Genomic DNA, 121,896 nt, shown 5'->3' on the forward strand with positions numbered 1-121,896 from the left:
CGATAACGGGCGTCGTTGCCTGAAACGCGAGCATGATTTAATCGATCCGATGGCGCGATAGGAGTTGCCACCTTTAGCAAAGAATGCAAATTATTCTTAAGATTTTTCTCTCATGTACACTGGAATAGCTCAGTTTCAAAGATACAAGACACGATTTATTTAATATTTATACACTTTCTTAAGATTCCCCGTTGAATTTGTATTTGCAAACATTTTTAATATTTGAGGATTGCTTTTACTAGGTCCATGTTACCCTGAGTTCTTTTAACTCTGATCCTAACAATTTTAGATGCTGCTATCTCTTCGACAACGCGTTAATCTTAATACAATATTCAAGGAGTAATTCCGGCGAGGACGACGTCGGTGGAATTCGCGCTCGGTTTTGCACATGAATAAAACGGGACTATACAACGACAAAGCGCGCCGTCGAGGTACGAAGAACATAATAAACCGTTAATGCGTCGCAATCTTGAATGTGAAACGTCATACCCGGTAACATCAATAGTACGCAATTGTTGCGCGTAAAAGGACGGTTACAACTTTTGCATATGAAGGGACACGATGGCACGTCAAAGAGTCACACTTTCTGAATACGATCTAAATAACACGTGTCCCCTATTTCGGTCACGAGAAAGAAGGATCCGTGAATGAGTGGACCGAAGGACGACCACTCGAATTGCTACCCTAAGGTACTTCCGGTACAGACAAATATACGTAGTAGATACTTCAAAAAATTCTCGTTCTCGTAGCTTGGAAACACTTTAAGTTAGTCAAGTAGTCGCCATTTTGTTCGATGATCCTTTCCCAACGCTGTATGGCCTTGTATATTTCGTTTTGTGTGGTAGCTTCAGTTTGAGACCAGTTACAGACATATTTTATTAGAATTAAAGACCTTAATTATTAATATAATAATGTACGGATGAAAATGGGAGAAAGTATAATGAATGGGCAATGGAAAAATCTGAAATAGAGTAGGTTAGGTCTGTATTTCGTTTTGTGTGGTAGCTTTATTTTGAGACCAGTTACAGACATATTTTATTAGAGTTAGAGACCTTAATTATTATTATAATAATGTACGGATGAGCTGGTAGAAGGATGAGAATGGGAGAAAGTGTAACGAATGGGCAATGAAAAAATCTGAAATAGAGTTAGGTCTGACCCGTGCCCAGAATACAACATAGACAAAGGGTTAACCTTTGTGCGCAGTTAAAATATTCCACGTCGTCGCAGATGGCAGTTACAGCTGTTACGAGCTTCCGAACCCCTCTGTCCATTTCACCCTAATAATTTCTGCCCTCCATTATCTTGGTAGAGGTCCATTCTTCTTCTTTTCGACGCACTTCCTTCGTTGCCCCTTATCGCGCGCATCGAGTAACGCTAAATTCTCGTCGATGTAAAAGCACTTAGATCCCGTAGCTAATCGCCGAACAATTTTTCAGTCAGATTACCGTTATCTCCAAGGGTCTTAAGGGTCTGAAAATGGAAAGAAAAACGTTTAAGCAGAAGCAGGAAAAGTCCAGTGTCCAACCTTCCCCCGTTCGACTTCTCAAATCAAAAGATATTTGTTCCATCGAGACGGTTCTACGACAAAATTAGTTATACTCGTAATACTTTGGCGTGAAACTTAGTTACGTTTCGACTGAGAAAATTCACATTTTTGAAAACAACTCACAAATTAGGGTTGTGATGAAAATATTTTTATAATCGGTGGAAGAGTTTGACGAGTTTGCGGTGTTATATTACAAATATAGTCCGTTTTAACTGTTGTCAACGAACCTATCCATTGCGGGCAATTAAAATCAATCAAACTATCGGGTTTAAGAAAAGTCGGGCGAACGGATCGTGGCACCAACCCTAATATAATTGATCTAAGAAGATTCCAGTTCCGAGAAGCAGCGTGTAAAAAGATACAAAGCGACAAACTACAATTTCATGTTAGAAACTCCATGTGAGAACGGTATTTGCCATACACCGTTGTGTCTTTTCGCTCGCAGAAACCAAATACCTGGTCAAGGCTTTGTTCTCCAAGTACGTCGTTTCTTCAGAAATTAGAATGGCCAATCGCGTTAATGGCACCCAGGTAGCTGTCATCGAAACCAGACTTGGGCAAAATGTAATCTGGTTGTGTTTATTACATGTAATTACCGGTCGATTGCGGTATAGTTATAATCGTAAATTCGTAAAACGTGGGAAAATTACGCAATTATCGTGCGATTTAAACGATACCTAATAAAATAATAAAACACCATATCACTTAGAAGTTGCAGTAAAGCCAAAATTAGACATCAAAGGTTTATTTTATAAGAAACATTATAAACTCAACAAACAAACTTTGTATTCTCGTTAACTAGACTCGATGCTCTAATATTATTTTATCCTTCGCTAAAAAGCGACGAGAATCGTAATGAAAAAGAAATAGATGGCTCGAACAGTCTCTGTGTGCGGAGTTACCGTAAGGATATATGTTAAGTATAAAAATTTTAATGGGAGATTCTGGAGGCCAAAATAAGACGAAAATCAAGACTATCAATTTGTTGATCGAGGCTTCGTTAAAAAGTTATTAAAAAATTTCAAATCATTCTGAAAAAATTATTTTTGGTTGCGGAGGTCAATTATAATCATTTTTGGTAAATACACATACCCCCGAAATTTTACCCACTTTCGAGAAAAAAATTCGAGTAGATGTTGAAATTTTTCGGTGAAATTAAAAAATTTCAAATCGATTTGGAAAAAATATTTTTGATTGCGGGGGTCAATTACAAGCATTTTTGGTCAAAAGACGTACCCCCGAAATCCTACGCAGTTTCTAGAAAAAAATTCGAGCAAGTGCTGAAAGTTTTGGGTGAAAAAAAAGAATTTCGAATCGTCTTGGAAAAATTATTTTTACTTGCAGGGGTCAATTACAAGCATTTTTGGTGAATAGACTTACCCCAAAAATCTTACGCATTTTCGAGAAAAAAATTCGGTACGACTGGAACTTTAAACGTTAATAACTTCTTAACGAAGCCTCCATCAACAAATTGGTATTCTTGATTTTCGTCTTATTTTGGCCTCTAGAATCTGGTATTAAAATTTTTCCCAGGGGTGGCCGAACACCCTGTATACAGCGACCTAAGGATCGATGGATCGATGGGTCTGTGGAACATAGATGGCTATTTCCGCAATTAATAGAAGGAGAAGAAACGTATGCGGCGAGTTGTACGAATCGAGGAGTCAACGATGTCGTTAACCTCGATCCCGGACAAATAAATCGGCACCGATTCGGAGTGAACGGCGATGACAATGTCGTACGATCCGCCGTCCATTCTGTTCTAATCACGGCGTAGGCTGCGCGTCTTGTTTATTATTAGACGATGCGCGAGGAACGATTACGCGAACATTAATCGGCGGCCAACTAACGAACCGATCGAATGGGAGCAATTAAGGATCGCGTCGTCGAACTGGTTTCGATCTTAATTCTTTATTTCACGTAAACGGAGTCGGGTCTCGATGTTTCTCCAGGATTCCATCGTTAGAAACGCAACCGACGCGCAAAGAAACGGAAAATCGATCGAGGTTATTACGCGGGGAAGACGGTCGCATGCGTGCGACCACCTAATGGAGGATCTGTTATTATTTTCGTGACTTCGAAAAAAGAGGCGCGTGGAAAGCGTTTTGTGGTAGCACGCAAGGCGCGAAAGCAGCGGGGAATCCTGTAATTCGGGGTAAAACCGAAAAGGGATGATTCGTACAATAGACGTTTAATTCTAGAACGTAAAATATGGAGGAAATTGTAAATGATAGTTCAAAAGAAAATGCTGAATCGAGCGTGATAGTAGGTGAATAGTAATATGTAGTGAAGACCATATAAACATGAAAGTCTAATAAGGTTTATTGCCGTTTCAGAATAAATAAAATTTACATTTCGTAGGGCTGATAGATTTTACGAGCACTTAGTGTTCTATCTATTATGCCTGGTATACAGGGTGTTCGGCCACCCCTCAGAAAAACTTGAATGGGAGACTCTAGAGGTCAAAATAAGACCAAAATCCAGGATACTAATTTCTTGATCGAGGCTTCCTTAAAGAGTTATAGAAACATTTCCGGTCACATAGTATATTTTCGGTAAAGAATTTTTCTCTCGAAAGTACGTAGGATTTCGGGGGTATGTGTATTCATAAAAAATAGTTGTAATTAACCCCTGTAACTAAAAATAATTTTTTTAGAACGATTTCAAATTTTTTTTTCGTCGAAAAATTTAGGCCCTTGTCGATTTTTCTTAAAAATTCGTTTTTGATTTTTAGTAATTTTGTTTGACACCCTACAGAAAAGTTGTCTAATACTTTTTTGTAGGTACCAATGAGCTCTAATTCAGAAAAAAGTTTTATTGAAATATATTCACTGTTGTAAGAGTTATGGCTGTTTGAAAATTGGATCATTTTTATGGAGTTTTTCTTACTTTACGGGGTCAAGGAACAACTTTTTCATTATTGTTAGAATTTCTACATATCCTTCACTAAAATACGCATTGTTTGCCGTTTGAAACACTAAAATCCTCCAATCCGTTCAGAAGTTATGACGTTTTAAAGATACGCACGAAATTTTGGAGTGACATTTCTGGCCTGAAATTATATTTTCGGTAAGGAATTTTTTTCTCGAAAATGGTTAGGATTTTAAGGGTATGTCTATCGACCAAAAATGATTGTAATTGACCCCCGCAGCTAAAAATAATTTTTCCAGAATGATTTGAAATTTCTTTTTCGCTGAAAAATTTAGGCATCTATTCGAATTTTTTTCTCGAAAGTGTGTAGGATTTCTGGGGTATGTCTATTGACCAAAAATGATTATAATTGACCCCCGCAACCGAAAATAATTTTTCCGTGATTGATTTGAAATTTTTTAATTTAATTTTTTAATAACTTTTTAGGGAAGCCTCAATCAACAAATTAGTATCTTTGATGTTGGTCTTATTTTGGCCTATAGAATTCTCAGGGGTGGCCGAACACATTCGTTCAAGCGAGTCGTTTCGTTCAATTGGGCCTAACTTTTTATTTTTCAGCAGCAAGGACAAACTATTGTAAATAATTGGGGGACCTGCTATTTGTACGACCTTAGTCGGTTCTATAAATGCGAAGCAAAGGGAACGGTAGTCTACGATAACGAGGAAATTAAGGTTTGGGTTCTACATTTATTTTTGTGTAAGATACTTAATCGCTTGTATGCACCCAGAAAATATGGGACATTTTGTTATTAATTAATAATGACTGTTGGATTCGAAAATTAGAAAAACTCCATTAGTTCTTGACACAATTCTTTAGTGAAAAGATGCAGCTCCGTTTTTGCAATGGCAAAAAAGGGGGAAGCATGACATTCGTAGCAGTTCAATGTTTTAATTGAAATGTCTAGTTGCTTCACAGGATACTTCGTGGTAGAATGTTAACGCATTGTTTAGTGGACTGGACAAACGAAGATGTATGAAATTTTTGTTAGAAGTCATAAGTGGTTCAAAGAGCCAAGGAGCAATATTTAGAAAATGTAAGTAAGCTGGAATTCTTCTAAATAAACTTCAAAATTGAATCACTAATATTATATTATAAAAGAGATTCTAAGATCAGAGTAAATAAGATACAACAGCAACAAAGAATCGAAAATATTTTCATAATTCACAAGTGATCTGTTAATAAAATTTGAGCACATATTTTAATGTTCAACTGCATGTATCATTTTGATCGATTGGACAGGAAGATATAAATTATAATTGACAATTTACAAATCAGAACAAATAAGTAGCGATAAAAAGTTAAAAATAATGTTTTCATACTGCTTTACTAACGCCTTAATAAAATTTCAATCGATACTTCATTCCTTCGACTTTGATTGATACTTTTACCGTAAACAAAACTAAATAAATCTGAAACAATGCTTCCATATTATTAATTTTTCGATCGATTACAATTCACGTTTCGTTTCACACGATAAAGTGTCATTCATTATGACATGTTTATCGATATCGTTAACAAAAGCTGCTTGTTAAGCGTAAAACGATATCGCGTGCATACTCGGAAGAAAGAAAACACGAACCGTCGACGCTGAAACGTCGGATAAAAAAAAAAAAAAAAAAAAAAATTAAGGAAAGGAGTTAATGCAAGGCACTTTAATTCTTCACATACTACAACAAGGCGCCAATGATGTTATTAACCCTGATCCCGAACAAATTGAAATGGCCTGGAAATAAATAACGATGATATCATGAAATCGTTTAATCTCGCCTGATGACACGTGCACCTATAATCGTCACTGTGATGTCAACGAAACGGGAAGCGAATAATACGCGTTATCGTGTGAATCACTGGTTTCAGGCAAAATTCGCGTTCGTTGAACTAAGTTTAAAGAACAAAGCAAGAGTTCGAAAAAAGGACGAATCGATCAGAATTTGTCCAAACTTTTTCTTCCGTTTAAAGTAATTTTATTACACGATGTTACGAAACTCCACTATTTTCTTTATCTGTTGTACAAAATTGATAAAGAACACGTTTCATAAATACAGGATTAGAGTTTTAAATTTTAAAGGGTTGGAGAATAGTTTTCAAGACAGATGGCTAAATAAATCAAGTGGAAGACTAAAATGCAAAGCATGGATACGTATGGCAAAACAATGGTCGCGTGCCAATTTTGGCACACGACAGGATAGTCACTGGCGTTCGTGCCAATTTTAGTAAAACGTATAGTAAATTTTTATTTTATTAAATTGATCCTTTATTTGCTTTAAACTTGAGTGTTCTCAGACCCATTCATGCATATTTCTTTCCAACTACTCGTCTTCTTCCTTAATTTTAGTATGCAAAAGATCTTCGATTTCTTATCGATAATATACAGGTTTGTTTGATATCGAAAGATAATGTATGAATCTTCTACTAGACCTTTGGAATTGTCTCTAATTTACCTCAACTGGAAAATGTATCACAGTGAAAAAAGAAAACATTTGTTACTTTGAAATGTAAAAACTTATTTCGAGAAAGCTTTCATCTCGTATTACTTGCCGTAAAAATATCTATTGATTTCAATTTTACGTGCAATAGTTCAAAGTTGTCGTTTAACTGAACACTATCGTAGAGTGACGCATTAACGAGCGATAACACCATGAAGTATACATACACCTGTACGAAAAAATTCCCCGTTTCGACATAATGAATAGATATTTTTTACAACAGGCGTTATCAAATGTTATGTAACGTACCTGATTCTGTATTAAACGAAGAATCTTGAAGATTTCTCGCATCCCGCATCCCTCACCTACATAATCTTTTTACAAACGCAGTATCTATTTTTGAAACAATTTCTATTTACTTTTTTAATAAAATAACGTTACGAAAACCTTAAAGGAATACAATAAATAACGTATTATTATGTAATCGACGTTTGAAAATCCTTTGTTAAAAAATAATGCAATTCGTAGCTGGAAGATGTTTGTTGTTACGTGAGAAATCGAGTCGATCCGTGAAAAAGAACGCGAACCGTGTGTATGTTTTGCAATCGTCGATTTTGATCGCGGTATCGTTTGTAAACGATACTTTTCCATTTTTCGCTGAGTACGAAAAGAATCTGAGAAATCTAAAAAATTATGTTCGGTCGGCAATTCTGGAATCAATATTCCTCGATTCTGCGCCTCGATTCGTCCCCTCGCGACTCCCAAGTTTTCTTTTGTGTATCGCGTAATTTATTCCGCGAGTGGAAGATTTCGACAGCGCCTAAGCAAACAATGGAACCGACCGAGTCGTCGCAAAAAATACGAGTCTAAACTCTATTCTATTAATAGCGTAATTTTTAGTAAAACAAAATTGCAACAATAACCGTTATCGTTTTATCTCTCGATAAAATATGATTAATACTTGTATTGGCGGGACTTTTCTATGAAGTTACATGTAATTTAATGAACGCTAGATGTTGTAACTATTGCAGTGAAACTAAATGTTTGAAAAGTTCTAAAAGCAAAGTACGTAGGATTTAATATTTTGCACGCGACTCACGCATTTTACTATCCGGCGTGGAAAAATACTGCTTATCTTTCGGAATTTTTGCAGCTATTTAAAGATCTTGCAATCACTGTACGAACTTTATGTCTTTGAAATAATCTAAAAATAAAATTTAGTCGACTATTTTATCCTCAGAATTACAGTAAGAATATCTTATTCAGCGTTCAGATTGTAATATAAACACAACGTTCCAATTATCGTCACGCTTTTTAACAATTGCTACTTTGAATAAATTCATACGAATAGGTAGAGTATTTAACAAAGTAGAAACTACATCTTTTACTTTGCATAATATAGAACTTTTTTTTTCTAAATCGTCGATGATCGGATCAGTGTCAAAACGAACTATGTACTTACCTTATATAAATAAGATTTTGTATCAGACTTTTCAAAGCTGGATAGCAATTAGTTATCGGAAATCACGATAGCGTAGATAAAAACGCAAAGATAGCATGGTAATGTTTGCTTTTAATTATTATCTTTATTGTATGTAAACAAATCTATCGCGTCCGCGCAATGTGACATTTTTCTATAATGATACAAGCAATTAGGTCTCTCGTTCCTGGTACAACAGTTTTAGAAACATAAAAATAGAAAACAACAACGAGCATTTCGCAATCCTTGATTCAGGACAGGAAACGAGTCAAGAAAGAATTCCAGTCGCTTCCTAAATTTTTTCATTCAGCTAGACAACTCCAGAATTTGCTATTCTCGATTCATCAGGCTAGTTGTGGATTTCTTGCCACGAATTACTTCAAATCAATGACGTCAAATACCAATCGTTTCGAACGTTGTTCGAGCTCAGACAGTTTGGAGTATTTTTATGGATCTTAACTTTGCTTGAATACGTTTACTATACACTTTGAAAACTTTAACTTCTTCAGGGACGACTTTTTTTTTTGTCAATTTATTATTGGCAGTAACTATAATTATAAAAAGAAAGTGAAGAGGTTAAACGTGATTTTTTTTTATTTTGATATTTGTTGCTTGAACTATTGATTTTGAAAAATATTGACTTTTGATACGGTAAAAATGAGAAAAAGATTGAAACCTTACGATTCAAATGCCGCCATTTTTCTCCCCTTAGATTGTGCTATAACTACGCACTTTCTAACGAAGATACTTTTCTTCTTTTTCAGATTAACAGAACGGCTGAAATGGGACACTTTCCTTAAAGGGACTTGTGGTTGGTGCAATTTAAAAAAATACTCTGCCTACTCGAAGCATCGGTGAGTATGCGTGCACAGTCCCAATACGGAGTAGTTTATGGTTTTCTTAAAAAAGAAATAACAAGTAAAAATGTGCATCTGAATGCTCTTAACGATCTTCTAGGGTTTGCGAGTTCGGGTTTTGGGCGTTTCGGAGCAAAGCGCGGCGCCGGTGATGCGCGCGTTCCCGCAACATCAACAATACAATGCGTTAACCTTGATCCTGGCAGCGGCCGAGCATCGTCGACGCAAGACGATTATAAACCCGATAGGCGGATAATGATGCAGAAACGCGTTCGACGTAAATGGATTTGGCATGTGCGATGGGAGTGGCGAATGGTTTCGCGGGCGAAAAAGGAGACGGGTGAAAGAAAAAGGAGAAAAAAATAAGCGACAGGGTAAGGAGAGAGGCGCCGTGATAGAGAGAGATATATATAGTGGTAGCAAGAGTTCGCATGTCTTGTAGAGAGCGGTGGGAGGAAAAAGCGAGAAACTAGAAAGGAGAAGAAGACGACAACGTCGCGCACCGTCGATGGTAATGGTGGTGGTGATGGTTGTTGCCGGTGGAAGTGGCGAACATCGCCCGAGAACCCGGAGAAGTGAACGTTGGCCGTGATCGGGGAGGGTGCAGTGGGGGTTCGAGGTTGTTTGACGAGAGGGTGGGGGAATAGCATAGTCACCGAGAAGCTTAGCCGTTCACACAGTGGGTTCAGGATGGTGTGTGTGCGTGTGCCGACGAGGAGGAATGGGACGAAGGAGGTACACTCGCGAAGAAGTGGTGGGGAGAAGAGGAGACCGAACAGCGCGCTCCGTGGCCTCCCACATGGATCGTCATTCCTAGTCGAGTCTCTTCGACGCTCGCGACGTTTCTCCAGCCCCGATCGAGAGGGACCGATCTCTGTTTTTCCATGCACGTTTCATCCGTGTGACGACACACGGTCCACGCGTCGCAGTCGCGTGTCCGATTCCATTCGAACAGCAATCGAACGCGAAACCCGTTCCCCCCTAGTTGTTTACCCTCTCCCCTCGGAAGCTCCGTCTATTCATTCCTCCCCCACCCTCGGTTGTATCCTTTGGCTCGTGCAATACATCCCCCGAGCGGTCAAGTGACAGAGGCAGGGGAGAAAGCGCGAACGAAAGTCGGAGCAAGGAAAGGAGAAGGATCAGTGCGAGCTAGTACGTCGACAGGGTCGGTTCGTTGAAAGAGAAAAGTATATACGGGCACGTTTGTAGCGTTTTTGGGGTACAAAGGCCCGGGCTGTGGTACACGCGGTATCCCTCTGGGGATATATATATATATATATACATAAATTCGTTAGCACAGCACCGTGTTTGGATTGGTGCTCGTGCGTGTGGATATACCACGACGTTCCGTTCAGATCGCCAAAAGTGAATCGGACGAACCGGCGTAGCGGGAGAGGAGACTTCGACCGCCGACCGTTTACGATCGACCAGAGAAACTCGCTCGTTTAGAGCGCGAATAAACGCGCAGCTTGCCAGAAGGCTCCTTCTCACGAGCGATTTCACGCGCGGCACGAAACCGAGCTTTTTAAACGACGATGTCGCACAAGATGCAGAGCCAAGGAGCGCCAGTTCACGGGGGCAAATTTCAGGTGAGCCTTGCAACTTGTTACCCCTAGCTTTTTCAACCCTTCGATATCTCGCGTCTTTTTATTCGTCGACGATACATTTTCGCCGCGATCGAGAACCGCGTTGCGTAACCCGGACGCTACGAGAATATTTTTCATCGCTGGATCCGCTTCGATATATTTTTATCATCAACGTTGACAGTTACGTTAAAAGGTTTTTCGTTTAATTAGAACATATATTTGTGTTAGATCGATCAAATTTAACGTAAATTAATATCGTCGACGCTTAAAGGAACGTTCTGATCTAGACGATCATTTTTCACGTGTTCTTTCGAATTTAGAGACGAATTAATTATTACACTTTTTTATCGAGTTTCGTCGTATGGATTTGGTCCGTATCGAAGAGGTATACGCAGTTTTTTCGTGTAATACTTAAAATTGTTGAAGATACAGTTGTTCCCGTTTTGTTGAACATGCCTTCACGACTCTGACCGCTCTGCTTATCTAAAATGAATAAACAATAAATCATTTTGTTCGGTATAAACGTGGGTCGGCACTAAAATTATGCAAGAAATATTGATAAGTACAGTTTTGGCCCCATTTTACAGCCGGCTCGTCGATTTTTTCTTTCACCTTTCGTGAGTTCGAAATAATTATCGAGTTTTGAAAATTTTAGTACGGACGATAAAGACACATGTGCCGAAGATATCTTACAAATTCGAAAATAATAATAGCTTTGCTCATTTAAAAAAATTAAAAATAGACTTATCGAAGGTTCTAGACTACATACAGTTCTAGATTAAATAAAGTAGATGATTAGTAAATGTTTACGTGTTGGGACTGACGTATCGATTGTTTATGGTGGCTGTTTATTTATTTCTGACAATTCTATTAGTGTTGTGGTAAATAAAAGCTACATATTATTAAACGTATACATTGACGTCTCGATTGTTTATCGTAGATTATTCTGTTTTGGTGTTGTGGTAAATAAAAGTTACATCGAGCAGTAGAAATAATTTCTGTGTAGCGGCGTTGGCGAAGAGAAAGGTTTTAATTAAAAATTGTGCAACGAAACGCCGACGGAACGAACTTATCGCGGATTAACGGTTACATTGACAGAGGCGATCATCTGATCGCGTGAGAATTAATTAAATCCCAGCGGAAGTATTCCTGACCGCCGTGTGTATAAATAGGAACATGGCATCGGGAAAGAAATAGAAATCGGTAGCGTCGAGATGGAAAGCCTATTCAAAATCCTGAAATCGACATTTTAATATCTGGTCCGTGCTGTTACTGTTCACTCAAACCTTGCGTGATTTTATAAAAAAATATACGTACAAAACGTAAATATTGACCCAGAACAATTTACAAAAAATAATTGCAAACGTGAAAATTTCAATGAAAACATTTAATTTTCGTTTGCAATATAAATTTATTATTTCGCGTTGTATAATCTGTAAAATCTGTTATTATTTACCTTGAATAACGTATTTCTATTCGAAGTTATTTAAATAACTATATTCCAATTATACAAGTAACGAGTTCGTTTCGGGCTCGCAGACTTATTTGCAATTGAAATAGTCGGTTCGAAGAACTAATTCAAATGGATATTTAATGTCGACGCCGTGAAAGACACAACGCGAACACGTGGAACCTAAACAAGCCAGCACGATTCTAAACGCAATTAAACAAATATTTACCACGCTAAGCGCCGATACCAATGCGTACATTTTGCTTATGCAATACACTAGACGCGTCGCACGAAACTTAACGAGAATCGTCGATACGAAAATTAATAACAATAGCAAGAAATCTCTGGAAAATTGGAGTCCAAGTCCAACGTTGCAGAATTTAGTTCAAATAATAGAATAATATTACAAGCTCACCGAGCATTAGTCTTTCAATGGCAGAGTTCGGGTCTATTTTGATCCGAATCTAAATTTCATTATCTGGACTTCTTGTACAAAGTTTCTTATTAAATCTTCGTATTATTACATATAACTAATCTACATTAGTTTTACAAGTTCATCGAATAATAATATTATTATTGTTATTCGTTAAAAATCAAAACTCAAGGACTTCGAATTTGCATCGATCCGATTCTGCCTTAACTCTTGTTAGGACTGGAAATACGACCAAATCGTTGCAAAAACTCTGACGTTATGTTATGAAATATTGCAGAATATTTTTACATTTAGCTTGAATGTATTATATTTGTAAACGCGGCACGATTCGTGGAAGTAACTGGAAGTCCCCTTTATTCGAGCACGCGGTTGTGGACGAGTTTCCTTCTATGTTGCAGTGTTTCCCACAGTTTCGCGCATCAGGTATCGTTATCGCGAAGCATATTAACGTTGAGTAAGCATGGAGTAATTTTCACCTGAATTATAAGTGTCACGTGGAATTAATAAAAGGAGGTCGCGACGCGAATGCAACCGCGGAAAGTACGGCACGGCTGTGTCGACAAACGTCGTTATTGCTATTTAATGCTAGGTTTCGTTTTTCGACGTACGTTCCTACTAGTTGCGTTTCATTTGTTGTTCGATCGCGATAGTGGTCGATTTGCAATCGTAAAGACACTAGCTTCTACCATCGATTCCGTTCCATCGTGTCACCCTGAAAGTTTCCGTGATTTTTGCTACATCTGACTGTAATGCCAGATATCTAAACTATTGCACAAATATGATTGGGCGTATTTTATATCGTGTTCGTCCGTGACTTGCATTTTTACTATTTCAAATTGCCACTGATCGATTTTGTTGATACATTTGATGGTTCCCTTGGAAGAAAACGATTTAGAAATCTGGGAGGATTCTTTCTCTCGAAGAAAAACATGAGAAAAGTCAATAGGAAACGATGGAATTTATTATTAGTAAAAATATTGAACTTCTATTTAGTTTTTTTTAAATGAACGTTTATCTGTCGCTTATCTGCTATCTCGTTTTATATCGATATTGGTTAGTACGGTATGCTCCCGGTTGCATGATACGCGATGAGGGTTCCACGAACAATCGCTTCAAAGATTCGCATAGATTTTCTTAGATAATACCGATCGATATGTATCGATGTCGTTCAGAGAAATTGTCGTGAAAAATTTCCGTTGCACTGATTCAGGCTTGAAAATTCTAAAGAGAGAAGATAAATCATACGTCGATTGCTTCCGTGATTGTACAGTTTTTTTTTAAAATCATAACGCGATATACGTTGTCGAGAAACTTTTGTTCTGCGTCGCATTCAGATAAATTCATTATTTCAGTGTAGATAGTGTTACTGCTTCCGAAACATGGTGGCGCTTTATTTATCGCAGGAACCTTTTTTTTATATTAAAGTTTATTTTTATATAATTGAAAATTTAATTTAAATTTATTATTCATTTTAAAGGGATTCAGGGTATTTAAGGATGAACGTAAAACATTCAAAAATTGTTGGAGAGTAGTAATTTTGAATAATAAATTGTATTTACGTAGTGATAACAATACAAATGATAGTTTAATTTTATTTTAACAATTAAATTCAAAAATTTCAAATCGTTCTGGAAAAATTATTTTCGGTTGCGGGGGTCAATTACAATCATTTTTGGTTATTACACATACTCCCGAAATCCTACCCACTTTCTAGAAAAAAATTCGAGAATGTATGAAATTTCTCGAAGGAAAAAAAAAATTTCAAATCGGTCTGGAAAAATTATTTTCGGTTGCGGGGGTCAATTACAATCATTTTTGGTCATTACACATAACCCCGAAATCCTATGCATTTTCGAGAAAAAAATTCGGTACGGGCGGAACTTCAAACGTTAATAACTTATTAACAAAGCCTCCATCAACAAATTGGTATTCTTGATTTTCGTCTTATTTTGACCTCTAGAATCTCCCATTAAAATTTTTCCCAGGTGTGGCCGAACATCCTGTATAATCGAAAATTAAATTTAAATTTATTATTTATTTTAAAGGAATTCAGGGTATTTTAGAATGAACGTAAAACATTGAAAAATTGTTGGAGAGTAGTAATTTTGAGTAATAAATTATTTACGTAGTGATAACAATACAAATGAGTTTAATTTTTTTTTCTAATGATATAGAATTAAGTACACTTTGAATGATATTGTCTCGTTTAGAATTTTGCGTTCTATGTTGCACATTTATAAAATAGAATATAATTAAGATTTTTTAAATCAAACGAGAACCATAGAATTTTAACGACGAATACCGATTGAAATATAATAAAAATAAATTTATTTCTGGATGTTCTTGAGTAATTGTTCGTCGAAATGTACGCAATTTGGCAGTTTCTTTGAGCGTTTAAAAACAGGCCACTTTTTCGAACCATTTCCGAAATAGCATTTTACGAACGAAATTCACGATACTCTAAACACATCAATCCGATACCATTGAACGTAGTCTCCGTGAAGGCGTAGATTGTTTACAAAGAAACAAATCTCCTTCGATCCGGGTTCGTACTAGAATTTACTTCTTCCTGCCCCGAGGATCCAGTTGGAGCTGCTCCAAAATCACCGCACCAGATGCGATCCTGTAATCCGTGTCGAACAGGACTCGTCATTATTGTAAATTACACAAATCTGAGTACGAATTTTTTTATATCCACGTTATTACTTCATCTTAGTTACGTTATTCTCTTCTATGTTATTAATACTCGTATTTATAGAAGTTTAGGCAAAGCTTCTGCGTGCAGCTTAGAAAAGTGTTAACATTACTGATAACAAAAATATCTCTGTTACATAGTTCCGTTCCAAAATTCACTGTTACCGTGAAAAACGATAAAATCAACGTTAATAGAATCATATTTTAACAAACAATCGCTACAATATCAAACAAAACTTGTTCCTCAAACAGTGGTTCACAGAAAGTATGATTTTGGAGGCTCTCAAAAGGCAAAAGGAAAATACTATATCGAGAAAGGGAAAAGTGCTTCCCATAGTAAGGTCTTGAAATCTATAATAACAAGTCTTGATTAACTTCATTAATTCGCCTTGGTGAAAAGCAATAAGTCCCAAAACACTTTGTTTCAGAGACGCAAGACTTTAATGCAAATTGAAACTTCGACGATTATCGTGTCGATTAAAATGTTTCTAGTTACAAATGACGATTAGAAATTTGATTGCTCGTGTTCCGGAACACCTCGAGTTGCTCTTGGTATCTACCGTTGACCTCGATCGATTATCGACTAGCTCGTAGATCGTCTTACGACTCGGTTACCGAACGTTGACTTTATCTATCGAACGGATGATCGAACTCTCTTCGAACGATGGATCGCGTTGGGTTCAAGTGCGAGTTAATTTTTCTCCGTAGAGAAGGACGTTTGATTAGAGTCATTAGTGGCTGTTAGAGACGGTCGATGCTTGGGAAAAGGCTTCTGGGCTCATGATGTCTTTGACACCGGGTTGTTCGTGAGATACTCGAAAAAAAGAAAGGAACAAAAATTATCCGGGCATGCTACACGAGACGCTTGGATACTCGAGAAGCTGGTATCGACACGTGATATCGGATATGACTAGAGTTAGAGCGGGGAAAGGCGAATTTGTAGTATCCTTCGAGAGATTCTTCAAAAAGACCGCCACACGGGAGACTAAAAAGAGAATCCGGCTTGGAAACAAATTCATATACCGACTTAACGTGAGATAGTTGCAAAGGGGTTGTTTTTCAAAATCATGGCGGTGTGAATCGTTTGAAAATATTTTTTTGAGCTTGTTATAGTCGTTTCAATTATGTGTAATTATTTGAAAGCTCGACAGTGTGACGTGAAAGAGTACACATGACTTCTTCAACATGAAATTTGTGTTTATTATCGTATAAACTACAAATACATCTGTATTTAAACACGTGTTAAGTCTAATCCGTATCTGAGTCATGTAAAATAGAAGTGATATCGTTAAAGTCATCATCAAACTCGTCATTAGTCTTCATTCGTTTGATGAAGGCTTGTGGAAAGCTACAGCTTCTGTATCCGCCAATAAATTAATAATGCCTGTACGCAGTATATCTTTTTTTCTTGCAATTGATACGTTTCTTGATAAAGTGGATAAACTGGATCCGAGGAAGATAGTAGAGCATGAAATAAACCTTCCATTGTGTTTTTCCTTTACATCTTCCGTGTATGTCATTCTGTATATTTTTTTTTGTATCGTTATTTTCAGTATTCTTATCTATCATTCCTGAATTATAGAATTATTAGAATCCCCTTTTAACGACGTATTTCAATAATCACCTACCACTCTAACGACTCATACGTGAGATACTAATGTGTTGTCAGAATTCGGATACAAGGTCCAATGTATGGAAATGGTCAGATTAATTTACGGATCAATTGACCAATGAGACACTGGTTTCTGTACGAACATATCTAAGAATATTTTAAAATATATGTTTCTTGCCTTTCGCTCGATACAAATCTTATTTCCTAGTTATAAACAATAACACTGTCATTATCAATAACATTTTTTATTTCTCTTCAGATTTGTCTGAATGAACTTTTTAAAGCTGAAGTAACCTTTATTTGGTAGTAAAAGATGGCTTCATATAGTTGTTTAGTGTATTCAGAAATTATTTACAAAGGGTCAAAGAGTTACACTATAAGAGTCATAGAAACAAATAAATAATAAATTCTCCTAAAATTAGGTAAACAAAGTAATTATTTAGAAAATTTTTAACCTCGTGGATTATTATGATTTTGGAATACGTCCTATAATTAAGTTCAAGTTCACGTGACATAGTTTCAAAATTTTATTAAGTAAATATTACTAATAATAACCGGGTGGAAAAAGCATTGTAGTTGCTGTTTTCCTGTAATCTCGATGAACTTTCGTAACATCGAATAATGCGGTAAACAAACACGTAACATATTTTCCACGTCAATGTGTCTTTCGAGAAAACGTCAAGTATACAACAGTTTTTATAAACTCGATGGATCTGACATAAAGCAGAACCGGTTAAATTTTTTTTAAACGATCGATAACAATTGGTAATTTGCGAACTTAACAACAGCACATTTTCAACATTTATCGAAAATAAGCTGTTATTCGCTCATCGTGAAATATAATTTTATTTTACGATTTAGATTGTCATTTTTATTGCACAAATGACACACGAGCATCGGCCATACGTTTTTTAACCGTTTCGAAGAACGATCAACGTTTCAAGTTTGTTTAACAACATTTTCGCGCGTTTAATTTTCATACACAACCAGATTGTCGTTGAACTCTCTCGGTTGCGAAGGTCCTCCGTGCAAGGACGTTAAGTTTGCGGCCGTCCTCCTCCCCCCCCCCCTACCCCCTCCTTCCGCGCAGGAGAAAACGGAAATGTGCGGTTTCGCGTGTAGGTTTTACCGCGTTCGTGTCGGCAATTAAGTTCGCGGAAGGTAGACGCGGAAAACGCGCGGTGACCGAACCGTCGACGCGTTCGAAACGCCATGGAGCTCACGGAACCAAGACGAAAAGAGCTCCGGCGAGGGCTTGGAAGGGGAAACGTAGCAGAAACCGAGAGGTTAGGATGACAGAATAGCGAAGAAGGGGTCGGAGTAATAGGAAGGGAGGGGAGGAAGGAAGGAAGGAAGAAGGGGAAAAGGCAAGGAAGAACACGAAACAGCAAAAGTAGGGAGGAGAGAGGAAAGGTGTTGGACGTGGAAATTTCCATGACGTAGCCCCGTACACTGTACTATGTAGTCGCCATGACTTACCAAGCACGCGTCATTCTCGGCCACCAATTGACCGAAACTCGCAGAACAGTTTCGACGGTCGAGTTCCCGCACCGTATCCGAGAAACTAGTTTCGGTTACGAAACAAAAGGGTCGAAGGCCCGACGAGTCCGTTCAGGGATCCGTCGTGGGTCTTTTTAAGTTTCTGCAAGAGAGGGCGAGCCAGGGGGCCTCGCGTGAATAACGAGGGAACGCGGAGAGAGGGCCCCCCCGTTGTAAGACTCTTTTGCGAACGCAGGTTTCTCCGAAATCCTGCTGCCAGAGAAATCTTCCTTCCCACCAGCCCCTTTGTTCCCGTCCTCCCCAGCTCCAAGGTCCGCTATTACCTACATGGGAAATGCTAACCGTGGAATCTTTTCGGCCTAATGGCGAATACCTCCTTCGCCCTCCACCCCTCAGTGATCTTTTACGCGTCTAAAGATCTTTCTGCGCGTCGACGTTCGTGAACTGAGGAGATTCACGCTTTGGACGTTCTTTCGAATAGCAGACGAATTATATGTTGACGTTTGCTTGATTGAATAATTCAATTTTTATTTGTTCGTTTCACAATTTAGAGTCGAAGAGTATGAATGTATCTCGAGTCGGGTCGGGTTCCGAAGATTCACGAAGGTTTCGGGTCGAGTCGAGTCAAGTTCCGAAACCCCACGAGTCGAGTCGAGTCAAGCTTCGGAAGTTCCCAAAACGAGTCAAGTCGAGTCGAGTCGAGTCAAGTTGAGTTATGGTTTTGTTTCGCTCCGACAAGGTTGAAAAAACCTGGAAAAGGAAGATACCGCTAAGTTACTTTAACAATCATTTTAACAATCGTTTTATCAAAAATGATCAAACTTTAAGCGCTGTCTTTATCCACCTTTGATAGAAACAATATTAAATATTAGTTGAATTTTGTTCTAGCATTTAAAACTATGCGAAACTTTCTATCTACCAGCCTAATATAGCTGTTAACGAGAAATCTTTGGCCAACCACTGTAGCGTCTCATGGTTAACATAAAGCCGATCACCCAAATCGGATGATCCAAATCTGTTAAATCAAATTGGATCATCGAAAACCAAAGCTGTTTCGATTCTGAGATCAGAGTAAAAGGATTCGCGCGTAAAGCAGATAGATTTAATTGATGAATACCAGTTCTATAATTTGGCCAGTTCGTGTTACCAAACATAATTTGAAAATTTATTTAAAACGTAATGTCCTTGAAGGGGTTTTTTTAATTTAAAACTAAAATTTGTCTCAGTAGTTTAATTGATCCCCACGAGACACGATTCTGTTTAAAAATTTTATTCTTCCAAGAAAAGAATTTTATGATAAAACAAGAATTAAATTTAATTTTTGCGGAGTTCTAGCCTTATTCGAATAAAATTTTTAGAACGATATGCCACGTGTCGTGCGTGTTGGTATCGCGAATAACGTCATACACCGGAAGTGGACCCGTTCGTATGCATATAGCAGATGATTCAAAACTAAACTTGTCAACCAAAGTGTGTCGTTCTGGAATAAGAATTATGCTAGAAAAAAACGTGGAAAATGGAAACACTGATATTGGCCATTATTGGCTATTAATTCAAACGGAAATTATCGAATTCTCACGTAAACGAACTTGGCAATATAATCTGTAGAAGCATAGTTCGTATAAAATTCGTTATACATACATTATACATATTCAATAGCAAAAAATGGTTTGCAAAAGATTGGTTTATTAATCTAGAACATATTCTGTAACATCGAAATTCTCGACTGCAATTCTATTCGTCCAATTCAAAGATTCTTTGTACCGCGTATTTTAAACGCGAGATCGAACAACTTGATTGCGCCAATTTAGCGACCAAGTCCGTATGAATAATCGTGTATGAATAATTATTATTCCGCGAATAAAATGAGACGCGAACGTCGAGCGTCGGAGCGCCAAGCTTAAACATTATTCACGACGAACTTGAAAATGACGATCGACGGTGCGCGATAAAACGTGTTGCGTGCAAACCGGAAGTCGGTATCTCGAGTAATCTATAATAGTAAATCAAAAACTGAGGACAGGTTGGATACATGCCCAAATAGTATTTGGACGACTTCGTTGACAACGAATGCGTTTCGCATTCATCTATGCGCGTTGTTTCATGCAAAGAATGGCGTGCGAAGTCGGTGAAACATGGCATCCTGTAGATCAGGGGCTCTCAAACAAACGTTTCCTTTTTCACATGTTTAGCCATCTTGAACGCTTCTCCCACGTTATTTGCATTTTAACGAGAATATCTGAAATAAGAAACGATACTCAAAAACATTATAATTAGTAATTCAGTTTCTCTGTATAAAAAACATGGGTCCCATTTATTATGTTCTATATTTCAAGAGTTTAACGTCGAAAAACAGTTTAGATAGAGCTCAGACAATTTCTATTTTTAATGGTCTTTGCGCGAAAGGTGCAGCCATTTTGAACACCTCTGTCTCGTGGATTCCGTCTTCATCGTTCGTCTTGCAACTACCACCTTGCCAGGCGGTGATCAACGTCTTTCGATTTAAAGAAGGTCGTTGAAAAGACGACAGTCGTTTAAAGAAACGCGTTTTTCGTTTTGGAAACCACTGAGGTATGTAGACCTAACTGTACCGGTACACCCACGCGTCCCACGTATTCATAGAGGGTTGAATATTGCACGATCGGCCCGGGGGAGCAAGCGAGATAGGCTACGGTTCGATTGTCGACCGGGGAGAGTTCAGCGGTTTCGAAGTAGCCTAAGTCACGCGAGCATGTCTGGAGTTCGTAAAGCTGGCGCTCCAATGACGTGTCGCGCGTGAATATAGCGGATAAGTTTAACATTCGACCGGCGTCGTGTGCCTGAACGAGTATTTTGATACGTTAACCCCGCAGCGTGGTAGCCATTTAAATGCCTACGATTGAGTATTCCAGAGCAAAAGAAATTAGGAATTGATTTTTTTCGAAGCACAATGGCAGTCACATACCTTATAGAATTCCTCAAACGCATTAACAGTGATTTAGGTACACGGTATTGTTAGAGATATATTGGATGCTATTGGTATTTATACGAAATTTTTTATAAGTTTGCGTCTATTAAAAATGAGAAAGAATGGCTATCGGTAAGGTCTTCGACCGCAGAGGATTAAAAGGTAATTTAATAAGAAGCGCAAATGAGATGATTCTTGAGGCACTGAAACCTTAAGATGACGACTCGAAGCTCGAAGGTTCAATAAACGCAACATAGGGAAGAATAATTCTGAAAAAAGAAACAAGTGAAAATTATAGTACGAGATTTCGTCCATTCGAGGATTAAATTTTGAGGAAAATCACTTCTATTGCGCAGAATTCAAGAGATTTAATAATTAAGAAGACCAAACGCTAGAAAATACAAGGTTTGAAGGTTATTTTTCAAGCAGGAAGTTAGTAGTGGAACGTTTGGACGAGAAACTTGAGATTTATGGTTGTTAAAAGCCCGTGACACCGTCCATTTTCGCACCGAGTCACGTTTCTTCGAGCGTCTTTTACAGAAATTAGGAAGTCTGGCGTTTAAGACGTCGAGTATTCCAACAACGATGGTCTATGGTTTATTAACAACCCACGCGATAATTGAAAGTTTGTGCAGAACGAACCAACCCAACGAGAAAGAGTCTCTCGCTATATGATCGGTGAATCTGCTCCGATTAGAAGTCGAAGCGTCTGCTTTTCACGATCAATGTTCCCATCGAGTATGGAACAGGGACTTCAGAGTAGATCAGTGATCCACGCGTTACGTAAACTTTATCCGTGAATCATCGTCGATCCATTCAACGAAGAACAAAGGAAGCTCTGTGGGTGACCAGTGAACCTACGCGACAGGAAGCGAAAAATCTATCGTGAACGGTCGCGGTGGATCATTGGTGGCCCACGCGACATGTAACGGAAACTTTGTACTGAGTCATCGCGAATCAATATAAATCAAATATTCGCGAACCACGAAGATGAATCGAAAATGGTCGAAAAATGATTCGATAGCGTGTAGATTATTGTTTGGACACTGTATATTATATTAGAAAACAAGTAATTAGGATTTTTTAGTGTTTTAAAAAAGGTAGAATTTATTCTGAACGTAGCAAAGTCTCCTCTGGTCGTTAAAGAAACCATAAATAGATTCAGACCATCCTGTACAGATAGACAGACTGACACTTTTTAAAACTTTTTAAATTTTAACTCTAAATTTTGCTTCTCGTTTTTAGACACATTTAATAAAATATCGAGCACTTTAAATTGATCAAACGTAACACGGTTTGAGTTCCCCAGAAATATGACTCGTGTTTGCAGAATGTAACAACCAGTATTGTTGCATTATTTTATATAAAAGAGAGTAATTGTCGATGCATTTTTCTCCACTCGAAAAGAGAAAGTATGACAAAAATACGAATCGTTCTATTTGTATTTCGATATGATATCATATATCGAATCATCGTTTGTGCAACTCCAAACAAATACAAACGATAGCTAGATAAGTTCGTCGTTAGAAGAAGAATTGACGAAGGTGTAAGCGTTGTCTTTTTAATCTCTGAGAACCCCCTGCAGTTAATTTTCTATCTACGCTACACGGAATTCTAGCAAATCGGCTTCTTCAAACAACTTATCTATTCGATAGTATAGGATCGTACGATTCTATAGGACTGATACGTATCGATATTAATACAGTTAAACAATGTATCTTATCGTTGAATAATAAAATGCCGTGGATCACCGTTAGCCCACACAACAACAGAGAAAATGCTACCGAACCGATGATTACTTGCTTCCAATACCTGTTTCACACCGTAACATGATTCCAGGAATTCGATACGTATCAGTATTAATAGACAAGCGAATGGATTGGGTCCTATCGCTACTGTATATCGACGAAGGAAAAGTTTAACATCGGTCCAACCACACGACGCGAAACAGAACGATACAAGACCAACGACAATTTCGATGCATGTTCCGTGTCACGAAACGATTTTAGGAATTCGATACGTGTCGGTATTAATCGGACAATTTAATTTTTGGGCCCCGTCGCTAACGCGCGTCGAAAAAGAAACAATCTACCGTTGAATCTCGCGATACGATATTAGAATGCTAATGAGTAAACGGTAACTTACTCCGATAGTTGTTTGACTTCATCTCATGATTCTAGGAAATCGATGCGTATCAGTGTTAATAGACAAGTTAATGGATGGGGCCTCACGTACGTCGAGCTACCGTATGTCAAGTAGAAAAGTTTTGCAGTCATCGTCGAGCCACGCGATGGGATACAGAATGCTAATGAACCAACGATAATTTACCGTGATTCTTCGTAACGTGAAATGAAATTTTCTTTTTTAGTAGCGACGTCGAGACATTGACGACTGATTAGTGAGATTTTTCTTTAGCGTACGGGATTATCTAAACTTAAATAGAAAAGTAAGGGACACTGGGTGCCAATTTTAATTTGTGATCTATTCAAATAGTTTAAATATATTCTTTGACAAAACTTATAAATATGAAAATGTGTCACAAAATATCGATAGCAACTCGATAGGTTGCTCGAAGGGTTGAAACACAATTGTGAGAAACTGATATCGGTATTAACCCTTTATTACAGATAACTTATGTTATAATTAAGTCTTAAAACGCTTGTTTACGCCTTGTTTCCATTTTTGTTATATCGAAATAACATATCCAAGTAATAATATTGAGATACACTTCAGATTCTATATTTAGAATTGCTGAACTAATAAATATTATTTTCTAGCAATTTATACGAATATTTTAATCTTAAAAAACCATCTAACTTAGTACTCGTCCTAGTATACGTATTTAAACAAGAAATACTTGTTTCCATTTTTGTTATATCGAAATAACATATCCAAGTAATCCGTGAAAAAGAAAACACTGATAATTTTCAAGTTAATTTTATATCAGTTCGTCGAACCATTTCAGATTCTATATTCAAAATTGCAGAACCAATAAATATTATTTTCTAGCAATTTATACGAATATTTTAATCTTAACAAACCATCTAACTTAGTACTCATACTAGTATACGTATTTAAACAAGAAATACTCGTTTCCATTTTTGTTATATCGAAATAACATATCCAAGTAATCCGTGAAAAAGAAAACACTGACAATTTTCAGGTTAATTTTATATCAGTTCGAACCATTTCAGATTCTATATTCAAAATTGCAGAACTAATAAATATTATTTTTTAGCAATTTATACGAATAGACCAATTTTAAAAAGCATCTAATTTACCCGGTCAATGTCCGTGAATCTAGCGTGACTAGATACGATTGGTCCCATTCTAGGAAGAAACGGCGCGCGATTGGTCAGCGTGTAACCGCGCGCGATTCGAAACGGAAAGTCCTGTTCGTGGGTCATTGGTAACCCAACCGTCGCGGAACACGATATCGTTATGCATGCACTGGTTCGCGAACGCACAGACGCACACGCACGATGCATCGTTGCATCCCGGGGGCATGATGCAATCGTAGAAACGGCTCTGCCGGATTTATCTCGCGGTGAAATCAAATTAAAAAGGTCAATGCTAACCAGTTTACTGATGCGATCGCGTATCTGTGTGCGCACACGAGCGGTGCACGCGTACGCAACGGATTCAGGGGCAAAAGCACGCTGACAGCGGAGCGATTCATGCGCGTTAGCGTGTCTCGGTTGCACGCGACATGTGTACCTACGCCAGGGGCTGAACGTCGTCTGCGTAATCAACGACAACGTTCGATCCTCGCCGCGAGTTCACTGGTCTCCTAGAAGCTGAAGTCACGCGAACGTGTCGCGAGACCGTTCTGATATCCTTCTAGCCGCGCGGTCACTTTACCTCTATATAGGGTGACTCCGTAAATATCGTTGATTTCACACTGCCAAGCGAATTGATACGACGTCGCATCGATCTTATCGTTCCCTTCCCCGTTACTCTCTTATCGGGATTACGTTCCTACGTCAGAGCTTCTCGAACCTTTCAGATGTTTTACTTCTCTGGCGTTTTTCACTTCTTCGAATTTTATTTCAATTTTTAATCCTTTAAGTCCTTTATTTAAAAACGAATGCAATTATGGACAACAGTGTAAAGAAATTTATATCCTTTTGGCTTCCTTTCCTTGACAATTGTTGGATGGTTAGTGTATAGTAAAATAGAAAGATATTAAAGAAAATCTATATAAAAAAAAGCTCCGTGACAAATTATTAGTTTCCAATAGTATAAAAACGGAGTATCGTTCTCGTGGACAATTTGAGTTTGACAATCAACAATATATAAAAAAATTCTAGAATATTAGGTGTTCATGGTCGCCTTTAATACTGAATATGACAATACAAAAAAATTTGCAAGAAAATAACATTTCGGTTTGTTTCTTATTAAATTCTTTCCCCCGTTAGTGCAGAGTGTTAATCGAATGAATCAAGGTGCAATATTGTATGAAAATATCACGCACGCTTGTTTATCGTGCAAAAAGTGGCGTATTCGATAAGGAATAATTAGACCATTTTGAAGCAACAAAACCCCAACGTCTTATCGCATAGCGTTTGTTACGACATTCTGTGCAACGATTGATCTTTGTATTCACGAATGGAAATTGCACGCAATACCATTGCTGGCGAACGCCTACCTATGCATATCATTTGCTCGATAAATTCCGTACATTTTGTACAAGCCGCTCGTCACTGCATATACAGGGTGTGTCGTGCACTTTGAACGGTTTGTACGGTCGACCCTCGCTTCATGCAACCTTGTATGCACACGAACCTTGTTTGTATGCAACCTCGATATCTGTTCGCGAACCTTCGTTCGCTACATTGCATCGGCAAGCGGATAATTACTCTAATCTCGAGACTTGGGCGATTGTGGAGGCTCCACTGTATTTACACGGTTCGTTGAAAATAGAAAATATAAGTAAACGGGATCTAAAATAAATAGAAACAGAAAGGTTCAATTTTTGTGACTTTTTATGGCGTATTTATTTCCACCAAAGAAACTAAAACGATACTTGAGGAAATGTATAATGCAATGAAAATAAATTCTTATTCGTTCTCTTATAGAAAACTATACATTTTCAAAAATCCAGTAAAATAAATATTTTATTAAAAATTACGAATGGATCATTTCGATCACTTCGATAGTTCTAGTGTTGATCAAGCGAGATTTAATTAAATCATCTTGTCACAGAATGACAAATATTTTTATGAAACCATCAAAAAGTAATTTTCATAGAAAACAGTAGGAAGTATTTAATAGACCGCAAGGTGAATTTTCCAGGAGAATGCGTAACCCAGATCGTCGAGAAGCTTTGCATTGATTACGCGGGGAAGTTAATTATTTAACGTAGAATTACATTAGATTATCTGAAAATGTTGAGACGTTCTGTGAGAACTGCCAGACGAGAAAATAACGGCACTTACACTATGCCCGCGCAATATTACACGTCTTAACTCACTCTCTCGTTGGCTACTAGACATAAATTTTGTAGAAAGCGTAATAAAAATGTCGCTTGTACTCGTTGTTACTGATTTCACGTCTACTTTCAACACTCGTCGCGAGATCGTTAGGAGAGTAGAATAAGTTTTCGTGTAAACAGTAGCCATTAGTACTAAAATGTAGCACCAAATAACTCCAAATAATTGTTTCCAGAATACGAAAAAATACTTAGTTTCCTTTTGTTCTCTACGAGCAATATTTCTTCTGAATTTACAAGTGTCTCTAATAACAAAAGATTTATATTTCAAAATTTTCTTGCGGTTCCCACTCGTTAAACCAATGTTCCCCGTTCGAACGAACTGTTTTTTCGCCGCGTTTGTTATGTTTCGCTGTTGCAAATTATGATGACACGCGCCTAGATACGGCGAGAGATTTATAGAAGTTTGTCGCACACATACGCAGTTTACTTGAGATTAGATAAGTACGTTTCACTATGAAAGATAAAATTGATACGAATATCTTCATTCATTTTAACAATTAACGTGTGTTGCAATAACGTTGACAACGTTCTGTCCAAATTTTCATCAGTAATTTGATACTCATAACATTCGTTCATCCGAATAAAATATTACAGTTTTGTTTTTCGGGGCGAATATTATACAGGGTGTTCGGCTACCCCTGGGAAAAATTTTAATGGGGTATTCTAGAGGCCAAAATAAGATGAAAATCAAGAATACCAATTTGTTGATGGAGGCTTCGTTAAAAAGTTATTAACGTTTAAAGTTCCGCCCGTACTGAATTTTTTTCTCGAAAATACGCAGGATTTTGGAAGCATGTCTATTCACCAAAAATGATTGTAATTCACCCCCGCAACCGAAAATAATTTTTCCAGAACGATTTGAAATTTTTTTTCCGTCGAGAAATTTCATACCTTCTCGAATTTTTTTCTAAAAAATGGGTAGAATTTCGGAGATATGTCTATTCACCAAAAATGATTGTAATTCACCCCCGTAATCGAAAATAATTTTTCCAGAACGATTTGAAATTTTTCTTTTCCGTCGAGAAATTTCATACCTTCTCGAATTTTTTCCTAGAGAGTGCGTAGGATTTCGGGGGTATATGTAACGACCAAAAATGATTGTATTTGACCCTCGTAACCGACAATAATTTTTCCAGAACGATTTGAAATATTTTTTCCGTCGAGAAATTTCATATCTTCTCGAATTTTTTTCTAGAAAGTGGGTAGGATTTCGGGGGTATGTCTAATCACTAAAAATGATTATAATTGACCCCCGCAACCAAAAATAATTTTTCTAGAACGATTTGAAATTTTTCAATTTAATTGTTAATAACTTTTTAACGAAATCTTAGTCAAGAAATTGATATTCTTGATTTTCGTCTTATTTTGGCCTCTACAATCTCCCAGTAAAATTTTTCCCAGGCATGGCCGAACATCCTGTACATACGTTTTCTGCAAATAAGTTGCAGAAACTCTTGAAACATGTGCAAGTTTCTAAGGAAATGCTGCGGAAGCGTACAACTTTTTCTGCAAACTTTTTAGACGGAAACACTGCAGGGGTACGTGGCTTTAGCTGGAATCATTTTATCTCTCGATTTGTATAAGTGCATTCATTAACGCGTCACATAGCGAGAAATGTTATATAAACGATTCTACGTATTATATATACGCTTGCACTTGTACAACAGATGTACAGGAATTGCATAATCATGCTAGCAAGTACATGCATACATATTCGAGGTCGCATTGCTGATGCAACGAACGACACATACATATGTCGATTATCGAACAAAAATTAGTTCATTATATATTGTATAGAAAATGTACGTCTTTTATTTGAGAAACATATCATACGCCCAATTCTTTTCTTTTGTCCGTTTTATATGCACCCGATCGAGCAAAAATTGTTATCGCGTTACAAAAATAAATTAAGTATAAAATTAAAAAGAAGCATTCATTTTAGATTTACGAGCAAACACAAACCATCGTTCAGGCTTGAAAATATCTCGAAAAATGGAATGGTTATATTAGAAATTCCAAATAAATAAGAAAAATGGTGCACGATTATTAATAATCACATACGAAATGATTGACAATGTTTAGTCGTTGTTAGAAAAAAATCTATCGATTTTCACTATTGTTTACTTCATCTATTATCATTTCGATCTTAAAAAACATACCTATAATAAGTTCTTAGTATCTTTAGGATGAAGTTTAAATTTATAGAAAAAGAAGACAGTTGTTGATTTGTTGCTTATCGCTACATAGATTATTCAACGTTTATGGCTCCAAACATTAGTCGACTTATCGTTTCGTAATCGGTAGTTTCTATAAATAGCTGCTTATTTATATTCAATTTAATAATGGTTGCACAAAAGCTGTAGCGTAGTTACAATGAATCGATATTTAAAATTTCAATGTTCCTTCGACGGAAAAATACCTCTGTACCTTTCATTTTTAAATCACTTTAGCCGGTCTCTTCAGCCTCAGAGTTCTTTTTACTTTTTTTTTACGACGCCATTATTACGTCTTACGGCGTTAGTCGCGGTATCGACAATAATTACACGTTTCTTCGCCGATTGTGGTGCCCATGGTCATCGTTGCAAAATTGATCGAAGATGCAGGAAGTTAAAAAGTTGCGATTGCAATTATTCTACCACCACAGTGTTTATGTTTACAGTGAATTGCCAGATCATCGTGTTTAAACTCTCATAGTTATTTTTAGAAAATCCTTCGAGATATCTTTCTAGCAAATCTTATCCATCTTCGTATTTAATTACTTTTTGCACTTTCGAGTACGGTGTAGTCATTATGGATATATCAACGGTTCTTAATGGGAGACTCCACACTAGCTATGATAATAACCACTTTTTTTATGAAGGGAACTGTGTACGGATAGGAACACTATCCTGCTGGAAAATACTTTTTTTAATATCTGCTTTTTCAAAATATTTCTTTCTTTCCTTATATCGTACCAAAAATAATTTGAGCCAATGGACCCATTAAGTCTCTGATGGAATACTTGTATTGCTGAAAATGACATGTTTCCATATGCTTTCCTTTGTAACATTGAGATGTTACGACCAACTAAAGACCAAGAAGTTTATATAAAAATATTTTACCAATGCTCCCAGAAAATTTGAAGAAAGAAAGCAAAAGAAGCGTTGGAGTCAATGATTATTGGGAGCGCTGTAGGTCGAAAAACGCAGGGGAATTAAGAAGGTCAATGCTGTTACGGGTTGGTGGGCAATCCGCGTGTAACGTGGTCTGTAATTCAGGGGCAAAAGTAGCGACAGTTTATGCACATTGACACAGTGATTCGTCCCACGCGCGGGCCGCGTGCGGGATGTGTTGGTGTGTCACCGTGGCTCGGGCCTCGAGATGAGGATGTGACGTTACCCTCAGATTTGTTAATTTGTTATTAAAGGGCCGCACGTGTGGTCGACCATAGACGGATCACGAATTCTATTCAACCAGCGTAATTCAGGGTCCGCGAATCGCCGGGAGAACACGGACGACAAAAGAATATATGGCGAAAAGGCAGCCAAGTTTTGCCCGCGCGCGCAATTTCGTCCAATAAAGCGGTGATAGGACGGAGAGACCAAGGAGTGCTCATTGCGTTTATTTGATCGTCCGAGATTCGTCGGGCAGGTTATATTTGGACGCGTTCCTCCGGAACAAACGTAAAATGCCTCGATCGTTTCTTTCTAATTGACACGATCGATCGTTTTATATTCTTCGTCCATCGCCGAATTTCAAACTCAGCGCGCAACCAACCCCTTCAATATGGCGCTTGTACATTTATACGGAGAAACTTATACACGGAAATTTATTCTTTTTATTTAATTCTTATTAATTTATTGATTTAAATTTAATTTAAAGCCCTTTTTAGTTATAGCCGTTTATAATGTTATTTTCTTACTGCAAAATGTCCTCTCCAGAGTTTTAACACTAGAACTACTGACAATTATAGTGAATTTATTCGTACCAAAGAAATTAGAACGATAAATAAATGTATATTCATTCTCTTATAGAAAATTACAGTATTTCAAAAATTCAGTCGAATAAATTTGTTACAAGTCTTATTAGAAATTACGAATGGGTCATTTTGACTGCTTTGGTAGTTCTAATGTTAAATGCATCGTCCATCGTCGAATTATAGCCCCTTCAAAATGACGTCCATACATTTATACAAAGAAAGCTTTACACTGAAATTTATTCATTTTACTTAATTCTTCTTAATTTGTTGATTTAAATTTAATTTAAACCCCTTTTTAGTTATAGTCGTTTACAATGTTATTTTCTTAATGCAAAGTGTCCTCTCCAGAGTTTTAAATGCATCGTCCATCGTCGAATTATAGATTCGGCGCGCGCAACCAATCCTGTTAAAATGGCGCCGCGTTCAAAACTTATTCTTTTAATTAAAGTTATTTATTGATTTTTATAATTGATTAAAGATAAATAATTGAATGAGTAATTTTTAATTGTTCAACGAAGGGTTACTGTGACTTTCAAGTAGCCTATTTAGAACTTTTATTATCAACTTGATGATTAATAATTGCTAGATTAATCGTGTCTGAGTTGTATTCGTCAATGTTGATTACTGATTAGTATCGTAATTATCAATTACTAGCTTGGGGTTAGTCAACAGTCACATTACACTTTGCCCAACACTGAAACGTGACTAGAAAATGATCGTCGCGTAGAAAGACTATTCAATTGATGACGAAACCGCGCAGATTTTTATGCGTGGCTCGAAAGAGTGTGTCGCAAGAGCCACGAAAATATAGTTTTAAAACGCTACTGAAAACTAGTCCGAGCTCAAGCGGGCCAATGAACAAGCGCATTGCGAAATAAAAGAAAAGAAAGTAGAAAGTTTGTATTATTCAAAAGCCTTTTAATACTACAAATTATCTGACTATTTAACTGTCAATGTAATTTGTAATATGTATATTCCTGTACCTTATCGTGTATTCTAATTTCGCGTAAAAAAATTGATCGTTTCGTCATCGATCGAACAGATTTGTTAGCCAATTTTAAGTCACGGTTTAAGAAACTTCGGTATTTCGCTTCAAACGATTACATTAAAGATTGCGGAGTTGTGATTCATGGCGCTCTGATTACAATCTGATTACAGTTTAGTTAACATTCTTGCTAAATATTGCTCGATACTTTGTAAGAGTATGTATATATATATTGATCATGCGTTTATTAAGGTGTCCGCGATCCAGGCTAGCGAATAAATTTCAAACATTATAATGATTGGATCGTGACTGTGCCGTTGCCGCTGGATCGTTAAGGTAAATCAGCCCACAGAATTGTATCTCTTTCACCGCGCACACTTTAAGTACATCATAAAAAACGCCTTACACGTTTAATTGAAGATTTATTTAACGCCTATCGATTAGCGAAAAAATGTCGTCAGACCTGATAGAAAGCATCGATGAAGTAAGTTCCACGTATCGTGTTCGATTTCTGGACCGATAATAGTTTCTTGGTATAACATTCAACGACCGTATTCATTGTTTACATTATTCAGTGCAATTTAAAAATTATTCCACATTCTTCTAAAGTAATCTCGTTTCGACTCACTTCCAATTATCAATATTTTCTGAACAAATAGTGAGGTGTATGTAATTTAAATAAAATAAAATTGCCACGGTTAAATATAAATATTTAAGTGAATCGATATTACGTATCGCACAGATTAGAAATATATATTTCCTTTCCTTACTCAATTTTCTTATAATTTGAAACGCATCGCGCGATTTAATCTTTATTAATAGACCAATTGTAATTTCAAACGATGGAAATTTTCGCCGAATATTATCCCCGATAATAAGGACGATCGAAACAAAGACTCGAGGAAGTGAGTGAAGGAGTGAGCGTAAAACGGAGAAGAACGAGCAAATTAATCGTGAGCCGGTCGACTCGTTATCAGAAGTAACCGCAAACACTTCCGAGTTCGACCGATGTCACGTATGTAACGCGGAAGCCCGTAATCGTTTGCTGTCCGTAATTTGTACAATTGCGTGACACCAGCGTATAGTTAACGCGATGATCGCGCGCCTCGCCATTATCTCGATTTGTATGGCCGTATTTGTACGTGAGTATTCTAATATTAACGACGGAACGACCGTGGCTGATTAGCCTTCAAGGCCTCGATCAGCGTCGGGGACCCCTGTTTTGCATATCTGTCGGTCGATGCAGCAGCCCCTTCTTCACCGTGGTCGCTCATTAAGCCAACACCCTACTGGACGGATCAACATTTCGATGCTTCCCGTCGAAACGGAGCTCGTACGAACCGATCTCCCAGCTTCCTGCCCCGTAACACACTCAACGATCCAGCGTGTGTCTTTATCAAATCATTTGAATTACATGATCTTGGCCAGACGACTTCCGTCAACTTAACGCGTACGATGCACTTAACGAGACCTCGGTTTCGAATCTTTCGATCAACCCCCAGTTAAAATCACCTAGTCGAAGTTTCTTTTAAACTGCAATTCTTTTGCTGGTACTTTTGAAATGTTTTGTTAAAGGAGGATGTTTGGACCCATAAGGATTGAAGGTTGAAGATTTGAAGGATTTTTTGTTTTAATATTTATGTCGTATATACATAATAAATAAAATATACTTTCGCTAACAAGAACTACTCATATTTATTAAAAGAATTACTTATATTTATTAAAAGAATTACTTATATTTATTTTACAGAACAAGATGTAGTTAAGTCGTTAGAATGATTAGCTCTGAAGCTTTTAGCAGCTTTTATTATTTTGAAATGTTTTGTTAAAGGAGGATGTTTGGACCCAGAAGGATTGAAGGTTGAAGATTCGAAGGATTTTTTGTTTTAATATTTATCTCGTATATACATAATAAATAAAATATACTTTTACATTTCAAAATAATAAAAGTTGCTAAAAGCTTCATAGCTAATCACTCTAATGAGTTAACTACATCTTGTTCTGTAAAATAAATATAAGTAATCCTTTTAATAAATATGAGTAATTCTTGTTAGCTTTGTATTTCGAGAATATCCGCAATATTTTTCGTACAAAAATATTATAAGATATCTGCTATAGGGTGTTCAAATTTGATTCGTAAAGAGAAAGATTCCATTCAAATACGACTTTAGATCAGAAACAATAAAGCTTTCTGTTTAATTCCCAGTTATCAAAGGAGTCATAGAAAAGATGTAAAAGAATATACATGATGTAACAACTATTATATTGATATTAGACGTTAATATTTGACAAACAAAAGTTTGTGGTTGGTTGAGATGGGGTCTTTTCAAATAGTCGAAGTGCGTGTTCGCGGCAAAATGTCACAGCTGTGGAAGTCAGGTATAATAAGAACAATCGTCTCGTGAATCGTGGGCGTCGTAAGTGTCGCGACAGCCGCGTAGAATGCAGCCAGAATACAATTTCTGGCTACCGAGAGAACCCCGTGTCGCTGAAATGACGAATGCGTTCGCCAGCAGCGTCGCTTTCGCCGAGGCGCCGCGACGGAAATAGCCAGCGAGATGCGTGCCAACGATCCACGGGGCATGCGCGTCGCGATCGTGGATCACGGAGGCGCGAGAGCCACTGACACCGATCCCCGTGGCATCGGTAAATATTTACAAAATCCACTCCCAATAGTAACAGTGTTCGCGAAATAATGAGACGCTTCGACGACGTAGATGGCGCTGCAAGTTAATTCGAGACGCGCGCCATTATGGTGGCGTTAATGTCTCGTACATGGGAAAACTTTTCACTCGAAAACTAATATTCGTTCTTCGTAGGATTTAAAATAAGTACCGTGACAAATTTGAAAATGTCAAGCTCGCAGAGAATTACACGAGTTTTATATTTCAATCTATTTTGGATAAAAAAGTTTTGTCGTTTGGTTTCGTTGGCGAGATTTTGATAAAATTGAAAATTAAAATAATATTTTTAGCAGTACCAGCGTTCTTTTCTGTATTATTTTAATTATTGTTCTACTGTGATAGAAAGTGGGGATTTATTTTGCAAAGCCAGGAAAATTTACAGACCCTGAGCAACAGCTAAATTTAAACATTTCCGTACAGAAATACGTAAGTTCGTCATGAATAACAAATTATCGGTAGGCGATGAAAATTCACTGAAAATCTATTAACAGGTTCTCCGTCGGGCGACAACTTCTGCCTGTTTTTAACACCGCGCTAATAAAATAATCCGCTCTAAGTGCGTTTAAAAATACGGTTAAACAGGTTGAATATTCAATTAGGTGAAACGAACGAGTCTATTGAATAGACTTTACTCGTTTTAATATTAAACAGGAAAGTGCAAAAGCTATTGTAAGACGATATAGTTCTGAAAATAGCGCGTTAGTGCAATTAACGATACCGAATATAGCTGGTAAATTAATAATTCTTGGATTTAGTTACGCTTTATATTTCTTTTAAAATGAACATTTGAGATTAATAATATTTACATCTATCATCTTTTATCCTTTACTATTATAATTATACGTGAAATTTTGGCAAAAGAATTTTGAGAACTTGTGAATCACCCTGCTATATGCAAGTTTTACGCTAGAGGATGAAAAATAGAGAACAGTAGATCTTTGTGACGGGGAATAGCGTTGCGTTGAATTCGTTTGAACCATAAGCTCCGATAATGTTGCACGTATGAACACAGCAGAGTCGTTAGGGTCTTTTACAAGTGTGAAATCATCCTAAGAGAGTCGCCACGGTATGTAACGACGGTGAAAATTCTATTTTCGTTTCACCCCGACGAGAAGCTTCTTAGAATAACTCGGACCAGCGGCGTTCTTCGCGACCGATGAAAATAATTCCATAGGCTCTCGAAGAGCGATCGTTTTCCGTCTCAGAGAAACGAAACGGCAACCATTTTCGACTGTTTACCACGCTCTGCCAACGATACACGAATTTTTCGAGTTTCAATTCGATGCAGTATGCGAGAAGTGTGCAATATCACGTTTGTCAATTTTCATTCTAAGGTTCGATTTATGCACTTTCCAACAGACCGAACGCTACTAATTTTAAGCGGAGCAAATGTGTTTTTTCTAGAATTTAACATTTTTTGCTCGCTGCTCGGCTGATAAGATAGCGTGACGAAACACATTTTAAAACGCTCCAGAGACCCCGAGGAATCCGGTAATTAAAGTTCCATTCAAATCGGTTCGGTGCTTTTTGAGATCATCAAACGCTCGCGATCTTTGTTACATAGTAATATCATAGATCATCAACATTTGGACTGTTTAGTTTTTAAAATTTTGTTAAAAAAATATCGGTTTCTGAACCCGTTTGGTTATGCAATAATTGTTCCCTGTAATTAAATAATTTTTAAACGTTCTCCTCTGGAGCAATTGTGCTGCTCCGAGCTGCCCCATTGTCATCGCGACCGAGCAATTTTGATTCGTACACGAGAGTATCCTTTTTGGGATGCAGCCATTCATTGTCGTTTATTGGCACCATTTTCATTTAAACGATTGAGAGGGCAGACTTTATGAAGCATCGCTACGTGCGGTCGCTGATAATACCGCGATCATTTACAATGTCCCAGTTGCAATTGTTCCATTTGCGGTGGTAAAAAGCTCGGTACCATTTACAGTTATGCAAACTAAGTGGATACTCAGAGACGATCAGAGATGATTTTTCCAATCGATTTATTCACGGTGACATTCAAAATGAATTATATTATAATCGATGTGATTTAATTAATCGTAGAGCTCCGTTTAGTACTTCGTAATTTGAATTTAAGGGAAGCAGGTCGCTCCAATTGGAACAAACGGACACGTTGCCTTTCAGATTTTTTTTTACGAAAATCTGACGAACCAAACGAGCTCAAATTTAACATACGTCTTATCGATAGAATATAAAAATTACATGAATTTTCGAAACTCAAAATAAAGCATGGATATACAAAATTAGCAACTAGGCAGAGACGAAAATAGTGAATTTAATTGTTTTAACAAAAAAGAAGTTTTTTGAATTCGTTGAATTGTTTGTCCTCTTCATTTTCGACTTTAAGGCTAAGAAATTCTCGAATCAAAATGAAACACACAAATATACACAGTCCATCGAAAATTTAAAACTTTATTAAAATGTTTTTGGCCTTGTGTAAATCTTCTTTGATAAAAACATATATTATTCTTTGCTTTAGAGTGTCTGTTGCCCTGTGTAAATTAGAATTGCGTTAAAATTACTAAGTTCGTTTAAAGATTCATAGACAAAGCAATTGCCACGTATCCTGCTAATTTCCTTTTTCCTTCCTGCAACAGCGTTACGTAACTGTCCACGTCCTTCGCAGTCTAATATAGTTTTTGTCTATCGTATCAGGTGATTGGAATTCGGGCAGGCAGTGTATATAGGAGGCCACGCGTGTTTCGTCAGATTTGTAAGGGTTATCGAGTATCGTTTGCTATATCAGTTATATTTAGGAGATTTTGTATCGTCCTCGGCTCAAAATAGACGCTGGATAATAGAGTTCTCGAGGATCAAACGCGTAAAAATTACCGTCCGACGTCTCCGTCAACTGCCAACTCAAACAAACCTCGAAAGGAACTGTTATCACGAATTGGAAATCAGTCTATCGTACCATCGATTATCATCGACACCAATTCCGCATATGACTAACTCCAGACAATACTGTCTCTCTCGCGATCAGCTGTTACCGCTATCATCGTCCCGCCTCGAACGCTGAGCAAACACACGCCCACGAACGGTTCAAACGGAACTACAGTTACTCTCGACAAATTGCCTCTTCGAACGAGCAAATCAAACAGAAAGAAAGAGCTGCAATGGTCAGTGGGAAACCAAACGCAAAACAACCTGGAGTAGAAGCTTCGAAGATGAAAAATAATACCTCCCTACCTAAATATTTGATGGAATGATCGTGTGACAAACCGTCAACTATTGATTTCAGGATTAGAAAAAGAACGTATATTGATCTCCACACTAAGTCGAGATCATATAGATTAAAACAGGTCGCAACATTCGAGCATTCAGTTGTTTTACATGTGATATAACTGTCAAACGTCTGAACTTTGGCAAAAGAACGGTGAAGCTTGGCCAAACGGCGTCAAACATCCAACAGTTTGAAAGAAACATTAGGCACAAATGATATATAATACAACTGTTCGAAGATACCGGTAAAAATATCAAATTTTTTTAAACATACGCATGAAATATTCGGGGAAACATTCCTGGCCATACAGTATATTTTCGGCAAAGAATTGTTTCTCGAAAGTACGTAGGATTCCTGGGGTATGTCTATTCACCAAAGATTATTGTAATTGACCCCCCTAGCTAAAAATAATTTTTTTAGAACGATTTGAAATGTTTTAATTTTGTCGACAAATTTCACATTTTCTTAAATTTTTTTCTCAAAAATGCGTCGGATTTCGGGGGTATGTCTGTTGACCAAAAATGAGTGTAATTCATCCTTGTAACCAAAAATAATTTTTCCAGAATTATTTCAAATTTTGTAATTTAATTTTTTAATAACTTTTTAACGAAACCTTAGTCAAGAAATTGATATTCTTGATGTTGGTTTTATATTAGCCTCTAGAATCTCTCATTACAATTTTTTCCAGGGGTGGCGGAACACCCTTGTATAATACAACTGCTCGAAGATACTCGTAGAAATATTTAAAAACAATTTAAGGAAACAAATTGGACCACTGCAAACCAGCATAAATAAACCAATCCAATCGATCATGGTAAAAATATCTAGAAACTAGCACTTAACTATCAGATGAAACTTGAAGATCTGAAACAAAGGAATAACTTAGCCAAACGACGTCAAACATCCAACAGTTTGAAAGAAACATTAATTTTTTCACTAGTTGCTAACAATGTTACGAGCAGGCTGTAGAAATGAACACAGGGAGGATACGAGATAGGAAATGTTAGACGATTGATGGAATTTATCGCTCATGAAGATTTACGATCGAAGCGATAGTTGTTAAAAATTAAAATTGAATGTGGCGAGAGTTATAGTTTTTGGCACAAACGATATATAATACAACTGCTCGAATATACCAATAAAAATATCTAAGACCAATCTATGGAAACAAATTGAACGACTGCAAACCAGCTCAAACATACCAATCCAATCGATCATGGTAAAAATATCTAGAAACCAGCACTCAACTATCAAATAGAATCCTTGAGATTCGAAGGAACAGGTATTCCGTTCTCGGGATCCTTAGACGCGTTTTTATTAGAGATCTCTAATTCCGTGATCAAACTAAACGCAGCTGACGCAAGTCGTCCCTCTGTCGCACGGTTCAAACAGATTCTATTAAGCTTGGTTAGCGTTCGCCGGATACTCAGCAGAGACAGGACACGCTCACGTGAGACGACCGTCTCTATTTGCTCTTCCTATTTTCGTAGCCGTTTGGTATATAAAGAGCTCGTCCTCGGGACATTGCCGAAAGATTTGGCAGCCATCCGCGGTTTTCTGCGCCGCGGCACTCGGCGCCGTAGATAGAGCCGCTAGAGAAGACGACCAGGAGCATAGTTTACCCGGTGGTGTGCGAACGCGAACGGCGAAAGCGTCGCCTGGTTACTGTTGGTTCGCCGTACCGCTCGTGGATCCGTTCGAGTTTCGTGTTCGCGTTCGCGTTCGCTTTCACGGGGAGCTGGCGGTACGAAAATAGACCCGGTTCGCGATCTTCCTTTTGCCCGCAGGGTCCCGGTGGAAACGCCGGAATCGATCCCTTCGATGTTCGCGCGACGCGATCGCCGCTTAGCAACCTCTCTCGATGGACACCGGAGGATCGTGCGTGCACCGGTGATCCTCGTGTCGTGAATCCGATCCACGTGCTCGAAAGGTGTGTTCGTTACGTATTGACCCCTGGTGATCCCATTTGGACGAGCAACGTCGCCCGTTGACAGCGAACTGAGACAAAAATTCGTCCTCGACGCGCGGTGAACACCAAGTTGGCGCCAATGGATGATAAATGAAGCACGTGGCGCGCAACTGACACTCGACTGAGAAGAGATCGTAAGGAAAAGGAACATGGGGAACGCCGACAGCATCCACGAAGTGGAGATGAGCTCGCTGTCGACGGTCGAGAACGATCGTCCTCACATCATGGTGAATACGGTGATAAAAGCTAGATTCGAATTTTAGATCCCCCTGAGCCCCCGACGGAACTGGTTGCTCGTGACACGCGATATTTGCAGTTGGTAATCGTGGAGTTAAAATTTGTAGATAAGTTACCCCCAATGGGAGAGTCGTACGCTATGTGATTTTCTATGAATGAAGAAAAAAACTTGTTTCTTGTTCTTAAAAGGAAAAACTCATTTTAAGTTAGTTTACAATAGAGAATTTATTCGAGATCAAGTATTTTCAATCACAATGTTTCATTGGAAATAAATCTTTTCTATTATTTAGTAATTCTTTATTTTTTCGTACGTTGAGATGTAATATTTATATTATGTTTATATAATATTATTCCTCTGTATCGATTTTGGTAATTCATTACTTCTCCCTTGATATTAAAAAAAACTATTTTGTAGATAGAAGTGTAAGACAGTGTAATAAACAACATTTGATAAAAAGAAATAAAATAAATAGATAAATAAATTAGCAATAAGTTTGCTTATACGAAAATAGATAATAGAAAAAAAAATAAAGGAATAAGTTTCTTCAAAATGAATAAGAAATAAGTTTCTTTTCGTTTATAGTGAATCACCACTGTAGTGCACGAATAGGATTATTCTTCTCTATCGGTTTTGGTAATTGGGCATTACCTGTCTCTTAATATTAAAAAAAAACTATTTTGCAGATAGAAGTATAAAACAGTGTAATAAACACCACTTGATAAAAAGAAATAAGTTTCTTTTCGTTTATAGCGAATCACCACTATAGTGTACGAATAGGGGAAGTAATTGTACGAGAAGAAAATAGTAACATTCCGTAGATTAATGTTTGGTATAATTGTGGTATTAAAATAGTAGGTTCGAGGATTCGAGCGAAGGATAGAGAAAAGGAACAACAAAAATGTGGTTCGATCGCGAAACGGTTGCGAAAGACCACCATTGACAGGTCGAACAGGTTGTAAAAGCAGATCGTATAGGTATCTGGCCGAGAACAGGCGCCAGTGCGCATATATTCGCTGCTCTAAAGCGTGTATGTATATGCATTGGTATCGCAACTGCTCGACACGTAAGACGGTACATTGCACGGTTTATGTAAAATCAGACTTGTTTCAAACCGTGCAGTCGATACCGCGGGTCGTTGGCTCGTCGTAATGTCCCGAAATGTCAACGAATCGTGACGCGCCACAACGCTTCGAAACATACGTTGGTTTTGTTATATGCTGGCATTCTTGGAACAACAGAATCTCGTTATGAAACCGAATATTTGGGAATGAATAAATTGTTAAATAGATTTACTCAAAAATATGAAGTATAAAATATAATTTCTCGCTAGTGCCGTCCCAGAGGACCGATCGTATTTTTGTTTGCTCGTGTATTTGTCATTATTTCGTACATCGAGGATGATCTACGGAGATTCTTAAAAATATTTGGGAATGGATAAATTGTTAAATAGAGTTACTCAAAAATGTGAAATATAAAATATAGTTTCTTGTTAATGTCGTCCCAGAGGACCAATCGTATTTTTGTTTGCTCGTGTATTTTTCATTATTTCGTACATCGAAGATGATCTACGAAGATCCTCAAAAAATTTGTGTATATAGTTATTTGTAATTTCTTTTTTTTTTTTAATTTCCAGAGAACACCAATGCGCCCAATGATAGCGGAATACGACCCAAAGAAGCACGGTGTGAAAACAGAACTCACAGACATGGTTCTCGTCAAGTAAGTGTCAAACTTGGTTTACGAAACCGACGCGAACGAACGGTTCAACGATAGTCGAGCAATTCACTATCTGCTACCACGACCAATCATCACCATTGCTTTCTTGCCAAACTCAAATGCTCCGTGCTCAAGCAAACGTGAGTGACAAACCCGAGGATCATATATTGTGCATTGTAATCGTATATTTGTGTATTCTCTCATTCTCTATGCTCGATTACTATTTGTTACATACATACGTACATACATACACACATACATAGATATATATATACATATAATTTTACGTAAATATATTTTGAAAAGATATTATTCTGTAATTGTTAGCATCATAACTAATACATCATGCATACCGCCTGATCGCTGAATTCGTAGCGTAGCTGGCACCAGGGATGCTTGACGATTGATCGCTGAATCGTGACGATTCTATTGCTGGTTTGTGCAGGAACGTGCTTCCATTTTATTTATTGTGTGTCGTGCGCTCACATTGTATTGTTTTGAAAACCTTTCCTCCCTATTTTTGTTTCTTCTTTTTAACCCGTTAGTGGCATCACTTCACCGTCGACCGGGCAATTCGTACATTTTTTCTCTGCTATAGCATAGTCTTCGTATCATCCTAAACGTTCACAAAAGAATAGAACATTTTAGAAGCTTGCTGTATTAAATAAGAGAAGTAAACAATATCGAATCGATCAATTAACGTAGATTTACCGACTAACTCTGTTCAAAAAAATTGCAATTTTCTTTTTACTGATTATTCTCGTTTTATTGCTTGCGATCTTGGAACACAAAAATGTAATTGATAATAGGAAATTTATGAACCTTTCACCCCTCTTAACGAATCCTATGTGCTTTTAGAATTTTTAACGTCTTTTCTAACACTTTTTCAATATTTAAAACGTTGGAATTATATTCGGAATTATTCAAAATAATATTTTTCCTTTGGTTTATTATTATAGTATTAGTTTTATAGATTACTACCGTTGCAGTATCATAAACGTCGCGTTATTTTAAAGACCTATTTAGAACCGTAGTTGTTTCTGTTTTAACATGGACAAATCTTTTGTTGCAATGAGTAAAAAGAAGGGGGAAAAATAGTGGTAAATGGAATGTGTTTTCGCAACGTTGAGAACAAATGGGTACTTTGAGAGTTGAAACTAATACATGCAAGACTCGATAAAGAGACGTTTCCTTGTTGAGACCATAGTTCTCAAGTATTATCGATGATAGAAAAACTGGAATGCGCAAAGTGTGGTAATAAAACGTAGTCGTTTTGCTGTCAGAACTCGTTTTCTCATTATTTCCTCGACTTTAATTTATCGAACGTTAACACGCAAGATTTCTTTATTAATAAATATAACAAAATTAGTAGTTGGAGTTTTGATGGCACAACGAAGATATAGTCTCGTACACGGTCTTGCAATCACATATTATCCTTTTTAAATAAATTCTAAATGAGAACCAGAAGAACAACGAATTCTGTATCGATTGTGAAGTTTTCCATTTTCCATGCAAAGGGGTCGAGTAAGCTGTCGTTGAATAAAATCACTGCTCGTAGTTTACAGTATAGATTTCTTCTTTAATTCGCGGAAGACATGCAGAATCAAACAGTTATCAATTTTCTGCACGAATAGTCATTAACGCAGGTAAAAAATTCTTAAATAACTAGGAAATGCTGATTTCGTTGATAGTAAAGAGACGTTATGAGTGTATAGCATGAACTTGTTAATAACGTAATGGTCTCGTTAGTTGCACGCAAGTTATCCCCACTCCTTCTTACAATCAGTTGAGGAACTATTTGTCGTCGATACTTCGATTTTTTCTATTTTAATGAAACAATTATAACGGAATTTACTAATTTCACCAAAATGAGTCTAAATAGAGCCTTAATTAGATACTCGTAGATCCAATACATATATTAACATATAGAAATTATATATCATAATTTTAAATGCAGACTTAATAACAGATATTTTATTGGAATTTATTTTTGAGAACAATATTTACGAGTTTCGTAAAAAATACATAGACCTCTCGAACATTGTACGAGCATTTAGAAATCGAAGCAAAATCAATTGGACGCTCGAGGCCACCATTTTATCTCCGGCATGTACTTAACTGCCATATCTCTCGTTTTTGCACGCTGACCCCACAGGCGCATGCTATCTATCATAGAGACAAGCGTGATTCATAGTTGAGGATTTTCAGCAACCCAATCGAGCTTGGGAAAAAACACTTAAAACTCCAGAACGAGTATCGTATAATTCCAATTTTTATTGCAAATATAACGAACCCTTCGAACGTATCAGAATTCAAATATAAAATGTAAACACTGTAAAAAAAAGAAGAGGAAGATACGAGAAATTGAAGGACCGAGGTGTTGAAGAGTTAGAAACAGTAGGTTTAATCAGTTCTATAGTCGTCGACGAAAGTTTTGCTCGACCCCCTTGACACCCAGGGAAGGATTTACACTCTGCACCGTCTAACAGTAGAGTAGTAGAGCGATGGAGAAACGACACGTAAAATGAGAGGATACAATATACGTAAACCATGCACGCAGGAGCCAATTTTCCGCACCCGATCGTCGATTTAGCGGCAACACGACGAAATCTTTGGATCCTTTGCGCACAACACGGAGACCCTCCTTGCTACACCTTTCGATCGATCGATCTCGTTCACCTACCTTCGATAATCGACGCTCTTCTGCTCTATATCGCGCTATTTTTATTTTTTTTTTTCGTTGGGCAAAATTGTATTCGAACGATACACAAGCTACAACATCGATAATAATTTATTTATACGGTCAAATTGTTCTTCAAACGTTTTATTCGTACGAGAATTTTACCCATCTTTCGTTGCGTAAGTTCCTTTGTTCGACGGCGAATAATCGATCGTGAAATCGTCCGTAGAAAATCTCCGATAATGACGGGACCTTCGACGCGAGGATGCCCCTCGGCGGTAATTTCGAATTCTTTTACGCTCCATTGAGCGATTATTCCCGTGAGTTAATTGGAAACGCAACGCTTAATTTCTTTCTCGTTGCACGGTCGCCTGGCACGAAACGCCTGTTGGGTAACATGTACGTTTAATCGTCGCGCGCGTAATCGACCGACAATTTCGTGCTAGAAACACAGTAGTGCCCCGTTATATGCGTGGCTAGCGCCCCGGATACATGCGAGAGAGTCGGCTCCGAGCGATCGGGACGAAACTCGGTCGATGGACGATCCACGGCGGATTATTATTGAAATTTATTTAGATTAACTGTGTTAAGAAAAATAATAAATAGTTACGAGTATCGATCGAATGGAAACTTTAACACGAATAAAGTTAAATTTCATGTTATTTATTAGGTAAATGATTACTTTTACAGTGTTGCTTTCCTACTTTTTCGAATAAAATATTTATTGATAGTAAAGTACTTGATCTATTGCTTCGTAAATCAGACGTATCGCCCACTTTATTTGTTAATTGTTCGAAACTCGTCGTTATTATTTTGTCAATAGTATTTCTAAAATCTGATTAGCGATGTCTTTTCAATAAACATTATTTTACTATTCAAACGACTGATCGAAGTTAGTGTATAATAATCCGCCACTTATTCAAGCCCGGACATATACGAATCTTCGTTTTTTCGCATATAGCGAGGCACTACTGTCCATCGTTACAGCATTACAGATTTCATACTCCAAACTCAACCGTTACCCTTCTGCAAATCAAACTTTTCTAAGAAATTGTTTTCTTAAACTTCTATAATAAAAACAATATTGATACACGAATTACTTGTTTAATAACAATTACCAGTTATATATAGAATTTATAATTATGTACGAGTATAATATAAAAACTCTGCAACTAATTTCATGCATTTATTCATACAGTAATTGTGATCATTTTGTTGGGGAACAGTTGCAAGGTTATTAATTACTTAAAAAAGAATGAATTCGATTTGCAAAGGAGTGAATTTAGTTTACAAGAAGTTGAATTTGGAGTGGAAAATCTGTAGTCAGGACCCGGTTGGATGGGTCCCATCGGGGCCCAGTGATTCGCGCGACGATCGACTCGACCGTAATTACCCTTTATCGTGGAACACGCGTTTAACGGAATATATTAAAGGTCGCGTTCGAGAAAGTAGGGATGAAAGGTACAAGGGGCAGGAAGGAGGGAATCCTCGCGACGGTTTCTTCGTCATTGGCTGAAGATGCTTCGTGATTGAGGCCATGCGGTGTGCAAGCAAACTATGTTCCTCTGAAGGATATAAAGATGACATCTGTCTTTACTATATAATATGTGCATTTATATGATTCCAGACTTGCGTATAAACTGCGGGCATAGATTCGGGCTCTATGAGAGTGCTCTGCGAATAACGTGAAAGTGACAAAAAAAAAAATAAATAAATAAAATAAAATAAAATAAAATAAAAAGTAAAACAAAAAAGTAAATACGGTTATCGTTTAGAAAGAGAACGACATGGTCTCTGATGGACGATCGCGGGTTCGATAACAGTTTTGTGACGGTTCTTTACTTGACCGACGTGTAACCGAGACGCCAGTCGACGAGCAACGGGCAAAAATTAAAATAAAAATTATTACACCGTGAACGCAAAGTCTCGTGACTCGGACGAACCGCGACGCAATAGGACTGACGCTCTAAACGATCAGCAAAAAAAAAAAAAAATAGAGAAATCGAACGAAAAAAGAAATACCATATGTATACATAGAGAGAGAGAAACGAGTTTCGAACTTTTTTTTTGCCCGAGTAAACGAAAATATCTAAACGAACACAATACGTATATATACGTATACATTACGTATATATATATGCGGAAACGAAAAATAATTGGCATCGAATAAATATAGATCGTTCGACGTGCGTATTAAAAAAAAAAAAAGCAAAAAGCAAAAATTAAAAAAAAAAAAAAAACAAAACAAAACAAAAATGCTCGGCGAGAAGTGCAAAATGTCAAAAAGCAAAGAAGGCTTGTTAGTCGTCGTACTGCGTCGTGGCGCTGGGCGTCGCGGTGATGCAGTGCGGTGGTTGCAGCTGCCTTTATGCCCGATCGCGGCGCGTGAACTCTTGTCACGTGTCACGTGACACACACAGACTCTATTCCGGAGCTTTCTCGACAGAAAGCTTCGCACGACTAAGGAGAGAAACTACCGCACCTCAATGGGTACCTATAATGCCTACACACCTAACTTTTTAACGATTTTATTACACTCTTTGTCGCGCCTTGACGACCCCACACCACAAACACGCAGACACACACGTATACATTCCTCTCGACACACCACGGTCGAAAACGATCGGGACACGAAACCGAAACCCTTGAAACGTCCCCGACTCTCCATCCACCGATACGGTCTGCTCGGTTTCCCGGGATAAATCATGCTCAGCGCGACACGCCGTGCGTTAGAATACCGTTTCCTTGCCGTCGATTTTCATCTTTTCGCGTTTCAACGGACCAGGAATCGGGGAAAAAGGTGCATGGTCGCGGGGAATCCTCGAAATCGGGTGAAAAAACGGCGTCGAAGAACAGGAGGCGTGGCTTGCGATCGACTTTCTTCGATATTTCTTGGCAATTTTTCGATGGTTTCGACTGTTTGTCTCACGAAAGTTCGTACAAATCAAAATAATCGTGGAGCTCCTTCGTATACAATGATGATTCGTAAAATGAACTCCAGACGTGATTCATAAGTCGAACATTTCTATCCTTCCCAACTCGAGGGATTCCTCTTGGATGCATTGAAGCACGAAAGACATTTAAAAGACGGTACAGTGATGATTCTTAAAATGAATCTCAGACGTGATTCGTAAGTTGAACACTTATATCCCTCCCTAACTCGAGGGATCTCCCTTTAAGCCAGTGAAGCGTGAAAGATGACATTTAAAAATCGGTACAGTAATGATTCTTAAAATGAACCCCAGATGTGATTCATAAGTTGAACATTTCTATCCCTCCAAACTTGGGGCATTCCTCTTGGATGCATTGAAGCACGAAAGACGTTTAAAAAACGATGCAGTAATGATTCTTAAAACGAACCCTCAGACGTGATTCGTAAGTTGAACATTTTTATCCGTTCTAAAAAAGAAACGTAACGGGCTCAACGATATCGCTGCGTATAAATATCCGCTGGTCGACGAATTTTGTCTCCGCTGTACGAAAGATGTTCATCTTAAGAATCATTACTGTACCCCTCGCATTGTTCAACGTTGGAGACTAGGTCGGGGCAGGGTATGAAATTCGATTCGTCTTTAACTGCCCTCCGAGGCTCCCTCGAGACGAACAATTCCAAGAAGAGGCAGGGATAACTTGCGGACAGAATGAGGGGGCGAAATCTGAATAGAACGAGGGTCACAGAAGGTTTTATAGAAGGATCCTCGACTAAACTCTCGAACAAGGAAAAATCGAAACTGGGATTGAACCGTAATTCGGTGCTGTCCAACATAAGCTTCGTTATATTATCTTCACTACTGCAGTACTTCTTTTCATGTGATTAGTATTATTTAAAAATGTCGCCTATGTTATATATACAACGGGGTAGAATTGTTAATTGCATCAAAGCAATGGTTATAATAATAACGTTGATACGACATTTTTAAACATTTCGACCACATAATTCTAAATAAGGTCGTCTCTATCCATCCAATTTCGTATTAAATCGAATCTTTTGTTCACCCTGATGATTGTTCTAATTTGGTCCAACGTACTCGATCTTTGCTACTACAGTACTTTAAAATTTTATTAATCGTTGCACATATTAATATTTCCAATACACGTAGATGACTGATATTGCTGCATGATAGAGTTACAATCCGGAATAATGCTTACTGTACTACGTTCAACTCGAAATTTTTTAATTTTAACTTAACTTAGATACAATTCATTCATTCGTCGAATCTTCACGAACCTATTACATCCAATGTTTTTGTTTACACGAAGTCTTAAGTTGCACGTAGTATTCTAACTGTAAATAATATGTTGACTCTCTCTTTAGTATCAGTTACCCGGTGACAATCGTTGTTACAAGCGAAGGGAGTTGAATCTCGTGCAACGAATCGATTTGGCTATGCTTTTTCTAATTCTACAAAAAAGTATTTCGAGGCATTTCCAGAAACGTTGGCGACACAAAATTCTTGTTAAGAACGCTGTAATAGCTTTCGACAATAAGCACCTAAGCGCAGTAAAAATGTCAAGCTGCAGACACTGGAAACTTTATCGATGATGCAAGTTTCGCTGGCACGGATTTGCGCTTCCTGAAATTCGAAATACGCGATCTATTATCTCGAGATGTGTTTTCGTGCGTGGTATTTTCGCGTTGGTGTGCGATTTACGCGCCAACGATCGCGAAGGAAAGTTTTTCAATTTCTTAATTCAAATCCCTGACATTCGTGGCGGAGTATGAGAATATTCTTTCGGGGGCTAGAAACAATTATTTTAAACGAGTTACTGTATCTTTTTTTATCTTCCATTTTCAAGTATCGAGGCATAAGCGCTTCTCATTATTTTTTCTCATTACGGTCGAGCAGTTTCTTTAATATTAATTTACAGAAACGTGCTTAACCGTGGTTTCTTCGTCTCTCGTTTATCTTCTTCATCAACCTAACCACTTTGCGTCATTGGTCATAAATTAAAATAATTACTGGCCACAGAAAATCTCGTGACTATTACTTCAACGTTCGTGTTAGATAATATCGAATATTCTTCCACTATTATTCGATATCGTTTAGTAGAATATTAGAGATCGATTATCTGCTATTTGTAATGCAGACGTTTGGGACAGTCGCAGAAAGTGTAGTTCTAGGCTAAATGCGTAGCATTTCTTGGAATTATTATCATTCCAATCTCCTCAGTACCAGTAGATCAAAATTTTATCTTGATTTATCGTGTATTGCTCATAACGACCACAATGATCTCAACGTTTAGGCAAATATTTAGGCAGAGATTCAGTTTTTCCACGGCTGATTACCGTAATTTATAATCGTAATTCGCGTTTTTCTCATTCAAGGTTGCCGATCGTCGACGAGACAATCGCCGCGCGAAGTGTTGACATTATTACTGCCCGTGGAGAATATTTGCCAGAAATTGTGTTGCCGGAAGTTCTAATTCTGCCCCTGTCTAAACAGACCTTTTGCCAAACGCGAGTGCGCGTCGTATTCGCTAAACACGTTGCGCCATGCACTTTTTCCATCGACGGTCCCGACGAAACAGGAAACGAAAATCGTCGCGCGACACGACCGTCGAATCGGAAACAACGAAAGCAAAGAAACGAGAAAATAATAACAAGAAAAGCTGCGAGAGCGAAAGACTGATCGATCCTTTGCGATTCTTCGATCGATTTCCTCTTACGACTCGGCGAACGGGGAACGTTGGGCAGCAGGGAGGAAATCGAAGGAACTTGAGAAATGCATGAAAGTATCAGTAAACGATCCAGTGACGAAGTTTTGGCCAATGCGACTATTCAGATAATTAACGACGTCGATAAGTCGGGAAAATACAGTACCCAAATTGCGCTCCGGTGGTCCAAGTTGGAGAAACCAAAAAGTAATCGTCCTCTAGATAATAAAATTTTACATTTTATTATTATAATTAAAGAGAAGAACTTTTAGAAGCAATCTCTCAGAGCATATTTAATCCTTGTTTACGTTTTTCTAACGATCTATAATTTGAAGATAGTAACGATCGAGCAAGCGAGAAGTAATTTTAAGCGAACTGTCTTTTTGGTTTCGAAAACGAAACATTGCTTACCCGGTGTCCTCGAAGCTCTGCAAATAAATCACGCCTACAGCAACGTTCAAACGCATGGCGTGAAGAAAGATGGTCAAGGCCGCGTCGCTAAATCCATTTCATTCGCGAGATCTCGCATCGTAGTCAAGTGTCATCGAGCAGTTCATTCACTGTCAGTTCCATTTCCTCTACTCTAAGAATTAATGCTTGTTACGAGTGTCCAGCTTTCTCGCCTGATCGAAACGCGTGGTTCGCGTTTGCGAGTCATGTCCTTATCGCGCATCGAGCTCGTTCGGTGCAACGTTTGATTCACAAGCGAGCGTAAAGCGGCGTAGTCGGAACGTTTCTCTGTTTCTTGCTAAATCACTTTTCTCTGAATCACCATTTGGAGAAATTACGAACGGTATCATAGAGGTACAGATAACACGAAAGATTATTAGCTCTGAAATATCGTAATTTGACGACCATATAAAGATCGACCAAGTTAATATTAATCCTTTCTGGATTTTTTTCAATAATATCGCGAAACGAGGCGATAATGAAAGAATATACGTTTTAAAAACATTTTAAAAATCGTTTAGGTCTGTTTGAGTCACATTGTATTTCGGTTCAGATAACGTTGCATCATTTTGGCGCAGAAGTTTATTACGCAAACTTTCAGTGTAAAATTTCAACACTTTGTGCCATACATTTTCTGTTGTTTCCGGATTACATATGTATTTGAAGAACACATTATTCTTACTTAAAGGATGAGCTTCGATAAATAAATGGTTTTTGTATATTCAAATTGGAAAAAGGAAATTGAATTTGTAAAATATCTTAACGAAACTTTACTACAGTATTCTATAAATCCTTGGCGATTAAATATTTATAGATTCTGTAGCCTTGATTATACGGATTAATTCATTCAATATATGTAAATAATTACAATTTGAAGCGAATCGCGGGTCTCCGATACGTAGAAAATTATGCAAACTAGTTTAAACAGAGTAACGATAGCAATGATAGGCAAAATTCTTATCTAGATATAAATTTCGAATAATGAATAAAAGATAAGCAAGTTTTATCCATGTCTCGTTGAATAAAAAATTATACGTTGATTTTATTGATTATCTATTATTTAAGTCCTTGAAAGTAAGCACAGTGTAAGAAAATGAAATTAAAAAGTTACAAGAGCTGTATTTTCGTGTTCCTCCATTTTGGTACCATACTTTAACTCTTAGACGACCACGCGAGGTCCATCAGGGACTCACTAATTATATTAACATCTCATGTTTGCAATTTTAGATAATCTCTAACATTATGGCGTGGTCACATGCTTGTAAGTTATCTTAAAACTACTGAAATAAAATAATTTATGCTTGGAATCTGTTAAAGATCCCACATGGTGCTTCTCCTATTTAAAACATCCTGGCACGAACAAGCAAAAATATAAATTATTCATTTAGAAGACAAATTAAGTAGATACGTGTATTCCCAGTTATTTATAAAACACAGAAGAATTTGTGTATTTTCTACTACTATTAGTTAATGTTGATTAACTAGTAGAAGCATTAGCATCGACATTTGCCAAATCTTAGTCTTCATTGAGTACTTTATGTAGAAAAGAATCGTGTGATCGTCTAAAGGTTAAAAAACAGTTTCTGAAAACGATTATGAACAAAAGTAAAACATACAGAGAAGTAAGAATATAAAATAGTCGATTGAACGCCCGACCACGCTGCTTCGCAAGCTTTAACGTGCCTCTTTACTTTAAACCGACCGTGCTGGGATTTGAAGCGCCTCGAATCAGCTCGAAAAAATTCGTATCGATTCAAATATGATTCGAAGTTTAAAAGTCTTGAAAGTTCTAAGTATCGAAGGTCTAATCTGCGAAAGAATCTTCTCGAAAGCAGGAAGCATTCTCAGTAATAAAAGAAATAAATTGAAAAATACTAAAATATATTAAATTGAAGTACAAAGTTCTGTTTTTCGCAAACATCGTTCCCATTTAATTTTCCTTCTACTCCAATTTACTATATATTACTGACTTCGAGTACAGCACAAATTAATTTGTCTATGAACCGATTCTATGATACGGAAACTATCCAAACCTATCGATACCTTCAAGATTCAAGATACTCAAAACTTATCGAGACTTGCAAGGGTTCCAAAAGCATCCACGCTCGAATCGATTCGAATCATCGTAGTCACGGAAGCTTCGAACCATTCGAAACCCAAGAATTCGAACAGCCTATCGCCAGCTACGACACTTCGATCCTCCCTGTTCTCCGCTTCCCCCCGCGTGGCGTGCATGCGTTGCGATAAAGAAAGCTAAATCTCCTACGAACCCCGGTCACTCTCTTCTTTCCCTCACGAACGTAATTCGAGGGTGTTTACAATACAATACGACGCGTCGTGTACCGTGTCGTACGGAGTCAGAGATCCCCACGCAAAACACTATATACTCACGTGCTCACTATACCGCGCGCTCTCAGAATTATTATATATAATATTTATAAATATATATATCCCTCTCGAAGATCACCGAAGGGACAACGCATTAACGACGTCGGTTTTGCAGATACAAGTGCGAGAAAAATGAGGTACCGATTACCGTCACGAACGGCTCGACGTTGCCGCTCGTGGAACGACCCAACGACGAGGAGTCGGCCCTCTACAATCCGTTCGAGCACAGGAAGCTCGCCCATCCGACCTCTGACCTCGACACCCTGATCCATCTGCTCAAGGGCAGCCTGGGGACCGGCATTCTGGCGATGCCGATGGCCTTCCGCAACGCTGGTCTGCTATTCGGTCTGTTCGCCACCTTCTTCATCGGGGCTGTTTGCACCTACTGCGTCCACATACTGGTCAAGTGCGCCCACGAACTCTGCAGGCGGATGCAGACACCTAGTCTGGGGTTCGCGGACGTCGCCGAGGCGGCCTTCCTCGTCGGCCCCGAGCCGGTGCAGAAATACGCTCGGCTAGCAAAGTAAGTTACCTTCTAACTAAAATTTTTCTCATGGAAAATGGTACATTTCAAGCTCTTAAGTGATTATTCTTAATATGTACGCGTGATTCGTAAGTTGAACGTTTGTTTATCTTTACCAATGTGAGAGATACCCCATGGGAGAACCGGCGAAGTGACCGAAAGACGTTTTAAAATCGATACAGTAGTGATTCTTGAAATGAACCCAGGTGTGATTCGTAAATTGAACATTTGTTATCCTTCTCAACTTAAGGAATCCTCGTTGGAGCCAGTAAAACGCGAAAGATGACATTTCAAAGTCGATACAGTAATGATTCTTGAAATGAACCCACGTGTGATTCGTAAATTGAACATTTATTATCCTCCTAAACTTAAGGGGCCTTTCTACCTTGTGGGATTAAAAAAATCGATATTTTTTTTTTTGCATTTTCCTTTAGTATGTAGTCTCGAAAATATGTCTACCAAATATTGAATTGAAATTTGAAAAACTAACGAAGTTATAGCCTGCTGAAATGTACCGCGCGCAGGTATAACAACTGGACGTGAAACTTTAAAGCTGTTTTTCTCGAAACTACATTTTTCGGCACTGCGTGCGTGATAACTAAAAAACTATTCAAGATATCAACATCAAATTTATACAGTATCTTCAGAACTGGTCTCCCTATAGCATGAACTAGGATAATTGCGATATATGCAATACTTTTTCTTTTATTAACATAAAAGCAACCAAATATATGAAAATATTCAGTATTTTTTCGTAAAATAGCTGCCATTTTGCCATTTTTTGTTTTTTTGAAAAGATCCTAGTTCATGCTATAACCACACTCATCTATATTAAGAATATCGTTGGTTTTAGGATTTCGAATAACTTGTTCGCAAGATATCACGTACGCAGTCGGGTGCCGTTCGTAAAAACTGTTGTTTGATGATCAACAAAAACAGCGTAATCAATAGATATTATGCGTTGCAAAAATTCGTAAATATAGCTAAATATATAATAAATGTATCTACAAAATCCGGAATTAATCGCTCTTTAATAACCCGCAAAAAAAAATCACAAAGGAACACGTATTTTTCATGCCTACAAGGTAGAATGGCCCCTTAAGGGATCTTCGTTGAAGCCAGCGAAGCGTGAAAGATAACATTTAAAAATTAACACAGTAATGATTCTTGAAATGAACCCAGGTGTGATTCGTAAATTGAACAATTGTTATCCTCTTAAACTTAAGGGATCTTCGTTGGAGCCAGTAAAACGCGAAAGATGACATTTAAAAGTCGGTACAGTAATGATTCTTGAAATGAACCCACGTGTGATTCGTAAATTGAACACTTGTTATCCTTCTCAATTTAAGGAATCCTCGTTGGAGCCAGTAAAACGCGAAAGATGACATTTAAAAGTCGATACAGTAATGATTCTTAAAATGAACCCATGTGTGATTCGTAAATTGAACATTTGTTATTCTTCTCAACTTGAGAATCTTCCTCTAAGTCAATGACGTGTGAAACATAATATTTAAAAATGGATACAGTAATGATTCTTAAAATGAACTTCAGAGGTGATTCATTAGTTGATCATTTCAATTCCTTCCAACAGACAAGGACGACTTCGAGGTTTAATCTGTTGGTGTCAAATTTCGTCTCCGCTGTACGAAAGATGTGTTGTTCATTTTAAGAATCATTACTGTATTTAGTTAAAGTTCTTTAGTCTTCATATGGGTTATAATACAGGTGTTATGCAACAGTTATACGTAAAATGTTATAAAACAAAGAAAAATTTAACAATAGTTAATCCAAGAACCAGTTAACTAAGATATCTACGACCAAAATATAAAAATCAACTTAGATAGAATCCATGCGAAGCTCGAGAGGGAAATCACTTCTGAGATAGTACATAATCGACTTTCGATCCGAGACATAAAACACTCGAGTTACTAAACGTATTCACGCAACATACACCTGCGAGTTTATTAATACCAGTTGTCATTATGTTATATTTTATCTGTTAAACCACCCATTTGAATCGGTAGCACGTTGTCAGTCTGACGCAAGACATTCCGATAAGTTTCACAGCCGCGCGTAAGCGAGATTTACGATCGCTTAAAGCTCCTTTGAATCACGGTGTAAAGTACATCCTCGATTTAACAAATTTTCAATCTAATGGAAAGTATTCAACGATACTACGTCGATACATCCCCAAGTTACATTCTTTCCCTGATATTTCTAAATTCTCCTCTCGAACTGCTTAAAGTTCAGATTCAGTGATAAGAATGTTCTATATACCATAAATTAATTTACTAGCATTATTACTCTATATTAGTAATCTATACACAGATATTTTTGAGGTACCTCTCATCTTGAACAAAGTTTTTTTAAATATCAAATTGTAATCAGCTCCTGATGGATGGTGAGACTGCAGCAAAGAGTAATCAATATTTTTGTAACGTTTCAGGGCAACCATCAACTCGTTCCTCGTGATCGACTTGATAGGTTGTTGCTGCGTGTACATAGTCTTCATCTCGACCAACGTGAAGGAGGTGGTCGATTATTACTCGGAGTCTAATCACGATGTACGGATTTATATGGCGGCTTTGTTGCCATTGTTGGTCGTTTTCTCCCTGGTGAGGAACCTGAAGTATCTGGCGCCATTTTCCATGGTCGCGAACGTTCTGATCGCCACCGGGATGGGCATCACCTTTTACTACATCTTCAGTGATCTACCGAGCATCAGCGATCTACCAAACTTTTCGAGCTGGTCTCAGTTGCCTCTGTTCTTCGGCACCGCCATCTTTGCTCTGGAAGGCATCGGTGTTGTAAGTACTACACGTTACGCGTCTTAGCGCTCGGTTCGTTCGTCTTTCTGCTTTTTTCGGATCGTTTCGTTCGTATTCCAGTCGACGATCGTGGACGTAGCGCATTGGATCGTGTTTAGTATTTCGATCGTGCGATTTAGCGAGAGAACGTTAGACGCTGGATCGAAAATTCCGACCCACGACCCTGGCGAAATCGACTCTTCGACGTTTTTTTGCATTCCTCTTACCTCGATACATGTTCAGTTCTGTTTTAAACTGGCGGACATAAATTTTAAATTTTTCGTTTTCAACTTGAAAATTAATTGTTTTACTTTCAGAGTGAAAAGTTCTATCGATCGTATATGGATGACAGTCAAAGTCAAAATATGCACTAAATATGCAGTATATTTTGTAACGTATAAAACTAAAATTAAATAATTGATCGCTAGAGGAGACATTTTGCAAATTGATCAAACGCAGTATGTACTTCGTATTTTCTTGAAAAGAAGAGGTTGACTTCGCGAATTGAATCGATTATTTATTAATAGTCTTCTTCCCTCTAAAATTGAATCGCACATTATCGTGTTTCGAAATTAATCAGTATGTAAATTCGAAAATGTGTAATTATTCTTTTTATGAAGTTCACGTTATTTTTAAATCGATAAAACGTACAACAGCAACGACGGTACTCCGTGTATCGGTTGCCATGCTAACCGTGATAGCCGTAGAAAAGTTTAATGTCATAGACGCGAGGTATTACGTAACCGGATGAAGCAGGAAACGAAACGAACCACGGATAATCCTTTCCTCGAATTTATACACGACTAATGCGTTTTACAAGTACTATCAATAAAATATGAAATCAGAAATATCGCAAAGTATGTAATACGCGGAAGACCTTTGGAAATATTTTTGAGCAGCACGAACTTCGATCATCTTTTAATTGAGCCTTCCTGTTTCTGGCGCCAATTAGCCGATCTATTCTTATGTAAAATTCTATTGCGATTGTATTAGTGCGGTTGAAATTGGCACTTTTGTACTGGTCCATTTTAAAACATGACATATTTGACACTCATTGTCAGACGTGTCGTCAGTATTAATACCTATCAATTATTTCTAGCTTGATTACCTCGTTTGAAAACTATTTCTTGTCAACCGTATTAGAAACCATACTGTTTGTCATTCTTATTGATTTATTTTTCTGTACTGTATTATATGTATACTCAAATAGGGTTACCCGTTCAATAAATTATCATCATCGTTGGCACCAGAATATATGCGAGGTATAAATGAGAATTACAAAATGTGAAACTTGCTTACTTTTTGTTTTGTATTAATGGGACCATTCCTAATATATTTGTGAGGTTTTCCTGATTAAAATAATACCAAACATGATACAGTAGAGTTCTGACTATTCTTAGGTAAATGTTACGGATTATATTTCACACAAAAAAAGAATTCACAGCCGCATCCATCCGGCAGTGACATCGATATTAAACAGATGACAAATAAAGCGTAGGAATTTTTATTAAAAAATTGTATTACTACATTATCCATGGTTGTGCTTAGTAAAGATAAACACAAATTTTCAAGAAAAATCGACAGGGGGCACGTACAGATAGTCGACAAAATTAAAAAATTCCAAATTGTTCTGAGAAAATTATTTTTAGTTGCGGGGGTCAAGTACAATCATTTTCGGCCATTAGACATACACTCGAATTCCTACGCACTTTTGAGAAAAAAATTCCTTACTGAAAATCTAATTAGGTGCCATTTTTCAACGAAAAAAAAAAATGTCAGATCGTTCTGGAAAAATTATTTTTGTTTGCAGGGATCAATTACAATCATTTTTGGTCAATAGACATATCCTCGAAATCCTACCCACTTTTGAGACAAAAAATCTTTACCGAAAATATAATGGGTGGCCAGAAATTTTTCTGTAATTTCATTTTCTGTCTCACTTCCTCTTGTGTTCATTTCTGTAATCTGTTGGTAATGTTATGAATGACATAACAAAATGGGAGAACCCTAGAACCCTAGAAAAATGAGCCGAAAAAATACGTTGGATGTAAGGTCTTCTCGTATACCTCGTCTGTGATTATATTCCTCGTTTTTATCAGTTTATATGTAGGTATAGTTCAGTAGGAATTTTACTGTATAACTTGAATCGTATTTGCGTATTTAATGAGGACGTATTTAATCGTTTACACGATCTTATACTCTATTAGGAGTAGATTAAAAACAAATTATATCGTGTTTGGACTTATTTTAATCAGTAAACACTCACAAATACATTGGTAAAAATTTCGTTAAAAAAAAACACAAAGATAAAAAAGTTTCATATATGCATTACGTAGTATTGTCTCGCCCATATTCGTGTTCAGATTAGGTTACACTACGCAGTGTATCAAGGAGAGTCATAGCATCCCCAATGCCAGTAACGTTATTAAAAATCTTCCAAATATTACAGTTAGTTTTTTGTAAATATCTCAAAGAAACTTTCAAAGCGGCGGACACCGGTGACCACCGTACCATCCACTTCCTTGAGAATTATTTCCGGTTCGCGGAAGCTTCATTTAGCTTCAACCAGCATTCTTTAACCATCGAAATTCCTATGTTTCCAGGTGATGCCTCTGGAGAACAACATGAAGACCCCCACGCACTTCATCGGTTGCCCCGGGGTCCTGAACACCGGCATGTTCTTCGTGGTGCTGTTGTACAGCACCGTCGGTTTCTTCGGTTACTGGCGATACGGTGAGAACACGCAGGCTTCGATCACACTGAACCCTGAGCAAGACGAGATCCTGGCCCAGGCGGCGAAGCTCATGATCGCCGTCGCCATTTTCCTCACCTACGGTTTGCAATTCTACGTACCCATGGAGATCATTTGGAAGAACGCGAAGCAATACTTCGGCTCGCGTAAGCTGATCGCCGAGTACGGGATCCGTATATGCCTGGTGATCTTCACCGTGGGCGTGGCGATCGCCATTCCGAATCTGGGCCCGTTCATATCGTTGGTGGGTGCCGTTTGTCTGTCCACGTTGGGCCTGATGTTCCCGTCCGTGATCGAACTCGTCACCGTTTGGGATCAAGAGAACGGTCTCGGCGCTTTTTATTGGAGACTCTGGAAGAACCTGGCGATCATCTCGTTCGGCGTGTTGGGCTTCCTGACCGGCACCTACGTGAGCATCCAGGAGATCCTCGAGGAGAAGAAATGAAGCGCCGGGTTCGAAGGAGCTGCGGTGCGACGGAATAATCGCTCAGCGCGTACCACAGATGCCGGCGTGTTCGACACCTTCCGCGCTCCACGGGAGCGGGCTCGTCGAACGACCAGGACGACGACGACTAGGACGGTGGGATATGCCGCCGCCGCCGCTGGAGCATCCAGGACGAGTTACGCGGCCACGCGAGCTCCGAACTACTAGCTTCGTCTCGCTGCTTCTCTTTCCACATCGGTAGTACGACGACCGTACCGACGACGAAGACGTCGCGTAGATGGGCCTTACCCCCCTATAAAACAGCCCACATTGAGTTTTTCATACTATCCTTTTCGTTCTTTTTCTTCTTTTATAAATCGTAGACAGAGAGTTAGTCGTTACGCGTGGAAAGGTGTTCGTGTATCCGAACTATTGTATCCGTGAACGTCCGCTTTCCTTCGTTCCGTAGTTCTAGGTACACAACTCCCACTCGTACTCCGTACAATGTTGATTCACTATAAACGAGAAAAACTTGTTTCTTACGAATGAGTCCATTTCTTCGTGCATCAAATTAGAATCAAATCGACGGTCGTGCCACGTTGGAAACACCAGTGGAAGCTGCAGTTGGGGAACCGACCACGTTCTATCGGAATTATCGTTATTGTACACAGTTTATATTATACTTCTCTAACGGTTAATATTAAAAGAAAGAACGAAAAAAAAACTAAACACAGTGTAATAAAAAGAACATTTGATAAAAATAAATGGAGAACATTCATAAGAGACAAGTTTCTTTTCATTTATAGCGAATCACCGCTATAGTGTACGAATACGAGTGGGAGTAACAGTACGTACGCGTAATAGATGATACACGAGTAGTACAGTTATCCGTTTTTCTTAGCGTTTGCATTAGTCATCCGGCGGGACAATTGCAAAACTGTCCACGGACGTCATTCCGTTTCTAAACCACTTGTACACGAACTCCTTTCGACGTAGCTTCGTTTTTTCCCCGCAAACTCGTGTAACCGAAATATGTATCGTATAGAAGAATAACGGGCTTGACGTATGCGTTTAGAGATGCATCGATCGATCTTCGCCGATCTGCGTCAGAGTCGTCGCTGCTGACGTCGCGCCGTACAACGCCGTACGCCATAACGCGCGGTAAGAATCATTAATGTCTGCGTTCCACTTTGATCCGGTGCTCCAAACGGTCACTTACATTTCACGGAGCAAATAGATCCCGGAAGTCGATCGATTATCGGAGATCCAGTGAACCAGTTCGTACGCTGAATATTTTATCCTCCGGTTAATCTTGGTTTATATAGAGTCGATCGTGCAACTTATTCGCCCATATTATTTTTGTCACGAAGAGGAAATTACATGGTTTAGAGACAAACCATTTCAACCTCGATAAATTCTGATCTAAGGACGACGAGAAAATTTAAAGAAACTGTCACATTTTTTTTGATTGATAAGTAGAATCCTCGACGCGTTCGAATCTGTAGAACCTAATTTTTACGTGCGCGTCATTAATGAGCTTTATCGCGCGTCAGTGTACGTTGGAGCGATTAACCGAGCAAAAGTCAATGGCACAACATGGCTCGGAGTACCCCGGATGTTCAGAGACGAGTATTAAGGACGTGGATAGAGGCGCGCTCTTTTCCTCCCCTCCTCTTTTATTATTTATTCGCGTTGAACGAAGTTTTTTTTTTTCATCGATTTTTAACAAACTCTCACAACTGCGGGACGGTTTTTCTTTTCTAGTAGCTTGCGTACGCGTCGTACGGGTATAGATATGTAAATTATACTTAAGCGTCGTTTTTACCTACGAACAGAAGACCGTTCGCGTATATATATATATATATATTTTTTTTTTTTGCCTTAAAGTGTGTTCGTTCAAATTTGCCGCGACGAGAGAACGATTTGTAAGATAAAAGGTTTCGTCGGGCGATCGTCGGATCGATCGCGTGTGTACGTCAATCGTCGAAGAGAGATCTAATACGTGTTTGTCGATTGAAATTCAAGTCGAGATCGGGAGCCTTTTAAACTTGGGAATCGAATTGTCGGTGATGTAACCGTCGATGATATTCGCGATTGGACATATTCCGAGGATAACTTTGTTCCCTATCGGGCGAAGTGTTCTAGTTATTACGATACCCATTAACGCTTCGACCGCCATGTTGGTCAATCGACGGTGACGCTGCGATTTTTTTAATTGTAAGGCCCCGCGTGCTAAAGTTTTATCTTAGTAGTGTAATATTAGGACGAAACAAAGTGATATTTTTAGTTTTTAAAGGCAAGTTAAAACCACGAAGCTTGTAAAGTAATATTTATTAGATTAAACAAAATTTTCGTATTAAATATTTCGGATTTGTACTCGCTATTTATTGCAGAACATACGTTCACGGAGAGAACGCGTGCAGTTGAACGAATAACCAAAAGTTGGAAAACCAAGGGCTACCGTGTGATATCATGTTTTTTAAAGAATGGCCGTTCAAAATTACGCTGGAAATTGATCGAAAATGGCAACGGTGAATCATGAAAAATGTTAGGACGGCGGCCATCGCGAAATTAGCTTGGTGGTCGGCGCGTTAACGGACAGTTCGATTCTATTGTACGATATTGGATAAGCGTGAACGTTTAGTCTCCATCGACGTAATCGATCGACGTAACTCCGATGGAAACTGCCGATCTGTTCCTAGTGCCTTGTTGCACAAAACGAAAAAACGTACAAAAATGGTTACTAATTAAGGGTAAGAGGCAGAATGGTACGTAGGTGTGAGAATATCGTGATGCACCGCTTGCTAGTCTGTAAGGAGTTTTAGCGAGAGACACCGACGCGTCGTTGGCGTCAACGCGCGAGATTAAGAAGCTAATTGCATCTATAACCTGACACCGAGAAGGTCGATTCTGACGGATTTGACGTCGAGGGACGATAAAAGTGGGAGGGTGTCAAGGCCAATGTGCTCATCTAACGAAAATTTCTTATTTTTCTATCATCGAATCGCTTAGTTGGACGAACATTTCGCGGGACAATTACGGTAAACTGACGAAAAGAAAACGAAAGGAGAGAATAAACGAAGAGTCCAAAAGTCACGGAATAGTACAAAAAGAAAAAAAAGAAAAAATAAATAAGACTCGTACAATTGCTTTCTATTTAGTCGGATAATACGCAAAAATTTTTTAGCACAGCCTTCGTTGTTCTTAAAAAACTGTTTCTATCATTCCGAGGACGCGTGTTTTGTGATGTCAAAGCGCCCACACGCAGCGAGAAAAGTGCCGACCATTCGTTCAGACTATTTTCGATCGTTGTTCTGACGTGGAACCGCGCGTCACTACTATTTGTACAATTCGTTCTCGCTTCGAGACACCGGAATTTTAGTGCCTTGGTTCTCTTTCGTCTCACGAGAATCGTAAAGATTAAGACGGTGGCGTGTTGCATAGCGACGAACAGACGTACGATATCGTACGACCACGTTCGGAGGACAATAAACCCGGATGCACGGTAGTTATTGCCATTTTCGTCGTCGCCGTTGCAGACAAGCGTTTTAGAAAAAAAGTTTAGAAAAAGAAACTGCTCCTCGTCGGACCCCAGGAAACTGCTGAATTTCTGCCAAGCTTCATCCATGTTTCACCATACTTCTATACTCGTCCATTCTTTATCCATCGATGGTTTTTCTTTTTCACGTATCTACACGTATACACAGACACACGGACAGCCCAGACGAATAGTCTCTACCATATTGTACGATGACTTATATTTTTCGAACAAGACCTTCAGAAACGTGAGCCTCAATTTTTTGAGGTGTCGCAATTTGTGGAAATATACATGCCGTTTCGCTGCTTTTGTACTTCGGACTTCCATGATCGATCGCACATGCGCGTACTATGTGGCAATGGTTGCCGCGCAATGATATATCGTTTCACGTGCACGCTGTCAATTTGTCAGTCATTGTACCAAACAATGTTGCGATATTTAATACACGATGAATCGATTTTGCAAAAGTAACAACTTTGTCCTTTTCTGCCTAGTATCCTTCGTCCTAGATCAAATTTTAAATCGTCGTCCCTTGGAACTTATAAACTGACAATATTAATTAGTTATACTTTTTAAAAGCTAGAATAGAGTCTCTATTAATTTAAAACCCAGATTGATGGTTCAACCTATGAAATGGATCCAGGAAGATTGATGTAAGACTTGTTTCCACGAAGTTATAATAGTTTAAAGATTGAGAACGTTTCGAATAAGTTCTAATACTTATGATTGGCAGTGTATTACTTTCTTCTACTATACAGGGTGTTCTGCAACCCCTGGGAAAAATTTTAATAGGAGATCCTAGAGGCCAAAATAATCAATTTCTTGATTGAAGCTTCGTTAAAAAGTTATTAAAAAATTAAATCGAAAAGTTTGAAATCATTCTGGAAAAATTATTTTCGGTTGTGCGGGTCAGTTACAATCATATTTGGTGAATTCACATACCCCTGAAATCCTACCCACTTTCGAGAAAAAAATTCGAATAGATACTGAAATTTTTAGACGAAATAAAAAATTTCAAATCATACTAAAAAAATTATATTTAATTACAGGGGTCAGTTACAATTATATTTGGTGAATTCACATACCCCTGAAATCCTACCCACTTTCGAGAAAAAAATTCGAGTAGGTACAGAAATTTTTAGACGAAATTAAAAAATTTCAAATCATACTAAAAAAATTATATTTAATTACAGGGGTCAATTACAAGCATATTTGGTGAATAGACATACCCTGAAATCGTACACACTTTCAAGAAAAAAATTCATTGCCGAAAATTTAATATGCTTCCCTGAAATTCAATGCGAATCTTTAAAATGTCATAATTCCTGAGCGGATTGGAGGATTTTAATTTTTCAAAATGCAAACAACGCGTATTTTAGTGGAGAATATGTAGAAATTCTAACAATATTGAAAAAGTTGTTCCCTGACACCGTAAAGTGAGAAAAACCCTAAAACTGGTCCAATTTTCGAACGGCCATAACTCCTGCAATAGTGAATGTATTTTGTTGAAATTTATTTCTGATGTAGAGGTCATGGATATCTACAAAAAAAGTATTAGACAACATTTCCGTACAGCTTCAACCAAATTTACTAAAAATGGTAAACGAATTTTTAAGAAAAATCGACAGGAAGTAGGAGACCAAATTTTTCGACGAAAAAAAAATTTTCAAACCATTCTAAAAAAATTATTGTCGATTGCGAGGGTCAATTACAATCATTGTTGGTCATTAGACATACCTTCAAATTCCTACGCACTTTCGAGAAAAAAATTCGAGAAGGTGTGAAATTTTTCGACAAAATTAAAAAATTTCAAATCGTTCTGGAAAAATTATTTTTAGTTGCGGGGGACAAGTACAATCATTTTTGGTCATTAAACATACCCTCGAAATCCTACCCACTTTTGTGAAAAAAATTCGAGTAGGTGCCCAAATTTTTCGACGAAAACAAAATTTTCAAACCATTCTAAAAAAATTATTTTCGATTGCGAGGGTCAATTACAATTATTTTTGGTCATTAGGCATACCCCCGAAATCCTACGCACTTTCGAGAAAAAAATTCGTGAATGTGTGAAATTTTTTGACAAAATTAAAAAATTTCAAATCGTCCTGGAAAAATTATTTTTGGTCGCAGAGGTCAATTACAATAATTTTTGGTGAATAGAGCTACCCCCAAAATCCTACCCACTTTCTAGAAAAAAATTCAGTACAGGCGGAATTTTTAAACGTCAATAACTTTTTAACGAAGCCTCCATCAACAAATTAGTATTTTTGATTTTTGTCTTATTTTGGCCTCCAGAATCTCCCATTAAAATTTTTCCCAGGGGTGGCCGAACTCCCTGTATAGTATAACATCATTTTTAAAAATTTACGTATTTGTAAGTCGCGGGTTTCGAGCCAGTCAAGCTCGAATTAAATTAAAATTCCTGCCGCGTGCAGCGTTACTTTCGAAAAGTAGCGGATAGTACTCCTTCCTTTCTTATACCCTTTCACATTATACTTTTCGTTAAATGTATATAGAAAATGTTATATAGAACACCAATCAAATTAGGTAGAATAATAGAAATATTCTTCCAATCAATATTATTAAATATTCTGAAAACAATTACAATACAGTTAGTTATTACTAAATTATATCGTCTGAAATTGAATGAGCAATTAGGAAGCAAATATAATGCACCATATTTGTCCACGAAAATACGGTAGAAAGATATTTTGAAAGTATAAAGTATTCCTTGTACGTAAAATTCAAGAAAAATGCATTATTGTAATAATATTTTAATAAAATAGGGTTATCGTTTCTAAATTTCTATTTATAAATAATAGCACTCTGCTGCCTATGAACAGTTTAACTCTAACTCTTTAAGAACCAATGAAATTTAACTTTGGAAAGAGTCTCGCGCTTCGGAATACATTTAATAAAAATCACTTAGGTTTAAACGAACGAACGTAACCCTACGCTATTTCTAGTTAAATACCATTGCAAAAGTTTAAACGATCCAACAGATGCATGGAAACGAATCTTGAGGTTCGACTCTGATGGGCGTAACGCGAGCAAAATGGCTGACATTACGGTGAGAATCGACAATGTCAAGTGACAGTCGGTAGCGAAATACTGTCAAGTAGACGATTCGATAGCTCCTTTCGTATACATCACACGAATATTATCTGTTGTGTTTTTTAAATTCGGCGTGATACAACTATGTTAAACGACGTATCGAAAAGATTATTGAAAAGCTCGGAATCGACTGAGGTATGTTTACAGTATTAATCACATGATTTCACGAATCTGTAAAGTTCATCGTTAAAACCCCGATAATTAACAGTGCTTTTCATTTATCGAAAATAAATAGAATGTTTACAATACGTCAATAATGGGGCACGCGATGTACCGTTTCGATATTTTTTCACTGTGCGTTCCGCGTTTCATCGTTCCTTATTTTCTATTCTACGGTTCACATACTTTCGTTACAATTTACATTCGAATTTTTCCACGTATATGCTCGTAACTTATGTTTATACTATGGTTTTATTTATTATATTTGTTGATGCACTTGTCACTCAAATAATATAACTTATACTATTTGCATCGGTCTAGAGTTTGTAGTGTACGCGATTCTTATTTCGAAACGTTCACGCCATCTGTCGCGCGTTTCTGGTACTAACAAGCGAGTATTTGAACGAAGAGCGGGAAATATAAATAAAAATATATTGTAAATGTTATCAGGCTGATGTACGCGAGGATGAGGAACAAGCGAAGAGATTTCAAGATATTATCGATCTACTTCTGGCGGCAGGCTATTTTCGAGCCAGAATAAAAGGTTTATCGAATTTTGACAAGGTGTGCAAAGATATAAACCTTGTTGGAAGAATTAAAACATTGAACAAAACGTATTAAATTAATATAACATTTAGGTGATCGGTGGGATGACCTGGTGTATAGAATCTTGTAATTACGACGTAGATGTCGATTTACTGTTTCAGGAAAATCTAACCATAGGTCAAAAAATGCAAGTACACGCGTGAAGTATTCGAAGCGTTCAAAGATTTATATATAATATTATTCTGTACGTATATTTGTAGATCTTTAACTGAGAAAATTGTGGCTGTGTTACCCAACATGAATTGTCCATACAGGATAGAACCTCATCAAATTCAGGGATTAGATTGCATTCATATTTTTCCTGTTATTCAGGTAAACAATCTACTCCCGCGATAGACAACGATTTATTACGATCAGCTAAATGGTATAAATTTTAGTGGTTAGTCAAACGATCGATGGAAACGCGAGAAGAGACGGCCGATTTCGTGCGATCGTTTGCTCTGAATCAGTTCCATAAAAAGCACACTTTCGTTGAAGATGCTGGTACTGCAAAGATTGTCAAAGACAATCTGGTACGGAACATTCAACTGGTTAAGGTAAGATCTACGTGGTATACAGAGTGTCCCAATAGAAACGGATACATTAAAAATTGTTGAGTTCATCAAAATTACGATTATTTTGCAGAAATCGTATGAACCTCGGCGTCTTTTCAAGTACAAAGACGGTGCTACCAGAGACGAGTCTATTAGATTTCTTGGTACAGTCCTAGAATACGAAGCACCTTTATACTTTTCTTCAAAATCTGTTGGGTCTCCAACAGCAGCAACTTCGGACACAGCTCAGGACAGTGATAGAAAAGAGGAATTAAAAGAAAAAGTGAGAATATATTCAGTTAGACTTACACGTTATTTATTCATATATGTACATCGAATGTAGAGGTATAAAAAATTAGAATTGAATTTATTATAAAATAAAATCCCCTTTTCACGCGTTGCACAGGATCCCCCATTGCAGGTCAGTCTTATTAAGATTACTGTTTTGTGATTTGAGTGTTTTTTATCTAAATATAGTTATATGTTTATGGTTTAGTTAAAATATGTTTCACGTTTCCATAGGAAAATACAGAACAATTGGCTGAAAACCTGGCAGCTATCGAAGAAAGTTCGGTAGGTTGTTATACGGATAAATATTAATTACTACTAATTACGTATTTATTATTCATTATCTACGCAGACTCGTTTAAGTATCAAAGCGGTAGGGAACATTGTTGGGATCCAAGCTCAAGAGATCGCCAAAGTGGCTGAGGAATATACGATGTCGACTTCCGAGATGGAGGTAAATTTCATTTCAACAAAACAAATATCAGGTCAGTCTATAATAAGTTCGTGCGCATTTGGGTCCTTATTTACATCGTAGTCTTTAAAATGTTAGGATATTCTGTATTAGTACGTACTGTAGCGTGACAAAGAATTTAAACAGTGTTCATAGCGAAATGATATTAGGTGTACAAATGAATAATCCAATTTTTTCAGCCACATTCAATGTTTATTTTAAAGGAAAGGAAAAATCACCGCTTTCAAACCGCTTAAACCAAAACATGCACACATCATACGATACAACACCTTCACCCGAGAAAGGAACAAATCGATTCGCATGCTCTTACAGCATTTTTCCCTTGTTGGAATTCGTAAGGAATGCAGCAGTGTCGGATACGCACCTTATCTGTTGCCATTTTCGACTCTACTGAATTGAATACTTTTGAAGGTTATGTTGAGCCTTTCGCTAAACTATCGTTTGTTTTTCTTTGTACGTGGGGAAATCCTCATGGACACCTGTGGGCTCGCTCGAAGGGATGACCCACGGGTAGTGCCGGACTCTTACCGGCTAAAACCCCACGGTGACCATACCCAGGCGCCTGGCGAGGGACCGGGAACTCTAGTGAGACATCACAGAGTCCCCCGCCGCACCGTGCCTTTTCAGGCCCCTCCTGGTGAGAGGTACACCTTCCACCGCATTCCCACTCAACCGCAAGCGCCTGGTCACCAGCGCCTGCGGCCCCGTGACATGGCCACGTTGGTCACAGCCAATTGGCCAACCTGCAGCCTTGGGTGAAACCCGCGGCAAGTATCCCATGCCCCAGTCCACTCATACACACATTCGCACACGCAACATATTCATACCGGTGTTTGGTCCGCGGGAGCTTTCGCTCCACCTCCGGGATCTCATGCGAGGATGCGACCACGAGCCTTCTCAGGTTGATGACCTCATCCCCGCATCCCATCCCAGTGGCTACCCCTATCCGCCACGTAGGGGTTCACCTCCCCCTGCCGCCTGGACAACCAAACGGGTGCGTGGATCTTTTGTTTTAACTAACTACATGTCAACACTATATGACCGCAAAAGAGCGTGAAAATCTATTGACTTTAAACTTGATTTTATAACTGCTTAAGATAATCTGGATTATTCATTTGTACACCTAATATATATGTTACAGTGAAACACCGAAATCTGGAGAATGTCGACTTTCACCGGTGAATGTCAACATTCACATAGTCGCTTAGTGTATGTCCGAAATATTTGCTAAACACCGGTAAATGTTGACATTCACCATGCACTAATGGTGAGTGTTGAACATGTTGGAGATTTATATTTTCTTCTCCGTAATTCAGTCGCTATAAAACGTCACAAGGGTGACGTAACATTTTCGCCTCTCTTTCTGAAAGGATCTAACCCAGACCTAACCCAGACCTAACCCAGACCTAACACAGACCTAACCCAGATCTAGTCTAGATCTAATCCAGACCTAACCCAGACCTAACCCAGACCTAACCCAGACCTGGTATACAATAACATTCTTATGAAATAATTTTATATGACTCAAAAATCCTATTTAATAATAGAGTGGTCTGGGTTAGGTCTGGGTTAGGTCTGGATTAGATCTAGATTAGATCTGGGTTAGGTCTGGATTAGATCTAGACTAGATCTGGGTTAGGTCTGTGTTAGGTCTGGGTTAGGTCTGGGTTAGGTCTGGATTAGATCTAGATTAGATCTGGGTTAGGTCTGGATTAGATCTAGACTAGATCTGGGTTAGGTCTGGGTTAGATCCTTTCAGAAAGAGAGGCGAAAATGTTACGTCACCCTTGTGACGTTTTATAGCGACTGAATTACGGAGAAGAAAATATAAATCTCCAACATGTTCAACACTCGCCATTAGTGCATGGTGAATGTCAACATTTACCGGTGTAAGTCAGAAATAAGGGTGTTTAGCAAATATTTCGGACATACACTAAGCGACTATGTGAATGTTGACATTCACCGGTGAAAGTCGACATTCTCTAGATTTCGGTGTTTCACTGTAACATATATATAAAAAAAAAGAAGAAATAAACGAAGTCCAAAACGTATTTTCTGATTCCTGCAACACACGTGTTGTAAAACGCGAATGAGCTTATGGACTGATCTGTTATATCGTTAAATATTGCATAGGCTACAGCTATTTTTGAGTATTAGGCGCAGAGAGAAATAAATCCATCCATGGCTTGGATTGTTCAGTTGTTAAAGCTATCGGATCCAGATTCGGCAGTTCGACCAAGTCCGTCCTTTTCCTTCGTACAATTGCAAACTGCAGATTTAACTTTAATCGGTGCTTAATCGCAGGAAAGTGGCAGCATAAACACTACAGCGTTGACCGCGTTGCAGAAGCAAAAGGCGGCGCTCCAAAATCGAACGCGAAAATTGACAAAAGAGAGAGACAGCTTGTCTGCCAAGGTTTCAGAATTGACAGATAAAACGAACGAATCTCGTGCGAAACGACACAATATCGAGCGTTCGTTAAAAAAAGCGGAAGAAATGGGAATCAATGAAAACGATAGGTACTTATCCTTTAATTTGAGATTTGATTTTTAAGAAAATCATACGCCACTCTTGTGCAGATAATGTAAATAATAATCTTTGAGTAATATTATTAGCATTGGTGTCTCCACATGTTTTGATAGGGAATAACTTGACAAAGCAATTGTCAAAAATTTTCTCGAAAATCAAGATTTGTTCGATGAAAATGTATTTAACTAGAAGTTGAAGAGAGTTTCCATTTCTGTTGTTTCTTCAGCGTTTACAAGCGTTTGGAAGAGCTGCTTTTGGTGCACGACGGTTTGAAGGAGCAAGAGCACAATTTTCGAGAACAATGTAACTCGGATTTGAATCTTTTGCGTGGCAAACTTCAAGAAATCAAGAGCGGCACCTCCGAGGAGGCAGAAGACCGTGCGAAGGAGTACGCGAAACAAACAGAAGCAGTTACGAAAGCGAGATTACAATTGGCCACGCAGAGTAGAGCAACTGCTTACTGGGTCAGACAATTGGACGATGTTCCAGGACGCTCTGAACTTGCGCAATATCAAAAACGATTTATGGAACTGTACAATCAAGGTTCGTCGATTTATTTTTAATCCTCGATACTCGCTGAATCATTCCGCTAATAATTTTTTTCTTATCGTTTATATTGCAGTTTCGGCTAAGCATAAAGAAACAAAACAATATTACACGTTGTACAATACTCTCGACGATACGAAGCTGTACTTGAGCAAGGAGTTATCGTTATTAAATTCTATCCAAGATAATTATAACAGGTAAGCGTTTCATCAATTTTGTATTTATCATCGTTTATTGATAATAACTATACTTTTATCAGAGCAATGGCATCGACGAGCGGTAAGGAACAATTCTTGAGACAATTCGAAGCGATCGTTGCGGGCGTGAAAAGCAACAAAGCGAAGGTAACGAATATTTAATCGATAATATACGAATAATATTACTGATATTCTTTTTATATAACTAAATGAGGAGAAAACGTCGAAAACTGTTACGAAATATTGTTTCATTTTGAATTAATTAATTTCTGGAACAACAAGCACGCAAATTATTGCTGCGTTTCGATAAGAGGATCGTGTGTTCCCATAGGTGGAGAAACGATGCGCCGATGAGAAAAACAGGAGGGATGCTCTTAGTCGACAACTCGCCACTCTGATAGAACAACAACGCAAATACGTTGCCGCGGTCAGGCAACTCACTATTGAATGTCGCAAAAATGAGGCCTTGCTCGCGCAACTGCGTGGTCCGTAAATAACAGACTTCTCTTCGCTTATCTCGAGACACATGGAATCCATATATTCTTGTTGCAATTACTCATTCCGTCAAAGAACTTGAATACTACGTTAACACTTAGCCGACGGGCATTGATGAGTGTTCCTACTTTCGTTGCAGCTAGCAAAAAATGATCGCACAAATAACGGGGCTTGCACCGAAATTGTTGTAATTGTTATATTATTGAATAAATTAACAAGTGTGCGTGTTAAAATAAAATAAGAAAAGGGTACAATCTTAGAAGCAAATTATAAATTTGTGCTGCACGTCATAATACTTTTTTTAAATTCTTTATTTATGGCGAGGAAAATATAATATAGATCAAGACACTTTGTGGTATCAAAACATTGGTGGGTATATTTTCTAGGATCTGTGTCGCTTTTTAGAAACAACTCTTCCATGCAGATTAATAATACTGTCGATCTATATCCCTCCCTCCCCTGTTCTAAAACCCTATTTTAACTTTTGTTACTATGCTTGTGTGAATTTACGTTATGTGTACACGCCCCATGTTTGTACAATATGGCGCGTGAAGTGTGACGAGTTGTCACCGTATGAAGGTTTTCTACCATGAATTACAATGAAAATTTGCAACGCGTGACGTCATAATTTTTGACCTTGAGAAAAGTTAACCTTGAATTTCAAGGTATTTATCGATCTTAATGTACAGATCATCTGTTAAAATTACTTAAAAAAATAGTTTGTTTAAACATGCCCATGAAAATGTAATTTCTATGAGTCCCGTCGGCTGTGTTAACATATCAAAGAAATAATAGAGGATGCATCGTACGAACAATGCAATTTCGATCAACGTTTAGGCCAAATTTGTAAGGAGCAAGCGACACAGCGGTAGCTTCTATTTATATTCTTATTGTATAAAGGGTGTCACGCACAAAGTACCGCGAGCTATTTTCCTTGAGATTTCCGATTATAGCGATAAGATTCTTTTTTTGGTAATCTAAGAAACAATAGAACTCTTATGTTGTATCACTGATTCATCAACATCAAAGTACAAACACAGTTATAGAATATTACGAAAAACATCTTTCGTTACGAAATTTATAAAACGATTATCTTTTTTTATTTTGTTCGTATTTCTACAATTGCGTAAAATACTTTCTCACAAGTATTAAATAAAGAATTTCATAATTATCTTGGACAATCTCAAAGAAACCTGTGGCAGTTGATGTATTGACACCCTGTATATCAATAGTACATACATACATATATACCAAACGTTCCTGTTTTTCAGATTCATACTCGCGAGGGTAACTTGGATTGACAAAATTAAAAAAACGAAGCTTGAAAATGAGATTGTTCCTTGTTAAAATGTATATTTTGTAACAAAATTTCGCATAAACCCTCTAAAAATATGGCTTGTTCACTCACCTCCCTCCTTATCGAGTTTGTTTTTGTCCCCGTGCAAGTATTAATTTTGTGTGGTTCGACAGATTAGTGAAAAGAATCAATTTGTCCAAGTTCGAAGTTCAAAGGATGCCAAAAAATAGTTTGACGCAATAATTGTAGCTATACCACTTTAAAATAGTCAACTGTAAGTCACATGATGCGATTCGTCTTTGCATAAAGTATAGATCAACGCATAATATATGCACACCTTGGGATAGCAATTTTAGCCCGATAATAGATTGCTACTTGTCGCTTGTCTGTTTTCCCTTTCATGCACTGCACAGTTGGTGTTTTCCTCGTTACTCCGCCAGTTGATCAGAGCCCTCTTTGTTAGTAACTTTATATTAGTTATCGCCATTGTTCCTTTTACAGTGCTTATGTGTTCGCGTGTTTTCTCCGTCTTTTCGAAGATCTATCGTAGCCATTCTCCGTGGTACTGTGATCAGTGATCCGTTTGTTAACGTTTCTTAGAATGTAGCGAAGATCCAACGCGACGCTCTCTAAAGATACGTAATATGATAATCGTAACGGGCGAAAGAACCATCCATTTGTGCTTGTTCCTTTCAAACTAAAGGAACATGTGCTATCTATACAGTGGCTATTAATGTGATACTCTTATGAAAAAATTATTGCGTGTAAGATGGCAAAAGACGAAGGGGACGATCTCCTACCAGACAAAGACGCGGCAAAAGGATTCTACGCGAAATATGAACCCAAAGAAATCCTTGGAAGGTTCGTCACGTGATATTTGAAAAAAGATAATAACAACATAGCATACTATTTTTATTTGTTCAGCAAGCACGCGTAGTATGATAGATATGTTTCTGTTTATATTATTAGACTCTGGTGTATTGCAATTACAATAAACGAACTGTGGGATTTGCCGCCTCGAACGAACAAGTTAACCTGTTCAATTATATAATTCAATAAAGTTAAACGCATCGTATCCAACGACACTTTGTTTTCTAGTCTAATCAAAATTAGAAAACCCGTTCAAAATCATGGTTCAAGTTTTAGACAGACTATTTGCAACATTGACGAAACGCTGTACGAAAACGAAAGGTTCATTGTGTCAAACAATTACGTCTCGATATACCATTTTACGAAATGCATTCAATTCTTTGTATAAATCGATTAAGGCGCAGCAAACGATATATTAGTATCGAAATTCTTGACAAAATAAAAAGGAACATACACAAATGCACCCGTATATGTCACTTACAGTTTTAAAGATGTTTATTTATACAGCACTGACGTTAATACGAGACAAAAAGATAATAATACTGTATATAAGTAAATACGAAATATATTCTGTTGTTCCGAAGTTTTTTTTAAAAATATTCTTTATCCTTTTATAATCAATTTTAAAGTAATGTTTCTCAAGATAAATGAAATGTAATATTATTTATAGAGGAATATCTTCCACTGTTAGAAGATGTATAGAAAAAGAAACAGGCATAGAATATGCAGCTAAAATCATTGATATTAGTAATGAAACTAATGATGATGGTAATACTATGAAAGATGCTACATTACAAGAGGTGCATATTCTTCGTAGAGTAGCTGGTCATCCCTATATTAGTAAGTTTCCAATCATATAAATGCAAAGAAAATAGTTTCCATAGCATTTTTGTCGCTTATAATCGATGATTTTTATTTTTTCCAGTTGAATTGCACGATGTCTTTGAGTCTAGTACATTCATTTTTCTAATTTTTGAAATTTGTAAAAATGGAGAGTTATTCGACTACCTCACATCAGTTGTTACTCTTTCCGAGAAAAAAACACGTTACATCATGAGACAAGTGTTTGAAGGAGTCCTACATATACATAATCAAGGAATAGTACATAGAGATTTGAAACCAGAAAATATATTACTGGATGATAATTTAAATGTGAAAATAACAGATTTTGGTTTCGCCAGAGTATTAAAAGGAGAGGACAAATTATATGGTTTGTAATTATTTTATAAAACCTAGTTTACAATGCATTCGCATAATCAATAAGAATGTCTAATTTTGATTAGTAACTTTCTGTTGTAGATCTCTGTGGTACTCCTGGATACTTGGCACCAGAGGTGCTGAAGTGCAATATGTTTGAAAATGCAGAAGGCTATAGATACGAAGTTGACATGTAAGCCAATTTGATTTAGTATAGATCCATTGTTTAGATATTTGTACAATTAAACACAGTAATACAAGAATTTTTCTGTTTTTTTTTCTCACATTTTTCAGATGGGCCTGTGGAGTAATTATGTTTACATTGTTAGTTGGTTGTCCTCCATTTTGGCATAGAAAACAGATGGTCATGCTTAGAAATATTATGGAGGGGAAGTACTCTTTTACATCCCCAGAATGGGCAGACATAACAGGTAATTTTTATTTATTATTATTATATGTTTCTCGGGAGAATCTGATCGACGACGACGGGAAATTTTATATTTTTGACACACATTCCCTCTCTCCTCCAAATCTTACGTCGATGGTTAAATATTAGTTTGAAAATATAGTAATTGTTTTACTTCGAGAAGTTTTAACAAAGGAATTAATATCCGCTCGAAAACTACAAATATACTTTACAAATGTTTACAACGCGCGGAGCGTATTTCTAACGTTATAAGATTGCCTATTGTAAATATTTTCGGTATAAGTTCGTTATTTTATGGCTTTTTAATGTACTTTTAAATTGGTGTAATGATTTGACTTTGATTTGATTTCCAGAAGCCCCAAAAGATCTGATAAGAAAGTTACTAGTCATTGAGCCCAAGAAGAGAATTCCTATTAAGGAAGCATTAGATCATTCGTTTTTCCATACAGTGGTAAGTCTTTCATTATTATACAATTTGTATCACAATATGTAAAATAGAAAACAACAGTTCTCAAACATTTATCACTTCGTAGAAAATTATAGTTAATTAAGTTTACATTTTTATTTGTTTGCTTTATGTGTTCAACACTATATATATATTCATAGCAGAACGCACTTGCTTAACCACTCTCGTAAACGGAGTACCGAGTATCATTTTTCGAACTTACGTTTAGTCAGATTTATAAAGTGTATTAATTTGGAAGCGGTTTTTATAAAGGAACAAAACCGATAATATCAATATAAATAGAAAATTACTGGAATTACAGCTGTGGGATCAAGACATCGCTCCACTAAAACGTTCACTATCAACTAATTCTCGGCGTCTGAGTAGGATATCTCAGTTAGCTTTGGTAAATTATTTTTGTTTTTATTTTGTTTGCTGTTAAGTGTGAATTCGCTTGATTATAGTTTTTACATAATATATAACAATTAACAGTTTAGTTTTGATTAATATTTGAAATTGATTAAAAGTATACATAAAACGTATATATTTAGTTGGTTTTGTAATTTCGTTCAGTGCTCTATAGTATACTGAAGTATATTACATCGGAACATTTACACAAAAAAGTAAGGAGCAAAGCATAAAAACTTGTTAATATCGGTTATAATTATGGATAACTGATTTATAACAAATAATATATTTTTTAAAAAAACATCACATTTTGGCTTAAAGCATGATAAAGATTTATCAAAGCATGGACATGAATCATTGGGAATGAATCGATAATATGAATGGGAATATTAATACTACTCTTGCATGATAAAATAAAGAATTTAAAGCATACAGTGTTTTGAAATTTTTATGTGTACATATATGTATATACACATTTTAATTTGTCACTAATTGTCTATACTTTTCGCGTAACCGTTGTCAAGATAATTTTTAAACAACAGTCACATTGCAAAAATCTAAATTAATCCACTGTTTTAGTATGCATATCATTACTAACATTACTCTCTTACTTTACACAACACATATTTGTTGTTGTTTAATGAGATTTTTATTACAGGAAACTGCTTAATAAACATTGAAATCTCATATTATTTAAATATTTTCCCGTTGTTATCTTAGTTTATATTTTGTACAGGAATTAAAGGCAAAATCATTTAACGCACGAAAAAGATTCCAATTAGCTATCATTTGTGTTCGTGCGGTTGTCCGTATTAAACGGCTCCATACAACACCCGAGCCTCTTTCGACCCATGTGGCATGCACTGATCCTTACAGGATTAAAATTTTACGAAAGGTACTGTTTCGTATTTCTTTTGACAAATATATAAAAAATATATATTATAAAATGAAATTAATTTTTATGTTAATTACGTAAAAAGCTTTATATAATTTATAAATTAATTTATAAATTAAATAAAGTTAGTTGATTGAATCGTAAGTTATACAAAGTAATATCTTGTATAACTTTTATAGGTCGTCGATGGTTGTGCATTCAGAGTTTATGGTCATTGGGTAAAAAAGGGAGAAGGACAAAATCGAGCCGCGTTATTTGAAAACACACCAAAGACAGAACTGAAGCACCTTTATGTTAGTAATTTGAGCAGATAACCAATGTTTTAATAAAACATTGTTTAGTTAAAATTATTAATTCTTTAGTTAGTCGACATTTACAGTATCTAAACAAAATATTCAGTAAGAAAACAGTAAAAAAATAAGTAACTTGCCAAAAGGTAGGTGTCAATACTTTCTCTTGGTTCTGTTTAAATCTGCCGTAAAATTAGGTAAACGTCGTCACGTGTTAATTGTCTTTAGATATTGTAAAATAATGGAAGACGTTAATTGGATTGTTGAATTTCCAAATTTTTTTATGTAAGAATGGATTTACATATTTATTGTTTCTATAGGCCTGTTATATGGTCTTATTCGTTATTTAAAAGTGTAGTGCTGCTCAATAAATAGAAATGATAAACTTCTCAAACAAAAAAAGAAAATATTAAGAAATGTGAAAAATTATGTTAGTGATATGCTACAAACCTTTAGCATCACACTTTTGGAGTGTGTTTTGTGTTTAGATAAAGTATTATATTCAAAACAGTTTGTGAAACTATTTTTTGAATATTCTATCTTAAATTAATAATAATTTTTTCTTTACAGTATTTACTGCTCTTTTCATAGCACAATATAACATAAAACAACTTATTTTCAAATAAAAAAAAATAAGTTTGAGAACAAATTTCCTCGTGTGCTAAAAAAGGAATTAAGACTTTTAAAATAATTATATGTTGAATGTAGATAAAGGTGCTTATGCGTACAAACATAAAAATACAGTATATGCATAAAGAATTACCGTTTTGTTCCATGACTATATTTCTTATGTTTGTACATTTCTATAAAATATATCCAGTAGCCACATAAATAAGAGTTACATAATTTACTACAAATCAGCAACACATACAAAATTAAATTTTTACTAATACTTTTACTGTAATATATTGTTAAATTATATTTTGTACAACATTAATAATAATAAGTGAGCATTAAGTACAGCAATAATTATGATAGTAATTCATATGAAATTCCATTTTAATACAAAACAAGTTTAAATTAAAAGTAAACAGTAAAAGGTTTAGAAAAGTTTATAGGAAAATTAAAAATACGAATTATGCGTAATTCCAAATTTATTCAAATTCCTAATGAAATAATGTATTCCATAGTAATATTATTTACTAAGATCTGCATGTAGATTATAGTATATAATATTTTGTGCAAATTCTAGTCATATTTTATACTGCTGAATTTGTTTTAGATTATAAATTATAAAAAAAATGTGTGAAGTTTAATTAATGTAAAAAAAAAAATTAGGGATTGTCACCTAATTTTCAATAATTTGTAGCAAATTGCACTAAATTAAAATTGATATTATCATTTAAAAGGTTACAAAGAACAAATCTGGAAAATCATATTAATACATGTACCTATAGTGATACATATTTTGTGTAAAATGTATATTTTGAAGTAAAATATTTTTGCAAATGTAATAAATTATATTTTTATTCCTCTCTTTAAAAAAGTGATTTTTACTCTTTACACATAGTTAAATTTTATTATCTACAGTAAAGGCGATTATATTTTGTATATTTGTAGTAGATTTGAATTCATACTAAGGGTATATAATGTGTATGTGCATAAATGTACTTGTGTAATTACACATTACAGCTTGTGTAATGTGTTACTTATGGGATATATCTACATAATAATAATATACTTTTTGAAAAAAGTGAAACCTGAATTCAATCATTATAAAGAACTTATAAATCGTTTAACCCCCACCATTAACTTCCTACTTTAAGTTTTTAAGCACTATACAGGGTGTTCGGCCATCCCTGGAAAAATTTTAATGGAAGATTCTACAGGTTAAAATAAGACGAAAATCAAGAATATCAATTTGTTGTTTGATGCTTCGTTAAAATGTTATTAAAAAATTAAATTGAAAAGTTTCAAATCATCCTGGAAAAAATTATTTTCGGTTGTACGGGTCAGTTACAATCATATTTGGTGAATTCACATACCCCTGAAATCCTACTCACTTTCGACAAAAAAATTCAGTACGGGCGGAACTTTAAACGTTAATAACTTTTTAACGAAATCTCCATCAACAAATTGGTATTTTTGATTTTCGTCTTATTTTGGCATCTAGAATCCCCCATTAAAATTTTTCCCAGGGATGGCCGAATACCCTGTATACTTTAATTTTTTGTAACATGTCCCATTCTGTACGATTTTTTTTTTTAAATTATTTTATTTCAACATGCTTGGGATATTTAAACCCCATGTGTACAATTTAAAAATTAATAATAAGTGCATGACGTAATATTCAAAATATCTACGTCAATTTGATATATTTTTGTTTTAACTTGAACAAATTTAACAAGCAAATCATTTAAAATACGTTACAGAAAAATTAATTTTGTTCAAATAAGAACGTTTAAATTCTATAGTAATATTTTTTATCGGTGTACCTTTTAAACAAACGAAATAACCTAGGTACGTATTCGATGACTCTTCAAAAATACTGGAACGCGTTATTCCGAATGTCACTTGGTCGAAGAACACGATACGCACATTTTATTCTATCGATAAAAGATGGAGATTTACGGGAACGCGTGTTTTATTAAAATCGAAACAAATTAATAAGAAATTAACGCGATTAGTTTTCGAAAAAGTGACGGTACATAGTTTTGGCGCGCGCGCAAAGGTAAACAATGAACTGTATGCTTCGATACCGTAGAAGTGGCAACAGCGTACAGCCCGATCCATGTGACAGAGAAGGAACGTGACAAAAGGTGGCAGAGGGTGACGCCGCCGAGATCGGAGTGAGTGTTTGCCCGGGCGAGCCGGGTGTCGGGTGTGCTGTGTACGATTGTCGCGATATTCGTCCGTTCTGGCGTCCACCGGAAGGTAAGCCTGCTCGTAAAGGATATCGGCTGGCTCCGAAATCTCGTTTCGACATGTTTTTCGCGATGATACCGAAGGAAATTTAAGAAAATTACGAAAAAAGTGCACCGACTAACGAGCAATATACAGCAGCTCGACACTTCTCTTACACGCCCAGCGGAGTGCTGCGTCACATGGGCTGCGTTCATTGGTCGATACAGCCAGGTGACGTCATGAGCCGCGCTTTGATTGGTCTATACCTCGGACCCCAGACACGTGAATCGTGGCCAAGCAAGCATGGCTGTTGATGCGCAGTGGTTAGCACTTGTAAAATGTTTCTGCCACGCGCTAGATCGATCAGGTTATAATCGTCGTGTGCTGTGAAACGTCGTGAGATCGTCTACTGTTCGAAAACTTACGAGTGCCTCGTGATTTTCCGCATGTGTCGCATGTTTGACAGCGGAAATACCGCAGAAATTCTCGCAAGAAATTGATTTCTACCGTGAAAGTGGGTTCCAGCGTGTTTCCATTGTGACCGAAATACAGTCGCAGAGTACCTGTAAGTTTCTGGTTATTTTCTATGCATTTCTGGTGTTACCACACCCGTTTAAAAGCCTTCGTGGAACATTATCTCGTCAGGACTATCGCCTATTTAATTAACATGTGTATAGGTGGTTGCGTGGCGTGTTTTCCGTGCCATAATAGACCCAGCCAATCGCACGGTACTTCAACTCATGACGTCACGTTATCGCAAGTTCCTATTGGTCAACGGTGCGTGTGTCGCCCGTCTAACGTGTGTGTCGCTTTGTCAGTCTGAGGAGCTCGTTTGGTGTATGGCACGCTTCTTGACTTTTCGTACTCTTCTAAGCAGCCTCTCCTTTACCAACTCGACGTAGTGCATCGTTTTTCTTTCCCATTTTTGCATGGTTGCGCGTACACGAAATGCAATTGTACCTCTGCGTGATCGTGGTACGCTTTCGCGATTACGCTGCCCGGGATATATCTACTTTTCAAATCAGCGGCGGAACCTCGTTTCTCTGCTTCGCCTTTCCCGCCTCTGTCCCGTGAACCTTGTTTCTTCGGTGACTGATTTCTCGGACTGCGCAGCTGATATTCTATACACTGTACGTGCTTGTATTCGCGAACACGCTCTTGCGCGTACGAACGCCACGTAACGACTCTCGTTCCTGCTTTCGATGCTACATCACGAGAACAGTTAAACTAATCTGACTCGCCTAAATGCAACGATGCCTTATAAAACGAGTACGTACATCATTTTCGTAACTTGGAATCACTTTTTCTTTTGTCAGTCGAAGCTCCTAAATTGACAAAATATAATTGTTTTGAATTTTCATTTTATAATTTTTTCGAATCTTTGTTAATTTTATGAAGTCAGATTTTATTTTGACACATGTAAATACATTGATTTGTTTTGATAATCGTTTAGGGCATAGATATTCAAAATCGATTCTAACTTTCGCATCGTATACAAAATTAAGAAAGCAGTGTTTGGCTTTTCCCCTCGCATAAACTTTATTATATTTCACACATTATTCGATGAAAGTTAGCGATGCAATCTTAAATCGAATTGTTCGGAATAAAATAATTTTTGGAGGAGCGTATTCGTGATTTAATTCGGTAATGCAAGTGCTAAACATGCTGCATAAACAATATTCGCACGTTCTGCGTGTTATCTTCTTTTTTGACTCTTAGATTGTTTCCAGCGAACGGAACTCAAGATGCGTGCTAATGCTCTGCGCTTCATGAAAGCGCACGTTGCGCTTGCGCATCTTCACCGTGTGGTATTACGAAGACGGTACGTGGGAGGGGATAAAGCTTCCCGCGCGAGTGCGTTGCGTCACGCGTACGTCACGTGACGTATCTCAGACACCGGTCGTGTCGTACCGTCTGCAACTCTGTTCAAACAAGCTAATAATATTGTCAATCAACAAAGTTTCGAACGTTAAAAGAGCAATCATGTAGCCGGCAATCGTGTAGTACGTTATCGAACAATCCGCGACTGTGCATCTAGGAGTAAAACGAACCGTGACATGCGTAAGTTTTTCACGGGCACAGCAGTTGTACTTTTCGTGACGTCGATCGAAACAAATTCGATTAATCGATTTTCGTCCGCTAGCCTCCCCTCCTTTTGTGCATCGAGTAATTTTCGGTGCGGTGAGAGAAGTACAAGTGAGAAAATTAACGTGATTATTTCCATTATTACGGCCTTTCTTCGCGCGTTTGTCAAGGTCGACGGATCGCTAATTCTCCCTATTTCTTTGCCCGACAATGACATCGTGGTCTGGTGCACTTTCGGTCTAACGAGATCGTTCTTTTTATTTTTCGTGCGCAGATTGCCACCCGCGGCTGGCAGCAGCAGAAAAAGAGGAGGGTTGAGACACGAGAACGGGCTCTCGACTTCTTCGTCCTCGCGAGCCGGCGACGGGAATCGACGGTCCGATCGCAGAGTCTCAATCTCCCGAAGGATCGTAAAGAAGAACAGAGCTCGTCGTGGATCGAATCGGCAACGTCAGGATGAGCCTGGAAACGTTGCTGGAAGCAGCGCGGTTTGTCGAACAGCAGGAGAAGAAGAGGGAGCGCCTTGCAAGCAGCTCTTCCTCCTCCTCCGATCATCCGCTAGTCGTTGTTCCCCACTCCAACCATTACAACTCCAACGAGCCACGTGGTGAGTACCACGCGCCACTTTTCGGCGACCGTTCGCTTATACGCGTTGTTGATCATTCTACGCGAAATCGGACACTTTTTGGAGTAATATTTCGAATTTTGCTGAAACGGAAATTTGGTATAGTCTTAACGATATGTGATAGTGTCTCCAAGTATTTTAAACAATTTTGAAAATTATTTATTTTACCGGTGTGTAAAAACTGGTGTTATTTTTCACCCCTTTAAAATATAGAATGTTGCAAAATCCTTGCAATTTTTTAACAACAGTTGAAAATATTAGTTAAAAATTCGTACTTTGTACTGTTCATTTGTATGTAAACTTGGTTTTTATTTATTTCCTCGATGGGCAAGAAAACTGTTTTAACCACGAATCGTAATAAACTAATCATCAATAATATTTCTTAAAATATTATTTGTCCAACGTAGTACAAACAGCAATGTTCAAAATGTCGAAAAAATCTTTTAGTTGCATTTAAATATTGTTAAAAACTACAACGCATCCCAGTTTCAGCAAAATCCAAAATGGTTCTCCATAAAGTAACCGATTTCGCGTGGAATCGCCTGAATGAATATGTAGAATGGCTTAACGCACAGGATTGCTTTCTCGAAATCTTCCATAAGCTCGACACCTGTCAAGTGTGGAGACAAACAACGTTACTAAATTTATGTTTCTTGTAGCATTGTGTATATTTGCATAAAGTGATCGAATTTCGTGAAAAATTTCGGTGAATATTTCAACGAAAACACGTTCGTTTCTTGTAACGTATTTTATTATTCTAAAAATGTACACGCAATTTTCTATTTATTTTATGATGGTTAATGTCATTCTATGTTTGAAAGAGAATCGTTGTAACTACCGTAAAAACTCAATAATTCAAACCCATTAATGTTGCATTTTTGCATCAATGCCAGCTAATTAATGGGTTAAATTGGCTGCGATTGGGAAAATTTATCGCATAAAAGTTGAGAGTTCAATTCGTGCGCGTGAATTGCTTTTTTCACTTGGATGAAACCAATTTACCGGCGGATTTAGTTCTTTTTTCTTTTTTTGTAGATTCATTCATCTCGTTGATAAAAAGATCAATTGAATTGTTCCCCTTGCAACGCGAATCGATATCGAAACGTTTGCGTGGCGATAATTAACATTTTTATCGCGGTAGAAAATGATTTCATTATTCCGTACAAAATGAGAAACACTGCAGCGTACATGCGAATAGCACGCGATGACCCACGCGTTCACCGCCTCCAAATTAGGTATGATTTCCCTCGCAACAGTGATTCTCAGACGCCGCCGATAGTCTTCTATAAAACGAATGGTGGAAAGTTCCATAAATCATTATCTTTGACAACGTATGCACGAATTTTGTTTACATTTTGTTTACCCTCGACGGTCGATTAATTATTGCAACGTCAACGACGATGATCGTATCGATAAAAATCGCGAAACTAACTGGTCGATCGGTCGAAGGGGGACTGATCGTCGTGTCCCTTCGATTCCCGCGTTTTCCCAGGTCAATGACTCTCAACCGGCCGATCTTGCAAAGCGAGTCTTAGCACACGCGAAAGAGTTCTCGAGCACGAAACGCGTCGACTGCACGCTACTATGCCATCGGTCTCTTTCTCTAAGCCTGCGTTGACTTCGCCCATCAAACGATCCACGCGATAACCTTCTCAAAAAACTCGCGGCACAACCTGGCGCGCTGGTGATTGCAAGCTATACCGATCATTGTCGAGGTGAACCGGTAATCACGCGGCTAACACGATTCCGCGGTAAAGGCCCCAACGGTAGCCTTTCACGGTTCGCGTCTCCACGCGACGTTGTTTTCGGTGTCTCCGAACTCCTCCCCGGTATCTCGAATGCTACAAACGCGAACGTACGCCCGACGGATAGACAATCCAATTATCTCGCGTCGCGGCTTTCCACCATCTCGAGAATCGATTAAACGTTATCTCTGCCGGTCGAGGAGTCGAAGGTTTTTCGTTCGGTGGTCGCATCAGCGCGTGAAAGTGTATCGCGGATCGACGGGACGGGACGCGATGCGAAATGTTTACAAGTTTCAAGGAGATACAGGAGGTTGAGAAGTCAAGAGAAGGTAAAAGAAGAGGGGATGGGAAGGCAAGAGCGATTTAGTCGGCCGTATGCATCAGGTTCCCCTCTGGTCGTCGATCCAACGCGCACGAAGCTATCGGAAACGTGTGCACGTAGAGAGACCCACTAGGCACGTATAAAGGCAAAGAGGCAACGAAGGGTGGCGGAAGTTAGGACTTAGGTGGGAGCCGCGGAGAGACGGGTACGCGTGTTGGGTTAGCGAGCGAGCGAGAAGGTGGGTTGGAGGGGGACAAGGGGAAATTGTGTGGCAGGGAAACCGGGCGAGGAGATTGCGAGGATTAGGGTGGTGGGGAGACGTGATCTCGCTTTTGGAGGGGTAACGATGGTGACCGTGGTGCTACGGTGACGATGGTAGGAACGAACCTGGATACTAAGGCGTAGCGGGGGTAGGGGGAAGTCAGAGGGACCCCCGGTCACTGACTCTAGAAACTACGAGCAGCTTTTGTGCTTCATTCACGAGCGCGCCACCTACTCGCGCACTGGCGTTATGTTTGCCGGCGCGCTCTCTTTCTCCCTCGCTTGTTGTCTCTTGCAGCGCGTCCCTTTCTCTGTTCCACCCGACGCGACGGTCGTTTATCTTTTTCCGTCGCTTTCTATCGGTATCGGCCCCCCTCTCCCTCCCCCTCAGCGCGCGCGCACGGTTTTTTCCATCATTATCGCGCACGCATCTGATTTATCGCGCGGTTCGTCACGATCGCCCAACAATTCCCCGTGCGGCGCGGGCACTGCACACGATACGTACACACTGGAGGTGTAGTGGACGACGGAGACATTGGCTAAGCAGGGCGAAGCGCGTAGGTAACCACACGAGGTGCATTGTACGTTCGCGGAAGGAAGGAAAGGCAGGCAAAAAAATGCACACGATACAGGTCAGATCGATCTTCCCGTTTCGTGGGTTCGTGCGCGTCGACGCGTGCCCGAGTGAATGTGTCAGGTGAGCTGGGAAACGCGTATCGAATATGCATTAAATTTTGTATGCCACTTCGGACGGGGGAATCCGTATATCCTGTAAACGCGAAACAAATTGTGTTACAGAGCGCCGATGTCTTCGTTCATCTTACGAAATTAACTTTGTTTATCGCAACAAGAACCGCGATTCGGGGAAATTAACAGCCAAATCTCGATTTAAAGGACCGAATTCGATGGTTCTATTCAGTGCCTTCGAACGGAACGTTTTAGTGTTTACAAAAGTGAAGTTACGTTAGTATTTTCAAAATGGTTTTATTAAAAGAGAATTTTTTTGAGAAGATTGTCGATTAATTCTGTACGTCAATTTATTAATATGCAATGTTTATCAAATTTTACGTTTTAGAGATTTCTAGTGTCAACATTGCTTAAAGAATACCGTTTCCCCCAATTAGTCCTCCGAATCGAGGTTTTACTGTACTCTGTTTGGTCGGTTTGCACAGAACTAGCAACGATCGTTAGGGATTGATGTTCGTTTCATAAATATTTATTTATGCTTTTTGGTAAAAGAGACGCACAAGGAAAAAACACGCGTACAATGGCGGTATTCTCTTGCGTTGAACTATATTTCCCGTGGGTCGTGATGAAACCTTAAAGGAAGGTGAATATACACGTATCGGGAGATCGATTCCTTGTTTTCACGGTCGCACGTCCACGCGCACTTAGGTGGATCTTATTTTTCGAACATCAAATTCATTTCACGCATGATTTGAATTGAAAATTTTTGCAATCATTACTTATTATATGTTGTTGTCGAAAATATGACTTCTTGACGCATGGAAAATTTACGACGAGTACAAATTATCAAAAGTAACGCACATCTTTTTTCTGACGAATGAGAAATTGATTAAACCGCGAAACAGATATGTCAAAAAACATATGCCAAGAGCCATATCTGGTATATTGGGTCGTGTCAGAATTATTTGCAAAATTTTTTAATTAGGAAGATAAACTTTTTAAATGCGCGTTGTTAAGTGTATTATGCGCGATTGTAAAGTTTACAATCACGGCAACTCGTACGTCATTGCCACGTCTTTGTATCATTTGTCTAATAAGAATGTTTACGCGAGCAGTTCGATTAAGAAGTAAAACAAAAAAAAAGAATAAGTTCCAATATTGGTTGATACCACGTGAGAATTGATAAAAAAAGAAAATCTAAAGCGAAAGTTGAAACGTTTATTACAAATAATAACATGCTTGTACCGGCTGGCTTTCTATTCATTTTGATCGTCCAATCCATAAGCACTACCTTTGCCTTTTCATTCTTCCTAAACTTTAGTAATTATTTAACTTGGTTAAAAAATTATTGTTTGAATTTAATTGAAAGACTCAAATATTTATGGTAAGTATAGTTCAATATTATTATTCTTGATAAAATAGTTCATTGTTGAAGTATTAAATTGACGAGAAAATAATTTTGCTTTATTTTGAGTGCCATGTTTAAAAAAGAAATGAAAAAAACTAAAGTGGGCGTGGCAAAGTCTTCCAAAACAGTTTCTCAAATTTTTGTATGAACAATTTCGTAACATATTGTTTTTATAGCATATTTTGATATACTTCATGCTAACTATAATAAATTTCTGCGGTGATCGATCATTTGGCAATAATTTATAACATCTTCCATAGCCGAAAAAATGAATTATTTTCTGGCGCAGACTGTTTTGCAATCTTGGATCAAAGTTCAACTTTTGACAGCTATTCACCAAACAGACGCACATTGTCGTATAATAATCACCTTTCGTCGCAAGTTATCGAGCGATCGAAGAGTGATTCGATCGAAGCATTTACGAAACGCAGGGACGGGCAAACTTTTATTTGAATAGATAATCAATAAGATCAACATATTCCAATTTATTCGATCGAACAGTTGACTTTTTATTTGTTCATTATGAAATATTTCATTATGTAGTTACACAGTCAAAGTGACTATAATCACTAGTAGGATTCAGCAAACGTGCAGTGATGGGTGACTATAGTCACGGCTGCTGTTGAAAGGGTTTAATAAAAAAACATTGAAAATATTGCCCGCGCTGAATGTGTAAGCGTTGAGAGGTCTTAAAACGAGTTAGAAACTTGGTAGATCAGTAGTGACTTGTGAAGTGGAAAACTTGAGTACCGGGTCTCGCACACGGGCTCTGATCGTAATACGGATGATTTAAACGTTGTAATTCGCTCCCTATCTTCGCGCATCCGGTCTGTTACCGCGTTGCGCGTGCTCGTTGGCACGGCGGTGCGTGATATAACAGGCAATGTGCGTTAAACGATAATTTCAGTCTGTCTATCGTGTACTTAAATGATGCTTTACAATTCGCCGTACAACTTCATAACACGCGTAGCGTGCGCGCGTTTCGTACGATAGGCGCACGAGAATCATAAATCCATCGGGAAGGTTCGGGAGATGTGTATCCGAGCAATTCAATTTACCTGCGTTGCGCGCTCGATATAATAACGTTTCTCAAATGTTCGTCTCTTTTTATTCGCGGCATGCATGTTATCCTTTAATGATATACACTTGGTTGTATCGTTGGAGAAAATATGCAAAATCATTTGGTGGTTGGTCGGGTGGTCTTTCTCGCGAAAGATGGTCGACATTGAAACCGGTGTCGCACCGGTTCTGTATTCCAAGACTTCGAGTCTAATCACTCGTACCGCGCAGCATCGGTAATTCACGCTGGGGTGCTCGTAAAGCCATTCGTCGTCACTGACGAGACGTTCGTTACACCGGCCGGATACCTGCAGATTAGCCGCCTCTATGTAGGAGAGTGCCACGGGAGTGGGGAAAGCAGAGGACGAAAGTACGAGGGAACGGTCGCGTAGGAAAAGTAGGCGAGGAATACACGGTGAATTTTTAGAAACGACGACGGAGGCGTGCACTTGCCGGACGGAACGACGCGAGTAGGACAAAGCAGAGTCGGATTCGGGTCGAATAGATCGGGAGTAAACGAAACAGGCTAGAGCAGAGAACCGGGGGGGGTAAATAAGAACGAAGTAAAACGGAGTAGAACGCCAGTGCACTGTATCGGCGGCCGAGCACGCGGGCAAATGAGCTGCTCGAGTGCGCATGCGCCTTGTCCCCGGCAAGCCCCCACCACGCGTGTCCGGCCGCGTGGCGTCCTGATCAATTGCGACGTTGCCGAGTCCGCCGCTGACCCGGAGAAGAAAGGAGCGAGAGAGACGAAACGAGACGAAGCTCCCCGGCGTTTTCATTTCTCCCCCACCGACGGTCACCTATCCTTACCCGCTCACCCTGCTGACCTAGGGGAATACCCTTTTCTATCCCCACCACCGTAGCACGTGGAGACGCGACTCTTTGAATTTTTCATACCTTATCGACCTGTGGATTCAACCGTCTGTACGCGGCGAGATGCGTCCAAGAAAACCCAAGAACTATCGAAGGAAGGGACTGATGGAAGTGCAACGAAACGGTGACGTGTTGCGCTTCGGTACCTCCGAGACTAGTTACTGCTTTCCTCGTTGTCGCACGCTGTCGCGTTTGTCGGTGACATTGCACGCAGGGAGAAAGGAGATACGAGAATGCTCTTCCAGGATAACGTGCGTTTCATTTTAACAGTTTGCCAACCGCACACTTTTCGCCAACTACGCGCAGTAACATGTTTTAACGTTTTATCGTTACTGCAATGTTCAGATTAATAGCGTGACATTTTTAAATATAGATATCCCTCACATGATACGGTAGTTAGGCTCTGACAAAATGTCATGTTATATGAAACAGAGGACTAGTACAAAACGTAGAGTTAGGTTCCAAAAATTAACTAGTAGTTCTTTGAACTTAAATGGGACAGTTACTAAAAAATTATTATTTCTCTTAACACTTTGACGGCCGCTGTCACGTATACGTGACTTTGCTCAAATTCTAATATAATTTTTATTTGCATTTTGTGTTTTAGGTGCCAAATTAAAGAGGGAACGTACGGAACAAGATGACTTGTTTTGCGAAGAAAAAATGCTCATTATCGACGGTAAGTGTCTCATTATTTAAAAGAAAAATATTTTTAAATTAGCACGTAAAGCAAAATTGGGAATTCGATAACTTAATTGTTGATTCGTTTCTTCGCAAATTAGTAAAATATTCGTTGAGGACCTTAAAGTATTTATTATAGATTACAGAAATATAAACAATTTGTTTGCAATTGTAATATTTCATGGTACGATACATTTTGAACGATACGATATCTAGTTTTCGAACGCTTAGTATATTTTTTAGGCCAGCAATTCAAGGAGCACGTTTATTAGAAGCAGAGCTTTCAGATTTTCTATGCAAACAAGCCAGAAATAGATCGTTAAACATTTATTTTTCGAACATTAAACGCGTAACTGTCTCGCGTGTTTGCATTCGACAGATGCGCGCATACTTTCCGGTAGAATTTCAAAAAGATCGAAAACAGTGTTTTTCCCCCAGTTTCGTCGCGGCGCTCGTACGCTTGGTCGCCCCACGCGAATTCGCGCACGCTGTTTTGACTAACCAATCGATTGTCCTCCCTATTACCGCGATCATGTATAATTCACCGAGTTCGAGCAATTCCACGCGTCTGGCTTCGGTTCCTAACCTGTCGTCGATCGACGGGATCCAGTTTCTCTACGTGACACAACGTTGTATCGTTCTTAACACAAAGCCCGTGACGTACAAGTACTTAAGTCTTCCGTACACTGCCTCCGACGACCGGAGGCGTCGTTCGTTTGCTCGTCGTAAAACTTGTAGTGCTGAAATCTAACATTACTTTACCGAAATATAAACGTCGCTAATCTTAATCTTCGTTTAGATTTATTCGTCTTATCGCTGTTGGATTTCTTTATCAACGACTGGTTGGAACATTGATCATCAAACATTAGGAAAAATGTTCAATTAAAACCAAATTTGCGCCCCATTGTTTATCTTGATTAACTGAGCATCAAGTTGTCTCATCCTCATTTTAATTCGATTGAAATTGTTCTACGTCAGGACTCCCCTTTATTGCCGATGCAAGGACTTCAACTTAAAACGATACAGTTCGATCGTTAGGTTTCTCGTACCAGTTTCGATCAGAACTTTTCGAAACCTTTGTAAAATCTTTGAAAATCGGCGATATCGATGCCCGGTGGTTTACAAAGGAAGAGAAAGAGGGGGGGAAAAATTGTAAAGTGAACAAAAATAAAGAGTAAAGAATCGAATTGGAAGGTCTTTTTCCCCGTCGATGTGTTTTATGGTTGCAGCGCGGTAACGGTCGGACGATTCTCGTTTGTCCCGATTGCGTTTCGAAACGCCGCGCGCAATTTCGCGTACGTCGTTCGGAATTTAAACGCGTCGCATATAAAGAAAGAGTGCGTTTCCTCGAGCGACAAGGACAGAGTGTCGCGGGTGACTGGAGGCAGCTCTTGCGAGAACGGAGATGTCACGGAAGGCGGCGGCGGCGACGGCGGCGGCGGCGGCGACGGCGGCGGTGGCGGGTTGAGAGGAGATTGGTCGCCGTCGCTGCCGCCGTCGCCACTGGCGGCGTGCTCGGGGCCAAGGGGTGGGGTAAGGGAGCAGGGGATCGTCATCCTCAGGTTGGAGGCGGTGGCACTTACGTTTAGACTTCAGTCGGCACCCGCGACTCACGCGGTACGAGTTTCCTTCGTTCGTCGAATTGTCTCGCGCGCACGATCGGTACCGGAGCGACCGGCCACCGGGATTCGGCCCGACGGATCGTCGTTTATCGATCGATGATTGGTCGGACGACAACCGTCGCGACGCGACCGCTTACCGGCCGACGTAGTTTTCGCTTTCATCGTGCCGTTTCGCCAGCGGTTTCGCTTAAAAGGACACGTCGCGAACGCTGTCCGCAGTATGCCTAGTTAGATAAGCATAAAAGGTCGGTGGTCGAGGTTGCATGTATCGGTGCAGACACTCCGATACCCAAGACGCCGCTTTATCAGCTTAACAATTACACAAGTCGTCAGTGAGATTTCGTCGAGTTAGGAAAGAATTGCGTAGCGAATTAAAGATCGTAACGGGCAACAGTCGCCGGACAATTTTTCGCACGCCAAGAACATGGGAATCGATCGACGGGAATTAATTTACGATCGGTTTATGGGGGTCCTCGGGGATCCGTAGGCCTCTCGGTGCCCCGCGAGTGTTTCGAAAGTTTTGATTTTTTTTTTTTTCTCTCCTTTCCGTTGTATAAATTGCGACCTCGTCGTATTCACTCGTCGTAACCGTTGCCCTCTTCCCCCCCTCTGTGAAACTGTGACGCAGTCCTCTCTCTTTTTCACGCGCTTCGCATTCCCGGTCGTTTCCACTTCTTTTCGACTAGTCTGCCGTTCGACGCGTCCTGAACAACAGTTTTATCGGTCGTCGCGAGGCTGTCTGATCGACGGCGCGTCTATTTCACTGCCGATTTCTTCGTGCCTCGTAAAGCGCACCTGCTCGCCCCGGCGCGTAACTGTTGCATACCGATCGAAACTACCCTTTCGAAGCTCACCCGTTGCATCGATTACATCGTCGTATTCGTCTTCGACTCGGTTCTTGGTCTCGAGCAGGAGTGGGAGGCGTTCCAGCTCCGTTTAGTCGCGATCGCGAAATTCCCGCGATGAATCCAGCGATTATGCGGTAGGAAATTGCACCGGAGAGGATAGCAAATGGATATAGAAACTGTTTCTCGAACATACTAGGAGAGGAGGACCGCGGAGTAGCGTTCTCCAGTGCATCGGAGTGCGTGCGTGCGCGTGTGTGCGTGTATACACCTCCGACGCCTAGCAGCACCACTGTACATCGTTGGTATTTTTCGTCCGTGTGGTCACGTATATGCCGGAACGTTGTGCGTAGCAGCCCATCGAGAGTCCTCTCGGTAACATGGGAGTTCTTTTGGTCTCTGATGGCACAGCGGCGGTCCAACCTTGTATGAATTTGAACGCGGTTAAAGCTGCGGGTGCGCAGCGCGCGATCGACGCCGGCAACGAGACGAACAACAATGTAAACGGGCTCAGAGACGCGAATAGTCTGATGCCGACGCAGGTCGTCGGTATAATTGACGTGGTCGTCAACGACGAGCCGGTACGCAGCTGGATGCCGCCCCCGCCCAAGAAAAAATGGATACGGCATTATTTGCTCGGTGAGCTAATCTCTACTACGGCCCCTTTCGCGCATGGACTTGTAACGATACGAAAAATACCGATATTTTGTCGGTTTTGACCCCTCGTAACCTTAATGGGAACCACGATTCAGGAATACTAGTAATTTTTAGATTTCACGATACTATCGATGATTCTTTCTAAGAGGAGATAAAAAAAAAAATACTGGTATTATTTATTTATAAACTTTCTAACAATTTTGCAGAGTCGAACATAATACGATTTAAATATTGTACTGTCGTGGTAGTCTCTGATTGAAAATGTAAAATTCCACGTGTGGTCATTTACATCGTAGAGTAAAATACTAAAAAGAAAATCGATCCTCTGGTTCGATGACGAAAACCTGAAGATTCGTCACTTTACTGATCATAGACAAGAACATGACGCGATTAGAAAGATTGTTGTACTCTCGTATTATACAGTATATTATATTATATACAGCCTCCCTTCCTTGTATCATACAACTTCCATAAATAAACTTATTTATCCGAGGGTAGTTTTTAGGTGCCAAACTTCGTCAGAATATTCTATTTTAAAAAGAAACATCATCGTAGGTCGTGCATGCTTTATTAAAAGTTACGACATAAAGAACAGTTGCGATACAATGTGCTGATAGGTCAGGGATATTTGCATTTTGTCTGTTTGTACAAGCGGTGTTTACTGTTTGTGATCGTCAACGGTAGCATTGGTACTCCCCAGTACTGCTAAACGCAACCAATACTCGGCTACTTCCATTCTAGTAACATTCGCTTTATACGTGTGCCAAATATCGAGGCGATCGGAGGCCCCGAGATATTTTACAAACCAGTATCAAAAATGTGATTTCGAGAGAAAGAACTTTAAACTTTTTAAACTTTCTGGCAATAATAAGAGATACGGATGTTAGCAATTAATCTGCTATGCCAATTCTATAAAGTGGTCCTTTGTCTTCCTCCGAATAGTCGTTTGGAATTGCTTGTTTCTTTTGCTTTCTTAGATTTCTCGAACCTCTTGTAAATTACTCCATCTTGTTGGTTTTTTCCGTCTCGAGCGTGTTTGCATTGCGATTCGCACTATAAACGCGAGCCAGATCCTTTGTTTCCGAGTAACTCCATCTTCCAACGGTTTCAGTAAAGTCACTTATTAATCAGGGGCCGAAACAGTTATGGGATTTTTTCAATAGGTTCTATAATAAATGTTCTCACACAAGTTCCGACGAGAATAGATAAATAAGAGTTTGAACAAAATTTATAAGACACGAAAATAAAAGTTTTTGCGTAACAGGAACAGAAACTTATAAATCGTATGCACTTCCGAGAAACGTTTGTTCGTGAAAAGGTCGACATAAAATTGGCGAGAGTCGGAGGATAAAGTGGAAACAATGCACCAAATAAGTGCAATATTGTATTATGTTTGTTACTTGGTTGGTATCTTATAATTTATTTTTTTAAGCGAATCTCTAATATTTGGCAATCTGATTCGTCGAAGTTTCATTGGAGATTCTGCGAGAAATATTAATTGTACGCGTACTATACCAGTCGATTTTATTGATACGATTGAATGATCTTCCGTCGAAAGAATATACACCGAAGTTTTATCGCGTTACGTCATACAATGAAGGCCGAATGCATATTCGGTACAGGTTACTTCAGCAACGAGTTCTAGCTTTCGCCTCCTAAAATGTGTCTTGTAAACTTCACCCTCAAAGGAAGTGAACGATCCTGTTTTTCCAATCACTCATTTAAATACGCCTCTTACGTGTACTACGTATTGAACTGTCTTTTAGAGTAGTGTAAAACGCAAGACAAGCTTAGTGTACAGTTTCTCTAGTTCGAGCATCATTTAGTTCACTAAATCTAAAAGAACGATCAAAGAATTTAGGAATGTATACGTCACTTCGAATTATATCTTCGAAATATTTACCTCATTTAGATATTTGTCAAATTTTCTACGATATTTCCATCTAATTATTCGTATCAAAAAATCTCTGCTCGTTATGTCGATCTAATATAAATTAGAATAAACACGTTTTGTCCCCAAGTTCTTCGGTTGGTTTCTTCTTTAGCGCCTTCGTAATAGTTCCATAAATTTGAAACCGTTCTCGAGCGTGTTCTCTGTTCAGCGTGACGACCAATCCAATAATTTTTGCATCTTCGACGCATCCTAAATTCGCAGTGTATCATTAGTTCGCTGGTCCACGTAGAAATTCTTTCTACCGCTTTGATAGGCAATTCGTACGTTCGATTTGCAAAATTCTCTTGCGGTCCACCGACCGTTTCTAATTTTAAGCCTTGTCGTACGTTTGGCCCGACACCAAGACGATCGTCGCACGCGAGCATCGAAAAACCGTGTATCGATATGAGAAAAAGAGATCAGTCCTCGAAGCAGTCGTTTCTAAATTTTTCAGAAATTCTACTCGTAAAACAAAAAATGATACAAGAAATACTATCGTTAAACTTCGACGATTAATCGTGTCTATCTTCATTAAAAATTGTCAAAGATTATAAGGCAATTACGAATTATACCGAGTTAGAATTTTTTTAAATGTTACACATAGACGAGCCAAGACGTCTTTTTGGTACATTGCTTCGTGGAAGATGTTCATAAATAGGTTTTATGGACGATTTTGATTTTTTTAATTGTATAACGGAACCTTGATCTATCCCTTTTTTCTTCACATTCCTTTTACGTAACATTGATGTCTTCGCCATATGGCTTTACTTTAAACAAAGCCAGAAACGTCCTACTGGCGTCGTCTCTAGTATACTTGACACCTGCGTGGCGAAACGCACATAGCACCGTTGTATTTTTGAATTTTTATATCTTTTAGAAGCACATTTTCAAGGCCCAAAGTCGTACCAGAAAGAAATAGAAATGTCGATTTTTCCAAGTTGCTATAATAGAGTGTCGCCGACGAAGCAGGCTCGAACAATACATGTACTCTTAGAAGCTTGAGAAAAAGGAGTATTTTATTTAACAACCGTATCACGTGTGTCTGTCTCTTGAGTCTATAATGGACGAATAACCGATGCAACATAACGCGACAAAGAGTAACAAATATCTCGCGCTACGTAAACGGATCAATGTCCTATGCCCACGCAGTCAAAGCACCGTAACTCGACAACCAAGCACAGAAATTACCGACAATAGCTCCTAGAACGGATTGTCGTATCTTCATCAACAACATCATTAACCAACAACGGGATGAATAATCACGAGAGCGCCCTGGCTGGGATAATTGAGCTTAAAAATGATATAACACTTGCTCCAATTGGTTTAGAATTTCAGCTACTCACGTATACATTGATATTGACTTCAGGAAATAGATTTCATCCTGTCGTTTGGTGTTCCCAGAGACGTAACAAAGAAAAATAGATGTGAAACCTCACCTTTGCAATGGCTTTTTTAAATGTAGGTGAACTACAGTAGAGTTTCGATTATCTGACACCTGGTTATTCGAAATGTTGGGCATATTTACCCCGACTATTCTACTATAAAAAGTAGGGATTTTACATATTTTATTTTATTAAAAAAATTATTTTCGGTTATGGGGGTCAGTTACAGTCATTTTTGGTGAATAGACATACCCCCGAATTTCTACGCACTTTCGAGAAAAAAATTCAGAAAGGTGGAGAAACTTTTCGGCGAAATTAAAAAATTCCAAATCGATCTGAAAAAATTATTTTCGGTTGTGGGGGGTCAATTATGATCATTTTTGGTGAATAGACATACCCTCGAAATCCTACGAATTTTCGAGAAAAAAATTCTTTACCGAAAATACAATGTCTGATCCTGAAATTCCAAACATTTTGGTAAAGATGGTTTAGAAATTCCAAGACTTCGAAAAGTTGCTCCTTAACTACGTAAAGTGAAACGATATTAATCCGACATGTTCAAAGTTTAATGTTCGATGTTATTTTTATAAAAATGGCCTAGGATCGTTATATTAATTGTACTCAAAATCAAAGATAACATCAAGAGGCCAACAGATTCGAGATAAGATTCGAAGGATACACTTATTTAATGTTAAGCCTCTCGAGTAGAAACGGCGAGTATTCGATAAACATTCAAATACAATTATCTAAAAATCGAAGGATTATAAATTCTCAACCTATATTTTCACAAACTATTCCCACGTATAATCAAATCGTGAAAAATCATCTGTTCGTCGAAGGAACTCAAACCGAAATCTTAGTTTTTTTTCCTTGTAATACTTAGCAACGAACGAAAGATTCGAAGCAACCAGTAAGAATACTCCGCAATCTCGCGGATTTCCTGTTTCATTTTCCACTCGTCCGTCTGTTATCACGCGGCACGTGGTCGCTAGACTTGGTATCTGCGACCATGACACTGCACTTAACCATCGATTGCTAGCAACCATACTACGGGCAATGCAGTTTTCAACGGCAGCCAGCGATGCTCGGGGTCGATAGCGAATCTGTTCGTGGCGAAACATATTGCTCCTTTTTTTATCGATTACACCATCGTCGCTGAGAAACGATCGGCTCGCAACGCGTACGCGACATTGCGATGGCAACGTTTACCATCGACTCGCGTAACAGCCAACGATCGCTGATTAACCCCTTGACGTATGATTTAATCGCGCGCAATTTCTCAAACGTACACCATTTAATTTTATATAAATTACTTCGTAGTCTCGTCTTTCGAGCAGCCTGTATCTTTGCTGCTGCTCTCGATTCGTCTGCACCATTTACTGGTAAACATTGACCTTGAATCTGACCTTCAGAAATCACATTAACACTTTGACTGCCACGTCAAGTGGGTGACAAGATTTACCTCTATGATACTAGAAAAATCAATTCTCGAGTTAAGACGTTGAGGGAAATAAATTTGGGTAGAATTTGTGAATTTCAACAGGGTTACAAAAATAAGTACTGAAACAAAGTTTAGGTTATGTAGCTTACAATGGTCCAAAATCAAAATTTTACTTTTTAAATATAGCATAATGAGGTCTTCAAACAATGTTCTCTGTATTCATGTCTTTTTCGTTCGTTGAACTTTATCGTATGATAGGTCGTTGAATTCGTCTCGACTGCTATCGTGAAATATAAAAAGAAATACAAGTATCGTTTTAAAAAAGAGTCACGGCGTTATCGTTTCGCGTATAACAAATGGTACAATTTTTTCTGTTTCCATTCACTTTTCTTCCAAGAGCCATTCGCTAGAAAAACGCTGAGAAATGGTCATCTTTTGTATAGCGCTATCTTTAATCTGATACTCCTAATGAGCAAAAGTTCATAAGATACCAGTTACTCCCAACTTTGTTGCTGATTTTGACTCGAGTTAAAATTTTTGAAAGACGTTTGCAACGTGTGCGTATACTTTGAGGAGGTGCAATTCAGAAAGAATTGATTCGTTGACCGCCTGATCCAAGACTGTCTTATCAATGAAACAGTTGCTTTTTATTCTTCCTTAGCGCCCCAACAAGCGTAAGATTTTGTTCTAATAGGTGCTTTGCAAGGGGGGTACTTGAAAACCAATTATCGACGGTTGCATTCCTTCCTGATCCCTCAATGGCCTACACTAATCGCATTACCGCATCCAAAGCAGTATTAGGAATCTTATAGGGGCCTCTGATCGAATACCTGCATATGCATTGAACACCCCCACCCTTGGAAGGATAACGCTAAAGCTCACGATTTAAGATCGAATCTTCCAATAGTGTCGAATGGAGAGAATAATACATATCAATAGGGGGATATTTGAATTAGATATATCTGACTTAATATCCACTAATTTCTAAATAAAAACTCACTTTATTCATTCTGTGTACACGAGCTAATATAACAAATTTCAACTATACAAACGAATTGCTTGTTTAGTTATTCTTGTTTCGCAAAACAGTTTAGGAATACGTACAGGCGAGAATCGTAATTTTCACTCTTGCGTTTAATATCGACGAAACGAAAGGGAGGGCGAAATGGCTCGTAAGAACGAGAATAATAAGAAGAAAGCTCCGCGTAACAACTTAATAAAATCTTGTTTTCGCGGAACGAGCGAGTCCTCCGAATTAGTCGTTCGTTTTCGTTCCGCGGACGCTGTTAGGAATTTTTATGCGGCCCAAATGATCGTATGGCTGTCGATACCAGGTCGGATAATCGCAGGTGATTCCCGTGATTTTTATTGGCGTTGCAATTAAGGCTGCTCCCGTTAAAAGGAGATTCGTTTGAAGAGAGACGTCGTTAAAAGGAGCCCTGTCTTTTTTCTTTCTTGGGGATCGAGGATGCTTCGACTTAAAGTGGTTACGCACGCACAGCCTATAAATATTCTTTAGCTGGACGTTGGGTTCTCGCGTTACAGCAGGACCACTGATTGAACTCTAGCGCCGCTAGATTGGCCAAAACTTTAAATACGAGCGAGATTAGGCTTGTCTACGTGCCATCGTTTCAGCGTCTCGCTTTGGGTATTGCGGGATTGGCTACTTTGATGCATGGGCCAACGCTCGGAGCACGTTTGCAGAAGAGCAATAGTCTCGTAGGGAGAATACAGGATTTGAAAATTAATTGCATCAAAAAATAAAAAATAACTTCTTTTTCCTCTCCTTCTGCTTCGTACGTATGCGTTACGAGTAAATATTGTCGAACGAGATTCGTGTTTGTAAATACGGCGATGCTTGGATAACTGTGACTCATTTTCGATCGGATAAGTGAACGGTAGTCATCCCCACTACTGAAAGGGGGACTCCACACACCACACGAAGCTCAACGTCGAGTAGTATAACCTGATCTGAGCTCGAACATCGGCGAGACAGTACATACACTGTACATAATGCAAAGATGAAACTTTTTTATTTTTATGTTTTTTTTAAACGAAACATTTACTAATGTATTTGTGAGTGTTTTCTGATTAAAATAAGTCCAAACTCGATATAATTTGTTTTTAACCTGCTTCTAATACTGTATAAAGTCGCGTTAAATACGATTAAATACATAAATATGTTAGAAAAGGTCTCATTAACAGAAAATAGAAAGTAAATATGTTTCTCATTGTGTTAGTCTTATTTTCTTTCCTTGGTTCTGTGTTTCTCGCAGTTATCCAAGATTTGCTATAATGTCTATGCAACATTTGCAAATTATTGGTATTCACGGTACACAAAAAATATTTTGGCAGTTTCTCTTGTCGCATATCTTGGATTCTGTTAAATTAAATTCGCTGATCTTCCAAGTCGAGGTCTCCATCTTGAGATCTTTTGATCCACTCACGAATGGTACGTTTATTAATAGTTTTATCACCATAAACACTACGAAAAAGCATCGTGTACCGAAAATGAATATTCCCGATCGTCTGGAAATCGTTCTTCCCTCGACTCAAACACAAGTCTGCATAGGTTCTACGATAGAGTTTTTCAGTCTTCGGGATTTTCCGAGTATTTTCGCTGGCAGCTTGCTCCTCGTATACATGGCCCGAAGTATTTCAATACTGGTAATAGGTGTTGAATAAACAAATGTTTTTATGCGACTCCAAAAATAAAAGTTCAACGGGTTTAAATTTAGAGGACGACCAGACTCAACAATAAGTTCTGCGCGACCTATAAACGGGGGGATATCCGTCTGTTGGAAAATCGTTCGTTTAAGAACTGTCCGGCTAGAATATGGCGGTGCAGCGTCATCATGCATAAACCACGTGCAATCCGTACGTCTATTGGAACTTCTTCCAATAACTCGTGCAATTGATTACTCGATAAATTGACACAAGATTGATCTGTTAGCTTTCCATTAAGGAAAACAAGGGGTCATCGGACATTGTATAAGAATAATATAATCGAATCGGTTATATCAGCTCTGTTTACGATCTGTTTTTCATGTCTAGGATGTCCTCGAGTTTCGTTTAAATGATAGATTTAATTTGTTTTTTATTATGATACGAGTAACTTCATCAATTTGTTTGGTACCCTCGTACAAAACGAGCCAATTCCGAAGGGGGGGCATTTACCGCGACAAAATCGTGACGCGTTTCTTTTATGATTTATTGCGTCCGATCACCCTGTTAGATATGGAATAATACGAATATAATTATTTCACATCAGTTGTGTTTTTTCCCCCCATTTTTCTTCGTTTCGCTCGATTCGTTGAAATACGCACAAACGATAATATTCGTACCAGTCGTTAGAGGAACTTTTTACAACTTAAACACGGAACCGTGTATTGGGTGGCTGAATAATTCAACGCGCGGCTGACAACAGCAATTTTCTTACTACCACGCGATGAATAAATAATTGTTAATTTAATAAAACTTTTGCGGTTTAGCTGGGGGAAAAGAGAGTCTCGCATTTTTATAACTCTATTTTTAAGTAACCACAATCCCGTAATTCGTATTCTCTGCGTTTCACCATAAAAGTTACCAAACGTATCCACTCCGTGAAATAAAAAGAAAAGAATTCATGTTAGAAACATTCTTTTTTCGATTCTTTTCAAGTTTGGCTAACATTGAGAAATTTTATTTTTTACATTGAGTAATTTATGGTAGGAAATATCTTTATTCGATAATAAATTTTCCGTTCTAACTTACGATCTTATTTTTTTTGAGCAGCTTCATAATTTCTGTTACCAAAAGTCCTAAACTTTTTGTACAATCCAATATTGACAATAATTTCGCCTGTCGCGTACTCTTCAAGCAGAGATTCGAGAACACCTTGAGAACGAAGAAAGACGTTTGCAAAATTCGCCTAACCGTAGCGTCGTGTCATTGAGCACCGATTTTGGACACCAGGAATTAGCGGAGGTCGCTATTTTTAGGTCAAGGATGTGCCATTCGATTCCTTTACCATCCCCTCTTCTTTTCTATCTACCATGCTCAGAACACTGTTCTTATTAATTTCCTAAGCTTTGTTGTAACAAATCGTCTCTATTTGAAATAATAAATAAAATCGTTTAAGAAACGAAAGAAACACACTGATCGAAACTCTATTAATATAATATCCGTTAGCATCGTTAAAAATTATTATAAGAGCAAAAAATAATTGTGGTGGGGACAATTATATTTGGTAAATCATTTCCTACGAGATCGTGTTTTTGCCACATTTGACAGTCATCGACGTTCTTTTTAACGAGATCACGTACTCTTTTTTGCTCGATTTGCTACCTATCGAAACGGAACCAACGGCTTGGAACAGTATAATCTACTGTTGACCTTGAGTATGTAAATTTGTATTGCCAGAACGTAACGTTCCGAACAAACATTTTGCAAACTGCTGGTATCAGTCCTGGAGGTCCATTTCGTAGGCATAAATTATCGTATTAAAGGTTACATTGCGGGTCGTTGAATTACAACACACGTACACAGAAATATTTAATTCCATTGAACAAAAAATTGGCTTGAAAACTTCAAATTATATGATCTTGAAGAAATTAACTTTTAATTAAAAGAAACTGAGTTTGTGATGGTGATAAACGTTACAAAACAATATTAAAAATTGCTAAGTCGAAGATTAATCCTTAGTATTCGATAATTATTTCACAATTAAAAACAGTATTTTCTCGAGAATTTTTCGTTCGTGTGGAATTTCAAGTGAAAAGGGTTAAGATGGTAGTTTCGATCGCTCCTCTTTACGGAACAAAAATACGAAAGTATCAAATAATTTGGTTTCGATATAAGGGTAAGATAAAATACGAAGATCGTCGAGGAGATTTAACCTGTCGAATGCGGCAATCCCATTACGCAAAGCCTTACTTCCTGTCTCGGCGTCTACAAGAATTTATCGCGCGAAGTGGGTCGTTCGATAGAAATTGATTCTCGATAGAAAATCGCGAGCGTTAATTCTCCGTTAATCCATCGTTAACATTTCATTATCTTTTTCAACCCAACCTCTCATTGAACAAATAATTACTACCAACCCCTTGCCATACAATGACGTGTCTGACTCGTCATCGAGTCCTATAAATTAAAATCAACACATTTTTACATTCACGAGGTGTTCGTAAATCTATTCTTTTTCGTGACCATTAAACTTAAAAATTACATTAAATCGTAAGTATATAAGGGGTCAATATTGTTTTGGCGAATTTTAGTAATCTTTGTTTAAGAAGTGGAGCGCACGGTAGTGCTTCCACTGTTTTAAATTCGCGAAAGTAGACGATAGAGGCGGAATCGAACACGTTTCGTTCGTTCAGGAGTCTCAGGCTGGGAAACCGCGTTCCGTACGCATCGCGTTATCGCGTTGCAAGGCACGTTTTAGTGTTACTCGTCGCAGTCACCGATGCAGCCGTGCACCGAGTGCAAGGTATATCGTCGGTGCTTTCTTACTTCTTGTTCTCATGGTACGTACACGCCGTCTTTAAGCCCGGAATAGATTTAGGAAGCGTCGAGCTATGCGACGGGGCTTTGCCAAGTCTCTTGGTACATGAATGAGTTAGTTGCATGTGCGTACACGTGCTGCGCTAATTTATAGCATCGCGACGAATGGAGCGGAGATCCGAGCGCGAAAATTGCAAATCCTACAGGATCGTCGTAGCGATACGTTTCGGTCGCTCGTGAACAACGATCACGATCATCGTCGAAAAGAAACCCCAAAAACGTGTCGACGTATCGAATTTGATCTCGTGACCTCATTCTGACAGGACAATATTTATTATTCCATTATAATTATGATACTTTTGGAAATAAGAAGCAGCCATTTTTCAGTGTTGTTGTGTGATTGAAACAGTCTTTCTTGACCTCAAACAAATAACCAAGATGGCTATAATTTTGTTTCAAAATGTCGTTGATTTAAGTAACTGTTACTTAATGCAATTATAAATTATTTATATTTGGGTTTTTCTTTTTATTGGACGCATTTAAATACATATAAATAGATAAAGTGTAAACATTCTGCAAAAGTAAAATTTTTATTTTAGACCATCGTAAGCTACATAACCTAAAATTTGTTTCACTATTAACCTTGTAAAGTCTTAACTTCAGAATTAATTTTTCAAGCATCATAGAGGTAAATCCTGTTACCCATATATGGGTGACATGGCAGTCAAAGTGTTAATGTAGTCGAAAGAACTAGGCGTACCCTTGTTCTTAATATGTTCATAAATTTTCTCTCGAGTACTTTCTCGTTGCAAAAACTAATGCAGCAGCCCGCGACAGATTTATGTGCATAAAAAGGCTGTTTAATAATAATGTATCTACCGTAATGTATCCGCAACGACGCTGGATTGGTTTCTGTGCCTTCTGACGGATCGAAAAAAAAAATTACAGAGTTGTATTTTTAGAAAGTCCCGGATGATAGATTATGGTAGCTCGAAAAATAAAACGGAAACGGTTTGCAAAAAATATATTGTAATTTTCCGGTGGACCTCCGCGCGTATCAAATTATGCGGCACAGAAAAACTTCGAATAGGTGCACTAACATCGGAAGTAATCGAGGTGATCGGGTTACGTGGTTCACCTTGTATATTCCTGTCCGGTGTTAAAAATAGCGTTAACTGTGAAAACTGTTACATTACGACTGGATCGTTCGTTGGATTTATTTCAATTTTTCACATTAGTATTGTCGACAATATTTACTTCTACTCCAGGGGGTTGAAATTTATTTTTTAACAGAACAATTGTGCTTCCTTTATGAGCACGTTTGTTTCAAACTAAAGAAAAATAAATCTTTTAAATCGTTTATATACTTGGATGGAAGTCACGATAAATTACAAGAAACAGGATATATTGGAAGAATTTATAGATTGTTTATATACTTGGATAGAAGTCACGATAAATTGCAAGAAACAGGATATACCGAAAGAATTAGAAAACAAGTCATCTTGATGATGTTGTTTGGTCGAGATAGTAATAGCGGAGCATAGTATTTGGTATTTGAGAGGTTGCACATTCTTTTTGGAGCGATTGCGTCGAATTCGTTAGGGATGTTTGGGGTGTAGGTATCGAACCCATCGCCACTCCAGAGAGGCATCCGCTAATCTTAGGCGAGAACGCAGTCATTCAGGTTCGGGCATAGAATAGAATGGGCAAGGGAAGCTTTGTCGTCTGCATCGTAGAACGCAAGGAATTGCGGTGCCTCCATGAATGCCATCCAGAATGAAACTTTCGAGATCGCCCAACTGCTCCGGGAATTACCGCTGTAAAATCTTGGGCTTTGTGAAGTGCCTGCTGCGGAAAAGCATTTACCTGAGAATTTCTCGATAGCAAATTTCGTAAATACATTCGCCTTTGAACAACATCCAAAAGGTGTTATCGCCGCAACGATGCAATTTACTATCAATCCTAACAACCGTTTAATAGACGGAAAAGTATCCACTTCGCAACGGCGATACTAGATTAATTTACACACTATGATTCAACATCGCTATTTTTAGTAATGTGACTCACAGTTTGGTAAATTCTGAATCACATTACAAATGCGCGAGAAAAATATAGAGAGAATAACATTTCTAGAGATAATTTTAAAGCTCGAGCCCTCTGCTTTCGAATTTTCAATTTCCTCGGTGGATCGTTTCACGCTAGACAAACTGGAGGGTTCGGTCTTTAAAGTTTATCGTACATGTTTTCGCGAAGTTAGATCGAGCACGTCGACTCGATACTTTTTGGAAATGTATATTTTTAACGTCGGGGGAAAGTTTTAGTGGAAAGATTAGTTGTAAGGATGTTAGGTTTCGAAGGTGGATCGTATTAGCTCCGCCTTATCGGTTTTAAAGGAACATCTTGTAACCAGACTTTGGAAAAGGTTCATTTTATTTTTCAGAAGAGGAGCCGCTGGAAAATAATAGGACGAACGGGAATCACTCGGCAGGTTCACGAGGAAGTCCCGTGATCTCGAGCACGCGTGTAACGCCACCCTCGGCGAGCGCGAATCCAGGCCATCTGACCGCCCTCCACTCCACGTCGCACCATCATCTCTCTATTCACCAGCAACAGCAGCAACAACAGCCGCCGCAGCAACAGCAGCCACATCACCACCACCACCATCATCACAACAATCACAACAGCACGCATAATCCTTACGTGGAAAATCACAATTCGAATCATTCGCAGCAGAACACCGGTAATCTCGTCGTCGACGTTGAACCGAGCCACGATAGTAAAAAGCATCGAAACGGGTAAGGAAACCTTTTAATTTTGATTAAATCCGGAAAATTAGAAACTTTTATTTCCTTTAATCGTCTTACTTTTAATTAACTCGAATTCGGAAAGAAAAGATATCGTTGTTAGATTTGTAAAATGTCTTACTTTTACAAGTCTCGCTGTGTTTAAAATTATTATAGCCGAGGTAAGCGAAATAAGAATACATTTGATTCTATGCTATGTTTTTAAATACAATTTATATTTATCTATTGTGTTTTTTGGAAGATGTTCGTTTATTTCACGAGGATCTTAGAAGGGTTTAAAGTACGTTAATTTAACCCTTTCGGCGCTAAAACGTAGTTACATTTTTTTTTTATTAATTGTATTCCCCAAATGCTTATGGGAATTGATATAAATGGCTATAAAACCGAAAGGGTTAATACCTATTACCATATTATATATCGTTGATTGACATTAATTATACTTTAACCGTAACTTTTATAGCGCGTAACACTTATATCTATAAGATTACGACTAAGATTAAAAATAAAAAGGCCAGGAAATATTAAATATTATACAGTTGGGACAAAACTGTATTGATTTTACTTAAAAATTTTACATAGTTGGACTGATAAATCTTTTGATATTGAGAAACATGTCTATCGAATAATATGGTAAGAAATATCTTGAATCGATTTGTATCATCATACTTCATTACGGAGTAAATCGTTTTTGGAGTAACTGTTTTCACCTTTCTAGAAGTGAAATAACACAATACGAATAAAATACACCATGTAAACAATTTTAATTTATACTCGGAAGATGCGATGAAATGTCAGTTTCCAAAATCTCCTAGATTACATATAGTAAGTAAGATTCAATTATGGAAAAAACAAATACATTGTAATTGTTTTTACACGCATCTAAAAAGAACAAAAACACAGGGCGTGCGTGTGTGAAAGCGTGAATTGTGTCTAACAGGATTTGTAGTGGGGAAAGTGACCCTGAACGGCCAAAACCTTTTGCCTTGACCGAAACGAGCATTAAATGGTAATCACGTTAGTTCAGTTTCAGTTTTGTCGTCAGCCATTAACATCTGTTAAATATGGTACCCACGTCACCCTTCCTTAAACAAATCCTGATATTTTACTTAATTTTTTTTTACAAGTTTTCATTTATGTTTTGCGTTTTTTCAATATATCTATAACGATTAAAATAATAACGTACTATTCAAAACAATTAATGGATCGCGATTATGCATAATTCGAAGGCTCCAGTCAAGAGATTAGGAATAATAATTCGAACAGCCGATCCTCTAATTATTTTGAGTAGCGTATATTGGTGAAAAAAATTTGTGTAACGACATTAGTAGACTCGTTGCAAGTTAGGCCTAACGATACGCATTAATCAGAGACTTGATACAAAAATTCGTATATCGCGGCTATGTATACTTTCCCAACGACCAACAAGAGTACCATATTAAGTAATCATAATTATAATATACGCAATTATAACAATTATACGATCGTAACCACGAGACGCTCGACAAGCAATAAACTTATAACGTATTCATTTTTATTAACTATCGTCGCACGTTTATTACTTCTTGGGAGACGGAATCGTCAACGGGAAGTTCCCGTTTTGCATTATCTTTTTCATTCTCTATCCCCCACAAATGCGTTTCAACGTTCGTTCGTTTCTATTCTGTGCTTTTCTACCGATCTCCTTCTATGTTTCTCTCCTTCGCCGTTTCTCCTTTTCTGTCCCCCCGGAGTCTCCGTCTTTCTCTCGCTGCCGATATGTCAGCCTGTTGCTTCGTACTCTCTTTTTCTCTCTCCCTCTCTCTCTCTCTTTCTCTCCAACCGTCTTCTCTGTTTTCTCTTTTCTCGTTGCACAGGCAGCAGCGTCGACGAGGCAGAGTCTGCTGCTACCCATTCACGCGGTGCACGTGTCCAGGGTGAATGGCACGTGCACGGTGCGTTGCTTACCGCGTCGCGTTACCGTGAGACCGAGACGCCTAGTGACGCGGTCGCATGATCGTCGCGTAGGACTAAAGGTCCGTTTTCACGTCAAACTTACAGTCGATACAGATTTTTCGCTCAAAATTCAATTGTTTGCAAATTAACGCGTTGACTGTCACGTCCATTTCCCGTGTCTATGAATTTCCTCAACATTTGTTTAACCCTCAATAGCCGTCACCAGGTCACTTTTGACCCATTAATGAATTTTGCACCCAACTTTTTGGTACAGGGATTTATTTAATAATTTATAATATGAAGAGGAGAGTTTATTTAAAAAATGTAAAATTGAACATGTATATACAACTTTGTTATGTTTTATTGCATGTTCTTTACATACAGGGTGTTCGCCCATCCCTGGGAAAAATTTTAATGGGGGATTCTAGAGGCCAAAATAAGACGAAAATTAAGAATATCAATTTGTTGATGGAGGTTTCGTTAAAAAGTTATTAACGTTTCAAGTTCCGTCTGTACTGAATTTTTTTCTCGAAAATGCGCAGGAGTTCGGAGGTATGTCTATTCACCAAAAATGATTGTAATTGACCCCCGTAACCGAAAATAATTTTTCCAGAACGATTTGAAATTTTTTTTTCCGTCGAAAAATTTCACACCTTCTCGAATTTTTTTCTAGAAAATGGGTAGGATTTCGGAGGTATGTCTATTCACCAAAAATGATTGTAATTGACCCTCGCAACCGAAAATAATTTTTCCAGAACGATTTGAAATTTTTTTTTCCGTCGAAAAATTTCACACCTTCTCGAATTTTTTTCTAGAAAATGGGTATGATTTCGGAGGTATGTCTATTCACAAAAAATGATTGTAATTAGCCCCCGCAACCGAAAATAATTTTTCCAGAACGATTTGGAATTTTTTTTTTCCGTCGAAAAATTTCACACATTCTCGAATTTTTTTCTAGAAAATGGTTAGGATTTCGGAGGTATGTCTATTCACCAAAAATGATTGTAATTGACCCTCGCAACCGAAAATAATTTTTCCAGAACGATTTGAAATTTCTGAATTTAATTGTTAATAACTTTTTAACGAAGCCTCCATCAACAAATTGGTATTCTTGATTTTCGTCTTATTTTGGCCTCTAGAATCCCCCATTAAAATTTTTCCCAGATTGAGTTGGCGATGACGGGTCAACGGTGACCCGGTATCGACTACCTGGAGGGTTAACCCATTTGATACTTACAGTGACCATAGTCACCCGTTAAAGTTATTTAAAAGTTTGCAAATATCAGGGCTCGATATTATGGCAGCCAACGATTAAAAAATCATAAATGTTATTTGTTAATTTTCTACCGATCTCTGCCGAAGATTCTTCGATCACGGAAAATTCAATATGCATCGTGTATCGTGATCAGATCGTACAGTTGCGATTTTGTAAACGAACGATGCAAAAGAAACACACGCATTTGCAGAGCGTCTCGTTCCAGCATTTTGCGCCAGTCGCTTTGAAAATGCGTTACAAACAAAAATTATTCCAGTGTGAGGTGTTTTGTGTGCGTGTGTGTGTGTGTCTACAATCGTCAACATTTTGGAAACCTTCCATACTCCAAATTAAATCTGGCTTTCGAAAAAATTACACGATAGGATCATCGATAAATACAAATAATGTGATATAAGTTAAAAAGTAAATTTTATGAAACACAGACTTTCAACTGTACCTGATGCAGGAAATTGTATAATAGTTATACTTTAAAGTCACGGATGATATGTGTTAAATGTACAAAAAGTATTTAATTTAGCTCGAACTGGCTCGAAATGGTAAATTTATTATACGAATTTGTTCATATTTTCCTGTGAATTAAGTGTCGTTTCATCGTCTAGATAAATAACTACAGTTTTATTCTGAGGTTAAATATCGTTTGTGCGATCAAGTTCGAGTTGATAGAATTAGCTTCCTGTCACTCTAGATCCAAAGTGGAACCGCGAAGTGTCAAGTATCTACATATTTTCCTTTCTCTATTCTAGACCGTGCACAATTCGATCCGGCACTAGAGAAGTGCACAATAAATTGGAGAAAAATCGAAGGGCGCACTTGAAGGAATGCTTTGAGCTACTAAAGAGGCAGCTACCGTCGCAGGATGAGAAAAAGTCTTCGAACCTTTCCATTCTACACGCCGCGAACAGGCATATACAGGTATGCAAACTAACATTATCATCCTTGTTGCTTTAATCGACTAAACAATATTCTATACTCGAGCTTATCATATATCCAAAAGTTATTTTCACTCTTCAAGTGAAACATTATTTATATCATTAGTATACAACATAAAAATTAGAGATATTTCATTATTATGAAAGACTACGAATACAACTCGTCTTTAAAAAAAAATCTTGAAAGAAGGAAATAACCGGGTTAGGTTAGGTATAAAAGTATTTTCGTTGTGTACAATGTGTTTAAAACTTATGCAATCTATTTGAGCAAACGTTAAATGAATTTTATAAATAATATAAATATACTTTATATTTGATGCTACTTATAATGTTTCTTATCTTAGAAAACAGCTTGTCCCAGTTTCTAAAATCGCCCTGTATAGCAAATTGAGTCATAGCTCGGTCCTCCAGACTTATCGTTGATTTCAACACGACTTCTGGAGCGCGAAATAACAGTCAACAGCGATTACAGTCTGCTTGGTTTGGATTTTTTCACCATCACCCTTGAACGTTCACGTAAATTTTTCTTTTTCTGGTCGATATTTGCGCCTGCGGTTGCAATAGTTATGTCGTCTATATCTTATCAACGGCCTCCAAGCTCGATTTCGTTCCACGCTACACGCATACTCTTCTTGCCTTTTTCTTCCTTTTTCTTTTTCGTATCCCGTATCTCTGGCATGCGTGTATACGCATTTAACTACACTCGAAGGCGATTTATTATAATGCCCCTGCCTTCGCGTACCTGCTGCGCTCAACCGCGGCAATAACAAATTTTTCCTCGAAAGTAAGTAAAACGTTAATTAAGCATAAAGCAATTCGATGTTGTGGTATCGCGTGGCACTTGAATTTCGAATTCCCGGTCTTAGCGAGTTGCATATTCGACTCAAGGTCGATGCACTCCGACGATTTGACGTATAATGTGTCTCGCGATATCGGGGACTCGACCTTTGAAATGTAATCGAAATTAATAAACCGAAAGCGACGATGTTTGTACTTACATGGTAATAACACTATGTACGACAAATAAGTGCTGATCAATTAATCTTCGTTCTGTTAATCGGTTTGGTTCGTATACTGCGCCTCGCGAATTACATATCGGCACGTGATGTAACCAGACAACGTTGTCAACGAGAGATCACAATTAAAACTTAATGAAACGAAATAAATAAACTTCTAAATCGGTTAAATGTAGTCATTTTTAACATTATTTTTATTGGTTTATTCGTATATCAACATGGTTGTAAATTTTATGTTATAAACCTAACATATAGTAATTAACAGAAAACACGTTGCTATGTAGCTTAGAAAACTAATCTGTTTTTTTTTTATCTTAATATTTGCCATACAGATGCCATAGTACTATAGAATGGCGAATGGTTTTTCTATCTTCCATTGTACGAAAATACAACAAAATCCGGTTTAATATATTCCGGTTCGACCGTCGTCCGTTTATTTCGGTTCAATTTTGGACGAGTTACGAAACGGACATTAACTTCACGTGGTACGACCAGAAGATTGCGCCTCCCCGCGAAGGTCGACCACACCTCCTCCTTTTCCTTCTTTCGTGATTCAACTTCAACCCTCCCACCAGTCTTTGGCCTCTTCCCCTCTTCCGTACCCTTTCCCTTTCCCCCTCCGCTCGTTCTCTTTCATCCCCCCCTCGGTTCGTTTACTTTCTCCATCTCTTTCTCCACCCTTTTGTTCGTTCTTCGCTTTTCGATTTGTTTCTTTCTAATACGCGCGCGGCATACGTTACGTCGGGGTCCCAAACGTACCCACGGAAACCGAACAGTCGTATTTCTTTTCCACCTTTCCCACTCATCATTGTTTCTCATTTCACCGCGTGCTCCGTCGGTGTATCATTCAACCTTTTCTCCCCCCCCGAGGAAATTGTTTTTCCATGTTTCTTCTCTTTTCTACGCGGCGACCACTTATCGCGTCTCTCCGTTATTCCGTCTGCTGCACCGGCTTATTTCTCGTCGCACGTTGTTTCCCTCTCTCCTCAATATCGTCCCTTCCTTGTTTATCGTCCGTGTCTCGTCCGGCTTATCTTCTATCGTTCCTCTCTTTTGTCATTCAACTTTCGCTCTTTGTCTATGCTTCGCACGATGCTACCCCTCACCTCCCCTCGTCTGTTGCGTATCACCGTATTTTCTGTCTGGATACGTTCCATCTCTGCAATTCCTCCACTCCTCTCCGATTCATTTACTTTCCCTTCCTTCGCCTCTGTTGCCTCCCTCTCTCTCTCTCTCTCTCTCTCTCTGTCTCTGGCCAGCGATTGTACACGTAAATTTCCCCTCTCTTTCCACGATCGTCCGTCTCGCTCCGGGTCATCCTTTTCTTCCCCACCACGCCAAGACGTTCTCGTTGTCCTCGTCCGGCTATCGCTGGCTTTCGTGTCTTTCGTCTCTGTTCGCGGTACGCGCGAATGCGTGCACGCCGGTTCTCCGTATAGAATCTGTACCTATATTGGTTCCACGTGACCGTGCGGCCATCGGTGTCACGCCGCATGGCACGTACAGCACACGCTGCTATCCGAACTTTTATCGTTCGGCGCCATTGTTGGCGACTTCGTAAGGTACGAGAAGCGACGCTGCTCTTCAAACATGTCGAAATTGCCAGACGACTTTCCGCACCGGTTGCGGTCAAACGCAATTACAATAACGATCGTAAGCTTTGGAGGATTTTTCCGAATACGTTGAGTCACGGGATAAATCATTAATCGTAAATAATATTTCATTCGATATCCGAGATGGGACGCAAAAATGTAAAATAAAAATTATTCTACGAAACATATTATTATTTTGGTTAATACAAATTTTCTTCGTCAAGTTCTTGCTGACTTAATATTTGATACTGAATTTTTGCAGTATTTTCACATAATATTATATTATCGATGTATATTATATAAGGTTGGAGAAGCATTATACTCCTTTGCCAATTTAATTTTTCTATTAGATTCGAGTCTTAAGTTTGAATGGGCTATATTAAGATTTTAATTTTTTATACGATTTATTCGACGATTTATTTGATCAAATATTTTTGAATTTTGGGATTGATTCGGAGTCGTCTTCGGGCTGTGGATAATCTAAAATTCTGCGTGGAACTCCGCGACATGCAAATATACCGCACGATTACCGACGCAATAATAACTTCGCGAATAGCTGCCAGACTTTCGAGATCGTTGAGTAAGCTACTGTATTATTTTGGAGATTAGTAGAACCTCCGTGGATATCGAATAGTATTATCTTACTTATTAATATTATATTTTTGTCGTTAAAGCTTGCTTGTTTCGTGCCGCCTGCTAAAAAAAACCAATAGACATAGCTAAACGTATGTTTATATATGCATGGATAGAGATTGAAGTGCAATGTAATTAATTAAAGCTTAAGTGCCGTAATTACAGAGTGCTCCATTAACGAAGTCGGAGCACGGTTAATGAATAGCGTATAGTGGTGTATAAAACGATGTTCAAAAATGTTAAGTCCAGCTTCGTAGAACACCCTTCTGCATCTGAAATTTACTTTGTCTTCTATTTATTACATTTGCTCATCTATGAGTCGAAGCCAACGATAGTGGCATAAGTGCCAGGGCAGATAGTGGCATAAAAGGTAGAAAGAAATGAGCGTGTAAGCTATTTACGTATATTCGAACGCGATACTGTGTTACGAATCCTGTTGGAGGCAGTTTGACCACGTGCTTGTGAGTCGCGCGTGCGCTTATTCATGCAACGATCTTCCTTCTCCTTCCGCTCCGATCCCCCTCCACATTCTCCTTCTCTGTTTAACCTTCGCGGCCCTCGCGTGTCCGTCTATTTCTGTTTCTGTATCTCCGTCCTTCTTCGCGATACATACTCCCCTCCTTTCGCTCGCCCCCTCCTTGTTTCTTGTGTTGTGTTACTCTAGCCGCCGCTATCCTCGTCTCTTCCCGTGCCGTTCCCTCCATTTTCTTTACACCGTGCTCTTTGTTCCTCCAAGGGAAGAAACACTGTCTCTTACTCGGCTCTGTTTATCTTTGTGTGCGCAAGTGGCTATCTCGGTCATCTCTTTTCCGTCCGCCTGGCGTTCTTCTTCGCGCGCGGTCGCGTTGCTCTCCTTTCTCCTTTGACTCTCCCCTTTCCCCCACTCCCCACCCTCTATAGCAGCTCTACCACGTGCACTATATCAGCGCGCGCCGGTAGCACTAACACTCGCTGTCGCATGCGTTCCTTCGCGAAATATTTTTGCTGATGTCACACGGGGCCGCTTATCGCGTTTTGAAGAAAAGACAAGCTTTCTGACCGTCGTACGCGACACGTACGAGTTATTGTTTTCGCATACTCTTGTGTACAATGCATTCGGAGCAGGGCTGAAACTCGTTGAATTATTTATCTGCCAGATATCAGAACTAAAATGCAATTTAGCCATTCTGTTTTTCTTTTAATTGGGATATATATTCATGCCCATACGTTACGATACCAATATTTATGAGTTCCCATAAGTTTAAATATCCAAATTTAATTATAGAATCTTCGATTTGCGTGTCTTTTCGAATACCTAGAACGGTCCGAGCGAAGACGAACCGCGACGCGCGCTGGTTCAGATTCGAACTGGACGCATTAAGAATTTCGTCCTTGCATATTTTTATCCTCTTCTCGTCGACTTCTTTGAAAGCGTGTGTATTGTTAACTGTTGGTGTTCGTTGTCACGTGCACGTTCCTTCGCGTATGTTCCACCACGTGACGTCAAATACAAGGCTTATCGTATTTCGAGGGAGAGGTGTCCTGAATCTGCAGGAGTATCATGTGACGTTCGCGAGAAGGTATTCTCGAAAGTGAAGTGAAAACATTTTCATCGGCTTTCACTCGCTTTTCTTACGCGCGCGACAGGACACTTCTAAAAAAAAACACTTAACATATACAGTGGGTTAACAAAGTCACCGTACAGAAAAAATTCTTTGTTATGATTTTATTATTATTCTGCTGTTTCTGTCTAAATAAAATTCCAACTTTTTAGGTGATTTTGACTTAGACTATAATTTGTAAATATCTACACAGAATTATATATTTTTTAAATATTTTCTCTACCATTTCCTCGTTCAGGCGTTATTTCAAATGACTGAAATTTATGAAATGCTAAAGGTAGAATTTAGTTTTGCATTTTGCGCTCTTCGAATCGGAATATAATTAATTTTTCTAGGCCAGCGAGTATACCACGAGACCCGCGAACGTTCCCATCGAAAATTATCGACGTTAGGATAGTTTCGTATGGCATTTCTTCATCGTTGCGATAACTTTGTTGCAGACGTTGAGGAGGAAGGAACGGGACTACGAGCACGAAATGGAAAGGCTCGCGAGGGAAAAGATCGCCGCTCATCAGAAATTATTAGCTTTGAAAAAAGAGCTCGCGGCTACCTGGGATCACATTGATTTTAATACTCTTTTGCCGGAACAGAATTCTGCTGTCGATGCAATAGCTACGAAAAGTGGTAAGTTTCACAATTAAATGCAAACTTAGATAGTAAAAAAAAACATGCATGTTCTTAACTTATGTTTAAAATATTTAATATTATCAAAGATATAGTTATTTTTAAATGGATCCCCTTTTGTTGAGCATACCTTCACGGTTGCCACGATTCCGACTGTTCCGCTTATCTGAAAAACGAACAAACTAGAAACCATTTTGTTCGGATGTGGCTATAGCAGATATAAAAATTGTGCAAAAATATTGAAAAATTAAACATTGGCAGCATTTTAAAGTTGGTTTATCTTTTGTAAAAAACATCGGCTTGTGACAATTTTAATAACGAATAGCACCTTAAATGATAGATGAGCCGTTCGAACGGCGTGTTAACGAAATCGTTTGCATTTAAGTTTCAGAAAGTATGGAAGTAGACGTGACTGGGCTCGCTCGAGGAGGCACGAGGTACAGTAGTACCAGTAGTCTGAGTAGCGCGGCCACAGCCAGTTCACCACAAACACTTCAAACCACCAGCACGACTTCCAATATTCATAATCAAGTTGCGACCGCGGCTGTTGTTTGTCAAACGCAGGGTCTGAACCTCGCGCAAAGTTCTAGGGAAAGTCCACCTGCAAGTTCAAGCCCTGGAACGCCCACGCCTAGCATTCCTACTCCGGCACAGGTAAATCGAAACACGAAAGATAGACGAGGGAGTCGACGGGCACAGTGTTTTCCGTATTAGTAGCAGATAAAGGGAATCTGCGGACGGTCGGATTAGCTCGGTCGGTTGGCTATCCTTCTCGTAATCCAAAGGTTCCGAGTTCGAATCTCGGGTTCAGCTACGTTCGCGCATCGCCCTTTTTCTCGCTGAAAGGGGGGACCTCGAAATCGTTAAAGCACCGAACAGCCCGTTGGGCACAACGCGAGTCTCTAGCGTTTGTGTGTGAAACGGTGCGAGAGAAAATACACACTTTAAAGTCACTGTTTATATATGAACTTGTATAAACAGTGTATGCGCGTGCGTACATATTTCTATCGTTATCTGACAACGAGTTTTTTTTTGTCGTAAATGGAATATGGAAAAAGATTTAATTCCTCCGACTCGTCGTTTACGCAATAGTATTTTTTTTATAACGCTAATGGACTGCGGATTTTATGCATTTGTGTCGCATATTAATAGAGAAAACGTGTGCAAAATGTATGCAGAATATGTTTTATGAGATAATTTAATAACATTAATTTTAAGTGCATTGTATTCTGTGTATGTTTAGCATACGTTCCATGAAAGAATTTTGGATTTTTATTTTTAATCCGATCGCGCGAATATCGAAGCTATAATCGTTATCAGGTTATAATTTTTTCATGGATGAGTGCGTTTCAGACGCTTGGCGATCGCGATTATATTTGTGTATTTTGGTTTACGCGACCTCGTAGCGCCGATAAAGATAAAAACGAGTCAAGGTCGGGCAAGGTCATTTCATCAATTAATGCAATATCCGAGGCGTTTCATAATTGACGAGCATAACTCTCGTGGTAAATGATTCAGTACAGAAATTATTTTTTACTTTACCATCATTTTTAAAAATTTAATTCTGAATATTTGTTCGGTACCTTTTAGTTACTTACACGTTGCAATGTTTAAAAACTAAGCGTACGTCGAGTTGGGCAAATGTCACTGTAAATTGTGTTCGCGTCCATAAATTGCATACTATTAAAGTAACGGTTACGGGCGATAGGATCAAAGTTCGCATTCGCGAAATTATAGATACGTTGTTTTTTTGTTGTAGGAGAAAGTTAACACGTCGTCGACCGGTATGGTGCAGCAACAGCATCAACTGCACCTGCCCATAAGTGCTCAGATGTTGAACACGAATCAAGGTTTGGCGACGATCGTCCCCACCCTTCAGCACATCGGGCCAAGCTTGAGGGTGATACCTGGCGACACGAGGCAGCTTCTGGTCACTCACACCACCGGGAACAACGAGTCTAGACCGTTAACGTTAGCCGTGCAAAATTCTTCGGATCAATCGAGGCCACTGATCGCTGTGCAATCGAACACTGGAAGTGAGCCAAGGCCCGTGGCGCTGGTCGTTCACTCGTCCACGGCCAACGACAACAGGGTAACGTTCGTGCATTCTAATCTGTCCAACAACGATAGGCCGTTGGCCCTAGCCGTGCAGTCGTCGGCCAGTGACGTCAGGCCAGTTACATTTGTGCACTCGGCGAACGAGGGAAGGCCGTTAGTTCTCGCAGCGCATTCTCCTGCACTGAACGTGTCGAGTGAGTAGCTTCCGATGTCGTGCGAAACGCAATTATGACTAGTTTCCCGTTAATCCTCTCAACATGAGCAATTCTTACCTCGAACGTACGGATAATCCTTAACTCGATCGTGGGGCCATCGCCGTTTTCACGAACGGCGTTCATTAGCGATGGGATCGACCGTTGCGCGAGTATCGAACCCTCATGGGTCATTCTAGAAACTGGAACGATCCCTGGCTCGTTCATAAGCGAAGATATAAACAACCGGTATTAGTAAATGTCGAATATCGCGGTGAAGATTATTCGTTTGACGATGTAACTTCGCTTTTCGAGCATCTTGTTTACGTAAATACTGTTAAGATTAGTAAAGACGTGTACTTGATAAGATTCTAAATGGAAGTAACATTTGCCCATGGGTCATCTAGACAATTGCCTCGTAGTAATTCTATTCTAAAACGCGGTAACACTGTTGATATAGCGATTCTGAATTGTGTTACAGACGCTCAAACGAGGATAAGAGCGGGTGACACGCAGACCACGCATAAAATGGTCGGCGGTGTGACACTGGTCGGCGGAAATGGATCGGAGCTGACTAGACTTCCGGGTGGCGCTGAATTGAACATACTTCCGGCAAATGGTACGGTTCACTTTCTCTGTTTCAGTGATCGTAAAGGCGTCAACTCTCTATACTACTTAAAGTCTCAACGCTTAAATACTTAAACGACTATAAGTTCTCTGACCGAGCATGAACTCTTAAAGTTTTAAAAATTGTGTCTGTTCGCATGGTATACTCTTAGAGCGCATCAAATACCAAGGCCAGGTCGCACAATTGCGATTTAGTAATGAGTCGATGCCAAAGTAAACAATTCATTTGCAGAGCGGTTCGTGCAACCGTGCGCGGTGTCGCTTTGAAAATGATTGACAGATAGCATGTAACTATCGTGCTTATTCTGAGCGTACAAGGCGATTCGTGTAACCGTGCAATTAATTTGTTACAGGCTTGACGCTAAGCCACGCAGGTGTGTCGCTCCAGACTGCAACGGGCAAACCTGGCTCGACCGTGATGCAGAACGCTCCGTCCACAGAAGGTATAGCTCACATAGTCGGTCCACACACGCCTCTGTCCGGTTTGACGCCTATCGTCACGCCTATGACGGTCGTCTCGCAAGGGAATCAGGTGACCGCTCACATTCTGGCGCCCTCCAGCCTCGCGGGTAAGATGATCACGACCCCGATTCTGAAGTCCGTGGCGCAGATGCCAATCGTGAACGCTCAGTATATCAATACCACGACCCTGGTGAAGCCGGTGGTCGTCGTCAGTTCCCCGTCAACATCCGCGCCACAGTCGACGGCGGCTTCCAGCACGCAACCTTCCTCGACCACGCACTCGACCGTCTGACAGAATCAAAGGAAAGTGAAATTAGTTTGAGAAACGGCTAGGTCGTATCGGTGCATCGAAGCATGGAGCGACGAAGATCGCGGCAGACCGACGTTTGGATCCACGTTTCGCTGTTGTTTGACACCATTGACGCGCGTCGGGCCGACGACTGGGCACGATGACGTGAAGTCGAACGGTCGCGTCGATGGGGACACGATCGCAGATGTCCCGGACGGAAGGACCACCGTGACCGTCACGATGTCGCCGACGTTGAAGGAAAGTTTTCTATTTTTGAACGTTGAGCTTGCGTTCCTTCGTGTTTAAATTCGATGTTTTTACGCTCTTCCAAAGAGTAAACCGACTGAGAGTGTGTTGGAAATGTCGTTGCTCAACTTGCGCGATTGCGCCTGGTACCTTGAATACTCCGAACAAGTACTTACCCGCGCGTAATCGAACACGGAAACAGTACGGACGCGATGCAACGAGGCAGCTCAAGCGAAAACAGTTTTAATAACAGACAATCAGACACTCGTACGTGATTAATTGTACAGTAAGTTCTTCGCTTGCGTGGTTAGTTCCACAACTTCCCGCGCCCAATTTTATAAATACCATGTATTGCGTATACAAATACGAATCGATGGAAGGCGGAAGCGGGGGTGGCTGAGCAATATTTACAACGTCCTTTTATTCGGAACCGACCTTTCTTCCTCTAGAATAAATTTACCTGTGTTATTTTCCTTTCAGAAGTCAACTCGAATTAAGCAGATGCGTACGGTGCCCCCTTTATCAAAATTCAAAAGTTCGAAAGACATAGGCATCTTGCTGTGAATTTTCTTCGAGTGAAAATTCGTCGATATTCACTATCGTTTAACCGTTTGTGTGCACAGAGATCGTTTCGAAAACCGCGACGAAAAAATATCAAACCTATAGCAATAACGGCATCAGGGGATCAAGTCTAATTTGTGCAAAATCTATTCAGCACTCAAACGGTTAATAAAGAAAGACTGTCGATTGTCAGGAGAAACATAATCAGTAATGTTCTTTCGCGTAACTCGAGATCGCGTGACTGGAGGACTTACTGTATATTCAAAATTTCAATTGATACAAGCTTTTGAAAACTATTCGAGACCAAGAACACGACTCGTGGCATAATCTTGTTTGCACGATTTTTAAATTGCATGACAGCAGAGTATGAAGCTCATTTACTATTTCTTCGGTACCTCGTCGCAATTGGGGAAGTTTGGCAAAGGTTACAAAAAAAAAGAAAAAAAAAAAAGAAACAAAACGACTGTTTTTAGAGTGATGTTAAATTAAAGAATTTGTACGATAAGATTGATTTATATGTTTTTGAAATTGATCGAAATCTTGAAATCGGGTGGATGATGATATATGCCTGTGCTTTTTAAATTATCATAATAGTGGCTGTGGAGAAACGATTATCGATGGACTTTGTCATACGCCTATGTTTACTTTCGAAAAATTAGATCGTATAAAATTGAAGTTTCGTCGTGCCGAAAACACTCGCCAAGGAACACACACGGTGTATGTTTATTAACGTGCTCAAGTATTTATTCGCTTATATTTATTCTACAAACTTAATTGAGCATCATATACGTTCGTCTTGGCTTTCGAATACCTTTTACCGGGTTAATTTCAGTAACGCTCACACACGCGATTAACGTTACGGGTACGTTTTCGAGGTAGTAGTTCATTGTCCAAAAAAACAAAAGAAAAAACGAAAACAACATTGTGTACATAACACGCGGGCTCTCGTCGAGTCGACGGACGCAACGCGTTATTTCGCATAATAATCGCCAACGTTCGGACGAACGGAGAATGAGCAAAAACTTCTTATCGCGTTGCAATCGAAGGAAACCGGAAAGAGACTACTTGTACACGCGTAATCGTTTTTACCGTACTATTTTGAATTGCTTTCTATCGCGTAGGTGAAAATAAAATTTACGTTTCATTCTGCAACATGAAGTTTTTCGCGCTTTCATCATTTGATATACTCGATGCGAGACCGTTAACGGTGGTTGTTCGGCTTAAATAGTTTTAACGAGACAATTGGCGTATAGAGTGCAACTTGGAACATGATCGAAATTTACTTATAAAACAGAAAAAGCTTTTTACGCGACTGATCATATAACGCCTCTGCATCACGTCGTTCAGGATTCGCGTTCGCGCGAG

At 38.5% G+C, this 121,896-nt stretch overlaps 4 protein-coding genes across 11 annotated transcripts; all 4 read left to right on the forward strand.

Annotated features, from left to right (window-relative positions):
- Positions 1-10,026: 10,026 nt before the first annotated feature.
- Positions 10,027-63,442, forward strand: LOC122400175 (proton-coupled amino acid transporter-like protein pathetic). Of its 3 annotated transcripts, none has more exons than XM_043401490.1 (5): positions 10,027-10,833; positions 41,672-41,757; positions 53,043-53,450; positions 55,897-56,257; positions 58,861-63,442. In XM_043401490.1, the coding sequence occupies exons 1-5, from the start codon at positions 10,780-10,782 to the stop codon at positions 59,452-59,454; spliced, it is 1,503 nt and encodes a 500-aa protein (XP_043257425.1). In that variant the 5' UTR covers positions 10,027-10,779; the 3' UTR covers positions 59,455-63,442. The 3 variants fall into 3 exon arrangements, with proteins under 3 accessions (XP_043257425.1, XP_043257423.1, XP_043257424.1); XM_043401488.1 differs by lacking the exon at positions 10,027-10,833 and adding an exon at positions 39,346-40,036; XM_043401489.1 differs by lacking the exon at positions 10,027-10,833 and adding an exon at positions 39,346-40,027.
- Positions 63,443-65,724: 2,282 nt separating this feature from the next.
- LOC122400145 (coiled-coil domain-containing protein 93) lies at positions 65,725-73,295 on the forward strand. Of its 2 annotated transcripts, XM_043401431.1 has the most exons (15): positions 65,725-66,220; positions 66,695-66,808; positions 66,883-66,977; positions 67,051-67,162; positions 67,228-67,386; positions 67,475-67,666; positions 67,790-67,804; positions 67,906-67,956; positions 68,024-68,125; positions 70,448-70,662; positions 70,899-71,215; positions 71,295-71,415; positions 71,478-71,562; positions 71,747-71,900; positions 73,182-73,295. In XM_043401431.1, the coding sequence occupies exons 1-15, from the start codon at positions 66,170-66,172 to the stop codon at positions 73,199-73,201; spliced, it is 1,803 nt and encodes a 600-aa protein (XP_043257366.1). In that variant the 5' UTR covers positions 65,725-66,169; the 3' UTR covers positions 73,202-73,295. The 2 variants fall into 2 exon arrangements, with proteins under 2 accessions (XP_043257366.1, XP_043257367.1); XM_043401432.1 differs by lacking the exon at positions 67,790-67,804 and having other exon boundaries at positions 65,727-66,220.
- Positions 73,296-73,624: 329 nt separating this feature from the next.
- LOC122400146 (phosphorylase b kinase gamma catalytic chain, skeletal muscle/heart isoform) lies at positions 73,625-78,697 on the forward strand. Of its 2 annotated transcripts, XM_043401433.1 has the most exons (9): positions 73,625-74,068; positions 74,748-74,917; positions 75,003-75,287; positions 75,377-75,467; positions 75,569-75,705; positions 76,055-76,152; positions 76,469-76,552; positions 77,291-77,449; positions 77,629-78,697. In XM_043401433.1, exons 1-9 carry the CDS (start codon positions 73,977-73,979, stop codon positions 77,761-77,763), a joined length of 1,251 nt encoding a protein of 416 aa, XP_043257368.1. In that variant the 5' UTR covers positions 73,625-73,976; the 3' UTR covers positions 77,764-78,697. The 2 variants fall into 2 exon arrangements, with proteins under 2 accessions (XP_043257368.1, XP_043257369.1); XM_043401434.1 differs by lacking the exon at positions 76,469-76,552.
- A 1,850-nt stretch (positions 78,698-80,547) lies between these two features.
- On the forward strand, positions 80,548-121,448 carry LOC122400092 (max-binding protein MNT-like). Of its 4 annotated transcripts, XM_043401325.1 has the most exons (11): positions 80,548-81,148; positions 82,943-83,275; positions 90,259-90,330; positions 93,250-93,438; positions 106,131-106,485; positions 110,446-110,614; positions 115,914-116,097; positions 116,483-116,751; positions 117,857-118,349; positions 118,828-118,965; positions 119,327-121,448. In XM_043401325.1, the coding sequence occupies exons 2-11, from the start codon at positions 83,125-83,127 to the stop codon at positions 119,725-119,727; spliced, it is 2,421 nt and encodes an 806-aa protein (XP_043257260.1). In that variant the 5' UTR covers positions 80,548-81,148; positions 82,943-83,124; the 3' UTR covers positions 119,728-121,448. The 4 variants fall into 4 exon arrangements, with proteins under 4 accessions (XP_043257260.1, XP_043257262.1, XP_043257263.1 ...); XM_043401327.1 differs by lacking the exon at positions 93,250-93,438 and having other exon boundaries at positions 106,113-106,485; positions 118,807-118,965; XM_043401328.1 differs by lacking the exon at positions 93,250-93,438 and having other exon boundaries at positions 118,807-118,965.
- Positions 121,449-121,896: the final 448 nt, after the last annotated feature.

The sequence above is a fragment of the Colletes gigas genome, unplaced genomic scaffold (genome assembly GCF_013123115.1).
Source record: "Colletes gigas isolate AHSC1104 unplaced genomic scaffold, ASM1312311v1 Colletes_gigas_Sc00016, whole genome shotgun sequence".
Taxonomy (NCBI): Eukaryota; Metazoa; Arthropoda; class Insecta; order Hymenoptera; family Colletidae; genus Colletes; species Colletes gigas.

Bases quoted from the DNA above. Each gene is read 5' to 3' on its own strand.
- LOC122400175 (XM_043401488.1), top strand. From the start codon at position 39,950: ATGGGGAACGCCGACAGCATCCACGAAGTGGAGATGAGCTCGCTGTCG. The intron at 41,758-53,042 runs GTAAGTGTCAAA...TCGGTTTTGCAG, and splicing joins ACAGACATGGTTCTCGTCAA to ATACAAGTGCGAGAAAAATG. The intron at 56,258-58,860 runs GTAAGTACTACA...CTATGTTTCCAG, and splicing joins CTCTGGAAGGCATCGGTGTT to GTGATGCCTCTGGAGAACAA.
- LOC122400145 (XM_043401431.1), top strand. From the start codon at position 66,170: ATGTTAAACGACGTATCGAAAAGATTATTGAAAAGCTCGGAATCGACT. The intron at 66,809-66,882 runs GTGTGCAAAGAT...TATAACATTTAG, and splicing joins GTTTATCGAATTTTGACAAG to GTGATCGGTGGGATGACCTG. The intron at 66,978-67,050 runs GCAAGTACACGC...GTATATTTGTAG, and splicing joins CTAACCATAGGTCAAAAAAT to ATCTTTAACTGAGAAAATTG.
- LOC122400146 (XM_043401433.1), top strand. From the start codon at position 73,977: ATGGCAAAAGACGAAGGGGACGATCTCCTACCAGACAAAGACGCGGCA. The intron at 74,918-75,002 runs GTAAGTTTCCAA...TATTTTTTCCAG, and splicing joins AGCTGGTCATCCCTATATTA to TTGAATTGCACGATGTCTTT. The intron at 75,288-75,376 runs GTTTGTAATTAT...TTTCTGTTGTAG, and splicing joins AGGAGAGGACAAATTATATG to ATCTCTGTGGTACTCCTGGA.
- LOC122400092 (XM_043401325.1), top strand. From the start codon at position 83,125: ATGAGCCTGGAAACGTTGCTGGAAGCAGCGCGGTTTGTCGAACAGCAG. The intron at 106,486-110,445 runs GTAAGGAAACCT...TCTCTATTCTAG, and splicing joins AGTAAAAAGCATCGAAACGG to ACCGTGCACAATTCGATCCG. The intron at 110,615-115,913 runs GTATGCAAACTA...ACTTTGTTGCAG, and splicing joins CCGCGAACAGGCATATACAG to ACGTTGAGGAGGAAGGAACG.